The sequence below is a fragment of the Podarcis tiliguerta genome (genome assembly GCF_965153285.1).
Source record: "Podarcis tiliguerta genome assembly, chromosome: 16".
NCBI classification, from domain to species: domain Eukaryota; kingdom Metazoa; phylum Chordata; class Lepidosauria; order Squamata; family Lacertidae; genus Podarcis; species Podarcis tiliguerta.
In genome coordinates, this window is record NC_139549.1 from 25,883,816 (window position 1) to 26,015,239 (window position 131,424).

General features: G+C 47.6%; 7 protein-coding genes across 16 annotated transcripts in view; 4 read left to right on the forward strand and 3 right to left on the reverse strand.

Moving 5' to 3' along the window:
- Positions 1–2,125, forward strand: part of DGCR6 (DiGeorge syndrome critical region gene 6) — a 4,890-nt gene extending 2,765 nt beyond the window's left edge. The window contains exons 2-5 of the mRNA XM_083417962.1: positions 254–414; positions 809–909; positions 1,207–1,347; positions 1,697–2,125. Coding sequence (XP_083274088.1) covers positions 254–414; positions 809–909; positions 1,207–1,347; positions 1,697–1,780 — 487 coding nt within the window. The 3' untranslated portion in view covers positions 1,781–2,125. The remainder of the gene's footprint in view (positions 1–253; positions 415–808; positions 910–1,206; positions 1,348–1,696) is intronic.
- A 2,066-nt stretch (positions 2,126–4,191) lies between these two features.
- SLC7A4 (solute carrier family 7 member 4) lies at positions 4,192–18,261 on the forward strand (the record flags this gene model as incomplete). 3 transcript variants are annotated; one of them, XM_083417703.1, is made up of 5 exons in its annotated part: positions 4,192–4,281; positions 9,658–10,711; positions 12,455–13,137; positions 14,258–14,366; positions 16,462–18,261. In XM_083417703.1, 4 exons carry the CDS (start codon positions 9,730–9,732, stop codon positions 16,656–16,658), a joined length of 1,971 nt encoding a protein of 656 aa, XP_083273829.1. In that variant the 3' UTR covers positions 16,659–18,261. The 3 variants fall into 3 exon arrangements, with proteins under 3 accessions (XP_083273829.1, XP_083273830.1, XP_083273828.1); XM_083417704.1 differs by lacking the exon at positions 4,192–4,281 and adding an exon at positions 4,542–4,618; XM_083417702.1 differs by lacking the exon at positions 4,192–4,281 and having other exon boundaries at positions 9,610–10,711.
- Positions 18,262–21,214: 2,953 nt separating this feature from the next.
- On the reverse strand, positions 21,215–33,220 carry LRRC74B (leucine rich repeat containing 74B). Its single transcript, XM_083417827.1, has 11 exons — positions 33,014–33,220; positions 30,631–30,784; positions 29,949–30,091; positions 29,548–29,680; positions 28,166–28,372; positions 25,211–25,320; positions 23,958–24,073; positions 23,758–23,836; positions 23,078–23,173; positions 22,476–22,592; positions 21,215–21,700 (listed from the first exon to the last, which is right to left on the reverse strand). The coding sequence occupies exons 1-11, from the start codon at positions 33,203–33,205 to the stop codon at positions 21,692–21,694; spliced, it is 1,356 nt and encodes a 451-aa protein (XP_083273953.1). The 5' UTR covers positions 33,206–33,220; the 3' UTR covers positions 21,215–21,691.
- Positions 33,221–35,380: 2,160 nt separating this feature from the next.
- On the forward strand, positions 35,381–57,506 carry P2RX6 (purinergic receptor P2X 6). 2 transcript variants are annotated; one of them, XM_083417834.1, is made up of 12 exons: positions 35,381–35,695; positions 37,634–37,784; positions 38,214–38,285; positions 40,800–40,875; positions 47,448–47,541; positions 48,405–48,485; positions 50,170–50,311; positions 51,884–51,993; positions 52,751–52,844; positions 53,959–54,024; positions 54,199–54,276; positions 56,634–57,506. In XM_083417834.1, exons 1-12 carry the CDS (start codon positions 35,418–35,420, stop codon positions 56,670–56,672), a joined length of 1,281 nt encoding a protein of 426 aa, XP_083273960.1. In that variant the 5' UTR covers positions 35,381–35,417; the 3' UTR covers positions 56,673–57,506. The 2 variants fall into 2 exon arrangements, with proteins under 2 accessions (XP_083273960.1, XP_083273961.1); XM_083417835.1 differs by lacking the exon at positions 48,405–48,485.
- Positions 57,507–58,944: 1,438 nt separating this feature from the next.
- Positions 58,945–66,642, reverse strand: LOC310666702 (transmembrane protein 17B-like). Its single transcript, XM_083417970.1, has 4 exons — positions 66,333–66,642; positions 62,947–63,050; positions 62,067–62,180; positions 58,945–59,766 (listed from the first exon to the last, which is right to left on the reverse strand). Exons 1-4 carry the CDS (start codon positions 66,448–66,450, stop codon positions 59,446–59,448), a joined length of 657 nt encoding a protein of 218 aa, XP_083274096.1. The 5' UTR covers positions 66,451–66,642; the 3' UTR covers positions 58,945–59,445.
- A 4,448-nt stretch (positions 66,643–71,090) lies between these two features.
- Positions 71,091–120,883, reverse strand: AIFM3 (AIF family member 3). Of its 6 annotated transcripts, none has more exons than XM_083417716.1 (22): positions 120,507–120,883; positions 111,302–111,526; positions 101,006–101,173; positions 95,742–95,955; positions 93,955–94,064; positions 93,330–93,439; positions 92,736–92,780; positions 91,711–91,807; positions 90,306–90,418; positions 88,643–88,729; positions 88,219–88,310; positions 86,440–86,570; positions 83,853–83,968; positions 82,312–82,383; positions 81,167–81,230; positions 80,037–80,113; positions 79,815–79,932; positions 78,233–78,331; positions 77,987–78,062; positions 75,891–75,995; positions 74,531–74,551; positions 71,091–73,484 (listed from the first exon to the last, which is right to left on the reverse strand). In XM_083417716.1, exons 2-22 carry the CDS (start codon positions 111,330–111,332, stop codon positions 73,445–73,447), a joined length of 1,986 nt encoding a protein of 661 aa, XP_083273842.1. In that variant the 5' UTR covers positions 111,333–111,526; positions 120,507–120,883; the 3' UTR covers positions 71,091–73,444. The 6 variants fall into 6 exon arrangements, with proteins under 6 accessions (XP_083273842.1, XP_083273843.1, XP_083273845.1 ...); XM_083417717.1 differs by having other exon boundaries at positions 101,024–101,173; positions 120,507–120,882; XM_083417719.1 differs by lacking the exon at positions 74,531–74,551 and having other exon boundaries at positions 101,024–101,173; positions 120,507–120,882.
- Positions 120,884–124,805: 3,922 nt separating this feature from the next.
- SIRT4 (sirtuin 4) overlaps positions 124,806–131,424 on the forward strand; it is a 14,767-nt gene continuing 8,148 nt past the window's right edge. Inside the window, exons 1-3 of one of the 2 annotated variants that reach the window (XM_083417925.1) lie at positions 124,806–125,007; positions 127,010–127,518; positions 129,823–130,117. In XM_083417925.1, the coding sequence (XP_083274051.1) occupies positions 127,010–127,518; positions 129,823–130,117 (804 nt within the window). In that variant the 5' untranslated portion in view covers positions 124,806–125,007. The remainder of the gene's footprint in view (positions 125,008–127,009; positions 127,519–129,822; positions 130,118–131,424) is intronic. The other variant, XM_083417924.1, reaches the window with a different exon arrangement.

Genomic DNA, 131,424 nt, shown 5'->3' on the forward strand with positions numbered 1-131,424 from the left:
GTTGACTCTGCCTTTCATTGGCTCTGGCGCCACCTACTGTTGGGCTCCCTGCTTTCGGACCTACCAGTCCCAGTGGACACAAGCCACCCTTATATTGAGGCATCTTTACTCCTAAACCAGAGTCAACAGACGTGATGGGAGTTAGAGCTCAGCAACCTCTGGAGGACCACAAATTTCCCATCGTGACACCAACTTCTGAGTGGCACAGGGGTGCGCGATGTTCCCTTGACTCTGTGCTGTGCTTTCTTGGCAGTTCTTCCCAGCAGAGGCTGTCATACACCATCCTCAATGACCTGGCCATGGCGCTTATTGATGGGACGGTCTTTGAGATCGTCCAGGGCCTGCTCGACATCCAGCACCTGATGGAAAGAAACCTCTACAACCAGCGGCTCAAGCTCCACAACGAGCACCGAGGTAAGACGGGCTCGATCCCTTGTAGGAATTGACCAGGCCTTCATCAAACAGCCTCTCTCAATCGCCAGTCAGGGGTGGTTAAAATACAGAAAGTGATTTTCTCCTCATCCTCTGAATGAGTGAGACAAGGGCTGCCTTCCAGCTGATGAGTACAGGATCAGGAAGTGGTTGGTGGCTGTTCCAAATTATTGCGCACGACCAGAGAGGCACATATGTGCTCCCACACGACACACTTTGCAGAAGAGAAAAATGGAGCAGTTGGGGATGTTGTTCATATTTGGCAGAGCTCCCGGGGCGGGGGGGAGCAGGCTGATCTTTAGGATCTTGGAGCAGAGCCTTTCTGCATCCCCCACAATACAAAAACATAATGTTTTGCTGCTTGTTCCTTCCGCAGTTCTCAAGCAGGAGATGCTGTATAAGCACAAAGAAGCCCAGCAAGGCTGCAAGCCTCACAACTTGCCTCTTCTCAAAGCAGCTCAGCAGAGGGAGCTGGAGGTAAGGCCTTCATGTTCTTGAGAGAGAGCAGTCTCCCTATTTGAAGGTTGCCTCTCGTGCTTGTGCAGTGATTAGCTAGTAGCCACTTTGGGGCATTTCCCTCCCTCTGTAGTACACAGCTTGGCTCGTTGGCAAGGGAAGCCCATGGTGACCACGATGGGGGGCAGTCCTTCACTGCGAGCTGTGTTGAACTGGCTGGTGTTTCCCCCTCTCATTTGATTCTGAGATTTGTCTTTTTCTCAGCCGGGATTTCTGTGCTTTATACCCCACCCCCATTTCCACCCACCTTTAACTCAGGCCCTGGAGCAGCGGATTCATGATGAGCAGCAGATGATGGATGAGAAGATTGTCCTGGAACTGGATCAGAAAGTTGTAGACCAGCAGAACACGCTGGAGAAAGCTGGCGTCTCTGGCTTTTATATCACGACAAACCCGCAGGTCTGTGTGTAGAACGGGGTGGGTTTTTCCACAGATGCTGCCCCATACCTGTGTAATCCAAGGATATAGCTGCCTTGCAAATAAATCCATGGCCTACGTGTTTATGTTAGTTATTTGAGCGCTCAAAGTAGGGGGTGGGACACCTTCCTGGTTGTCTAGAGATGATTCCACAAGCGACTAGCCAAGCAGCTAAGTAAGAGGCTGCATTAAGGCTTGGTGCATTTTGGCTGCTTCCCAACCCAACGGATAACTTCATATTGCACCCTAATATTGACCGTTTGGGGGTGGGTGGAAGAAAAGGACTCTTTGTGGTGTTAAAAAAAAACAACCAATCGCTTTCTGTTTACAGGAGCTGACTCTCCAGATGAATCTGCTGGAGCTGATCCGAAAACTGCAGCAAAAGGAATCGCAATCTAGAAAGCCTTTCTCCTGAGCACAGGACAGAAGGGCACAATAACTGCTTTCCCCCCCTCTCCCTCTTTTCTAGCCACGATCCTCTGTGGGAGTGGTGCTGAACGAGATTACTCAGTGTTTTTATATACGTAGATACATAAAGGCTGGCACAGCCAGTTCCCTTGCCAGACCTCAGAAGAAGACTCAGTGGGGTGGGGGAGGAGAGTTGCCCCCTTTTTTCAGTGTGGGGTGGAAGCAGGGTTGCTGCTGTCTTAACAGCCAAGGAAGCCCCAAAGTTCGGTTTGACTCTGTGTTCGTTTGTTTGTTTATTTATTATATATCTTGTTTTTTTAAAATATATATATATATGCACACACGACACACACATATAGCTGTTGTGGATTTTCCATTTATCTCAAGGTTGATGTTTTGCAGTGGTGACCAAGGAATTCTGAGCTCGAAAGAAGGCAGTAAACAGCATTAGTTTAGGGATTTGGGAGTGATGCCGGGGTGGGGATACTGATCCTGTGGTTCAGAGTGCTTACCAGGGGGTTAATAGTCTGGCTCTGGGAAGGCCGTCAAGTGTCCACTCCCTCAGCAAGGCTACCTCTCTTTATTGCAACAGTGGATTTTTATTTCTGAGATTCTTGAAGACAATGGGTTGGTGTGTCCACCCTGAAGGGGGCTGTCTATGCTGCCAATCAAGGTCAGCTTTGCAGGATAATTTCTCAATGTTTGATTGGGCACCGCTGGAGCAGGGTTTCTTTGACCATCTCGCCAGGGAAGACATTCTACAAATTGGGAACCACCACTGAGAAGGCCCTGTCAGTACCAGCCAGGAAGCACCAACAGCTGGGCCTCCCCTGCTGGTCATCAATTGGAGATGGCTGATATTGAGGAAAATGCTTTAATGTCTTTGACTGGAGGGGTGTTGTATCTTAAATGGAGAAATTAGCTCAGCCAAGTCGCTTCTGCTATTAGTTTGGGAGTTTTCAAGACCTCTATTGAGAATTACAGATATTATAAAGATTTCCATAGTAAACATTTTTTTAGCCAAAGCTCAGGATGGAAATAACAATAATAATAATAATTTATTTTTTATACCCTGCCCATCTGGCTGGGTTTCCCCAGCCACTCTGGGCGGCTCCCAACAGAATATTAAAAACACAGTGAAACATCAAACATTAGAAACTTCCCTAAACAGGGCTGCCTTCCGATGTCTTCTAAAAGTCAGATAGTTGTTTATTTCCTTGACATCTGATGGGAGGGCGTTCCACAGGGCGGGCGCCACCACCGAGAAGGCCCTCTGCCTGGTCTAGTGCCAGGGAATGTTTGGTGAATCTTAGTCGTGCTTTATCTACAGTTTTGGTTCTGTACCACTTAAGAGAATTATTTGGCTAAGCAAATTGATAAATAGAAGAATTGTTTCCTTTCTGCCAGAGTAGGTAACAGAACGTCTCATCCAGTTTTTTGGGTTCCTCTGGAGAGCTCAAAGGTGGGATGTGAAGAAGATCTCCCTGTTTGCAGCCTACATTGTGAGGTAGACTGCCTTTGAATGTGGGGGCACCATTTAACTGAAGACTAATATACATTGATAGATCCACTTCCATGAAATTGTCTAATTTGGGAGGGGGATTACACAGACAAAAGGAAAATATTCCCTAGCCAACAATCAATAGGCATATATAAATGATTTTAAAATAAACATCAAATTGTAGAGACCACACCAATGCAAAGTTTATTCAGCCACTCCTCATACTATCTCCAAATAGGTCTTAATCCAGTTTACAAATTCAAGTTGTACATTTGCTTCCAAACACTAAATTCACAACAGAGCAAACCACGTAGCACTGATCAGCTAAAAAGCATCAGTTTGCCAAGCATGTTCTGACCTTTGCCAGCCTGTTGCCCTCCAGACATTTTGGACTCCAACTCCCATGTGATGGCGGTGGCAGTCACCCAAATATCGAGGAGACCAGGTTGGTTGTCAAAGGCTACCCTAAAAGCTGCTTTAAAAGCCATCTTGCCACCTCAGGGAGAAAGGCAATCTACCATTCCATCTCCCAAACATTGGTGGGGATGACTTTAGGGAAAAGGAAGGCTGAGCCTCTGGGCTTACCTGAACACAGCAGGGCTTACTCTTGAGTAGCCATGCTGGAGTCAATTTGGCCAGGACATGTTTAAAGAAATCCATGCACCTCACACACTTCCCATAGGCAGTCTTAACCCTTGGTTACCGGATGTCCCTGGATTTACAAATCAGTCCCCATACAAAATCCATTGATGTTGAAAAGTGTCCCCGGAATTATTGATCTGGTAACCTTAATCATAGGTTAAGGCCTAGTGAATTCAATGGAGCTTACTCCCCAGGCAGTGAGCTCAGGATTATAACCAAGAAGGCTGTTTCAAAAGCACAGCGTCTGGCTTCCTCACCTCCTCCCGCGCCATTCCCCAGGGGAGCGGGCGAGAGAAAGCTGCACCGGTTGGATTTCTGCCACTTTCTCTGCAAACAGGAATCCCCGGGCAAAGTGGCAACCGCAGGTAGGGAGTTTGTCCTTGGTTTGGGGGCTGGAGTGGGATGGGCACCCTTTGCAGAGAGCCCCGCCCTGAAGGATCTCCGCCCCCCCCCCCCTTTTCAGAGCACCCCCCTTCCCAAATACCTGGGCTGCTTCAGAGCATCTCACCCACCCACCCACCTCCTTCCTTTTGAGTCCCATCCGGGCTCGCCTGGGCAGCTGGTGCCGGTGGCGGCGGGAGGGGGGGGCGGATTAAAAGCAACTCCCTCCCTCCTCTCCTGGAGAACAAATAAGGCCGTGACGCAGCGGCGCCGCTGCCGGCGAGCAGGAAAGGCCTTGGCCGGGTGCAGCGAGCGGAGCAGGTGAGCAGCAACCGGGGGGTGGACGACGACCCGGGACGGCTCTGCAGGGCGATCCCCATCGCGGAGGGTCCCACCTGCTGCCTGGCCGGCGCCAGGTGCGCCTGCATCCGCCCGCCTGGCAGGTAAGGAGGAGCAGAGGCAGCAGGAGGCCCGGGACTGGGCGGAGGCTCCCGTAGGGCAGCGCCATCGGCCCGCGTCCGCCTCCGGGAGCCTAACCTCCAGCACCTGCCTCGGGGTGTCTAACCGCGAGCAGCTGTCCCGGGTGCCTTTTTAGGGATCGGCTGAGCATCCGCCCAGGTGCTTCCACTAACCCAGGCGCTGCTCTGCCTTCGGGAGAGCGGGGAGCTGTCCAGGGTGGGGCAAGTGCTGAGCCGAGGCGGCCTCCTCCTCCTGTCTTTAATATTTGGGGGATTTTGTCCCAAGGGCAAAAAAATGGAAAGGGGGAATCTTGTGGTTCAAATTGGATTGGGGGGGGGTTGTCTTCAATGGGGAATATAACACTGGGCCAGAGCCCCAGATTTGCATGCAGATGGTTGCAGGTTCAATTCCCAGGTAAAGATGGGGGAGAATCTACCTGAAACTTTGGAGGGCTGCTGCCAACCAGTGTATGGAATACTGAACCAGATGCACTGATGGTCTGACTCTGTCTAAGGCTTCCTGTGTGACTTCACTTGTGTTTAATTTCAACATCAGTCTTCTTAGCCACTTGCTTTCCTTCCTCCTCACATACCCACAGTTGGTTACCCAAAACGCCCATCTCTGCCACTGACTTCTGAAAGGGCAGTTTCTGTCCACTGCCCTGAAATTGTGATCCAAAACAAGCCCCCGTTTTCTGGGAGGTGTGGCAAAAGCGGTGCATCTGAGCATGTGCAGAGTTCCGCTCCTGTCCTGTCAGCTTGAAGAGCTGACACCCCTTTGTGCACTGGGGTCAAAGTCAGGGGTTTCTGGGGAAGAAAGGCAAAAACCCGGGGCAGCTCTGAGCTCCAGCACCTCTCCCCGCCCCTGTTTAAAAAGGGAGCGCTGCTCACCAGTTCATTAAGGCAAAAGGGGGGCACTGACCCACAAAGCTCAGCCTGCCTTCTCACCTGCCTGCCTTCTCAGTGCCATCCAGTCCAAGGAGTGCCAGCACCTCCTGTCAGCTCCATAGTCTTTCTTGTTGCCTTTGTAGAACTCAACAGGCAGAAAGGGGGGGGGAGTGTGGAGGAAACTAGCCTGAGTTGGCTCTGTCTGTCACTGGCTCTGGTGCCCCCTACTGTTGGGCTCCCTGCCTTCCGCCCTACCAATCCCAGTGGTCACCAGTCGTCACCTGTCCAATTTGGGGCAAGGAGCGAGGAGGGTGAGAGGGGCCATTTTAGATCTAGGGTCAAACTAATGTGACATAGATTGTGCCCTGCATGTCAGAGGAGTCCCTTGGGGATATGTAAAACACACACACACACACACACACACACCTTTGACTCAGGGCTGGACTCTTTTGCCATCAAGGCCATGGACATATTTTCCCAGAGGGTTTTTGTTGTTGTTGTTTTGTTGTTGTTGTTTTTGTGAACATATGCCTAAGTGTGTGGATTTGAGGCAGGGGCCGACCTTTTCAGTGGGGAGGAGGGTTTGCAGAATACAAGAATATAGGGTGGGGGGAGATAGATTCAATATTCAGCTGTAAAAAGAGTCAATTTCAAGAGCATTTTAATGTGTATAAATATACACGTAGATACACAGAACTTATAATCCAAGAAATATGCTTGCTTCTCCTGAGAAATAAACACATGTAGTCTAATAGGTGGGCAGATGGCAACACTTAATCCATTGCAGGGGGTTGGACTAGATGACCATTGCGGGTCCCTTCCAACTCTATTTCTGTGATTCCCTAAATGACACCCCCCCAGCACATAATACCCACATGCCTGCTTTTAAAAAATATACATTTTATTCAGTTTCAACATTTTTAACATATGCAGTCAAAACACAATTTCATATTTTCTCTTTTTCTTGTCAGCTTCCCACCCCTTTTCCACGGAGTTGTTGTTATTCCCCTTCTGCTGCATCCGGTCTTCTTCATGCCTGTTTTGTTGACATCCCTGCAGCCCCACCCACCCAAGTTGCTATTATTGTTGAGATAGGAATAGATGCTAGGAGAGGATATATTTATTAGGTATTATCCTTCCTTCCTTCACATTTGCGATTTCAGCAGAGTGCCGCCCCTTTGTAGCTTGAACGGAAGCTTAGATAGTCTAGATTTAGCTTTTCAGTTTAAGTAATCCAGAGTGCTTTAAGGCAGAGTGGACTCTCCTGGTATTTCCCCCTCCCAGTGGCGTAGCGTGGGTTGTCAGCACCCGGGGCAAGGCAAGTAATTTGCGCCCCCTAACCCGTGGATTTGTGCCCCCTAACCGTGGATTTGCGCCCCCTAACCCTAACCCCCAGATGTTGCGCCCGGTGCGGCCGTCCCCCCCCTGCACCCCCCACGCTATGCCACTGCCCCCTCCCCACATCCCTCAAACAATAATCACACAGACAGTCTCGTAAAATGTAAAATATAACATTTACTCACTCAGAAGAGTAACAGATTCAGGAGGCTTAAAATGGTAAGTTGGTTACAAAGGCATACTTAAGTCGAGCTCAAAATGTGGTGCTCTCACATTGCTCTCACATTGCTGGCATGGTGGGAAAAGATGGAAAGAGATGGAAAGAAATGGAAAAGAGGACATACCCCGGCAGGTAAAGGTAAATGTACCCCTGACCATTTGGTCCAGTCGTGGACGACTCTGGGGTTGCGGCGCTCATCTCGCTCTATAGGCCAAGGGAGCCGGCGTTTGTCTGCAGACAGTTTCCGGGTCATGTGGCCAGCATGACTAAGCCACTTCTGGCAAAACCAGAGCAGCGCACGGAAATGCCGTTTACCTTCCCGCCGGAGTGGTACCTATTTATCTACTTGTACTTTGACATGCTTTCGAACTGCTAGGTTGGCAGGAGCTGGGACCGAGCAACAGGAGCTCACCCCATCGTGGGGATTCGAACCGCCAACCTTCTGATCAGCAAGCACTAGGCTCTGTGGTTTAGACCACAGCGCCACCCACATCGAATATATAGAAATGCCCACCCCCTGTCAGGGCACTGTGGAAGTGTCTCTCGCAGAGTTCTTTCCAGCAAACTTACAGAAAAGCACTGTCAGCTTCAGCTCCTATCATGTGCCTATCTAGCAAAACATGAATGGTTGGTTTGACTTCATTTTAAACATCACACAATAATTGCTGAGGATTCTTCCCTTGGGAAAGAGTTTTCTTTCTTCAGGCAAACTGGTCCCCAGTTACCAAGGGGCAGTCTCCAATCTTCTGGCCCCAATCCCAGGTCAACAGCTTTCTTTGGATGACGACCTTGCCTTTTGTGTCAGTCTTTCTAAAAAAAAAAAAAGCAAAACAGTGTTAAGTGTGTACGGTTGTGTCCGTGCTATTCTGCAAGCTTCACAGGAATATAGGAAGCAGTCTTCTACTGAGTCAGAACCGTGGACCCACCTAGCTTGGCAATGCCTGCACGGACTGACAGCAGCTTTAGGGAAGTTTCTCTCCCAGCCCTACCCGGAGATGCCATGGGTGACTGAACTTGCATGCAGAGCAGATGCATTATATTCATTATAGCCTTTTAAATACATTTGCTGCCCCTCATCTATGAATGGAGAATTCTTCCATTTTGGACCACAGTGCGTGGAGAGTTGTAACCTTCCTGTTTATGCTCAGATGCACAGAAGCGCAGGACAGAAATTCAATCCAATGCTGTTCCCTTGAAAGGAAGAAAAAAAATCCAGGAACAAAAATGGAGGCAGTAAAGGGTTAATATCCACCGCCCATGCACTTTCTGCAATTGACATTTGAAGAAGTACAAAAAATGAGTGTTCTTCATTGTTTGGAGAATTGCTCTGCTGTTTACACAGTGGCCTTGGCTTCTCATGTACTTGCTTATATTGCTATCCCTTTTTATTGGGTTCTGTCTGTGATCTGTCTTTTCGTTCTTTATGCTGAGTCAGGCCATTGGTCCATATAGCGCAGTGTTTCTTACTCTGACTGGCAGCTGCTCTCCGGGGTTTCAGTCAGGGAACGTTCCAAGCTTTACCTGCAGATGCTGCCATTAGGGATTGCTGCCACCTGGGGCCTTCTGCTTGCAAGACAGAGGTTCTGTCACCAAGCTATGGGCCTTCAACCTCGTCCTCTAGGATTTAAGTGTCTTGGAGGGTGTGTGTGAGAGACAGATGCATCCTCATATCAAAACACCAAGCCGTGAGTGGAAAGGCTTCCAAGGCTGTGTGCATTCCTAAAAACTGCTAATAGTTCCTTTAAAAAATAAAGTTGAACAGCCAGTGCAAGACAGGTTGTTACAGAGCAGGCAAAGAGAAAAGGGAAAAAAGGATTCCACAGTACAGTGGTACCTTGGGTTACATACGCTTCAGGTTACAGACTCCGCTAACCCAGAAATAGTACCTCGGGTTAAGAACTTTGCTTGAGGATGAGAACAGAAATCGTGCTCTGGCGGCATGGCAGCAGCAGGAGGCCCCATTAGCTAAAGTGGTGCTTCAGGTTAAGAACAGTTTCAGGTTAAGAACGGACCTCCGGAACGAATTAAGTACTTAACCCGAGGCACTACTGTACAGAATATAGGGCAGTACACAAGAGTATCAGTGTGCAATGGCAGAGGGTCTATTGTGCTTTTGTTCCTGCACGCTGAAGGCAAGCTATGATAGTGAAAATGAGTTTCTACACTGAAGTCCTATGTGTGCTGGGCTCCCTCTCCAATCTCCCCCTTCCCCCAGGGCCTCGCACAACCAGCTTGGAAGGAAAACTTTCCGCACAGGAACACTCTAGCCCATCAAACAGGATATTTTAAAAAGCCAAACCAGTTCTGCAGGAACTTAGGCACAGTGCCCTTGGTTTGCTTCCATTCAACTTCCAACCTCCACCCCCAATCTCTGCCCCAGCTGGCTTCTACGGCTGGTCAAAGCCCTGATGAGCACCTCTGATTTCATGACCCTTTCCTTCCTCGCTTTTGCCCAGGAGTCGGAGGCGCTTCTGCCTTCCCCCCGAACCTTCAAGCGGAGGAAACGGCCCTCCGTCCTTCGTGGCAAGATGGTGACCCGCCTCCCTCGCTCGGCGGACCTGGCCCGCTTCTGCCAGAAGCTCAACCGGGTCAAGACGCTGGAGGACGACATGATGGAGACGTCCTTCAACCGCTGCCTCACCACCGTCGACTTGGCGCTCCTTGGCATTGGTGCCATGGTGGGCTCCGGCCTCTACGTCCTCACGGGCACAGTGGCCAAGGAGACGGCTGGGCCGGCCATCGTCGTGTCCTTCATCATCGCTGGCATTGCCTCGCTGCTGGCTGCCCTCTGCTACGCTGAGTTTGGCGCTCACGTGCCCAAGACAGGCTCGGCCTACATGTTCACCTATGTCTCCGTAGGCGAGATCTGGGCCTTCCTGATCGGGTGGAACGTCATTCTGGAGTACATGATAGGTGGAGCGGCCGTGGCCAGGGCCTGGAGTGGCTACCTGGATGCTATCTTTGACCACCGGATCAAGAACTTCACAGAGACTCATATAGGTAGCTGGCACATCCCCTTCTTGGCCCATTACCCAGACTTCTTGGCCTTTGGCATCCTCCTTGTGGCCACGGCCTTCATCTCCTTCGGCGCCCGCGTCTCCTCCTGGCTCAACCACGTCTTCTCTGCCATCAGCATGGGGGTCATCCTTTTCATCCTCATCATGGGCTTCGTCCTGGCCCGGCCTCAAAACTGGGGGGCCGCCGAAGGAGGGTTTGCCCCGTATGGCATCTCAGGGATCATGGCCGGCTCAGCCACCTGCTTTTACGCCTTCGTGGGCTTCGATGTCATCGCCACCTGCAGCGAGGAGGCCCGCAACCCGCAGAGGGCCATCCCAAGAGCCATTGCCATCTCGCTGAGCCTCGCCACGGGAGCCTACATCCTAGTTTCCATGGTGCTGACGCTCATGGTGCCCTGGCACTCTTTGAATCCCGACTCGGCGCTGGCCGACGCCTTCTACCAGAGGGGCTATTCCTGGGCTGGCTTCATCGTGGCTGCCGGGTCCATCTGCGGTGAGTCAGAGCTGCAGTTCCAGGATGTGGGCTCTTTCTAAACCAGGGATGAGGGAGCTTTCTTTCAGCCTGAGGGCGGCATTCCCTTGTGTGTGACTTTCTGGGGGCTGCACACCACCGGTGGGCAGGGCCGGAGGCAAAAGTGGGTGGAGGAATGGACAGAACTCTCCACGCTAGCAAGAAGGATTTGGTGCCGTTTTGGAAGACGTTCCAGCCAGATAAAAGCACTTAAGAAGTGCAGGGCTGGTGGGGGCTTTGGCCTGGGAGACGGCAGAATCATGCCACACTTACAGAATCATACCCCATTAAATGGACATGGCTTCCCCCCAAAGCATTCTGGGAGCTCTCATTTGTTAAGGGGGCTGAGAATTGTTAGGAGAACCCCTCTTCTTCTTTGGCGATCACTCGTAGCCGAGTAAGATTGTCTTCCATGAACACAGTCTTAGCAGTGAGTCCATAAGTGACTGTGGAGGCCAATCCTGGATCCACACTTCCTTCCACAGTGGGGATATAGATTTCCGGGCGGGAGTTGATCATGGTGAGGGTTTGCCAAGCGTGCCTTCCTCTTAGCACATTTCTCCCTTTGCTCCTGAGTTCAAGTGTCTTCAAACTCCAAGACACCTTTGGTAAAAGCTGTTCTCCAGTTGGAGCTCTCGCAGGCAAGTGTTTCCCAATTGTTGGTGTTTATACTACCTTTTTTAAGATTTGCCTTGAGAGAGTCTTTGAATCTATTTTGTTGACCACCAGCATTACGCTTTCCATTTTTTAAGTTCCATTTTTAACAGCCACACCCTCTTCCCACAACAACCGTGTGGGGTAAGTTAAGCTGTAAGAGGTCAAAACTAGTACTCTGAATTGGGCCCGGAAAGTAATTGGTAGCCAGTGTAGTCGGAGCAGAATAGGTGTAATATGTTCAAACCATCTTGCCCCAATGAGCAACCTGGCACTGAATTCTGCACCAGCTGAAGTTTCCGAACCGTCTTCAGAGGTAGCCCTACATATAACGCATGGCAGTAATCTAACCTTGAGGTTACCAGAGTATAGACAACAGTAGTTAGGCTATCCATGTCCAGATAGGGGTGTAGCTGGGCTACCAGCCAAAGCTGATGGAAGGCCACTGGGCCACTAAGGCCACCTGAGCCTCAAGCGACAGCAGATAATAATAGTAGTTGTTGTTGTCTTGGCTCACTGGGTGACCTAACATGATGGCTGCTGTGACCCATGGATGCCTTTTGCCTTTATGGGTCTAAGGTGCTAGCCGGCTACATTAGGAGATGGGGTGGGTCCTCTGTTTTGGCTTGCCTACTCCATCCCTCTAGGGCCAGGGCCTTGCAGAGCCAGGCAGCAGCCCGGGCCAGGTAGATAATGTGCCCCCCCCTTTTTACCGTGGGGATAACTGAAGTCTTATAAATAAGTATATAAATAATTTTCACAAAAGTTATGCTGACAAATAATTTTATTTCAAGGCTTGAACCCTATCTGCATATAAAGACAAAATGGAAAATATAGATATACAATAGTGCTTTTTAAAAATACATAGGGAAAAGGATTATTTTAAGTGAATATGCTGACCGAGGCCCCCTTTGGAATTGGAGGCCCGGGCCAAGTGCCCATATGCCCCCCCCCTCTGGGCCTGCCCAGGGCTGTCCTGCTTCTCCAGGAAGCTTTAACAGGGACTGCCTGCCTTGTGGGTGGCATCTCTCTGGCTCACCTGCCCTTTCCCTTTCTTCTCACTCTCTCCAGCCATGAACACCGTTCTCCTCAGCAACCTCTTCTCTCTCCCTCGCATCGTTTACGCCATGGCAGAGGACGGGCTCTTCTTCAAGGTCTTCTCGCGTGTCCACCCTCGGACGCAGGTCCCCGTGGTGGCCATTGTGGTCTTTGGCATCCTCATGTCTCTCCTGGCCCTCAGCCTGGACCTGGAGGCTTTGGTCCAGTTCCTGTCCATCGGCACCCTCTTGGCGTACACCTTTGTGGCTGCCAGCGTGATCATTCTGCGCTTCCAGCGGGTCAAGACGGAGGAAGCTTCCAGCGCATCCGCCAGGAGTGAGGCTTCTGCCCCGGCGTCCACCGAGAGCATCGGTGCCACGGAACCCAAGGAATACGAGTCTTTCTCAGATAAGCTCCACCTGGTGGGCAAGGATAAGTCGAAAAGCAGGCGAGAAGGGGGGCAGATGAAGGCCTTTTTTGAACCCTACCTAGGCTTCCTGGCTGACTTTGACCCCGGCGAAGTGGTCACAGTGGCCGTGATCGTCCTCATGGTGTCAGCAATCTGCTTATCCTCCATCCTGGTGTTTGGGCTGAACCAGCTCCACCTCCCCACTTGGAGCTTCGCCTTGCTGGTCCTCCTCTTCAGCCTGGCCTTCGTGTTCAGTGTGGTCCTCATCAGCGTTCATCAGCAGCAGCAAAGCACCCAGACATTCCAGGTAGAGATGGGGGAGAGATTTGACACCGTTTGCATTTATTATTATTATTATTATTAATTGTATACCGCCCTATACCCGTAGATCTCAGGGTGGTTCATAACACAAAGTTGCAATATGCGGAGCACAAAATACATAATAATCAAAATGATTAACAATGCTAATGTATACACACTAATAAACAATACCTTCCCCAACAAAAGCCCCTAGACAATACTCCAGCCCACATGTACAAAAATCTAAATTAACATGTAACATTCAGCAATGATTTAAAACAACCCCACTCTCCAAATAAAACAGTATTGTCCATATTCCCAGAGCCGGCACACCAAGCGGGCCTTGCCAAGCGAGCAAAGCAGAGAACTTAAAAACTCTTGGGATGCCAGTATCTCCAAGCGGGTATGGTGCAAAAAAAGAGCTTTTAAACTGCTTGCCTTGCTTAGGTTTAACTTGCTTCGTCTTAATTAGCCGGCCTCCAGCTGCAAACAGTTGAAATCACACAAGTTAGATGCACGGGAGACGCAATCATATTGTACACCAACCGAAACACAGCTTGCTGTCAAAATTCACACATCTTTGAATTTTGCAATGCTAGTTTTCCAGACAGGAATTATTATTATTGTTATTATTATTATTGATAACTACAATAATTAAATCTATACCCTGTCCTTTCTCTGAAAGGAGCCCCAGGGAAGTGATCAGTTACACAGATTAAAAACAAGAACAAAGAATAAAAACTCTAAAACAGTTAAAATGTTCTAAAAAGAAGGGCAATTTAAAACATCTAATAGTAGTTAAAAACATTCTTCCCTTCCAAAAATCTTAGGATTGCCAGGAACAGTATTCTTTAGCCCCCAGCAGCTGAATAAACAGGGATGTTTTCAAATTCCTTTTCACCCTACCTTGGGCACCAGCAAACCATGCTATATCACTGGCCCCTGGTTATCAATGGACATTCAGAGAACAAGGGGTGCAAAGAGTCTTAAAAGAAGGTTAACCCACCCATGTGAGGGATGGCATTTGTCCCACCCTGTGTTTTTTCAATCAGCCCTGCTGGAAAAGACCGCTAAGTGCATCCTCCTGTTTTCCTACTCTCAGTTCCCTGGGTCTTCTTTTTCTTCAGCTCCCTCTGGTGCCACTGACTCCAGCGCTGAGCATTTTCATCAATGTCTACCTCATGCTGAAACTCAACTACATGACCTGGATCCGGTTCTCTGTGTGGCTGATCGCAGGTGAGTTTGGGGATCGGGTGCACACAGATGCACCCAAGAGCGAGGAGAGAAATCGGGAGAAGTAATGTGGAAGGAAAGTGCATATATTGTGGTGAAACGTGCCTTAAAAATGAATATAATTACTGTAATCAGGGGTGCCAACTGTTGGGATACTGCCGGGAAGATGGGGGCATCAGGCAGGCCCCCAGCTGGCTCCAGCCACCGGCCGGCAGCCGGACAATCACCAGTCTCCCTTGGAATGGCATCAATCAGTGACACGAGTCTCAGAGACGTTTAGAGACCCGTACACGCTCTATCAGCAGAGTGTGTAAATCTTCTCACACCAGAAGAGGTGGACAGAGCCATGTGTAAGCAGTATATTATAGCATTTTATTCAGCACCAGGAACAAAGGAAAAAACATGTCTGCTTCCCTTCGTCTGCGGCAAAACAGCAGCAATACAAACCGGAGTTCCCAGCAAGCGCTGGAAGTAAACAGGCATGTGACACACAACAGTCATACCTGTACCCTTTTAAGGTGGAATGGAACTATATCCTAACACCAACTTGAATAAAATATTGGGGGGCAGGTAAGCCCTACACCACATAATTGATCACATGACGTGGTGCACACACACCATTTAAATGGCAATTTCATTGGAAATTTGTGGGGCTGCCCCCCTCTACTTGACACCCCTGTAATTAAAGAGGTTAGCAGACAAAAATCCATTCCATTGGGGGAAATGGCTTTGAGAACATTTGTGCATAAGAAGAAATTCACACCAAAATGCTGATGAATGTTCACGAGGACTTAAAAAATAAATAAATTGCAGACCGCTATGGGAAGGTGGGGAACTACTGAACTTAAGGCTGGGAAAAGGAGAAACTGGATTTGACAAATATGCCCATCCCTAATGTCTAAAGCATTCTTTCCCAACCTGGGGCCCTCCAGACGGTTTGGACTGCAATTCTTCTCACCCTCAGTCAGCAGTTGAATCATGCTTAGGGCTAATGGGAGTTTAAAGGTAAAGGTAAAGGTAAAGGGACCCCTGACCACTAGGCCCAGCCATGGCCGACTCTGGGGTTCTCGCTTTATTGGCCGAGGGAGCCGGTGTGGCCAGCATGACTAAGCTGCTTCTGGCGAACCAGAGCAGCACACGGAAACGCTGTTTACCTTCCCGCCGGAGTGGTACCTATTTATCTACTTGCACCTTGACATGCTTTCAAACTGCTAGGTTGGCAGGAGCAACGGGAGCTCACCCCGTTGCAGGGATTCGAACCGCCAACCTTCTGATCGGCAAGTCCTAGGCTCTGTGGTTTAACCCACAATTAACAAAAACAATAATCCACACACACACAGTTTAAATAGCCATAGATTGTTTAATTAGCCAAAGGCCTGGGAGAAGAGGAATGTTTTTGCCTGGCACCTAAAAATATGTAATGAAGGCGCCAGATGAGCCTCCCTGGGGAGAACATTCCACAAATGGGGAGCCACCACAGAAAAGGCCTGTTCTCGTGTTGCAACCCTCCGGACCTCTCGCAGAAGGAGCACATGAAGAAGGGCCTCAGATGATGATCACAGGGTCCGGGTTGGTTCATCTGGAGATAGGCAGTCCTTGACATATGTATAATGGCAGGTGGAGCTGGATCTAAGCATTGCAACTGGGGGTTAGCCAAAGCGGTGCGCTTCAGATGTTATCTGAATTAGCATTTATTAAATTTGTTAGACTCCTTTCTCCCTACAGAAATACAAAGTGCAAAAAGTCAAAAACGAAACAGCAGAATAACAATTTCTCTGTATTGAAAATCACACAACCCCACAAGGAAATCAACATCAGCAAGATAATCAATAACTTAGAACAAATCGGAAATTATATTTCACCAAAAGCCTGCAAGTAGAAAAAGCAGAGTCTGCCCTTTTCCCATCTGCCAGGAAACAAGAGGGGGCCTTTGAGTGTACCAGCTGGCTGGGGCTGATGGGGAGTTGTAATTCAAACCAATTGGGGAGGGCACCAGGTTGGGGAAGGTTGGTCTTAGATGCATGCCACCATTCTGGGCTCTGGTGCTGGGTTTGGAGGTTGAGGCTGCTGATCTGTCTCTTTGTGCGTTCGTTTCCAGGTTTGCTGGTTTATTTTGGTTACGGCATCTGGCACAGCAAAGAGAACCTACGGGAGCCCACGGCACACTCGGTCTGTGCCCGCTACGTGGTTTTCCCAAGCGGCAGCCTGGAAGAGACAGTCCAGGCTGTGCAGCCCAGCACTCAGCCCTCTCAGGGATTGGAGGAAATGGCAGGCGATGAAGAAGCCAAGAGGTGATGCGGAGAGGCCTAACTTGGAGGAGACCCTTCCCTTTGACCACCACCCCCAGCCCACCCACCACTCTCCAGTGTTTTGGCAGAAAGAAGAGGAGCCCTCGTCTGATTCAGCCAGGAAGACTCTGGGAGTGCTATTGAGCAGAGACTCACTGCTTCTGCTTTCCTGCTTGGTCTGTGTTTCTGCTCTGGAAAGCTGGACCCATCTTGCTGTTGAAAACTGCCCAGTCTATCCTGCCCTCCAGCTTGGAACTGAGAGCTGATCTGCAGACAGCCCATCTCAACCCGCAGCGGACGGGGGGCGGGCTGTCTTTGTACTTTTCCATTATCTACGTGTTCCCCCCTTTTCTTTCCTCCAGGCTGCTGCCCTGGCTGCCTGCAACCTTCATTCCAGGTGTCCCGTTTAGATTATTTTGGGGTGGCTCCTGTTTGATGGGTTTGTACAAAAGGGCAAGATGGGAGGGGCACCTCTGTGCCAGCTTCAGGGCTCGGTTCTCATTCCCAGACCGCTAGGCGAGACTGTGTTGGCTCTGCTTTGACGGAAGTCTGTCTCTTGCCTGCCGCAAAATACACTAGAGTAAATGGCATCTCTGCGTGGAACGAGGCAGTAGGCATTTTTGCACTGTGAGTGCGTCTGTCTCTCAATGATGCCTGGTGGATTGTGTATGCCAGAAAGCATGGACCACAACTGCCATCATCCCCAGCCGGCACAGCCTGATGGTGATGATGATTGATTGACAACCTGCCCTTCACCCTAAGGTCCCAGGGTGGTTCACAGCATTAAAACACAACATTAAAAGCAATTTCAAATAACTTGCAACCATAACTATAAGTTGGATCCTAAAAATATACACCTCATGTCAAAAGCCAGAGTAAAGAGATGCACCTTCAGGATCCTCTAAAAGCTGCACAATGAAGGTGCCAGATGCACTTCTGCGGGGAGGGACTTCTCCAGTTTAGGGGCCACCACAGAGAAGGCCCTCTCCCAGACCGCCCCCACCCCAAGCCCCTGAGGGCAGAGGAACTACCAAGAGGGACTGCCCTGCTGATCTCAGAACCCGATGGTCTCTAGGGAACACTGTGGTCTGTCAGTATTTGAGGCCTGAGTCATTTCGGGCTTTAAACACCAACATCAGCACCTTGAATTGGGCCCAGAAGCGAGCTGTCAACCAGTGCAGCTGTTTTAAAATGCGGGAGATCTAAATGGATTACCCCAGCCAGTAATCTGACTGCTGTGTTTTAGACTAAGTGAAGTTTCCAAATCGTCTTCAAGGGTAGCCCCACGTAGACTGCATTGCAGTAATCCAGTCTGGAAGTTAACAGAGCTTGGGGATAGGTGTTAAAGTCCAGGTTGGTGAAGAAAAGAAGGGATTTATCACCTTCTCCACCAAATCAACTTACCATTTCTCAGCCCCTTCTGCCTTTTAGTGTTCGATAACCAACTCCCCCCTCTCAGCAGCTCAAAGATGGCATGGATTGAACAGGTGCCAGCCAGGCAAACGATACCTTAATTGGTGACAGCTCAGGTATGCCCCACAATACTTGTAGCTCCCAGAACTGAACTTGGACATGCACTTTTAAAAAAAATTTCACACTAGAAAAGTTAAGTGTGTGGCTATTCCTCATTCTGGAAATATTCCAGTGGAAAGGGGCTATGTACAAAAAGGTGAAATCATAGAATGGTAGCATTGGAAGGGACCCTGAGGGTAATCAAATCCAACCCCGTGCAAAGCAGGAATCTCAACTAATGATACATGACCAATGGTCATCCAACTTCTGCTTAAAAACCTCCAAGGAAGGAGAATCCACCACCGTTAAACAGCTCTTACTGTCAGAAAGTTCTTCTTCAAGTTTAGTTGAAATCTCCTTTCTTGTGACTTAAATCCACTGGTTCATAAAGTAGATACCTGTCCTTGGGAGACCGTCTGCCCTGTTTCCATGTCAGAGACTCTTCTGGGGCATGTTTCTGCAGCAGCAGTGGCTAAACCATCTGATTGTACCTATTTTAGAGAACCCCACCTGCTAATGGTGAGGCTCATGGCAAGGCCACAGCCAGGGACTCGTGCACAATTCCAGCAGGGAGCCTCCTCTATGGCCACTTACGGGTTTGTCTTTAATTCATTCCATAGCACAGAACTTAGGGGTTGCTGCAGACAACTTGCAGCAGATAACTGGAAGAACGTTTCACTGAACTCTGAGGGGTTTAGCTTTTGAGTAGACATGGAGGGGGGCTGCACTGCTTTCTGGAAAATGGCATTGTTTTGTTCAATTTTGAGTGAGGAAAACACTTGCTCAACCCCCCAACATGGTGCCTTCCAGCTTGGTTTGGGCGACCACCGCCATCGCCGCCAGACAACACAGCCATGCTGGTTGGGGCATACCTAGGGATTGGCCAGGTTGGCCCCTGCCAACCGCACAGGCACAGAGGGCACAAAAATGGCATCTCTCTCAGCGCCTTGGCAGAGGAATCTGGACGCCGTCACAGCAGCCCTGCAGAGCCTCCTTCCTGGCAGCGCTGGTGGTTAGTTTGTGCAGTGGGGCTCCCCGTGACAACATCCCTGCCTGGTCCTCTGTCCTCTCTACACTATGCCCCACCCTCCACTCCCACTGCGTGCCCCCAGAAGGGGCTTTCAGCTGATGTGGTGGCTAAGAAATGTCAGGCAAGGCTCTTTATTTAGCACAGCCGAGTTGCTTTCCCCTGGTTTCTTTCCCGCCTTGACCAATTTCTGGGGCATGTGACGCTGTGGGTTTAACCCAGAAAGCAAGGACCGTTGACTTAATGTCAAAGAACCAGCCAGCTGTAAATTGCACCGGCAAAGTTGGAGTTAACTTGTTACTAGCCAAAGCACAATTTTCACAGTCGGCCAAGTGTCGGGTCTAATAAGCATAGCAGCTCATTCCCAGTAGGCCTGGCCCCATGAATCAGCTGCAGAGATTGAAAGTCCCCGCCTCCCTACAGCTGTCTAAGTCCCCTCCACTCCACGGCTTTTTCCAAGCAACCAGAGACTATGCCTGGGTGCAGCCTGCCACTGTTCTGCCCATTTCAGCTCTCTTCTGGTTCTGGGAGAGAAAGTGGGGAGGAACTTATCACAGCAGGAGGAGGAAACACCCGTGACTCTTCACCAGCCTTACTCATCTCTGCCTCTTGGTCTCCCTTCTCTCCATAACCCATTTCAGCTTCTGCCTCCGATTCTGGGCTTCTCTCTGCCACCAACTCTTCCTCTCACCAAGCCCTGTTGCCTCTTCCCAGTCTTCTCCCTTTGACCATTCATTGTTGTCCCATCACCATTCCCCAGGACACGAGCCTTTTTCCTTTGGGGGTTCCCCAGCTGATGCCTCTCAGCGGTCCAGGACACTTCAACAGGGCTTGTTTCCGAGTAACGTGTGCACTGGGAATGCAACCTCCGAGTTACTGCCTTTCTGCTGGCACCTTGCCAGAAGTAACAGGAAGGCAAGCAAAGTATTGTCCAAAGTTCCTGCCTCTGACTTGCCAGATTTAGGCTGCAGTCCTGTGTACCCACTTTCCTGGGAGTAATCTCCATTGAACTTGGTGGGATTTAACTTTTGAGTAGACATTTATAGGATCGTGCTGTTAAAACACCTGGTTTAAGAGTCATTTGTGATTACTGAATTATGTCATGTATTTATTTTCAGAGAGGAGTGGGGACACCAATTGCCAAGGGTGCAAGGAAGCCCACGTATGCCTCTGCATGTTGGCAAAGGCTGATGGGAGTTATAGTCCATAATGGGTATGGAGGTTGGAGCTGATGGGAATTATAGTCCCAAACATCTGGAGGGCACCAGACTGGCAAAGTTTCCACAGCCTTTTTAAAAGGACCGTTTATACTGCCACCCACCGGGTCACACACTAACTCAGGGCCAAACCTCCTGCCACAGCACAGGCCGCAGGCTGCTTAGGAATCTCAAAATGGCCTCCCTGCTCTCGTGAAGCTGCCCTCCTTCTCCAAAGAACCAGCCGAGTATTTGCTCAACTGCTTAGCATGAATCTGAGCACGATAACTGCCCTTCACCACCCCCTGCCAGCCCCACTTTGTCAGGCTGTGTTCTCCTGTGTGCATTTGGCTTTCCCAGAAGCAGATCCCAAGGGCCAATCTTTCTTGTATAGTTTGCCTGGGGACCTCCGCTGCCGCTGTGCCTGACACGCCATCAGGGGTGGCATCACTTACATGTTGCTCACACTGACTCTTGGATTCTGTTGTCTCAGAGGCTAGTGCAAAAACACTGAGAGGCCAAGAGAGGTCCCGAGAAGGAAGGCAGGCTTTTCTTCTTGCAGATTGCTGGCAATGGAAGCCCAGAGAGCAAAGTTCTCTCCTTGCTCTCACCCACAGATGGAGGGAGGTTGTGCAGCTGCTTATGAGACGCTGGAAGCTGGGTTTTGTCACACATGTCTCACCGGTGAATCCCAGACAGGCAGCGCGCCTGCTGTTTTGCTCTGTGCTCTGACCTTTGCTTGCTTGCTCCCATCACTAGATTCGCCTGTCATGCTGTGACTCTGCTCTGTGTGACAGCTTGTGGCAAAGAAGCCAATTAATATAAAGATTTTTTTTCCTGTTCCTTGGCTGTGAGTTTATTTTTATGCATAAAATGTATACGCCTCTTGATTCTAAAAAAACAAGAACCCCAAAACCCTCAAAGCGATTTACAAAGAGGATAAAATGTTATGAATAAGGAATATTAACAGCAATGATTTACAACTTTCAAAAAGTTCAAATAGCAATAGACCAAAAGCAGATTAAAACTCGTATTGACCTTCTAAACACCTGGGTAGGCATGTCTAAACGAAAGTGCTTTTAACAGATGCTAAAAGACGGGGAGAAACAGCACAGCCTCCCTCTCTCTCTCTCTCTCACACACACACGCATGCACACACACACACACACACACGCACACACCATTATTTGTCAGCAAATGGAAGAGCAGAGGGTCCCCTAATGGGCTCCTTCTTCACTTTGCAGGTAGCCAAGGAAGGAAAGATGAGCAATCCCTCCCAGTGCTGTCCATAGCTGGGGTGTCTTCTCAGAAAACCTACAAAAAAGAAGGATCCCATAAGTCAGTGGCAAACCTTTCTGGCATCGCTCTTGTTCCCACGATTTTTCCCAGCCAAGAAGTTGCAAAGCACCAGATTTGGCTTAATGGCCCTTGGAGAGAAATCCCTTGGATAGGTATCTAAGGCAGGCTCTAGCCAGAGAAGCTGAAAGCCCTGGCTTAATATCCACCAATGTGCCGTGTGAGAGTCCTGGGGCCAGCTGTAGAAACCCAGTGCAAACAAGTTGGAGTACATGACCAGCATTGCAAGGGGTTAGATGACCCCTATGTCTCTGTACTAAAGAACTGGGAGACATGCCCCAGGAATCAATGGGGGTGGAGAAAGTTAGGCTAACCATATGGGGTCCTTGAGAGCGACCACTGCTTCAAATGCCACTTCCAGCATCTATGACACTACCATATGTTTTCCAGTTAGCGGAGGGAGGGAGGGTCTGGAGAACAAATGAAATGCTTTTGGGGGGAAAGTGTTGCATTATTCCCCCCGCCCCGGGATTTTGCTCAATGGCTGGAACAGAGACTGAGGATAGTTGGGTTCTGCCCCCCGCCCCCCGAGAGCTGAAGGTGTGCTAGGAGCATCGTTGTTCTTGAGACACCCTTTCCCCCCATCTCCTGCGGTTCGGGAAGTTCTGTATTTTGCTTTTTTTTAATACTAGAAAAACCCGTTTGATCAGAGGCGGCAGCGGGATGATGAGAACCCACCGGGAGCCATCAAAAAAGACCCTGCAGCCCAGCAGAGGGATTGGGCTTTCTGTACCTTTAACGGGTCTGTTTTGAGCGAGCGGCTGCTCCAGTTGTGCTTGATCTGAAGGCTCGGGAAAATTACCTGGATGCCATCGCAAAGCCCTGCAAAGTCCTGCTTGACGACAATCTCCTGAAAGGGACAGAAAAGATACTCTCTCCATTCCCACATCAAGAACATGGTGGAGACGGTTCTCAAAGAGGTGTGTGGCAGGGGGTCTTATCCCCCATTCCATTTGGGTGGGAGTCCATCACCTTCTAGCCAATCCAGGTTGTGCAGTTATAGCCTAGGTTTCCATGAAATGTGAACCTCTATTCTCTATGCTGTCCTCAGTTAGGGCACACCAGTCCCTGCATGGAATTGTTGGAGCAGATTCACTGAATACATAAATATTTATACAATCCCACATTGCCTACTATGGCCTTTGCCAAGATGGTGCCTGCACCAGATGGCTTGGACTACAACTCCCAGCGGCCTCAGTGTGGTTGTGTGACCATGGAGCTGCTGAAAGCTCTAGTAAAAACAAAACAAAACTGGAGAGCACCAGGCTGGTGAAGACTGGGCCACTACATCACAAGCACACCACACCACTCTTCCAACCACTGACTGATACCTACTGAAAAATCCAGGACTTCCAAGGCAGCATTAGGATTTGCTTGGAGGGCTTTGAGGATCCCAATGCAGCCTTCGCTCTGAATGGGGTTCCTGGCCACCTGCAGGTCACAGAACAGAAACGTGCCGGGTTTGTTTAGGGCAAAGCACTAAGAACAGGGCTGGGCAACTGGACTCCCAACTGCCATTGGCAATGCTGCCTGCTGGGGCTGATGGGAGATGGAGTCCAATGACACCTGGTGAGGGTTGCAGACTTTCCACCCGGATTGCAGAAGAAGCAATCTCTCTTCTCTCTAGAGGTATTCCTCCATCTTTTGGATGTTGTATGGTACCTTTACCTTTACCTTATGGAACGCTACTTCTTAGATCAGATAACATGTGGATCTCCAAAAGCTGCTGGACTCTAATTTCCATCCCTGACATTGCCTGCTGGGGCCGATGGGAGTTGGAATTTAACCACACCTGGAGGCCCACAGCAGAGGCAGATTTAGGGGAGGGTGATCAGTTCAGTTGCACTGGGCACAGAGCCTCAGGGGCACCACAACTATTATTTAGAATGGATCGCAAGAAGCGGGGATCACAGAATTTGGGCGTCGCTGAAATTTGAGACCCCAAGGTCTGCCACTGCCCAGAGTTTCCCCATTACTGCACTAGAGGATCAGACACTCTCTGAAAAGCCACTTACGCTGAAGATCTTCAGGGTTTTGTTTTCTTTCAGGCCCAAAGCTAGGCAGAGGGCTCCTTCCAGAGAAATGCGATTGTTCCTGAGGAGAAGAAGAAGAAGAGGAAACCATCTCAACCGTCGCATTTCCCTTTCCCTTCTCTTATCTCTCTCTGTGATCTACCCAGGATGCCGAGAAGAACCTGGGTGCTGAGCACGCTTACCCAACGTTCAGCTCTTCCAGAACGTTGTTGACTTTCAGGGCCTCACCCAGGGCAGTCGCTCCGCTATTGCCAAAGCCGTTGTACGAAAGGTCCAGCACCCGAAGGAAGATGTTGGCCTGAGGAGGGAAGGAGCGACGCAGCCTTAGCAAAGCTCTGGGTGGGGAAACCCTCTGGGGCTCTGGGTTCAACATTTTTGAGGGTTTCCCACAGGTAGCTGGGTGGTCACTGTGAGAACAGGACTGGATGGGCTAGTTCAGTAGGCTTCTTCTGATGTCCTACCTGCTCAGACACCCTAGGATTAAACAGATCTGAAATATCAAAAAGACCACCTTCTTCCTTCCAGACCCTATTGTGTACTAAGCTTGGCAGCCCAGGAGAGGGCATGCTCCTATGCGGTGGAATTCCCTCCCCACGGAAGTGCATCTGGCATTTTCACTGTACAGCTTTTATCATATGACATCTGAGATGCACGTTTTTTGGGCCCACTCTGCTTGACTGCAAATTGTTTAAACTTGTGCTTTTGTATTGATGTAACCCATCCTAAGACCTTAAGGTGAAGGGTGGGTAAGAAATACGGCAAATAAAATAAAAATTATTACATTGGCGGGAGGTGGGTCTCAGGGCATCCTGCAACTCGCTGAGCAAGTTGCCACCCCTGACCACTCAGATCGGTCTATTTTGATCCAGAAAGGAAGAATAGTTTTGTTTAAGTCTCCTCCTCCTCCGCCTCCTCCGACCTTTTTGAAACAGAATGTGGCAATGTGCTAAGGCCCTCCCCACTCCTGATTTCTTTATGCCAGGGGCCGGTTGGGGTTGCCTTGCTGTGTTCACAACAGAGACGCATAAGCAGACTTTCCTAAGCTTTTAATAAGGAAATAGGAATGCTGTAATCTGGAAGGATTAGCAACAGTGAGAACCAAAGCATCCCTTTGAACATGACACAAGGTGTTTTCATGCACTGGTGAGAATATATTTTCAGTGGCAAGTAGCATGGAAAGCTGACCTGTACTGAATCAGGCTCAGTATTGTCAACACTGACTGACAGCAGCTCTCCAAGGTTTCAGGCAGGAGGAAACTTCTGCAAGCAAAGCAGGGGCTAGGTCAGTATTGTCCACAGCTCTCAAAGATTTCAGGAAGTAGCCTTCTTGCCTGGAGATGCTGGGGATTTAACCTGAGACCTTCTAAATGCAGAACAGATGCTTAAGATATGACATTACAACTGTAGCTGAACTGTAATTAGGCAAGTCTCCTACCCCTAAGCCTTTGGCAATAGCAACTGCTCCTTTGCCCCGGAAGTGGTTCCAGCTGAGATCAAGCTCCTTCAGGCCGACGTTTTCTGCAATTGCTGGTCCAAGAACCCCGCCTGGTTAAATGCAGAACACAAGAAATGGGCCAAGAAGCACAAGCCTTAGATAAGAGCAACTGCAACATCCAGAAGTCCCGTCCAGCATTTGCCAACGTGCCCCCTGACTTAGGGAGCTGGAAATCTCACAATCGGAGATCAGCATGACCCAATACCCCCCACGCTACTGATCTCTCTCCCCATGGAGCAGAAAAAGGGGAGGGATGAGACGAGCAGAAACCACAAGCAAAGAGAAAGCATTCTGCAGGAAGCAGGTATGTATGAAGCAAAAAAAAACCTCAGGGGAGTTCAAAGAATCGTAGAATTGCAGAGTTGGAAGGAACCCAAAGGGATATCTAGTCCAACCCCCTACAATGCAGGAATTCATGGACTTCAGATTTCTGCACCTTGGGGAAAAGAAAACAGCTTACGTGACTCTCCAACCAGAAGGAACACCAACAAGAGATTGGATGGCCATCTGTCAAGGATGCTTTAGCTGTGATTCCTGCATTCCATGGGATTGGACTAGAGAACCCTTGGGGTCCCTTCCAACTCTACAATTCTATTATTCTATGTTTTAAAAGCTGTAGCTGGGAAGATCTCCTGCAGTAGCCCTGCTGAAATGAGCTGGTGCTCCACCAAAAGAAAAAAAAAACCCGAACCCCCCCCCCCCAAGGCTTGCAGATGAGACTTTCCTGGTGGATTGGTGTCTGTGTTATTTTGGATGGGGTAGGTAGGACTGCTCTTCCACCCTGGCTCTTCCAGCCGCAGTCAGGTGGCAGGGGGTGCTCTCATTCTCCACTCAGATGGATGGAAACTACTGTTTGGGGATTCTGCTGCGAAGTTAAAACATACCAATTTTCTTGGGCCTTTGGAGGTATTTGGAGGAAATTGGTGCAAGCTCAAGGCTCTCAAAGTTTTTATGTTATCTATATAATTTTTATTAAATTTCCTGTTTTACAATTTAAAATAAACATTTTGCATACTTAAAATATCAACAACTTCTTCTCTTTCCATGGTTCATTTTGTGTATCTTATATCTCTGCATATTTTACAAAAACTATACCAATCGGTTTTCCATTATTACATCCATCAAATAATATTTACACTGTTGAATTTATCTTAATGCTGCCAACGTTTTCAGCTGTACACAGCTATTTTCCATATACTCAATAAACTCGAGGCCCTAAAAGTTTTTAATACTGCATTGATGTTGTTTGTACCGTTCATGGATGAAAATCATTTTTATTATTGTCTGTATGTTTTCCTTTTTCCCTTATGTGTTGCGTGTGGTTTTTTAAATTGCAAGCCTGTGGGTAGGTGTCTTATCCGGGAAGTCTTTTTGGCTGTGGAGTGGGGGTACAAATGCTCTAAATAAATAAACAATATTAATAATACATAAAATTTAAAACCTCTTTTGAGTCCTACCTTTCTTCCTTTTTCTCTCTGTCTCTCTCTCTCTCTCCACTCAGCCTAGGCTGTTGCTATTTCCTGTGCTCTCTCTCTCAATCTCTCTCTCTGTCCCCTCCTGTTTTCCATCAACTCCCTGTGACCTCATCAAAAGGTAAATGGGAAGGGAGAAAGACCTGATCAGCCACAGAAGGAGGTTTTCTTCAGTTAGGGAGGCGAAGGAGAGAATGCCAAATACCAGCTGGGAAGGAGCCAAGGACAAGGGAAAGGCAGCTGTAAGAATAGCAAAAGGGGACTGAGAAGTAGGAGGCAGCTATAGTACAAGAAATCCAGAACGGTGCAGAAATTTAAATAGCAGAAGAGGAGCTGGTACAGAGGATGAGGGAGAGGAGGGAACAATCATGGCTGTTGCACCCTGGCAAATAATATTGACAGTTGTTAGCACACATTTGCAAATAACTAAAAAAAACTAGATCAAGCGATATTTCCTTCTGGAAATCCCTTTGCTAGCAAAAATATGCAGGTGAGTTCTCAGATGTAAATAGAGCACAGCTCCTTGATCAAATATTAATTTTCCCTGAAGCAGACTTTGCCAGTCTGGCGCCCTCAAAATGCTTTGGACTACAACTCCCATCAGCCGCAGCATCCTATGGCTGTACTGACTGGGCCTGACAGGAGGTTTTTTTGGAGGGGGTACAAAGCAGGAGGAGGATGCCAGGTTGGTAGGAAATCTCCTATTCCCCTCCCAGATCTGCAAATCCCAGAGTGGTTTAACTGTCAATCCCTCTTCCCAGGGAACTCTGGGGATTGTAGCTCTGGAAAAGAAATAGAGGTTTCCTGCCCAGAGATGGGAGCTTCATCTACCAGAGATGAATGGCAGATGAAGTTGATGGACTCTTTTTTTCACCTGTCCTGAATCTTCCACTGTTCAGCTTCATTGGATGGGTCCTGTATGGTTCTGGCATTATAAGAGAGGAAGGAAAACTCTCTTTGGAGAGTTTGGATCATCATAAAAGATGCAGGAGGAAATGATCAATAACAGGACCCACAAAGGGGAAGATGGAAGTCCAGGAAATTCCTTGGAATCTTGTTGTTATGATTTATGTTTGGTATATGATTGTAAAATTTTAATCTGAAAAACCAAATCAATATTTATTTCTTTAAAAAGGAATAGAGGTTTCCTAACTGCTCTCAGTTATGGGGATGCGGGTTTTTCTCCTCTAAAAACTATGTGCGTGTTATGGTTGGGGGCGTGTTATAGAGCAAAAAATACGGTAAGTTTTCATCAACCTCGTGTCCTCCAGCTCTTTTGAGAGACTAGGACTTCCACCAGCCTCAACAGGCAGAGCCATTACTGTTGGCAGGGGCTGATGGGTGTTGTAGTCCAAAACATCTGGAGAGCACAAAGTTGGCAAAGGCCATTCTCTGCCTTTCTTTGCAAGGGAAGCTGCTTTACCTGCCAGCTCTTCAAGCATGTTATGACTCAGATCAAGGGACTCCAGTTTGTTGTTGATCACAAAAGCGTCTGCTAGGTATTTGGCCGCACGCTCATCCAATTCATTTCCAGAGAGCTTCAGGGTTACTAGTGTCCTATTCTCCCCAAGCATGGAGGACAAAGCCTTCGCTCCTTTCACTCCAATCCTGTTCTCTGACAAATCAACATCTGAGAGGGAAGAACAAGACAGACTTTTAGCCCCGACTCCCACAAAATAAAACCCGTCTCTCATTTCAGACCCATTTCCCTTCCACCTTTCCAGGGCCTTCAGTTGGCCCCTTGAACAATCTCAGATCGGAGGAGGTCAAGCAGTGGTCACCTCTGAAAAACTGAACATGTTGACAGATCCTCAAAGGAGAAAATCACCTCCCCTAATCTCACTTTGCCATAAAAATATCAATTATATTATCTCATGGACTCTGGAAAACAAAAAAAAAAAAGGAATAACCACACTCAGGATACAGAACATAAACCCTGAGAGGATGGGTTTCTTAGGGCTGTTCCACTGCATTATTAGGTCTCACTGAGGGCTAGGCACTTGTATTTGTATTTATTTGTTACATTTATTTCCTGCCTCGTCTCCAAGCAGCTCATGAGGGTGAGTTTGGTTTTATCTTCAAAACAACCCTGCGAGGTACGGAAGACTGAGAGACAGAGACTGGCTCAGGGAGGCCTACAGAGCTTTGACTAACGGGGGATTCGAATCCTAGATTCCCAGGTCCTAGTCTTGACATTATAACCGCTCTTCCCAGTCTTCACCAATTTGTGCCCTCCAAATGTTTGGGACCGCAAATCCCATCCAACCTAGCCAACATGCCTATATGATGGGTGTGTGGCTGTGCTGGCTGGGGCTAATGGAAATTGTAGTCAAAAACATCTGAGGGACGCTAGGTCAGCAAACACCGTGCTATACAGTGGTACCTCGGGTTACATACGCTTCAGGTTACAGACTCCACTAACTCAGAAATAGTACCTCAGATTAAGAACTTTGCTTCAGGATGAGAAGAGAAATTGCGCAGTGGCGGCATGGCGTTAAGTACTCGCGTGGTACCTCGCGTTAAGTACTTAATTCGTTCTGGAGGTCTGTTCTTAACCTGAAACTGTTCTTAACCTGAATCACCACTTTAGCTCATGGGGCCTCCCGCTGCTGCCATGCCGCCACTGCGCAATTTCTGTTCTCCTCCTGAAGCAAAGTTCTTAATCCGAGGTACTATTTCTGGGTTAGCGGAGTCTGTAACCTGAAGCGTCTGTAACCTGAAGCGTATGTAACCCAAGGTACCACTGTATTTTGCCACGTCCTTGCTACAAAGACCTTCTCGAAACCTCAAAATTAAGGGACACACCTGAAACGTAACAATTTTCTTTCAACATCTCGGCCACGGCTGCTGCTCCCTCTCCGTCCAGCCAGTTGTCACTCAGGTTTAACTTCACAATGGATGTGTTGTTCGCCAAGGAAGGAGCTAGAGCTTTGGCTCCCTGAGATACAGAAGAGCAAAGTGAAGAAATATGTGGATTGTCTATGCTGGATCAGGGCAAAGTCCCATTGGGTCCAACGCTCTTACACGTGGCTGTAGTCATAAGAACATAGGCGGAGCCAATGGCCCATCTAGTCCAGCTTTCTGTCCTCACAGTTGCCACCCACGACCTGACCACAAGAGCACTCTCCCCTCCTGTGGTATTCAAAAGCATTACTGCCTTTGACAATCAAGGCTGGGCTGATGGGACTTGTAGTCCAAAACGGTACCTTGGATCCAAGGCCGTAGTGCTTCAGGGTCAGTTCAGAATCTTTCATGTGGCGTAAAAAATACGAGATGGGAACGACGCCGTGCATTCGGCAGGTGTTGAGATATTTGGCTTTTCCTGTTGGATCATGGGATGTCTTAGAATCTAATGTCGGGAGGGAGAAAAAAGAGTCAACATAGGAAGGGATAAGAAAGCAAGAAAGCTATTTAGAAGGAAGGCAAGCCATTAAAACATCTGCAATTAATGGACAGCCCACCCAAGGGCATTGTGACCTTCAGAATCACAAAAGGTGTACAGTGGTACCTCGGGTTACATACGCTTCAGGTTACATACGCTTCAGGTTACAGACTCCGCTAACCCAGAAATAGTACCTCGGGTTAAGAACTTTGCTTCAGGATGAGAACAGAAATCGTGCAGCAGCAGGGCAGCGGGAGGCCCGATTGGCTAAAGTGGTGCTTCAGGTTAAGAACAGTTTCAAGTTAAGAACAGACCTCCAGAACGAATTAAGTTCTCAATCCGAGGTACCACTATACTGCATGTCACAAGGCGATAAATAGTTGTTTCTCCCTCGCTCATAATTCTAGAAATAGTGAGTACCCAATGAAGCCCAGCCAAAGGCAGCTGCAGTCCAAGCACATCTGGAAGGCCGCAGATCAGCCATCACCCCCTCCTCTAAGTCATACCTTCTATTTCAAGGTCTGTGTCCCAGTCTTCATCCCTTTCCTCCTCCTCCTCCTCCTCCATCTCCTCTTCAGAATCGTTCCCAGCATTCTCTGGGTAACAGGGACCACTTTCCTCATGTACAGTCTGGGGCTCGTCAGCGGGCCTCAAAAAACTCTGAGGAAAGACATACGCATAGGATTTTACTCCAAGCAAGTAGTCATGTCAAAATTCATCTACTCAAACCCTGGGAACTAAGGAGAAAGTCGATTTGAAAACAATGATAGCAAACAGCCAGAGTGCTGAATGATGAACTGGAACAATCACAGGAGGACATTGTTTCTGTTCAGACGTACTGAGGATGTGTTTTGGACTACAATTCCCATCAGCCCCAACATCATATGGCCATGTTGGCCCAAAACATCTGGATGGTTGCCAGACCCTCCAAGTGTTGCTATTTTCAGGGACATCCCTGATTTAGAGAAGCCATCCCGGTTTCTGATTTGAACGTGGAATGTCCCACTTTTTCTTAGGATGTCCCTATTTTCATTGGAGAATTGTTGGAGGGTATGGAGTTATCGGACCCCTGAGTCATCTAAATGCAATCCTGTACACTGAAGTTTTAAAAAAATGTTTGTTTTTTTAAAAAAATAATTTTTATTAGTTTTACATATAATAACAATATGTAACATTGTATCCTCTTATTAAATCTATTGGCTGAACTGTTTAGTTGTTTAGCCAAAAATGTTTAATGTTTATTCTGTTTTTATATATGTTGGAGGGGACACGGGTGGCGCTGTGGGTTAAGCCACAGAGCCTAGGACTTGCTGATCAGAAGGTCAGCGGTTCGAATCCCCACGATGGGGTGAGCTCCCGTTGCTCGGTCCCTGCTGCTGCCAACCTAGCAGTTTGAAAGCACGTCAAAGTGCAAGTAGATAAATAGGTACCGCTCCGGCGGGAAGGTAAACGGCGTTTCCGTGCACTGCTCTGGTTCGCCAGAAGCGGCTTAGTCATGCTGGCCACATGACCCGGAAGCTGTACGCCGGCTCCCTCGGCCAATAAAGCAAGATGAGTGCAGCAACCCCAGAGTCGGCCACGACTGGACCTAATGGTCAGGGGTCCCTTTACTTTTATATATGTTGGAAGCTACCCAGAGTTGCTGGGGCAACCCAGTAAGATGTGTGGAGTACAGTGGTGCCTCGCAAGACGAAATTAACCCGTTCTGCAAGTCTCTTCGTCTAGCGGTTTTTTCGTCTTGCGAAGCAACCCTAGCGGATTAGCTGCTAAAAGGCTATTAGCAGCTTAGCGCCTTAGAAAAAGGGGGTGGGGAGCTGGAAAAAAACTCAAGAATCGCAAGACATTTTCGTCTTGCGAAGCAAGCCCATAGAGAAATTCGTCCTGCGAAGCACCTCTGAAAATGGAAAACCCTTTCGTCTAGCGGGTTTTCCGTCTTGCGAGGCATTCGTCTTGCGGGGCACCACTGTATAAAAAGTAAAATTATCATTATGGAATTGGGATGTCCCCTTTTTCATCGGAGAAACATTGGAGAGTATGAGTTGCATCAGGTAGGGGAAGAGTCCTCCAAAGCAAGATTGGGGGAACCTCTTGCCTTCTAGATGCTGCTGGACTTCAACTCCTATCAGCCCCAGCCAGCACGGCCAATGGCCAGGGATGATGGGAGTTGTAGTGCAGCAACATCCAAAAAGGCGCCTGCTTTGCTAACCAGATGTTGCTGGATTTATTGATTGAATCTTTTAAAATCTCACATAGTCCAACACTCTAACCACGGCATTCATAGCCCACCTTTTTCTCCAAAGAGCTCAATTAATCTTCACAACAACCCTGTGAGGTAGGCTAAACTGGCAGTGAGTGACTGGCCCAAGGTCACCCAGTGAGCTTCACTGTGGGGGTATGGGCCTTGGCCTTCTGGGTCCTAGTCAAACACTCTAACCCAGGCACCGGCCCTCCAGCAATTTTGGGACTACAATTCCCATCAACCCTGACCACTGGTCCTGTTAGCTAGGGATGATGGGAGTTGTAGTCCCCAAAACAGCTGGAGGGCCGAGTTAGGGGAGGCCTGCTCTAACCACTATACCGCACTGCCTCATCCTTGATCGTTGCCCATGCTGCAGCTGTGCATGATGGGAATTGTGGTCCAATCGCATCTACACGAATACTACAAGTGGTTTATTTCGCCTGCGGGTTTTTCCTAGCTGCTTCTTTTAGCGGCCGCATTGAGAGAAAGGCGCTGCATGAGCTTCCCAGACCCCAGCCTTTCCCTCTAGAACTACAATTCCCAGAAACCCCCACGGTCCACGTCACACTCTAGTCCCCCGCCCACCAGCCCGCAGGCCTCCCCCTCCTCTTTAAGACCGCGGCCTTCTTCCTCTGTTCTTTTTTCCTCACCGCTGAGCCGCCGGAGCCCAGACGAGCCGGGGCAGGAGTACCGCGACTGGGAAGGCGATCCCCGACGTCGGTCTCCTGCTCGGGCACCGGCGACAGCGGCAGCTTCGGCATCGGCGCGGCTCGGGCCTGGTCTACCCGCCTGTTGCCATGGCAACGGCGTCGCGCCAGGGAGGGGCGGGCGCAGCACGGCATTGCGGAAGCCGATTGGACGGGGGAGGTGACTAGGCGAACCTATCAAGTATTTCTGGGCGACGAAGAATCGCTTCCGAGCTTCGCCCTGTCAAGCGGGCTTGGAAACTTTGTCCTGAGCTGCTCCGGGGGTCCTGAGTTCGAAACCCCGAAGCTTATTTTGAATTAAAATTGTAATCTGTTCGGAAGCGGGGTTCGGGGTTGGTTTGCGGGGTTACAAAGCATTTTTATTTTATTACTATTTTAATTTATTATTAATTTTATTTATTGAATTTATATACCGCCCTATACCCCAGGGGTCTCAGGGCGGGTCACAGAATAAAATCAAGATATAAAACCACAAAATGCCTAATAAAAATAAAAACAATAGCGCCCCCCCCCAAGTATAATATTACTGTGAATATGTTTTCAATAAAGGGAAATAAATGTTACCATTACGTTTCATATGCCAGGATGCCCCTACCCCCAGAAATCCAAAACACCAGGAAAAGTGCGGTCATTTTAATTTGTGATGATATTTCCTATTCTATTTTGCAATTATTATTATTATCATTATTATTATTATTATTTATTTATTTATTTATTACCCCCCCCCCCCCAGTCTGGCTGGGTTTCCCCAGCCACTCTGGGCGGCTTCCAACAGAATATTAAAATACAATAGTCTATTAAACATTAAAAACTTCCCTTAACAGGGCTGCCTTCAGATATCTTCTAAAAGTCTGGTATTTATTTTTCTCTTTGACATCTGGTGGGATGGTCTTTAAAATGAAATTTAAAAACATGCACCCACTGAGAAATCCAGGGGTATCTTGGAAGTCTGTTCCAAGCAGAGAGAACAAACCCAAACAGTCTTTGGCTGATAATCAGATTGGGTATTTTGTAGAAAAGTAGCCTTTGAGAGGTAAAGCACCGCGGTACCAATGACTGCAAGTTACAAGAAAGGAGATTCCGACTGAAATTAAGGAAGAACTTTCTGATGGTAAGATCTGTTTGACAGTGGGACGGACTCAGTGCCGGATTTACGTATAAGCTAAACAAGCTATAGCTTAGGGCCCCAATCTCTTGGGGGCCCCAAAAAAATTAAAGGGGGGAAAACTGGATGTACATTTCCAAAATATAAGATAAAAAATATAAGATAAAAAACAAATAAAATAAAACCTACATACAGCAACAGTGTTTTGTGTTGTGTAGGCTCTTATGATGTAAGGAATGGCTGCCTCGCTTCTAGCCTGCTCCCTAATATATCACTGTTTTTGCACATTTCTATATATATAGGGTGCCTACATTCCGCATGGACTGGTTGCATGCCAACATGTGCAAACTTTAGCTAATGGGGCCTCCCGCAAGAACACAATTTCTATACTCATCCTGAAGCAAAGTTCTTAACCTGAAGCACTATTTCTGGGTTAGCGGAGTCTGTAACCTGAAGCGTATGTAACCTGAAGCGTATGTAACCCGAGGTACCACTGTACTGGGCTGAGGCCATTTAGGGCTTTAAAGGTCAGCACCAACACTTTGAATTGTGCTCGGAAACGTACTGGGAGCCAGTGTAGGTCTTTCAAGACCGGTGTTATATGGTCTCGGCAGCCGCTCCCAGTCACCAGTCTAGCTGCCACATTCTGGAGTAGTTGTAGTTTCCAGGTCACCTTCAAAGGTAGCCCCACATAGAGCGCATTGCAGTAGTCCAAGCGAGAGATAACCAGAGCATGTACCACTCTGGCGAGACAGTCTGCAGGCAGGTGGGGTCTCAGCCTGCGTACCAGGAGACAACAGCCACGTCCTTGTTGACCCTCCTTTCCAATTTTAGCTGCCCATTAGCAGGCCACAGTGGCGTAGCGTGGGGGGTGCAGGGGGGCTGGCCGCACCGGGCGCAACATCTGGGGGGGGGCGCGCTCGCACTCGCAGCTCTCTGCCCCTACCTGGCTCACTCACTCTCTCTCACTGCAGTGCTGGCTGTGCGAATCCGATCCGAGCCGCCGGGTCGCCGCCCACTGTGGAGGGGGGGGGGGTGCCAGGCGTGCGGTGCGGTGCGGAGCGGAGAGAGAGCGAGGGACTACCTGGGGGAGGGACAGTGCAGCGGGGGGGGCGCAAATTACTTGCTTTGCCCCGGGTTAGGGGGCGCAAATTACTTGCCTTGCCCCGGGTGCTGACAACCCACGCTACGCCACTGGTAGGCCAGCTTTATTTTACCCTCCCCTCCTTGCTGCTTTGGAAGATGCTGACACAGATCCTCACATCTTCGGCGTTTTCTGAAAAGTTGCCTCTTTGCCTGCTCTTCTCCACCTGGGCAGCAGGCCAGGAGGATGTGGCGTCCTCCGTCAGCTTCTGCTGCCGGGATTTCACAGCCAGCCGGCCGGCCATGGGGGATACCTGGAGCCATTCCTGCTTCGGCTTTCTGGATTATAAAACAGAGAAGTTTGCGCTCACCAGGAATAGGAAGGTTGGAGTCTTGCACCGCCTGATCCAGCTCGGGATCGTGGGCTACATCCTCGGGTAAGAGCTGTGGAAGCAGCGAGACGGGTGTTGAGATGCCTTCGAAATCGCAAGTCACTGATATTTCTGTTGCTGGTGAGATGGTGAATTGCTGCATTGGGAGGATTTACGGTCCTCAAGCCTGACTTCTGGCTCTCTTTTTTAAGTGACCTAGAAGCAGCCTCTTTTGCAGTCATGCAGGGATCCAGCTTCCTCACACATCCCACCTATGCCTGGGGTTGCCACATTCCTCCAGCTAGCCCTGCTCCTCTGCCTTTTATTGCTGACATCAGAGTTTTTGCCCAAATGAATCACGGTGGTGAAAGCAGCTAGATTGCTCGCAGTCCCCAATTCGCTGAATGGGAAGCAAAACACAGTCTTCTCCACCCTGGAACTGTGGAACTCCCTGCCTATTGACATGAGGCAGGTAGCTTCTCTGTACTGTATTCTTTTCAATGTCTGCTATATATAAAAAAATTCCTGTTTAGACAAGCTGACGCAGGCGCTTAGAAAGCTGGTGCAAGTTTAAACTTCCTTTTAGTCTTTTGTTATTTTAACTTTTTGGAAATCTTATTGTTCTTAGTGATAATTTTATTGTTTTATCTTTTTTTTTGGTAAACCTCTTTGAGGGGGTTTTTTACAATCAAGCAGTGTATAAATGTTATGAAATGAGTAAATAGTTTTATTTATTTATTTCATAACATTCATATACCCTGGACTCAAAACAAAACCTCAAAGCAGTTTTTGGATTCAGGCTGTGTACACACCATACATTTAAAGCCTCCCTCTCTCTCCTCCAGCATATTGGAAACTGCAGTTTACCCATCCCAGCGCTACAATTCCCAACACTCTCAACAAACTACAGTTCCCGGCATCTTTTAGGGTTGGGCTTTAAGTGCATGGCGTGGGTGTGTGGTGCCTGCAGCTCCCATGAGCCTCTGCCAGCACAGCCAGCGCTGAGTGAAGATGGGAACTCCAGTCCAAAACAACTGTGAGGCACCGGGTTCAAGAAAGGCTGCAAAGGGAAATAGTTCAGGGCTTAATACTAATAATTTTATTATTTATACCCCGCCCATCCGGCTGATATGAGTTATTGCAATCGTGCATGCTGAGGCTCAGGAATGGGGAAACTCTTCCAGACTGAGGGCCACATGAAAGTGGTGGGTGGGGGCAGAGGCGAAAGTGGGTGGAGCAACGAATGCAAATTTCCCCTTTTACAAGTAGGCTAGTTTCAACACACACTTGTGCAGCTCTCGCGACCTTCCTCCCAAACAAGGGGCGTGATCAGAGTTCAAAACAGGCAAACCACACTCAAGGGCTGGATCTACGCACAGCGGGGAAAGGCTATAAAGAAATCAGAAATTAAATTGTTATAACAAAAGGGAAAAAACCGCTATAGAAAATTGCATAGAATTCTTTTTGCTCTCTGGCACCATCTGGTGTTGCATGTTCATAATGCATTCAAGATGCTGTTTTCTGACTAACGTAGCTGAGTTCAAGCAGTGCGTGAATCAGAGCTGGGGGGAGAGATGTGGCTGTGGATTTCCGAGGGCCAGATAGAGAGGAATGGAGGGCCGCATTCATTCTTGGGGTTCCCTGCTGCAGAGGACCTTAATGAACAAACAGGCTCAAATCCATGCTTATTTATGGTATTGCAAAGTTGGAAAAGGCCTTCAAAAGGGCAGACTTCTTTGTACACATAGTCGAACACTAAATAACAGTCTAATCTCTGAAGGGATGAAAATGAGTAAGGTTGAGGAGCTTCTTGGTCAGGGTGTTCCACCGCAGGGGTGCCACCACAGAAAAAGGCCCCGCTCCTTGAAGCCATCTGGAAATGCTGAGGCAATTGTAGCGGATGATCTCCAAGGGTGGGGAAAGGTATCTGGAGCATGGAAGGAGGGTTCTTTTAAGTGTGCATGTTAAGCATCTTGGACCCCTGTTTTTTCTGCTGCTTCGCAGGTGGGTGTTTCTAGCCAAAAAGGGCTACCAGGAGAAAGATACTGACCCTCACAACTCAGTCATCACCAAACTGAAAGGGGTTTCGGTCACACGCGTCCGAGAGCTTGGGGACCGAATCTGGGATGTGGCAGATTACGTGAAACCCCCTCAGGTATCCTTTTTTTGGCCTTGTGGCCGCAAAAAAATTACCCATCTGGATCAGGCCATATGAAAAATTGAGACGGAGAAGTTTGTGGTAGTAATACTAGTAGTAATACTACTATTAGGAGTAATTACTACTAGTAGTAATACTACCACTAGGAGTAATTACTACTAGTAGTAATACTACCACTAGGAGTAAAGTTACAAACAGTAGTAAAGTAGTGGTAAAGTTACTAATACTAATATGGTAAAGTTGTGTTGTTTATTTATTTTAAAGTCTTTATACACCACTTTGTTTCTTAAAAATTCAGCAGTGTACCATATAAGAACAAACAATAGCATTAAACCAAAAATAAAACCAATAAGATGCATATCAAAACAAATAAAATGGGGCATTTAAAAAAACAACTGAATGTACGTGTTTTGAAACATTTCATAGGGGGAAAACGTGTTCTTTGTGGTGACCAATTTCATTGCCACTCCGAAGCAAGTGCAAGGATCATGTCCAGAGGTACGTCGCTGGAGGGAGGGAGGAACCTTCTGGAGCCAGATACGACTGGTGGGCGGGGCCAGAAGCAAAAGTGGGTGGAGCAACAAATGTAAATTTTACTGTTGTACAACAAATTGGTTCCAGTGCAGAGATCACATCTGATGCTGTTCTGTATCCAGGCAAGTAGGGGTTCAAGGACACACCCCAGCCCCTGAAAAAGATATGGGAACTAGATTAATACACAAATAGAAAAATTATTAGAATTGGCACACAAATTCTTCCCAAGGATTGGACTAGAATTTGGGAATCACAACCCTTAAAATCTGTTAAGTTGTGGGTGAACATATCAGACGACACAGCGATTCTTCAAGCAGCTCTTGTTTATTCACAGGCCAGAACAGAACTGAACTGAAGGGTTCAGCCAGCCTGCTTATATAGAGCTCCAGTACAACGTAACTGTAACAACTTTCTGAAACTATCCAATCACTGAACGTCACTTTCAATCCCTTATTTGCATATGTGGACCTGAGTGAAAACTATCTACAGTATCCCCCTGCTGGTGAGGGTGAGAACTTCAGTACATAACAAAACTGCTTTCAGTTTTCTTGCAGAAAACTCATTGAAACTCATTGAAATTACTACACAGGTAGTATTGCACTCCTTTGCAAATGTCAAAAATATCATTTAATTGTTGGAGGGGTTGCAGTAGTTGGAAGGGACCCAAGGGTCATCTAGCCCAAGTTTGTTGACCACAAACTTGACATGAGCCAACAGTGTGATGCGGCAGCTAAAAAAGCCAATGCAATTCTGGGCTGCATCAATAGGAGTATAGCATCTAGATCAAGGGAAGTAATAGTGCCACTGTATTCTGCTCTGGTCAGACCTCACCTGGAGTACTGTGTCCAGTTCTGGGCACCACAGTTCAAGAAGGACACTGACAAACTGGAACGTGTCCAGAGGAGGGCAACCAAAATTGTCAAAGGCCTGGAAACGATGCCCTATGAGGAACGGCTAAGGGAGCTGGGCATGTTTAGCCTGGAGAAGAGGAGGTTAAGGGGTGATATGATAGCCATGTTCAAATATATAAAAGAATGTCACATAGAGGAGGGAGAAAGGTTGTTTTCTGCTGCTCCAGAGAAGCGGACACGGAGCAATGGATCCAAACTACAAGAAAGAAGATTCCACCTAAACATTAGGAAGAACTTTCTGACAGTAAGAGCTGTTTGACAGTGGAATTTGCTGTCAAGGAGTGTGGTGGAGTCTCCTTCTTTGGAGGTCTTTAAGCAGAGGCTTGACAACCATATGTCAGGAGTGCTCTGATGGTGTCCTGCTTGGCAGGGGGTTGGACTCGATGGCCCTTGTGGTCTCTTCCAACTCTATGATTCTATGATTCTAGTCCAACCTCAGGCAATTCAGGAATCTCAGCTAGATCATACATGATTTTGGACTTTGTTATTTTAACCCATGTGCAACCGTACACATTCTGTGTCCCTACTTTACAGTTTTGTTTTTCATCTTTTGATCGCCATCAGTTATTATAATTGTCTTCTCTGCTTTATATACAGTTTTAAATGAAATGAAAACAAACCTTTATTGTTTTTAAAAAGGACATGTCCCAGCTAGACTAAAACTCTTGAGGAGAGTGCAAGGCAGGGCCTAGGAGAGACATGGCCTGGAAGGGGTTGCGTGGCTTCGGGAGGGCCAGATAGAGAGTTCTGGGGGCCACATTCAGTCTGCAGCTCCCCCACCCCTGCTGTGCAGTTTGACCTCTCTGCCCGAGCCCCGGAGAAGCACCTCTCAACCATTCACCTGCTCTCAGCCCAAATCATAGACCAGATTGCATCATTGTAGGCATCACAGAGCCTAGGGCTTGCCAATCAGAAGGTCGGCGGTTCGAATCCCCACAACAGGGTGAGCTCCCGTTGCTCTGTCCCAGCTTCTGCCAACCCAGCAGTTCGAAAGCACGTCAAAGTGCAAGTAGATAAATAGGTACCACTCTGGCGGGAAGCTAAACGGCATTTCTGTGTGCTGCTGTGGTTCACCAGAAGCGGCTTAGTCATGCTGGCCACATGACCCGGAAGCTGTACGCCGGCTCCCTCGGTCAATAAAGCGAGATGAGCGCCACAACCTCAGAGTCGGTCACGACTGGACCTAACGGTCAGGGGTCCCTTTACCTTTGCCTTTAGGCATCACAGCAGCTTATTCTGTGTTGTTTCAAATAATCCAACATCAGGCACCCCCAAACTCAGCCCTCCAGCTGTTTTGGGACTACAATTCCCACCATCCCTGACCACTGGTCCTGTTAGCTAGGGATGATGGAAGTTGTAGTCCCAAAACAGCTGGAGGGCTGAGTTTGGGGGTGCCTGTCCAACATCATTGCATCAGCAAGGGGCCGGCCAAGTTGCCCTAAGACCCTGTGTCAGGTCTGTGGGTGCCCCTTCCCACTAGAACTTTATAAAGGCATTGCCAGGCGGAGCCTCTCACAGGGGTCCCCTGCGGATGCTTTACCTTCTCAACAATTGTCTTCTCCTCCAGCATCCTTCCATCCCTGATGGGAATTGCAGGAGAGATGAGGACTGTTCGCCAGGACAGCCGGTGGTCCACGGAAACGGTAAGGGGGTCTGTTTCAGTCCTGGTCCCTACCCGCTGCTCTCCGCATCACCCATATCTGAACGCCGAATTTAGCACCAGTTTCTCAGCGGTTACAGCTTGCAAGGTTCTCTCTTGCAGCAGCAGGGGGAGCCATTTTCCATTTCGCCTCAGGTGTCAAAATGTACTGGGCTGGCCTTCCGATGGAAGTTGCAATCCAAGACTATCCGGGTTGGGGAAAGCTTCCCTCTTGTTTTTACATTTCTCCTCTGCATCCTTCCCTCCTGTTATGTACTGAGTTGAATAGGATCCAAACTGCAGCAGTCTGATTGGTCCTAGAACAATAGGATTCAGAATGCAGCAGTCTGATTGGTCCTAGAACAATGCAGCAGTATGATTGGTTGGCAGGAACCACCCAATCATGCTCCAGATAGAAGTGAATCCACAACCTGATTGGCTTACGGTAGAATTCCGGAATTAGCCAATCATGTGCAGCCTATTGTGTAAATAATGTATGTAAAGCAGATACTTTGAGGGGACCTTCATTCATTCCTCCTCACCACTATGAGATGAATAAAGAGCATGAAATCACTTTGCGACTCGGAGTATATTTCACCTCCATTCCCCAAAAGCAGCCAGCCGTGCCACAAGTTACAAAAACCGCTTGATTTCTTACTAGCAGCCTTGTTAGCTGTTGTTGCTGAAGGATTCCAAACTATTGGTGCCAATTGGAAATCAGTGCAGTTTATGTTGGGGATAATTCAGGCAGAAATTCCCAGGTGTCAAAAAAGGTTATTTATGTATGCCACTACTGCAGCCCGTGTTTTGTTAGCCCAGAAATGGAAAACGAACGAAGTCCCGACTAAAGAAGAATAGCAACTTAACTTGATGGAATATGCACAGCTTGTGGACCTAACATATAGAACAGGAGAACAAAAAGAACATAACATTTAAAGGAGATTGGAAAATGTTTATTGATTATATGGGGGGGGGGATTATGTACACTTGAAAACATTGGCAAGGATCGAGATAAATTCAACAGTGTAAATAAGTTTTGATGGATGTCATAATGGAATATTGAATGGTTTAGTTTATGTAAACTATGCAGGGATTTATGTTATGCAAAATGAACTGTTGTGACGTGGGGTTTGTGATTTCAGCTCTCTTGACATAATCTGCTGGAGACAGTTCTCTAGTAACACTTCTTTATTACAGCAAACAAGACTGAAGACTGAGGAGGGGAAAGCTACATTTATAGGGACAGGGGACTAGCTAGAAAGGATACATTTTGGAGGGAACAATATCAGGCAATCACAGTCCTGCCTTTTGGAGGAAACCAATAAGACAGAGGATCCAAATACAGCAGTTTAAATGAACCAATAGTAGCTGTACCCCCTGAAACCAAAAGGCAGTTACTTTACCCTAATGCAAATATAGACAATAATAATACAGATATAAAATCCTTTGACTCAATACACAACACCCCTCCCCCCCTAGTGAGCACAGCAGACGTAATCTCTCAGGTACTGTGGGGTCCTACAACTTCTACTTGATCTCCTGACAACAGGCGTTGCCGGTTCTGGATTGGGTGTTACCTGTGGTAGAGGGGCTGCTATAGGGGTTTCCTCAGGAACAGATGGAGTCCCAGACATCTCAGGGTTCCCTACCTGTACCTCGTCATCATGAGGACTAGCAGACCCTGGTTCATTTGCTGAAGCCCCTGGTGACTGCACCTCTGGGCCATTTTCACTCTGGTCTTGCAGCTCTGCGTCGTTAGCCAGGGATGAATTATCTGACTCCTCCCTGCTGAGCGCCCGGCGCCTCAGCTGATCTATATGTCTCTTCCAAACTTGCCCATTTTCCAAGGTTACATAATAGGACACAGGTCCACTAGCCCGGGTGACCACACCAGCCACCCACCGCGAACCTCGTGAATAGTTCCTCACCCAGACCAGATCTTCAGGGGCGAGATACCTTGTTGTGTCAGTCTCAGCCTGGGGGGTTGCTCTTGAATTATGGTTTGGCATTTTATCCGGGTGGACATAATCCAGCACCGTTACCAGTCTTCTACCCAAGAGCAGCTCAGCTGGCGACTTGCCCGTCGCAGTACACGGCGTCGCATGCTGCAAAAATAACATTCGCGCGATGCGAGCTGACCAGTTACCCTCCATTAAGCGCGCAATGGATTCTTTGGCTGTTCTTACCATGCGCTCAGCCTGCCCATTGGAGGATGGGTGAAAGGGCGCGGATGTGACCCCTCTTATGAAGTTATCAGCCAAGAATGCCCTGAATTCTTGGGATACAAAAGCTGCCCCATTATCTGATACAATGGTCTCAGGTAACCCGTGGGTTGCAAACAGCTGCCTCAACACCTTGATTACGGCAGCTGATGCCATGCTAGGGACCATCGCCACTTCTAACCATTTGGAATATGCATCGACGACAACCAAAAAGACCTTCCCCTGGAATGGCCCAGCAAAATCTAAGTGCAGCCGGCTCCAGGGAGATCTGGACTGCTCCCACCAGTGAACTGGTGCTCTGGCCACTTCTGGCCGCACCTCTTGGCATGCCTTACATGTTCGTACCCATTGTTCTATGTTCTGGTCCATTCCAGGCCACCACACATAACATCGGGCTAGCGACTTCATCCTGACCATTCCCGGGTGTCCCATGTGAAGCGTCTCAAGCACCCTGTTTCTCAGTGGTGCTGGGATGATCACCCTATCTCCCCACAGGAGACAACCCTTATGCATGGACAACTCGTGCTGCCTTGTCGCATAAGGCCTGAATTTGTCTTCATGCGGACCACCTGGCCACCCCCTCCCCACCCAAGTGAGCACACGGGAGAGAACAGCATCTTTCCTCGTTTTCTCAGCTATATCAGTAGCCGTTACAGGAGCCCCCGGAAGTGTTTCCAGCATCATTATGTGCTCCGCTGGAGCGGGATCCTCATTGCTCCCGCCAGGAAGGGGCAATCGACTCAGCGCATCAGCGTGGCACAACCGTTTCCCCGGCACATGGGTCAAGGTGTACTGGAACCCGTTCAGGAATATAGACCAACGCAACATTCTGGGGGAGAGAATTTGTGGCGTTTGTTTGTTCGGGTTGAACAACCCTAACAGTGGTTTGTGGTCCGTTTCAATGGAGAAATGGCGACCGTACACATAATCATGGAACTTTTTGATTCCTGCCACAATTGCAAGCGCCTCTTTGTCAATTTGAGCATAGTTGCGCTCCGTGGGCGACAACGTACGGGAATAGAAAGAGATGGGCTTTTCCGACCCATCCAGTTCCCTATGACTCAGCACCGCCCCCAGGCCGTATTGAGAGGCATCACATGCCAGGACCAGCGGCTTTGACTCATCATAATGAGCAAGGACGCTCCCGCTACTCAGCATTCTTCGCAAGGAGTCAAAAGCCTTCTGCTGCCCCTGCCCCCATCGCCACACATTCTTTTTCTGCAACAGTCTATGTAATGGTTCAGCTACCGAAGCTTTATGGGGTAAGAACGAATGATAAAAGTTAATAAGTCCCAGGAATGACTGCAACTCCGTCTTGTTCTGTGGTCGTGGTGCCTCGATGATGGCCTTAATCTTAGCATCTGTGGGGTGGATGCCTGATGCATCAATTTTAAACCCCAAGAAATCCACAGCTGGCACCCCAAAGCTGCATTTTTCCTTTTTCAGTTGCAACCCCACCTCCTTGAACTTGAGCAACACTGCACGGACACGCGCAACCAGTTCCTGTGGGTCTTTTCCAGCAATCAAAACGTCATCAAAAAATGGCAAGACCCCCGGCAGACCTCTTAACAGGCGTTCCATGAGCCCTTGAAAAATCCCTGGGGCCACACAAACTCCAAATTGTAATCTGTTAACTCTGAACGCCCCTTTATGTGTGACAATAGTCTGTGCTTCCGCTGATTGTGGGGTTACTGGCAGCTGTTGGTAGGCTTGTGCCAGGTCAATTTTGGCAAACACCTTGCCCCCAGCCAGTTTAGCCAACAGATGTGATACGACTGGAATGGGGTATGAGTTTCCCCTGAGTGCCTTATTGATAGTACATTTGTAATCTGCACAGATCCTGACTTCCCCATTTGCTTTAAGGGGCGTGACGATTGGAGTCTCCCACTTAGCAGAGTCCACGGGTGAGAGAACTCCCTGCTTGACCAATTTATCCAGCTCTGCTTCGATCTTGGGTTGCAGTGCAAATGGCACTCGCCTTGGTTTGAGTCGGATTGGGGCCACCCCAGGGTCCAACTCGAAGTCAACTGGGGGCCCTTTATAACAACCCAGTTTTCCATTAAAGAGACCAGCAAACTCTTTGCATAATGCCTCGCTCATCTCAGGGCAGGTTTGGATTGAATTAAGCCCTGATATACTCAGTCCCAGGGCGGGGAACCAGTCAGTGCCCAGGAGACTGGGGCGACTGCCCTTCGCAATCACCAGTTTGAGTACAGCCTGTTTGTCCCGGAACTGAACTCTCACGGCACACATTCCCATAACATGGATGCGGCCCGCTGAGTATGACTGCAAGGTTGCCGGGAAGGGCTCCAGAGGGGGCAACTTACCCCTGGGGAAGAATGTCCTCGCGGTCTGGTCCGACACGATAGTGAATCCAGATCCGGAGTCCACCTCCATGTCGCACTGCTGACCCTCAATCTTCACCTTGACGTGTGCCTTGCCTTGCGCTGGGAACTGCACGACCCTCCCGTTGATCTCCGTTACATAGTGGCAGTCCTTTAGAAAATGGGTTGCTGTGGGCGGTCTGCGATGCTCCAGTCTAGGTGTTCCTGTCGCTCCCAACGCCGCCGATCTACAGACCCTGGCGATGTGACCTGTCTTCCCGCACGTCCGGCACATAGCATCCCGGAAACGACAACTCTTCCGCTCATGGTTTCCGCCACAACCTGGACACCTGCCTCGGTGATCTTTGTGCACTGTGCAGGCCTGACGCACTGACTCGACCCCACGGACTGGGCTCTGGCTCGGAGTAGCCTCTAGCTCGTCCATGGCATGCGCAACTTCTATCTGTGGCTTAGGGGCCTTGCGACTGGCATCAAGCTCCTCTCTTTCATAATTCTCCGTGGCGGTGGCCTCCTTCAAGGCTGAAGCAAGGGTAACCTCTTCTTTAGCCACGATGCGTCTTCTGGCTTTCTTGCTGCTCAGACCACCGATAAACCGATCCAGGAGAGTCTCTTCCAGATTTTGGAAGTCGCAGTGCTGAGCGAGCTTCCGCAGTTCAGCTAGAAATGCAGATACAGACTCCCCAGCACGCTGCTGCCTCTCATGAAACTCCATCCGCCGGGCCATCTTGGTCTCAGTAGGCGCCAAATGGCTTGTTAGGCAGGCAAGAATATCTTTGAGAGATGTCTCACTTAGCTTCGCTGGAGCAAGCAATGCCTTGGCCAGCTTGAAGGTCTCAGGCCCACAGTAGCTCAGGAATGTGGCCCTTCTTTTGCTGGCATCGGTGATCCCTTGAGCCACTGCGAAGAACTCGAAGCGTTCGACGTAGTCTTCCCACGTGTGGGGCTCTGATGGCTGGAAGGGCTCCAATACCCTTGGACTCTCCATTGTCCTGTGGCAGGGTCGTCTTCTCAGCTGGCCAGTGAGTCTTGTTCTTAGCTGCAATCCGGACTCTGAGGCAGGGCTGCGTTTAACCGCTCCTCAGCATTCCGGATCCCATCCTCGTCGCCAGTTGTTGTGACGTGGGGTTTGTGATTTCAGCTCTCTTGACATAATCTGCTGGAGACAGTTCTCTAGTAACACTTCTTTATTACAGCAAACAAGACTGAAGACTGAGGAGGGGAAAGCTACATTTATAGGGACAGGGGACTAGCTAGAAAGGATACATTTTGGAGGGAACAATATCAGGCAATCACAGTCCTGCCTTTTGGAGGAAACCAATAAGACAGAGGATCCAAATACAGCAGTTTAAATGAACCAATAGTAGCTGTACCCCCTGAAACCAAAAGGCAGTTACTTTACCCTAATGCAAATATAGACAATAATAATACAGATATAAAATCCTTTGACTCAATACACAACATGAACCATGGAAAGAGAAGTCATTGATATTTTAAGGTTGTTTAAATGAATATTCTAAAATGTAAAACAGAAAATTTAATACAGTTATAGGGGGGAAAGGAAATCAGTGAAGTTTGGAAAAGTTCAGTCAGCCACCTTGATTTAAACAGCACCCAGTTGTATCTCAGGAACCAGCAGGCAAAATTTGGCCACATTATTCCAAGAGGTGTCGAAATGCATAGCAAATATTTTCTAAAATATATAGTAGATGAAGCCACCTCATACTGAATTAAACCATTTGCCCATCTAGCTCAGGATTATCTGAGCTTTTTGGGGGCTAATGGGCAAATACTTCAATCTCCGTATCTCTCAGCTTCTGCTTTTCCCAATTTCATTTATTTAACAGCATGCACATACAGCTTGAGTGTCAGAAAACCTCTAAGTGGTTTCCAAAAATATAGGCTAAAGCAATACTTTACATGGGGGAGTTGGGCTGCAATGCACCTTGGAAGGAATAAAGGGCTTCAGTAAAAAGAAGACATAACTGAGATGTGGTTCGGTTCTCTTGCAGGAGTAAAAACAGGGAAGTGTGTCCCGTTTGATGCATCCCATAATACCTGCGAGATCTATGGGTGGTGTCCGGTGGAAAACAAGACCTTGTCCAGGTATGCAAGTTGTCCTCTCTGATCCTGTTTCAACGGCTACCTGTATCTCTGTCCCCCAAACCCACCCCAAGCCAGCCAGACATCTTCAGCTGGGGAACAGGCCGTAGCTGCTAACCAAAGAAGACATTTGGTTGGGAGAGGTGGCCCCTCCCACAAGGTGTATTGCTGGTCAAATAGGCTTTGCAGGGTTTTTTCCAGATGATACCAAAAGCCTTGAGAACCTGTTTAGCCAGAGGGAAAAGTAAGACAACTATATCGCACTTGGTACCAACTCCTCTTTCAAACCACCTTCAAGGGCGGGAGGAATTAACACTATTTTTGGTCTCCAAGAGGGAACTTTGCCCAAATTATTTTTTAAAATGAAAACAAATTAAATACTTGTTTAGCTGTTGTTGTTGTTTGGTTGTTTAGTCATGTCCGACTCTTCGTGACCCCATGGACCAGAGCATGCCAGGCACATCTGTCTTCCACTGCCTCCCGCAGTTTGGTCAAAACTTGTTTAGCTAAGCCTAACAAATATGTAGGCGGCTGCCACTGTTTTTAAGCTAATCTTTGATTTTAATTACATTTTGAATGTTTTAGATAGCTGCTTTTAACTGTTTTATTGATTCGTTCTTTTATAAACTGCTTTGAGGGGTTTTTTCTACTTCTTACAACCAAGCAACATATAAATGTCATGCTGTATGTATAAGTAAATAAAGAATCTGCCACCACGTATTATCAGACATGCACCAGAAACTTCAATTTCTCATGGAAAGGTAGCTTAACTTATTCCCCAAGAGCCTGCAGGTTGTAAAAACCAAATGCTTGCATTCCTTTCACGAATGCGTTCATAAGGCCCACCTATTCTGTTTTCTACCTAGGAAACCACTCTTGGCTGAAGCGGAGAATTTCACTCTCTTTATTAAAAACACTGTCAACTTTACCAGGTTTAACTTCTCCAGGTAAGGGCTGAGATCTTTAAAGCAGGGTGGGGGCGGTTGGGTTTGGGATACTGTTTGCAAACAGGACTGTCAGTCATGGCACCAACACCCAACGCACTGTTGACACAGGTTAGATAGGTTGTGCAGGTTTCTGTATGGTCTAGGAACTCTGCAAAGTTTGTAACAGTGCCACAAAATATCTCTTCGGGTTCTTGCTTTTTGGGGATGTTATTGTTTTATATTGTATTGCAGGTGGTTTTTTAAAAAGTTTTTATTTATACTTTTCAGATTTATACATTTCAATTTCACAATCATTTTAACATATCCTTCCCCCTCCTTCTGCGGTGCCTTAAATTTATTTTTTAAATATCTTCTGCATATCCAAATTCATTTAATTTGCTCATTTAATTATCTGCTTTAAATATATACTCTTTGGAAACTGCAGGTTATTACAATAATCCTGCCAATGTTTGTATCTGTTTGTAACTTATCTGTAAATATTCAACAAACCATTTCCGTTCTTTTATAGATATAAAAAAAGCTTATCTTGATTTCTTATTTTTTCGGTAAGTTTCACCATTTCTGCATTTTCCATATGTTTTTGTATTCATTCTTCCTTTGCTGGGACTTCTGCTTCTTTCCGTTTTGGGGCGAGTAGCATTCTTGCTGCTGTAGTAGCATACATAAATAAATTTCTATACAGTTTAAGTAGTTCTGTTGCTATAATTCCCAGTTTTCTGCACTATATGATATGGCAGCATTTCAGCTTCATGGGGGGTGTCTCCGTGCGCACGGTATTTGCTGTTTTTGTCGTCTGTTTGGTGACTATTTTAATATTAGGTAAAGGTAAAGGAACCCCTGACCATTAGGTCCAGTCGTGACTGACTCTGGAGTTGCGGCGCTCATTGGCTGAGGGAGCCGGTGTACAGCTTCCGGGTCATGTGGTCAGCATGACTAAGCCGCTTCTGGCAAACCAGAGCAGCGCACGGAAACGCCGTTTACCTTCCCGCCGGAGCTGTACCTATTTATCTACTTGCACTTTGACGTGCTTTCGAACTGCTAGGTTGGCAGGAGCAGGGACCAAGCAACGGGAGCTCACCCCGTTGCAGGGATTCGAACCGCCAACCTTCTGATCGGCAAGTCCTAGGCTCTGTGGTTTAACCAACAGCGCCACCTGCGTCCCTATTTTAGTATTAAGTGGCATATAAATAAAGGAAGGGACGCGGGTGGCGCTGTGGGTAAAACCTCAGTGCCTAGGACTTGCCAATCGTATGGTCGGCAGTTCGAATCCCAGTGTCGGAGTGAGCTCCCGTCGTTCGGTCCCTGCTCCTGCCCACCTAGCAGTTCGAAAGCGCCCCTAAAGTGCAAGTAGATAAATAGGTACCGCTTTATAGCAGGAAGGTAAACGGCGTTTCTGTGCGCTGCGCTGGTGTCGGCTCACCAGAGCAGCTTCGTCACGCTGGCCACGTGACCCGGAAGTGTCTTCGGACAGCGCTGGCTCCTGGCCTCTTAAGTGAGATGAGCACGCAACCCCAGAGTCGGACACGACTGGCCCGTATGGGCAGGGGTACCTTTACCTTTACCTTTACCTTTAAATAAAGGAAACAATTCAATTGCAAATAAAGGTGCCACAAGGCTCTTTCTCCCAAGCTGCTATTACAACAGATTTCCCAAAGACTTTAATTTTTCTCATGCTTTCGTTCAGGACAAACACGCTGAAGACGACGGATGGCTCTTACTTCAAGGGGTGTCGATATGATGCCGTGGATGACCCTTATTGCCCCGTTTTTCGCATTCGTGACATGGTCGAGGCAGCTGGGGAGAGCTTTGAGGAGCTGGCTCACCTGGTAGGTCTCCTCTTTTGCTTCAGCAACCCATCCCACAAATGCAAGCGCGGAGGGCCCAGGGCTCTTTGGGAACTGCTTCCCTCCCAGGAAAAGTCCATTAACTCCAGGTCACATTAACCTTAGAAAGGGAGTGAGGTGGCTTATGGGAAATGGATGAAGTCCCATCCAGCAGTGTTTCTGCCACTGCCGTAGCAGAGCAATTCAGCATCTGCTTTGCATACAGAACATCCCATGCCCAGCCCCGGGCAGCATCTCCAGGTAGGAATGCCTCCTGCCTAAAACTCCGGAGAGCTGCTGCCAGTCAGTGTAGACAATACTGAGCTAGATGGACCAACAGTCTGATGCAGCATATGGCAGCAAAAAAAGCTAACGCCATTCTAGGTTGTGTCAACAGAAGTATAGTGTCCAGGTCAAGGAAAGTCTTACTCTTAGCATACGGTTACCAGATTTTTTTCAATGAATCTGGGGACATATTTTTTTTTGGAAGCTGAGAAGCAACAGGGAGTCAGTAGTGGGGATGGTGAGGCAAAAGACCCTGGGCCCAAGCACACATGCATATTGTATAAAGGTGCAAAGCCCTTCTTTCGCACCCTGTGAAACAAATGCACAGACTGTAAGGATATCAGGGGGTTACTCGAGAGCAATCAGGCAAATGCCTCCCTGGTTGGCTGTAAAGCCTCGTTATTGGTGCCAAAAACCCTTCACCATGCAGAGCACCACTACTCCCGTGGCTCGCTCATTCACTGGCAGAATCTGTGAGTGGGCAGTCCTTAAACCTTCCCCAGCAGAGTAGTTTCTTGACGCCCAATCTGCGCCTCCCATCTGGGCGCCGAAGCCTACTGCGCAGGGAGGGTGTGGGCAACGGAGGACCTCTCTCCTCCCCGCTTTGCCCAGGCAAGGTGTCCTGGCACCGCCTCGCCTCCTCCGGGCCCTGAAGCTCCTCTCCACTGGAGGCGTGGCTACTCTCCTCCGCTGAGGAGGTGCTGCTTCCCACAATCTTTGGGGGCTCTCTGTAATCCATCTGGCTTTTCCCCTCTCCCCCCTGAGCCGATGGCAGTTCCCTGACACAGACTTTTTAAAAAATTGGGCAACGGCCGCCCGCCCGCAACTCCAAAATCTCTCCCGATCAGTCAAAACAAAGGGGGAAAGGGGCAGGAGATCTGTACCCCCGGACGCCCCCGGTTCCCCTTTTGCAGTGGCGGCGGCAGCGGCAGTCAGCAGCCCAGAGAACAAGACACATCATATGGGGACTTCCAGCAAGGAAAAATGGCGGGTGCCACAGCAGCGAGCAGCTCCTGAAGCCAGCCAGAGCCAACTGTGCTACCAGACTTTTCCCCCTATTATGTTTTTACTGTGATTTTATTGGTGTTAGCCGCCCTGAGCCCAGCTCTGGCCAGGAAGGGCGGGGTCTAAATTATTATTATTATTATTATTATTATTATTATCATTATTATTATCATTATTATTATCATTATTATTATCATTATTATCTCAATACTAATAGATCCCAGTGCCCTCTGTTCTTCTGCCCCATTAATATTAATCTTATGGCATTTGGTGGATCCCACACAGGGGGGCGCTATTGGCCTGCGGATCGACTGGGATTGTGACTTGGATCAGCCTCCTTCGAGATGCAGACCCTGCTATTCCTTCACTCTGCTGGAAAAGAAATTTAACTTCAGGTGGGCACAGCAGCAGGCGGGAGGGTTTGAAGCAAGCAGCGTGCAAGCCAGCCGTTCTGTCTTAAGTAGGAATGGGGGCGGGGAGGATTCAATTCTGCTTGCATTTAAAGGCGAACATGCCCAATTCACGTTTATTGAAACAGTACGTGAAACGAAACACAGCAACCTTTCGGAATCTACATTTCTCTGAATTTTGCAATGCCGAGAAATGTGCAGAAAAATGTATATGTTGGGGAGGGGGAAACATACACAAATGCACCAGGGGAAACTACTTCCCAATAGTTTGTATATCGGGGGAAACTGCATATGTATTGGGAAAGAGCTGCGCTAAAAAACTGAGGCTCAGTGGTTGAGACCACAGCGCCACCCACGCTCCTATACCTTCCTATTCGCACAAGCCTTTGGAATCTGAAGCGCAGGTGATGCTGTCAGGGCAAACAGTGTTTTAATAGCTGGTTCCGCATGTGTTCTGATGTATTTTGATGGTTGTTTTAGCTGGTTCATTGATATCACTTTGCATTTCGTTATGTTGCTTTTAAGCCAATTTGCACCCCAACTTGGCAGAAAGGAGGGATATGAATATATTCAAAAACTAAATAAATAATATGAGAGGTCAGGCACTCCTCGCAGTATCTTGAACCCAAGTTGTCAAGGGCCTTCCAGTCGATACAAGAACCTCAAACGTGGTCCAGTAGCATGTGGACCAAGCCACAGCTTCTGCAAGTACGCTGTTCATCTGCCTGCTTTCTTTCTTCAGAACCGCCTCCTATTATCGGGACCCCCTGAACCAGCAGTCTCGGAGCCTGTTGAAACTCTATGGTATCCGCTTTGATATTTCGGTCCACGGCCAGGTAAGGACCTCTGAGGCCCCATGTGCAGCGGATCCCTAGGGGAGGAGTTGCTCTGCAAGGATCCCATTCATTGCCCCCCAAGTGTTAGAAACTAAGATATGAAAGCTAGGAGCTAAAGGGCACCTTAAACTGAGGTTATGGGCGCAACAACGGAATGTCTAGGCACGCTTTTTTAATAGCAAGAATACATAGCTGAAAATGAGTGAACTGCAGCTAAAATATTATGTTCATTTTTCACACGGTCTAGTCCTTCCCCTGCCCACCCCCCTAATATTCTGTTGCGCCACAGGCAGAAAGGGGGGGGGAGCTTATATTCCCAGTTATTTGTGTCTTTTATTTACCACAGAAGCTCAGTGCACCAGTGGCCTGACTTAGTAGGTGTAATGGTTCTAGGGGTTGCTCGTGCGTAAGCCGGTGCTTATCTCCCCGGCTGGGTGCAAACCCCTGGCTGGGTTGCCTAAGTGAACCTTTTCTGTCCGGACAGCCACTAACCCGTGGCTGACTCAATCGCTGGCAGAATCCGTCAGTGGGCATTTCTTAAACTTCTTCCAGCAAAGAAGCTCTTTGACGCCTAGTCTTCTCCTACTCTCTCTGCGCAAAAGCCTTCTGCGCAAGGAGGGTGTGGGCAGCGGAGGACCCCTACTCTCCCCGCTGGTCCCAGGCAAGGAGCCATGGGACCGCCTCGCCGCTTCCCCCATCTGCCCCCCTTCTCCACTGGTGCTACGCTGATTCTCTTCCCCAGAAGATGGGCTGCTTCTCCCAATCCCTGGACGCTCTCTGGAATCCCTCTGGCTTTTGCTCTCTCCCTCCGGCACTGATGGCAGTTCCCTGACAGTAGGTGACAGCTTTCTATATAATGCAGGGGAAATCCCTAACTCACCAAGTATTTGAGATCTGTCGGCTACCCTTACCTGGTTTAGCCAGCCAGTCGAAGCCGTTCCCAGGGTGTGGTTTCTGTCACGTGCTGACAGCTTCTAAGAGCCACAGATGAGAGCTGAGTGCAGGGAGGGGACGAAAGACAGACAAAAAACCCCAGAAGGAGTGCAGCATGTGTCCACCCCCCCCCCGAGTTACTACCCCTCCCCTAATACCTTACACTCTTTTTATTACTCAGGCTGGGAAGTTCAGCATCATTCCCACCGCTGTCAACTTAGGAACAGGAGCTGCCTTCCTTGGAGCTGTAAGTATGACCAGTAGAATAAAAAAAGGCCCTTTTGGACTACAACTCCCATCAGCCCCTGGCCTTGTCCCTGGGGCTGATGGGAGTTGTAGATCCAAACAAACAGAGAGCACCGTGTTGGCCAAGGCTGGTCTGGATGCTGAATGATGTCGTACTTGACTCTTGCCATCCTAGGCTGCCGTGGTTTGTGACCTCGTCCTGCTGTACCTTGATACGAAAGCCGAATTTTATCGGAGCGAGAAATACGAGGAGGTAACAGCGATCGGATGTGGGCTGATCTGGCCTCTTGCTTTGTTTATGTGGATGCGGCTGGCTTTGAAGTCCCTCTCTCTCCACCATGCCCTTTGCTGTAAACATCCCTTTGCTGCTGCCTTGCCTGCATGCTCCGGTTCCGTCCCATTTAGCACTCGCTGTCACGCCCCATCGTCCCGCTGTGGGGAATTGCAACCTCAGCAGCCCCTCGTGCTCCGTGGGGACTGGCAGCGACTGGTCAGGGATCTTGAGAGGGATTGTGTGTCTGAAGGTGTCTGGCTCCCCAAGTCTTTACTTAATTTTTTTTTTGGGGGGGGGTCGCTTCTAAAAGCAGAGGGACATGGGTGGTGCTGTGGTCTAAACCACTGAGCCTCTTGGGCATGTTGATTGGAAGGTCGGAGGTACGAATCCCCATGACAGAGTGAGCTCCTGTTGTTCTGTCCCAGGACCTGCCAACCTAGCAGTTCGAAAGCACACCAGTGCAAGTAGATAAATAGGTACTGCTGCGGTGGGAAGGTAAATGGTGTTTCGGTGCGCTTTGGTTTCCGTCACGGTGTTCCGTTGCGCCAGAAGTGGTTTAGTCCTGCTGGCCACATGACCTGGAAAGCTGTCTGTGGACAAACGCCAGCTCCCTTGGCCTGAAAGCGAGATGCGTGCCGCAACCCCATAGTCACCTTTGACTGGACTTAACCATCCAGGGGTCCTTTACCTTTACCTTTTACCTGGTAAAAGCAGGCTTTTCTGCATGCAATAATAATAATAATAATTTATTTGTACCCCACCCATCTGGCTGGGTTTCCCCAGCCACTCTGGGCGGCTTCCAACAGAATATTAAAATGCAATAATCCATTAAACATGAAAAGCTTCCCTAAACAAGGCTGCCTTCAGATGTCTTCTAAAAGTCTGGTAGTTGTTTTCCTCTTTGATATCTGGTGGGAGGGCGTTCCACAGGGCGGGTGCCACTACCAAGAAGGCCCTCTGCCTGGTTCCCTGTAACACAGCCCTCAGATCGTGAGGGCATATTAAAAGTAAAAGAACACAAGGAGAGCCTGCTGAATCAGGCCAATGGCCCCTTTAGTCCAGCATTCTGTTCTCACAGTGGCCAACCAGACGCCTCCATGGGAAATCCACAAGCAGGATTTGAGCAGAAGAGCCCTCTCTCCCCTGCTGTTTCCAGCACCTGGAATTCAGAAGCATTGCTGCCTCCAGCCACACAGTGCCTCCACTGAGCCATTGATAGCCTGATCTCCCATGCATTTGTGTAATCATGCTTAAAAGCCATCCAAGTTGGAGGTCCTTACGGGAGACAGTTCCACAGTTTAACCTGTTCTGTGTGGTGTAGTGGTTAAGAGCGGTGGACTCGTAATCTGGTGAACCGGGTTCGTGTCTCCGCTCCTCCACGTGCAGCTGCTGGGTGACCTTGGGCCAGTCACACTTCTCTGAAGTCTCTCAGCCCCACTCACCTCACAGAGTGTTTGTTGTGGGGGAGGAAGGGAAAGGAGATTGTGAGCCACTTTGAGACTCCTTAAGGCAGTGGTGTCCAAACTTTTTTCAAAGAGGGCCAGATTTGACGAAGTGAAGGGCCGTGGGGGCTGACCAAAGGGCCAACCAAAGTTGTTGAGCTTCTTTTAGGATTGACGTTGTTGAGGTTTGGGGGGGATTTTACCCCAGGAAATAAACTGCCACAGAGGCCGGATTAAACCGACCAGAGGGCTGGATTAGGCCCCCGAAATGGACTATGGACATGCCTGCCTTAAGGAGAGTGAAAGGCGGGATATCAAGTACAAACTCTTCTTCTTTTTCACAATAATATTTATTATTTTCCATACATAAACATAACAGAAGAGAAAGTTAACAATAATAAAGGAAAAAGAATGAAACAGAAAAAAGAAAAAGAAAAAAGAATATAAAACATAAAATACAACAAATCACCACATAAACTAAAACTTAATTAATGAATTTAAATCCATCTTCATAAACATATTATTTGACTTCCTCAAATCTCTTCCATCTGAGTTTCTCAGTAATTATATATAGCAGTTTCCAATATCATTATTTCATAAAATCATATCACAGGCCAAACTCTTCTTCTTCCTCTCTGTCCTAAATCGTCCAAAATTCACCTTCATTGGCACTCCATGAGTTCTGGTGTTCTGAGAGAGGGAGAAGAACTTTTCTCTATCTGCTGTCTCCCTGCCACGCCTGCTTTGGTCCCCTGCTATCATGTCTCGTGTGCCTTTTCTCTAAACTAAAAAGTCCCAAACACTGCAACCCTTCTTCATTTTGCTTGCCCTTTTCTGAACCTTTTGCAATGCCCACAGTATCTTTCTAATATGTTCCCTGTTCTGCTTTTGCAGGCAAAGCCACCGAAAACCAAAGTTGACGCAGCCACCTAGCCCTACAGACCACGGGCAAGAAATCTCAGGAGAGACCTAATGTGGGATAGACGCTCAAGCAGACGGACAAGATCTCTCCTCCCTGCTTTGGATGCGTTTGGTGTCCAACTGGGGTATCGCTTGAAAACAGACTCCTCCAACCAGGTGTTTTGGACTACAACTCCCATCAGCCCCAGGGCTGGGCTGTCTGGGGTTGATGGGAGTTGTAGTCCAAAACCTTCAGAGGGTAGCAACAGCACAGAGGTAGATATAGATGCCTTGCAGAGGTTTGGGACTACAATTCCCAACAACCCTGGGAGTTGTAGTTTGGGGAGGGCTGGTATAAAGGGTCTCAGATACCAGGGTGGGGAGAGCCCATCAAACCCACCCCTCTCTCTTCCTCTCTTCCTCTCTCAGATATAGAGATTCCATTGGAATAATTCTCAGCCACACTTCTGTCGCGGGAATCAAAACCTCCCCACATTAGTTTATCTTCCTGCTTCTGCCTAAAGATCACTTTTAGATGAAACCTGCTTTTTTCACCCTTTGCTATGGGACTTGCAGGTTTTCTTTACTTACGTGGGGAACTGGTGCATTTTCCTGGCGTTTATTTACATTCATAGACCACCATGCCTCCCCGAAAAGGTGCTCAGCATATACGACGGGAAGGTCCCTGCATTGCAGGGGGTTGGACTAGATGACCCTCAGCGCCCTTTCCTATTCTATGATTCTGCAAGGGTCTCTCTCTCTCTTTCTCTGACTGTAAACTGTGTATTGGGGCATGTGGCGACAGGTGCTCCATCAAGTACTCAGGTCCCAGGTCAATTAATAAAATTAATATATTATTATTATTATTACCACCATCAGTTTATTAATCACCTTCTACACAATCCTCTCAAGGCGATATACAATAATAATAATAAAAACAGTTTAAAACACACACACACACATATATTCCCATAGTGGTTTAGCAATCAATCCCTCTTCCTAGGGAACTCTGGGAATTGCAGCTCTGGGAGGGGGAAAGGGGGCTCGCCGCATAACTCTCAGCACCCTTAGCAAGCAAACACGTCCCAGGATACTTTGGTGGAAGCATGAAACAGCTTCAAATGTAGCCGTGCTGTGCAAAGGCCGGGATAAAGAGGAGCATCTTTGATATACGATGAACCATGTACAATGTACTTCCCTAGATCAAGGGAAGTAATAGTGCCACTGTATTCTGCTCTGGTCAGACCTCACCTGGAGTACTGTGTCCAGTTCTGGGCACCACAGTTCAAGAAGGACACTGACAAACTGGAACGTGTCCAGAGGAGGGCAACCAAAATGGTCAAAGGCCTGGAAACGATGCCTTATGAGGAACGGCTAAGGGAGCTGGGCATGTTTAGCCTGGAGAAGAGGAGGTGAAGGGGTGATATGATAGCCATGTTCAAATATATAAAAGGATGTCACATAGAGGAGGGACAAAGGTTGTTTTCTGCTGCTCCAGAGAAGCGGACACGGAGCAATGGATCCAAACTACAAGAAAGAAGATTCCACCTAAACATTAGGAAGAACTTCCTGACAGTAAGAGCTGTTCGACAGTGGAATTTGCTGCCAAGGAGTGTGGTGGAGTCTCCTTCTTTGGAGGTCTTTAAGCAGAGGCTTGACAACCATATGTCAGGAGTGCTCTGATGGTGTTTCCTGCTTGGCAGGGGGTTGGACTCGATGGCCCTTGTGGTCTCTTCCAACTCTATGATTCTATGATTCAATGATGATGCCTGACGCAGCTCTGTAAGGAGGGAGTTCCACATCTTTAGGGTTTGCCTGCATATTTATTTCTTATTTAATTTGAAACATACTCGGAGTCGAGTGTGGATTTCATGCTCTTTATTCAGCTCATAGTAGTGAGGAATGCCAGTTCCCCCAAAATGTCTGCTTGATATACATTACAGTGGTGCCCCGCAAGATGAATGCCTCGCAAGACAGAAAACCCGCTAGACGAAAGGGTTTTCCGTTTTGGAGGTGCTTCGCAGGACGAATTTCTCTATGGGCTTGCTTTGCAAGACGAAAATGTCTTGCAATTCCTGGGGGTTTTTTTCCGCTCCCCACCCCCTTTTTCTAAGGCACTAAGCTGCTAATAGCCTTTTAGCAGCTTATCCGCTAATCCCTTAAGCCTTTAATAGCCGCTAATAGCCGCTAAACCGCTAATAGCGCTAAACCGCTAATGGGCTTGCTTCGGAAGACGAAAAAACCACTAGACGAAGAGACTCACGGAACAGATTCTTTTTGTCTTGCGAGGCACCACTGTATTTACACAATGGGCCCCATGTGATTGGCTAATTCTGGGATTCTCCTGTAGGCCAATCAGGTTGCAGATTCACTTCCACCTGGAGCTGGATTGGGTGGCTCCTGCGGACCAATCAGACTGCTGCATTCTGGATCCTATTGTTCTAGGACCAATCAGGCTGCTGCATTCTGAATCCTATTGTTCTAGGACCAATCAGGCTGCTGCATTTTGGATCCTATTCAACTCAGTACATAACATAATTATTCCATTTATATCTCACCTTTTCCTCCAAGGAGCTCCAGGCAGCATACACAGCCCTCCCCCTTCTCAGTTCAGTCCCTACAACAACCCTGTGAGGCTCTCAGCTTGGCCTGAGAGATAGTGCCTCGCCCGGGGTCTCCCAGTGAGTTTCGTATGGCCGAGTGAGGATTTGAACTCTGGTCTCTCAGATATTACTCGACAACAGCACACTGGCCCTCAGTGAGGACCACCGCCTCAAAGGGAAGACACCCCCCGCCCATTGCTCATTTAGCGCCCCTGTGCAGAAAGCAGGGCGGAGTCAGGGCTGACGGACAGCCGAGCCCCCTGCTGGCTGCCCCTCGCACCCGGGCCCAGCCCGCCGGGCCCCTCCTCGAATTGCTTCAGGTAGAACTGCCTGGCTAGCTGCCTGGTCATCCCATTGAGAGCAAAGACAGCCGCCGTGATCTCGGAGGCAAGGAAGAAGAGGAGGACCAGGTGGACGGCCGTCTCCAGCGGCAGGCGGATGATGTGTTCATCGGTCAGGATGAACAGCAGGACGGGCGTCTCAATCAGGAAGGAGAGAAGGACAAAGCCGGCCAGTTCCGGGACCTGCGGGAGCAAAGGAACAGAATAAGCTGCCTTTTACCCATCCATCCAGCTCAGTATTGGCTACACCAGACTTCCTCAACCTCAGCCCTCCAGATGTCTCAATTCTTACCGTATTTTTCGCACCATAGGGCACACCGGACCATAGGGCGCACCTAGTTTTTAGGGGGGGGAAATCAAGAAGAAAATCTTATTTCCCCCCCAGCCCCAAAGAGCAGCGTACAGGCTGCGTGCAACCTCTCCCTGCCGGAGGGGTTGCGCGCGGCTATGGAACAAGCCAAGGCAGCCAGCGGGATGGATCCCGCTGGCTGTTTTGGCTTCCTCTTTAGCCCCACGCAACCTCTCCCTGCCAGGAGAGGCTGCGGGAGGCTAAATGGGTCGGCATTTAGCACCGATGCCTCTCGCTCTCCAGGCTTCAGTGAAAGCAACGCAAAGCCTTTGGAGCACAGAGGGAGTGCTCCCTTTGACCTTCGGAGGCTTAGCATTGCTATCGCTGAAGCCAAGGAGCCTGCATTCGCTCCATACAACGCACACACATTTCCTCTCAATTTTTGGAGGGGAAAAACTGTGTCCTATAGAGCGAAAAATACGGTATATTGACTTCAGTTCCTTCTTATAATTTCTTACAACTCTATTTAATATTATTCTTGTTATTCTTTGCAAACTTTATCAAACCCGCCCTTTGTTTGAACTAGATGTTCTGTCCCTTTAAAAATTCCTTCACCTTACAGTACAGTGGAACCTCAGGTTACATACGCTTCAGGTTAGAGACTCCGCTAACCCAGAAATAGTGCTTCAGGTTAAGAACTTTGCTTCAGGATAAGAACAGAAATCGTGCTCCGGCGGTGCGGCAGCAGCAGGAGGCCCCATTAGCTAAAGTGGTGCTTCAGGTTAAGAACAGTTTCAGGTTAAGTACGGACCTCCGGAACAAATTAAGTACTTAACCTGAGGTACCACTGTATAAAAACCTGTGATTGGAAACACTTTGTATCAGTCTTTAACATCAGCAGTCAGGAGCGCTTACAGCCCTGTTTTTGAGTTTGTTTGAAACTTAAACAGCTTATCTCATATTCCTTTGTAAGTTTTTCTTAAAACCTTTTTTGTAAACTCAGGGATGCGTTTCAGCCCTGCTCTTGAGTTTGCTGGAAATCACTGAAAACCATTTAAGGTTTATAATGTTCTCTTAAATAGGGCTATGTTTAAAACTTGTCATTGAGGTTTTTATACCTTTTTTGTAAACTCAAGGACGCATCTCAGCCCGGCCCTTGAGTTTGATATCGCTTAAAATCATTTAAGGTTTAAAATTCTTTATTTCCTTCTGAGGAAAACTGATTAGTTCAGTGAAAAGAGTTTTGTAGCCGGCATCTCGTTAAGTCTTGGTTTAATTCTAGGTTAATTTTTCCTTAAATTTTTTGATTTTTGTTATTCAATTCTATAGTCGATTACCTCTCGTTTCGGGGATTTTCACGGCATTTCTTTTGTTTTGTGTAATGGTCTACACTGACTGGCAGCGCAAAACACATTGAAGGAGGGTGCGAAGAAAGGAACAGGGACAAGAGTGATGAACTATGCAGAGCTGGCTAAACTAACATATAAACTGTGAGATAAGGACAATTGTGACTTCAAAGAAGAATGGGAACTTTTTACAAATCACTTAAAAAGACAACAAAATGAATTGGACTCCTTGGCAGGTTTTGAACAAACATACACACATTTATTGATTGCTAACATAGCAGATAGATAATATAAGATTTCTACAATTTCACAGTATGCAGAGAATAATATGTGTTGGAAAATCAGAGAGAGGAGGTGAGGGAAGTCTGGGGGGGAGGCGGGGGGGCTTGATGGAGAGGTGGGGGCAGAAAGGGGGGAAATAATGAATATGATATGTTTTGATCTTTTGATATGTTGAAATTATTAATAAAAAAACCTTTTTTAAAAAAAGAAGAAGGAGGGTGCGAAGAAGAGAGGGGAGTGGCCTGGAGAAAATCCTGGGGGCCAGGCAAAGAGGTATGAAGAAGAAGAAGAGTTTGGATTTGATATCCTGCCTTTCACTCCCTTTAAGGAGTCTCAAAGCGGCTAACATTCTCCTTTCCCTTCCTCCCCCACAACAAACACTCTGTGAGGTGAGTGGGGCTGAGAGACTTCAAACAAGTGTGACTGGCCCAAGGTCACCCAGCAGCTGCATGTGGAGGAGCGGAGACGCGAACCCGGTTCCCCAGATTACGAGACTACTGCTCTTAACCACTACACCACACTGGCTCTCAGCCCTAAGGTTCGTCCTCCCTGCCTTGAGGCCCTACCTTCTCCTGCAGATTTCCGATAAACCCCAGGTAGAGCCGCAGGCCTTCGGCTGAGATGATCATCAGGTATGCACTGACCAGCAGGAACTGATAGTAAGCGGGCAGTAGGCTATACTGGAAGGAGGGTAGAAAGAGAGAGAACTAGAAAAGGACTATCGTGCTTCCTCTAACTTAGAAAAATGGGATTGTAGCGTAGGAAGGGGACCCTAGGGTCATCTAGCCCAACCCCCTGCAATGCAGGGAATCACAGCTAAAGAATCTTCAGCAGATGACCCCCCCCCCAAAAAAAAAAAGACTTTATCGCAACAGCTTTGGGGTTTCAGGCTGGTCTGTCCCTCCCCACCTGGAGATGCCAGGAATTGAATCTGGGGTCTCCTCCTTCCACATGTAGGGCAGATGTTTTTCCACTGAACTACAGCTCCGGTTTACAACAACAACAACAACAATAATAATAATAATTTATTTATACCCCGCCCATCTGGCTGGGTTTCCCCAGCCACTATGGGCGCCTTCCAACACAATATTAAAACACAGTAATGCATCAAACATCAAAAGCTTCCCTAAACAGGGCTGCCTTCAAATGTCATCTAAAAGTCTGGTAGTTGTTGTTCTCTTTGACATCTGGTAGGAGGGCATTCCACAGGGCGGGTGCCACCACCGAGAAGGCCCTCTGCCTGGTTCCCTGTAACTTGGCTTCTCACAGTGAGGGGACCGCCAGAAGGCCCTCGGCGCTGGTCCTCAGTGTCCGGGCAGAATGATGGGGGTGGAGACGCTCCTTCAGATATACTGGACCGAGGCCGTTTAGGGCTTTAAAGCTCAGCACCAGCACTTTGAATTTTGCTCGGAAACGTACAAAGAAAGGGGGGGGGACCCTGATTACCTTCAGTTCCAGCATGACCCCCTCCGACAGGCACCAGAACGGGGAGAAGAAGGCATTGAAGTACAGCATCATCTGTAACGGCAGACTGGAAAGCACCGTGTGGTCTGGAAAAGACGCCAAAAGTTTGCAGCAGCAGCATCTCAGGGAGAAAACAGCCTCCTCTGGACCCGTTTGCCAATGGCGTTGTGTTTTTCGTCATTAGAGCTTTGGATAAGGCAGCTTGCCAAGGGATTGCCCAAAGGTTGAATACAAGGTCGGCAGTTAATACAATTCAAAATGGCTGTGAAACAAACAGGGGGTCTTGCACAGCTTTTAACTTGTTGAATTTATATCCCACCCTTATAAACGTCAACTTGGTTTGGATTACAGCTTCCCTACAAGACCATCTTGCCCCCTGCATTCCCCCTCAACTGCTCTGATCTGCAGAACTAGCACTTTTACAGGTTTTTAAGTGATAACCCTGCCGACTGACATCAAGAAGGCATCTTCCCAGTAGAGTGGTACCTCGGGTTAAGTACTTAATTTGTTCCAGAGGTCCGTACTTAACCTGAAACTCATTTTCACTATCATAGCTTGCCTTCAGCATGCAAGAACAAAAGCACAACAGACCCTCTGCCATTGCACACTGATACTCTTGTGTGCTGCCCTATATTCTGTACAGTGGTGCCTCGGGTTAAGTACTTAATTCGTTCCGGAGGTCCGTTCTTAACCTGAAACTGTTCTTAACCTGAAGCACCACTTTAGCTAATGGGGCCTCCTGCTGCTGCCGCGCCAGGATATAGAACATTAAGAAAAGTGAAGAAATTTGATTATAACTGGAATATTATGTTTTAATAATGATATTGGAAAACTGTTACATTCATATACAAGGGAATTCAGAAGGGAGGGACTATAGGAAGTCAAGTAACGTGTTTATAAGGTTGGATTTTTAAATAACTAAGTGTGTTTGTGTTGTTTAGCTGTTTGTTGTTGTTTTTCAGATGTGGCTTTTTTCTCTTTTCTTTTTCCTTTGTTAGTTTTTGTTTTGTTTTGGGGCTGTTTTTTTGTTGTGCAACATTTGTTGCAGTATGTGTTATAATTGTATAATTGTTTAAAACTTAATAAAAATTATTGGGGGGGGGGGAGGGAAAGCACTTTGGTTTAGGCAAGCCTACCCAGAAATGTAGAATGCTGACCTCTGTTTTACTCTGGGTTGTCACTTATTGTTGACTTATTATTGTTATTTTTGAATGTTTTAAGCAGCTGCTTCTAACCGGTAATTTCATTCTTTTCGGAAACCGCTTTGAAGTGTTGTATATCAAGCGGTATATAGGAATTTTATTCAAATGAACTGAATCACGACCACTTTATTAAATCATATTAATTGTTTTGATGAATTTGCTTTTGCTCTTTGCTTTCTTTTCTTCTTTTTTTCTTAAAATCATTTTTATTTGATTTTACAAATATAAAATTATAATACAACCATACACATACACATTTAAAGATTCCTCCAAATCTCTGAACTTCCCACCTTCCCTTCAGTGGGTCCTATTTTTAAACCTTTTCTACTGCATCTTTTTCAATAGTCCATACTTTATATAACTCCATTTTCTCCCTAGTACTTGCTACCTTACAAGTGTTATTGCAATCCTGCTAATGTTTTCATCTGCTAACAGTAGTCTCCAAGAAAAATTATAAAAATTTCCCCGATTCTTTGTTAAAGTTTTGGTCTTCTTGGTTCCTGAGCTTTCCGGTCAGTTTTTGCCATTTTGGCATAGTCCCAACAGTTTAATTTGCTTCTGCTCTTTGCTTTCGTAATATGCTGCCTCGTTTTGCTGTTATAGCAATTGCAGTCTTTGTTGTTCTCAGTGCTGTTGTGAGCTGCTTTGAGCTCAACATTTGTTGCTGGAAATCTCATTCCTGAGATAGCTCAGCCGGTAGAGCATGAGATGCTTAATCTCAGGCCCGTGGGTTCAAGCCCCATGTTGGGCAAAAGATTCCTGAATTGTAGGGGGGGGGTGGAATTAGATGGCCCTTGTGGTCCCATCCAACTCTTATGATTTGATTATTCCAAATATTAAATCAGATCAAATAAACTATAGAACCACAGAATGGTAGAATCATTGGTAGAATGGTAGAATGGGCTGCATCAATAGGAGTATAGCATCTAGATCAAGGGAAGTTATAGTGCCACTGTATTCTGCTCTGGTCAGACCTCACCTGGAGTACTGTGTCCAGTTCTGGGCACCACAGTTCAAGAAAGACACTGACAAACTGGAACGTGTCCAGAGGAGGACAACCAAAATGGTCAAAGGCCTGGAAACGATGCCTTATGAGGAACAGCTAAGGGAGCTGGGCATGTTTAGCCTGGAGAAGAGGAGGTTAAGGGGTGATATGATAGCCATGTTCAAATATATAAAAGGATGTCACATAGAGGAGGGAGAAAGGTTGTTTTCTCCTGCTCCAGAGAAGCGGACACGGAGCAATGGATCCAAACTACAAGAAAGAAGATTCCACCTAAACATTAGGAAGAACTTCCTGACAGTAAGAGCTGTTCGACAGAGGAATTTGCTGCCAAGGAGTGTGGTGGAGTCTCCTTCTTTGGAGGTCTTTAAGCAGAGGCTTGACAACCATATGTCAGGAGTGCTCTGATGGTGTTTCCTGCTTGGCAGGGGGTTGGACTCGATGGCCCTTGTGGTCTCTTCCAACTCTATGATTCTATGATTCTATAAAATTGTAAATAGATGCTCTACCACTGATTTACAGCCATGGAGACCACCCCCTTGGGAAGGGCTGGCGTCGGAATCCTTGTTTGCCCCAGTTGAATGTTAAGCAGGGGCCAGCAAACTTTTTCAGCAGGGGGCGAGTCCACTGTCCCTCCGACCTTGTGGGGGGCCGGACCATAGCTGTCAACCTTCCCTTTTTTTTGCGGGAAATTCCCTTATTCCAGCGCCATTTCCCGCTGCTTCCCACTGCTATCCCGGATTGTTAGATAGCCCTTGGACTTTTCCCGGGACAGGTGAGGCTGCTGATCCCTTATTTTCGAGGCTGCTGGTCCCTTATTTTCAAATCTGAAAGTTGACTGCTATGGGCCGGACTATATTTTGAAGAAGAAGAAAAAAATGTATGAATTCCTATGCCCCACAAATAACCCAGAAATGCATTTTAAATAAAAGCATACATTCTACTCATGTGAAAACACCAGGCAGGCCCCACAAATAACCCAGAGATGCATTTTAAATAAAAGGACACATTCTACTCATGTAAAAACACGCTGATTCCCGGACCATCTGCGGGCCAGATTGAGGCGATTGGGCCGCATCCGGCCCCCGGGCCTTAGTTTGCCTACCCATGGTTAAAAGCTTCCCCAGATCTTACTAAAGCCCACTCCTCAAATCTCATCATACCTGGGTGGTAGCTCTGTGCCAGGCCGCAGTCACCAGTCTTGTTGTTGATGAAGAGGGACCCACTGAAAGTTGTCAGCCCCCTCCGCAGGTTGGGAGGCAGCGGAGTCTGCAGGGCCATCGCCCCCAATGTGTGTGTGGGGGGTCGCCCTCTGTTCCCCCACCCACCCTGCTGCTCTTGACCTGAATCAGGCAGCGCTGGGAAAGAAGATCTGCTAATTGCATTAAGAGACCGGGCAGCACAGCTGTCACTCAGACATATGGCTGGAGGAGGTTAATCCGGCTGTGCTGTGAGGGGGAAAAACCCAAAAGTTTCCTGGGTAAGGTTATCACATCTTTCTTTGCCCCTTTTCTAGTGCATTTTGGAGAGATGTTGCCAACTTTTCGCTGCTCCTATGCCTTTATGAGCACTTTCTGCCTATGGGTCTTAGCAAGGGATGCAAAAGTCTCCCGGGCTGTTATTTATTTAATAATAACAATAACAGTAACAACAACAATTTATTACTTATACCCCGCCCACCAGGCTGGGCTTCCAACAAAACTTTAAAAATACATTAAAACATCAGTCATTAAAAACTTCCCTGAACAGGGCTGCCTTCAGGTGTCTTCTAAAAGTCAGATACAGTGGTACCTCGGGTTAAGAACTTAATTCGTTCTGGAGGTCCATTCTTAACCTGAAACTGTTCTTAACCTGAGGTACCACTTTAGCTAATGGGGCCTCCCACTGCCGCTGCGCCGGGGTTGTGCAATTTCTGTTCTCATCCTGAAGCAAAGTTCTTAACCCGAGGTACTATTTCAGGGTTTGAGGAGTCTGTAACCTGAAGTGTCTGTAACCTGAAGCATCTGTAACCTGAGGTATGACTGTAGTTGTTTATTTCCTCGACCTTCCTCCCAAAGGAGCCCAGGTTTAAGCACACAAAGTAATTAAAACATCTAAAAACTCCACCACAGATGCTAACAGGGGAGAGATCTCGACTGAAAAGCCTTGTTGGAAGAGGAATGCTTTCAAGCTGGCACTGAGAAGACAAAGGAGGCCTAATATTTATTGGAAGGGAATTTCAAAGGGTTGGTGCCACCACACTAAAAGCCCTGTTTCAATGAGGAGAAAACCTCCTGATAAGATGTTGTCAGCAGGAGCCCCTCACCCGCAGAGCAGCGATCAGCTGGGTATATAAGGGCTGAGGTGATATTTCAGGTATCTTGGCCCTGAGCTGTGTTGTTGTTGTTTAGTCGTTCAGTCGTGTCCGACTCTTCGTGACCCCATGGACCAGAACACACCAGGCACTCCTGTCTTCCACTGCCACCCGCAGTTTGGTCAGACTCATGTTTGTAGCTTCGAGAACACTGTCTAACCATCTCGTCCTCTGCCGTCCCCTTCTCCTTGTGCCCTCCATCTTTCCCAGCATCAGGGTCTTTTCCAGGGAGTCTTCTCTTCTCATGAGGTGGCCAAAGTATTGGAGCCTCAGCTTCAGGATCTGTCCTTCCAGTGAGCACTCAGGGCTGATTTCCTTAAGAATGGATGCGTTTGATCTTCTTGCAGTCCATGGGACTCTCAAGAGTCTCCTCCAGCACCATAATTCAAAAGCGTCAATTCTTTGGCGATCAGCCTTCTTTATGGTCCAGCTCTCACTTCCATACATCACTACTGGGAAAACCATAGCTTTTACTATACGGACCTTTGTTGGCAAGGTGATGTCTCTACTTTTTAAAATGCTGTCTAGGTTTGTCATTGCTTTCCTCCCAAGCAGCAGGCGTCTCTTAATTTCATGGCTGCTGTCACCATCGCCCTGAGCTGTACAGGCCTTTATAAACCAGAATACAACACCTTAGCCTGGCAGGTAATTGGTACCTAGTGCAGTTCTTTCCTGGGTAGGGCTGGCTGGGGTTGTTGGTAATTGTAGTTTAAGGTGATCTTCTGCTTTAAATTTTAGTGTGCCAGCGCCTCAGAGCAGGGACCTTCTGCAATGTGTAAAACAAGGCCATGACAGAAGTAGATTGGGATCTACTGACCTACTGGTCTATCTTGGGTGGATGTGCAATAATAACTTTTCAACAATAAACTTGACCCTCCCAAAAAGACTTTTTTCTTCTCCTAAATCAGGCTGCTGAGATGAAGAATGCTTGAAACCAGGAATGTCTTTTTGAGTGATAGGACTCTGAACCCAGTTTTGGAACTGACAACAAATTCCTGTGCTCAGTGCATGCTCAGAGGCACCCCATTCCTCCGTTCTGCCAGTATGCTGACATCCTCCCTCCAAACTGCTTGCCTTGAATATGACTCCAGTTGATAGATTCCAGGATGCTAGCATAACCAAAAACAAGTGGATTCTGGGACCCAGAAGTCTGCCCAGCCCAGCTGTAAACCTCTTGTGATGAAATTGTGGATCTCAACACCCAGAAAGCCTGCTCTGCTCTTAAGTCTTTAAGAACAGCTAGATCTGCAGCGATGAGCCCACGAAGATTTTCACAGCGCAGAGATAAACACAGCCAATCTGCTCACATCAGCATGTTCCAGCTGCTGGTAAAGGGCAGATCCCAGATTTTAACAAGGATCCAGAAGGAAAGGCATATGCTCTGGTTATCTCCCATTGGGACTACACCAATGTGCCATATATGGGGCTAACTTTGAAGATGACTCAGAAACTACACCTAATCCAGAATGCAGGCGCCAGACTGGTGACTGGGAGTGGCCACCGAGACCACATAACACCGGTCCTGAAAGATCTACATTGGGTCCCAGTATGTTTCTGAGCACAATTCAAAGTGTTGGTGCTGACCTATAAAGCCCTAAATCAGCGGGTTCTCAACCTGTGGGTGCCCAGATGTTGTTGGACTACAACTCCCATCATCCCTGAGCTCTGTCCTTGCTAGCTAGGGGTGATGGGAGTTGTAGTTCAACAACATCTGGGGACCCACAGGTTGAGAAAGGCTGCCCTAAATGGCTTCAGTCCCGTAAACCTGAAGGAGTCTCCATCTCCACCATTCAGCCCAAACACTGGGGTCCAGCTCCGAGGGCCTTCTGGCGGTTCCCTCTGCAAGTTGTGAAGTTACAGGAACCAGGCAGAGGGCCTTCTCGGTAGTGGCACCCACCTTGTGGAATCCCTTCCCAGCAGATAACCAATTTGCATGACTTTCCGAAAACATCTGAAGGTGGCTGTGTATAATATACCCTGCCCATATGGCTGGCTTCCAACAGAATACTAAAAACACAATAAAACTTCAAAGGCTAAAAAATTCCCTAAACAGGGCTGCCTTCAGGTGTCTTCTAAAAGTCAGATAGCTGTTTATCTGAAAGGAAGAAAGTCCTACATGTGGGACAGAGTTAAACTGAGGAACTCGCTTCCCACAGTAGACAGCGACAGCCACCCGCTTGGGTGACTTTAAAAGAGGATGAGACAAATTCTTTCAAGTATAAGGCTATCAGTGGTTACTAAACATGATGGCTTTGCTCTGCCTCCACAGTTGGGGCAGCAATGCTTCTGACTTCCAGCTGCTGGAAACCACAGGAGGACTCAAATTTTGCTTGCCAGTTTTTCACAGATATCAGACTGGCCAAAGTGAGAACGGAATGCTGGACCAGATAGGCCATGGACCTGATCCAGCAGGGCTCTTCTTACTTTCTTAATTGTACTGGATCAACCCAGTAGGGATAGGCGATTCTCTCCGTTTCAGATTTTTCTCAGTTTCCCAGTCTTGCATTCAGTTCACCACATTTCTGCATTCGGTTTCAACTTTTTTGCTAAAGGGAAAAATAAAGTTCTCAAGAAAATTCATCAGCACGTTACTGCACATTTTCTTCTAATAAATACTTCTTTGCAAGCTTTTTTCTCTGATATAATGCATTTTTGTATTGTTGGTTTCACTGACGTATGCAACTTGTGGCATGCTTCCCCCTAGTACATGCATATTTGTGAACATTTATGGGTTATCATCACCATCACCATTATTATTTTTATTTATACCCAGCCTTTTTCCCAGCTGAGGACTCCAGGCAGCTTACACAAATTAAAAGAACACAGATAAAATACAAAATGCTAAAAACATATCAAAGATGATCATTAAAAATGGAAATAAACTCTAATAGAATTAAAGCAATATTTTAAAATACTGGTAATAAAAACAGCACAGCCATTTCCTTTAAAAAAAACCAAAAGGCATTTCCCCACAGAGAACTGCATTGCAAAAAATTCAGAGAGGTGCAACGTTGGAAGAAGATCTGTGTGTCATTTCATAAAGTGTTTTGGGATGTGAGATATATGTTCACATCAAAAAGCAAACTGAAGGGGGGGGACCCACACTCTCCCTATAGGAAATAATTCAGAAAGCTTTTCCCTGCCCCCCCAGCATTAAATAACAGGGAAAGACATTTGCCCTGGTTAAATCAGGCAGAATTTAAAGGCAGAAGAACAGGACAAGTAAAAAGAAAGGTACCGTATTTTTTGCTCTATAAGAGTCACTTTTCCCTCCTAAAAAGTAAGGGGAAATGTGTGTGCGTCTTATGGAGCGGATGCAGGCTGCGCGGCTGTCCCAGAAGCTAGAACAGCAAGAGGGATTGCTGCTTTCACTGCGCAGCAATCCCTCTTGCTGTTCTGGCTTCTGAGATTCAAAATATTTTTTTTCTTGTTTTCCTCCTCCAAAAACTAGGTGCGTCTTGTGGTCTGGTGCGTCTTATAGAGCAAAAAAATACATTAGCAACCCTAGGAGGGGGCTATTTTTGGCCGAAGCATCCACACACAATCCAGAGCAGTTATCACACAAGCCTTGTGGTTTAACACATGAGTTTATTAATAACCTAGGAGGGTGGGGGAAGAGGGCAAAACATGAGATGGCTAATTTATTTTGCATGACATCCTGTGGCAAAGCGAATGAAACGCAAGCAAATGTGGGCAGTTGAAACACAGGGCGGGCAAAATCCAGTCAGCATTTCTTTTCACCCTTCAGAAAACACCCGCATGAACTCAACAGGTGCTTCCTGTTCCTCCAGCCCCACAGCGCCAAAAACAAAACAAAAAAAACCCCATCACAATGGCAGAATTTCTGCCTGCAAGCATTTCTAAAGCACCCCCAGGCCTCTGTCAGGAAGGTGGAAGATGGCAGGCCTATGATTGGCAACCCTGTTAGTGGCGAGGAACATCAAAGTCTGGCAAGGGGCTAGTCCTGTTAGAGGAGGAGCTTCGGCTGCAACTACACCAGGGGACTGGTGCTTGGGGAGAGAAATTTAGCATGTTCCAGCCACACGAAGAGAAGCTGGAGTTTCAGGTTTCAAAGTGTTTCCACTTTAGTGTTGACACCCATGACGGCCCTCTCATTTCTGTTGTGACGTTCTCCTCCACCGCCCCTGAGTTGCCAGGAAATGGTGGCTGCTGGTTCCTAGAAAATACAGCTGATTGCCCTGAATTAGGAAATTCCAGGGAGCTGGGCTAAGTTCTCTTCCAGCTCTACAATTCTAGGGTTTGATGGGCTGGATTATTAGGAGAGGTGGAGCCTGCCTCCATCACCCTCAGGTCCCCTTGTCCCTTGATGAGCAAGGTGATAACTCAGGGGTTTGTTTTGCCCGTTGCAAAAAAGAAAATCGACACCCCGTGCCGAGGAGAAGAGACAGTTCTGCAGTCTGAATAAACCATGCCAGAGGAGCACGTGGATTAGTGCATTGCAGAATTTATTCTGGCGTACTAATTTGGAGGGTGACCAAGGCTGCTGACCCTTCCCCTCACTTGCTCCTCCAACCTCTCTGACTTCTGGCACTCTTTCAAGCACATCTTGGCAATCCTTAGGGGCTAGAAACCTGGTTAAGGCAAAACAAAAGGAAAGAAAAAGTTGCAGCGATCTGGAAGCTGGTTCCTGTGCCTCTTCTGCATTCCAGAAGAAAGGCAGAGAGCGGGCACAGCTAGGCTTGGCAAGAGAGGGCTTGCTGCAGGGGAAGGAAATGTGGGGGGAAACATGGATCCCACTAAGGACAGGTGAATCCATTTCAGTTCCTCATTTTCCAGTCTTGAGTGGAGTTCACCATATCTCCACACCACAAGTGGTTGTGTTGCTGTTCCTTAAGTCCTTGTGAAAAATTGCCAGCATTTCCACGCAACATTCTATTCTGCAATTTTGCTTCATGCGTCCGGTTTTTGCAAAGATTCGTGTGTTTGGTTTTTGCAACACAGTGCATTCTTGTGTGTTATTTCCTCTAATATATATGTATGTTTATGCACAGTTATGGATTTCCGTGCTTGACCAGAGAACTGCATTGCAAAATTCAGAGATGGGCAAATTTTGAAAGATGGCTGTGGTTCGGTTCACCTGCCGTTTTCAGAATGTGCCAATTGGGTATGTTCGCCTTGAAACATGAACTGAATCAGACACACACACCCCCGATCCCTATGCAAAAGACGAACAGATCTTTGGCACAGCAGGCTTGGGCAAAGCTGTTCCAAAGGGAACATAGAAAGGTGAGCCAATCCTCCATATTAGTTTCCCTTTGATCACTGCTCTCTCTCTCTCTCTCTCTCTCTCTCTCTCTCTCACACACACACACACACACACACACACACACAGAGGTTTGTGGCTTGGATAAAGGAAGACGGCTTAACGGGCCTGCAGGAAGCGCCTCAAGGACGTGGTTCAAAAGAACCGCAGCAGCAATGGAGTAGACTGGAAGGGCGGTTGGAATGTGGACGGCGAGCAGCGCAGCCAGCCACTGTGGGATGCGGCCAACACCAATCCGTGGAGATTTCTCCCTGTAGAAAGGGAAGTCTTTGAGGTCCACCAGCTCTCCACTCTGCTCCCAAGCAAGCGTGCAGGTGTGACCCACATTTTCCTCTCCCCCACCCCACGGCTCCGCTGACTTCACGGCACTTATCTGACTTGGCCCTAGATAGCCGTGGCAACTCAATGAACCCCTAAGTGGCCCCTTTTCCTTCCGGTTGCTCCAGGGAGAGGGTGTGTTTACGCCACTCTGAGGCTACAGAAGTTGATCTCAGCATGAATGGGGCCCTTGGAAGGCGTAGGAAGAGAATGGTTATGGAAACAGTGCCAGGTTTGTCAAAGTCACTGGAGAAAGGTGTGTGGCATCTTTCCCTTGGTGACAGCAGGGTCTGTAGGAAGCCAAGTGATTTCTGGGGATGTTAGGAGCCCTTTCCGGTTAGCCAGGACATGTCTCCAGTTCTACAGGAAAGACAAAACCAACAAACAAAGCAGGATTATTGTAGGAATACTTCCTCAACTCCCAAACCAGCTGCACAAACCCTGGAGTGGAGGAAGGCAATGTTTTTGAAGCTGACTGAAAGCACAAAGAGCAAAGAATCATAGAAATAGAACTGTCGAGTTGGAAGGTGTGGGAAATTGCAGTCAAACATAACTACACACGAGCGCTAGTTAGTGCATGAAGGGGTTAAGATCACAGAGTTCTGTTCCTAGACTCAGCTAGGTCATGACCCCTCTCCTCCATGAGGGAGGAAGTAAAGCTGTTTTCTCTTCCTTTCTCTCACTTCTCTTCCAGCCATGGACCAGGGCGGACATGTCTGAACTTGATCCAAATTCAGACAGCATATCTGAAACTATATTGTGTATTTTGTGCCCAAGAGTAACTTGGGTGCTGCATGGAACAATGCATGAATCAGACCTTTGGATTTAGTAAGTAAAGCTTTTAAACTTACTTAAGAGTGTGTGGTCTGTTCATTGCTAGAGAGGTAGAGAGAGGGGCAAGAGTTTTAAGGCAGATGAATCAGGATAAGCAGAAGGGTTTAACAACCTATAATCCACACTCTGTTGCTGCAGAGTGTTTTTAAACTTCCTCTCCAGTGAAAGAGAGCCCACCACCTTCTGATGTCATCCGTTTCATTGTCCAACAGCTCTTAGTGCCAGAAAGTTCCTACTAATATATCATTGGATCAAATTCATCTATTTTATGAATTAAACCAAATAGTTTTAATTGAATCTTGAATGAACATGCACTTAATCCTTACCATTTTGAATTTTATTCTGTCATTATTTTCCTCAGTGGGTCATCCAAACTGCTGTTGTGAATAATTCTTTTTATAGGGCATGGTAGGGGGCACTGGGGGTGAGCTTGTGGAAGCAAGGGAGCAGCGACCCCCAAAAGTTTGAAAACCACTGATTTAAACAGATTAAAAAGCGAAAGTTGGGTTGGGGGAAGAGAACAACTCCCCCAAACTAGCAAGCTGAAGAGACACTGACTAAAATATACCTACTTGCCATAGCGGATGAAGAGCCTTAAATTGCAGCAGTGAAGAAAGAGAAAGAAAAAGAAAGTAAGAAAGGAGAGAAGAAGAGACTCAATATTTGCTACCAATGGGACTGACAGGCTTCACAGCTCACACTCAGGACTACATATTCTTCCTCAGTTCCAAAAAATTTAAAGCCCTGCACAGAGCTAGTCCACTTCTCTGGCTTCCCTCTACAACCGTAATGGCTAGAAACTTGGCTTTGTTTTTCAAATGGAAATTATCAACATTATAGGCCAAATTCTGAGCTTATAATATTGATAATCTCTGCTTCCACTTTAAAAGTTTTGCAGGATACATATTGGTGGGGGGTGTTTCCCCAAAGTTTATTCAATAACCGTTGCTCACAGGAAGCATAGCTGTCAAGCGTCCCTTATTTGGTGGGAAAGTCCCTTATCCCAGCGCTGTGTCCCGCTGCTGTCCCTTATTGATGATGTCCCTTAAATTTCCCGGGTTTCAAAGGACGCAACTCCTCTCCCTCCCTCCCTGCCGGCCAGGGAGGAGGGAGGCTCCAACTGTGCTGCTTGGCTGTGTTGCTCACCCAATAAGGAGTCTAAGAACGACTGGGGGGTGGAGCTTGCATGCCTTGTGCCAATCAAATCGGCTGCGTTGCTGGGGACTCGCCTTTGCTCAGCGCTTCCCAGCGGAGAGGTGACGTGGTTTTCCTTGCTGCATCCCCTTTACTGGGTTGCTGAGCTATGGGAACCACCACTTGAGGCTTCGTTTGGCTGCTGGTTGACTAAAATCCCTTATTTTGGCTGCTGATCCCTTATTTTCGAGGCTGCTGGTCCCTTATTTTCAAATCTGTAAGTTGACAGCTATGACAGGAAGATGCTCACACCTCTTCCTACTGGAAAATCAGCCAACCTAGCTCCTGATTTTTCACTCAGTGCTGGCCCAATGCTGATCAAGGAAGTGAGCTCCCCCTACCCAATATCACTACATCCATTTCCTTGGGGGGGGAGGGATTCACCTGCCTCACAAGTGGGAAATGGACGAGAGCTCTGCCAGAAAAGAAAAACAAAGAAGCGGCAGGTAAACTTTTCGTCTGATACTCACAAGCTTGAGGACTAGAACCTTGCGTTTAAAATGAATGACAAGATCCACCAGATCTGTACCCCACATTATGCTCTGTTTGTGGAGCAGTTGTGGGACACAGACAGCCCAGACCAGATTGATGCCCTTTAAAACTTGGGGGTGGATCAGCAGTTGAAACCCCCTTTTACTTTTTGGGCTGTCAATCAACTTTGCAATGAGGAAAGAAAGGAAACCAACCAGTGGGTGCTTTGAGGGAAAGGTCGGTCTCAAACCGGCAGTTGCAACTTACTCCACATCTCTTTTCCGGATGGCCCTGCCGGCTCCCATGACATCTGCAACCTTGGAGACCAGAGGGTCATAGTTCATGCTTGCCACGGCAAGCACCTCTTCATTCCTGCAACGAAAGATCCGAGGATTTGAAGGCTGGCGGAGGAGAGGTTGAGATCATAGAATCCCTGACAGATGGCCACCCAGACTCTCCTTAAAATCTCCAATGAAGGGGGACAAACAGAAGAAGACGCCTTCACCCCGGTATGGCTCCCCTTTATCACATACACAGCCCGACAAGACAATGACAACAATCCACCAACAGCATACAAATCAATATGGCTAACCTGATCCAAAACATCCACCCACCCCACTCACACATGAAAACACAGCCAGCCACAAATGAACAACCACACCCTAGGCCAACCCCAACCTCTCTCACCACCAAAGGAATACAAGTGAATAGCACAGAACCTGCACAAGCAACGCTGACACCAAACCCTGCATACATCTTAATGTATAGAAACATTGCCACCCGACCCCACCCCCACCCATCTTCCACCCCTCTCCCCCTTTTCTTCCTAATGTCTCAACAAATGAAACTGATTTGTAAAAATGTTACATGGAAAAAATACAAGAGAGAGACATTACACGTACTTCTGTAAATCAAGAAAATCTTTAATAAAAATACAAAAAAAATCTCCAATGAAGGAGAGCCTTCTGAGGGAGTCCATTCCACTGCTGAACAGTTCTTACCATCAGAAAGGTTTTCCTGATTGCCAGTGTGAGGTATAGGGGGCGCTAGGGGCTCTAGCCCCCTCAATATTTTGAATCAGGGAACCCAGCCCCCCCAATACTGAGGGGGCTGACATCCTCTGTCACCGTTTGGTGCCCTCTGTGCACCCCAGCCTCCACCTGGGAGCCAGGAGGGGGCTGGGATGAGCGAGGGTGAAGATTGCCCTCCGTATGTCCCACCCCCCGTGATGCCACCCCCCATATGCCATGGGGAGAAGGAGGCCCAGCGGCAAAGCTAAGCTCTGAGCTCCGCCCCCTTCTCCTCACATGACATTAGGCGGGGAGGTGGAGCATGCGATGGTTCCGCCTCCATCTCCCCGCCACACGACCCACTAGGGTGGATGTGTCACGTGACATCACATGACGTGTCATGTGATCCACCCCCCCCCCCCCCATGTGGGAGGCAAGCTGCCACCTTTGTTCCTAATGTTCAGTTCAGGGGTAGGCAAACTAAGGCCCAATCGCCTTCTCAATTTGGCCGACGGACGGTCTGGGAATCAGCGTGTTTTTACATGAGTAGAATGTGTCCTTTTATTTAAAACGCATCTCTGGGTTATTTGTGGGGCATAGGAATTTGCTCATATTTTTTTCCAAAATATAGTCCGGCCCACCACATGGTCTGAGGGATGGTGGACAGGCCCACAGCTGAAAAAGGTTGCTGACCCCTGTTGGAGTCTCCTTTCTTGTCATTTGAATCCATTGGTCCTACTCCCTGGAAAAGCAAAAAACAAGCTTTCTCCATATGACAGCCCTTCAGATATTTGAAGATAGCTCTCAGTCTTCTCTTTTCCAGGCTAAACCTACCCAACTCCCTCAGCCGTTCCTCATAAGGCTTGGTTTCCAAACCCTTTGATCATCTTGGTCACTCTTATCAAGACACACTCCAATTTGTCAATATTTTTCTGAAACGGGGGTTCCCAGAACTGGACACAAGACTCCAGCTAGGGTCTCACCTGGGCAGAACAGAACAGTACTATTGCTTCCCTTGATCTGGACGTTAGATTTGGGAATCATAGAAGGAATCATAGAAGTGTAGAGTTGGAAGGGGCCACAAGGGCCATCTAGTCCAACTCCCTGCAACGCAGGAATCTTTTACCCAACATGGGGCTCGAACTCACAACCCTGAGACCAACAGTCTCATGCTCTACCAACTGAGCAACCCAGAACTGCATTAGCTTTTCCCCCCGCTGCATCACACTGCTGACTCGTGTTGCAGATGCACAGAATGCCATTAAGTGGAGCACAGCCAGCACCTTTTGCAAATGGCCATCCTCACTTAACGTGGGTGCAGTTGCATCTTTGGAAAGACAAAGCAGCACTTACTTGGTGTAAAACGCCACAAACTTCAGTTCATCCAAGTCCCCCTGAATGATGACATCATCAAACCCCTCTCCATGGCCTGGGAAATGAAAAGAGAAATAACACTGATTTATTGCAAGGGTGAGGAACTTGTACAACCGCCCTAGCAATGACCGCCAATGGCCAGGGGTAGATCTTCCTCCAAAGTCTTGCAGAGAAGAAGACTTGGCCTCACTCTTACCGTCAGAACTGGGTGGGCCATTCACTCACCTGCATAGCGGATGCTCTTGCCAAACATGGCTGTCCACAGATAAGGGACTGTGCTGATTTCGGTCCCATGTGCCAACATGTTCAGCGCGGCAATGCGTCCTGGAATGTGGAGGAAGAGCACATTGCCCAATGCTCCATGCAGTTGATATCTACAGCACCAGCCACCCAGCAATCCAGCTCTCCCTGATTCCCCTAACCAGCTGTGTAGACCCTCCTGGAATCTGAAATCGCCCTCTCTTTTAGGGGTGGTTTAGGCCAGCTGTTAGTCTTGGACTTTGCTATTTTAACCCATGTGTAACTTGTCATTTTGCATTTCTTAGTACAGAAAGTATTGATCTGATGTGCGCCCTCCGACAGGCTGCAATGCACTGCGAGTTCCGAGACTTAGACGATGCCCTGAGGGATCGAATCGTCTGCGGGGTCCGGGACATCCGTCTGCAACGGTGTCTCCTCATCAAGCCAGACCTCACACTGCAGAAAGCCACTGAGGAGGCCGTGGCCTCAGAAGCTGCTGAACTCTCCGCCCAGGAAATCCGCAAGGCCAGTAGCCCGTATTTAAAAGACTATGTTCACTGGACAAACTGCACATGTAAAGCTGTTTCGTGAATAGGGTCAATTAATATGCTTATGTGCTTTACTGAAACCAATATTGCCGTATGTAATGGAACCACTATGATTGTAACTAATGCCTTATCTCGGTGGGGAGGGGTGTTATGTATTGAAGTTCTCACCCTGGCCACCAGGAGTATCATGTATATAGTTTTCACTCAGGTCCACGTCAGTTACTTTAGGCGGGGAAACCCTGGGTTGTTTTTGCTACAATGTTGACAGCCTATAAAAGCAGGCCGGCTGAGCTGTTTGCTGTTCAGTTCTGTTCCAGCATACAAATAAAGAGCTGCTTTGGAGAAATCGCTGCGTCGTCTGCTATGTCCACCCACTATCTAACATTTCCTATTCTAATTAATTAAAGAGGGTTCTGGAAGCTTCTCTGTGTGAAAGAAACAAGCAGAAGGTTCGTGATGTCTGGGTTATCCCTTCAGAGAAGCTGAGTACAGCTGGTTTAAATTGGTTCTCTTATCTCTTTCTGTCAAGGTTATGATGACTATAAAAATAAGGATAGAAGGAGCCTGGGTTTCACTTTCTCTTTCTATCTCTCTTCCTTCTGGTGTGGTGTTCTGTACATAGTATGCTTAGTGTTAAGGTTTAGACTTATTATAAGTTATTGTAAGTTTAAGTTAAGTCTGCTGCAACTGGATTTCTTATGGACAGTGCCAATCCTGAATGTATTGGATTTGCGACCATTATGCTCATTTGCCTTCAGTAGCAATAAAGCTCTGCTGGATGAAATACAATTGCCTCTGGTCTATTTTTTGGGAATCTTGCAACATGTTTAAGTTTTTACTCTGCTAACTATATGTTGGAATCTGCTCTGAATCAATACTGAGTAGAATTGAATGACACAACTATGTATTTCTCATCTTTTAATTTCCACCGGAAATTAACGTTCTCTCTGCTTTGTATACGTTATAAAATGAAAAATTTAAATGACAAAAGAAGAAACAAGAAACTGAGCATCACCCACCGTGCATGTGAGCCATCTGCCAATGAGGGATGTTGACCTTCTTGTTGTTCCTCAGCACCAGTGGAAAGGCAACAGCGTCACCGGCTGCAAAAACTCCTGGGATGTTGGTCTGCATCATCTGGAAGGGAGGAGGAAAGAACCTCGTGGGTTGACGGCACATCTGTTGCGTATACCAGAGCACTCCCACTGGGCTCCAGCCTGCCTTCCGTGCCCCGGTTTTACCTTGTTCACCACGATGAAACCTTTGGAGTCCACATTAATGCCACTCTGCTTCAAGAAGCCCGTCGCTGGGGTTGCACCTGCCCAGAAAGGGAGACAGGGATGTTGTCAGTGGGAGGGCTGTGCCTAAGCAACTTCTCCATAGAATCACAGAATTCTAGAGTCGGTAGGGACTTTCTGAATCACCTAGTCCAGGGGTCAGCAAACTTTTTCAGCAGGGGGCCGGTCCACTGTCCCTCAGACCTTGTGGGGGGTCAGACTATATTTTTTTTGGGGTGGGAATGAACAAATTCCTATGCCCCACAAATAACCCAGAGATGCATTTTAAATAAAAGCACACATTCTACTCATGTAAAAACAAGCTGATTCCCAGACCATCCGTGGGCCAGATTTAGAAGGGGATTGGGCCGGATCTGGCCCCCCAGGCCTTAGTTTGCCTACCCATGACCTAGTCCAACCCACGGGAATATGCAGCTGTCCCAAACGGGAATCGAACTTGCAGCATTGGCAAGATCAGCACCATGCTCTAATTAACTGAGCTATCCAGGCTGACATGAGCACCACCGGCCTGGCCCTAAGTCCCAGAGTCTGACCGCCCCCTGTCTCCAACATCAGTTCTTGGCTTCTTGGCCAAAAGCAGGCATCTTGACTGTACTCTTTTCAGCACCTGCTTAAAAAACAAACAAACATCTAGGCAAACCTACCCAGACATGTAGAATATTGCTGTATATTTTCATCTGCTTTTAGTTTATTGCTGATTTTATTTTTTTGAATGTTTTTACTGATCATTTTGTCGTTTTCTTCCTTTTGCAAACCGCTTTGAGACGTTGTCGTCGCCATTTTACAATCCGGCGGAATATGAATTTTACGAAATAGATAAGCAACCTAGTTGATTAGGAATTTACAGCAGGTGCGCCAAAATTTCCCGCTGTGTTCCCCGCTCCGACCATTCTCCACCAATGAATGAGAAAGGGAAATGCAAAAGTGTTTTGTTGCAAAAGATATCATTGCAATGGATGGTCCACAGGTAGGGTGCATAGCAGCCCATGACGCGCACACACACACACACACACACACACACATACCCCGATATGAAAGATTCCAGAGAAGTAAAGTTTTGCATGGCCACCTACCTATGCCTATGACGCAGACATCGGCTCGTAGGACTTTGCCACTTTTCAATACAACCTCCTTTAGCTTCAAGGGAGAGAGAGAAAAGTAGGAAATGGTAGTAATTGGAAAGATGAGCCGCAGCCCATTTTGCCCAGATCTTACACCCTTTTATTTCATTCACAGGGTAGTCCACCCCACACTGCGAAACCAGGAAATAAAGAATGGAAAAAGGGGGTGGGGAGCGAAAAAAAATCGCAGGAACTCGCAAGACATTTTCGTCTTGCGAAGCAAACCCATAGCAAATTCGTTTTGCGAAGCACCTCCAAAATGGAAAACCCTTTCGTCTAGCGGGTTTTCGTCTTGCGAGGCATTCGTCTTGCGGGGCACCACTGTATATAGGTAAATAATACTTAAATAATAGTCATATGGTAAATATATATATATATGCACGAATAGTTAATATGTATTATGTAAAATATATAGGAGATAGTATATATAGGATATTCATGGGGTAAATATATTAATGCATAATTATACATATACGTATAATGTCTTATTTAAAAGATAATGTATATGTAATTTTTTCATGGGGTAAATAGGTTAATGCACTATATACATGATAGTAAATAGATCATCGGACATGTTGTATGGGTGGCTGGGGGTGGAGGCAAAAAAGCCGCTCTGGAAGCGGCTGGGGGTGGAGGCAAAAAAGCCGCTCTGGAAGCGGCTGGGGGTGGAGGCAAAAAAGCCGCTCTGAAAGGTGGCTCAACCAATGTGTGAGAAGCCCCCCTCCCCAATCTCTGCAGCTAACCCTTGCTGCAGTTGGATTGGCTGCCCACCGGCCGCTCTGCAAAATGCTGAGCGTGACAACACCATTACGTTTCTATGTATATAGGAAGAAGAAAGAAGACCTCCACAAGCAAACTTAGACAGCAGTGCCTACACAATCTCTCCCCCCCCCATCCCAGTCACAGACTCTCAAGGAGTGTCGTATACTACACCTCTCAGCCCCGGTGCTGCATGGGACTAGATTCTTTCTAGATCAATGCAAGGCATAGAATCGCCTTCCCATCAACCCCAGCAGGCCAAGAAGCACAGAATGACAAAGGCAAAGACCTTGGAAATCCAACAGATGGTGCTCAAAGGTCATTGCACACAAACCTACCTTGCCCTCCTGTTCCCGCAGTTCCGAGACTTCTGTCTGCATGTAGAATTTCACCCGATTGTTTTCAAACATCTGTCCAAGAGAAAGGAAGCAAGACAGACAGACAGACAGACAGAGAAGGAGAGGGAGGGGGAAGATTATACATTAGCTCTGTACTGGTGCTCTTAAGCATAGGATTTTCTTTTTAAAGATAAATGGCCAGCAGTTGGGGCCCCAATCCAGATCAGAACCCTAGCATGGCAGGTGGAGGGATTTTAACCATTCACACAACTATGGGCGCATAGCGGCAGCAAATCACACAGTTACATAAAATTGCTGCCCCCCCAACAGATCAGGACTACAGTGGGAAACAAAGGGTTAAAGCCCTCTTCCCTGCATATTTTAATTATGGGCTCTCCTTCCTTGGAGGTTTTTAAACAGATGTGGGGGGGGGCATCTGTCAGAGATTATCTAACTGTGATTTCTGCATTGCATGGAGTTGGATTAATGACCTTGAGGGTTCCTTCCAACTCCACAAATACGCGATTCTATATTTGAATAATTTGTGTAGCTAACTGGTTTTATGCCTTATTAATATATTTATTGCTTCTATACTTTGTATACCACTTCGAAGTCTATTTTGGGGCATTAAGAAGTATACAAAATAATAAATAGTTGCTTTTCACTGTATTTACTGATTACGTTATTGTTTTATTCTCTATGTCAACCACACAGATGTTGTTTTTTACAATCAAGTTGTGTGGATGTGAGCTCAGTCTGTAAAGTAGAAGATTTTCCACGTCTGTTTTGATGTTTATATTCATGACTGCATACAAGACTTAACACCTGTACATGAATTTGTTCTGGAATACAACACTTTATGCTTAGTAATTGGTTTTTTTAAAAAAATCAGAAGTTTGTAATAAATAAAAAGTAGCATATAAATATTACAGAATAAAATTAAATAAAGATAATAAAATAATCATAGATTCCCCCTATACTAGATTCGATAATGGATCCTCGAATTATCAAACAGTTGGTCAAAACTTCCCTTCCTCACAGACATTCTTCAAAAAGAGAGCCACAGTCAGCCTGAATAGCTCAGTTGGCCAAAGAATAGTTCTGATAATGCCGGTTTGATCCCTGCATGGGACAGCTACATATTCCTGCCTTGAAGGTGGTTGGACATTATTATTATTATTATTATTATTATTACTATTATACCCTGCCCATCTGACTGAGTTTCCCCAGCCACACTGGGTGACTTACAGCATATCTAAAAATATAATAAAAACATCAAGCAAGCCTTAAAAAAGTTCCCTAAATAGGGCTGCCTTCAGATGTCTTCTAAAAGTCAGATAGTTGCTTATTTCCTTGACATATGAATGGAATCTCCAAGAATGGAAGATTTGAGATTGGGAGATAGTTGGCCGTATCGGCCGGGTCCAAAGATGTATTATTTTTTTTAAGAAGTGGTTTAATAACCACTCAGGGTTATTCCACCTTTACAATTCTATGATTCTAGGAGCTCTCACAGGTTAACTTTCCGTATCTGTTGCTACCTTCATGATGGCTCGGCCAACCTTCTCCCCAAAGAACTTCTTGAAGGGAACTTCCTCCAGCTCCACCACAGAGACGGAATGCGCCTTCTCCGTGAGGTAAGCAGCAACTTCCATGCCTGGGAAACAGAAACGAGAAAAAGTAAAACTTTCCATGGAGGAAACCATGTCAAGGAATGCACTTCCCGAAACAATGAAGTGAAGTGCAACTATCCATTGAAAATTCTCACTTCCCTGAATTTTACGATGCAGTTCTTCAACTATGCATACGCAAAGCATATACAGTGGTACCTCGGGTTAAGTACCGTATTTTTTGCTCTATAAGACGCACCAGATCACAAGATGCACCTAGTTTTTGGAGGAGGAAAACAAGGAAAAAAAAATATTCTGAATCTCAGAAGCCAGAACAGCAAGAGGAATCACTGCGCAGTGAAAGCAGCAATCCCTCTTGCTGTTCTGGCTTCTGGGATAGCTGCGCAGCCTGCATTCGTTCCATAAGACGCACACACATTTCCTCTTACTTTTTAGGACGGAAAAAGTGAGTCTTATAGAGCAAAAAATACGGTACTTAATTCGTTCTGGAGGTCCGTTCTTAACCTGAAACTGTTCTTAACCTGAAGCAGCTCCTGCTGCAGCCGCACCGCCGGAGCACAATTTCTGTTCTCATCCTGAAGCAAAGTTCTTAACCTGAAGCACTATTTCTGGGTTAGCAGATTCTGTAACCTGAAGCATATGTAACCTGAAGCGTATGTAACCCAAGGTACCACTGTATTAGGGGAAAGCATGAAAGAAATGCATATATTTGTGAAAATATAATACTAACATGCTTTACATAAGGAGATATTGTTTCGCAAAACAACAAAAAACACCCATATATATTACACCAAATTGTGTAGGAGAATAAGCAGGAGAAAGTGCAATAAAAATGCCAATGAATTTTCACGAGGACTTGAAATAATAATGGTAATAATCCACAGTCAGGTCTATAAATGTATTAAACTGGATTTAAGAACCAGTACAATTAGTGGTTCGATTCCCACCTCACCCCGCCACAGTTTAAAACACCTAAAAGCAGCACATTTTATGCTATAGGGACCAACAGGTTATGTTCCAACAGCTACAAGAAATATGAAAAGCCCTAGTCAAAAATGTAGTAGAAAAAAGACAGTCATGGAACCGAGAAATTGTGCAAAACAAATGAAATACCGAGAAAATCCCTGAAACGAGAAGTAATCGACTAGAAATATTATCTTATGGAAATAAACTAAATAATAAAAATCAAAAAGTTTAAGGGAAAAATTAGAAAAACCTAAAACTGAACGAAGCCTTACCCTGTTTCACTGAACTATTCAGTTTCCTCAGAAGGCAACAGAAAAATCATAAACCTTAAATGACCAAAATTCAAAAAAGGGGGTAAGTAAGGGTAAAGGTACCCCTGCCCGTACGGGCCAGTCTTGACAGACTCTAGGGTTGTGCGCCCATCTCACTCAAAGAGGCCGAGGGCCAGTGCTGTCCGAAGACACTTCCGGGTCACGTGGCCAGCGTGACATCGCTGCTCTGGCGAGCCAGAGCCGCACACGGAAATGCCGTTTACCTTCCCGCTAGTAAGCGGTCCCTATTTATCTACTTGCACCCAAGAGTGCTTTCGAACTGCTAGGTTGGCAGGCGCTGGGACCGAGCAGCGGGAGCGCACCCCGCCGCGGGGATTCGAACCGCCGACCTTTCGATCGGCAAGCCCTAGGCACTGAGGCTTTAGCCCACAGCGCCACCCGCGTCCCTAAAAAAGGGGGTAGAACTCCCAAAAATTCTGAAGTATTATAATTCTAGCTCGACCTAGCTGAAGCAAAGCACAGTAATAAAGGATTGAGGACTCAAAGGTACAGTTTCTAATGCTGAATTTACAAAAAAAGGGGTAAAGACTGATCTTTAACATCAGCAGTAACATCTAGACCATGGGAGCATTTCTAAAACTTGTCTAAAACTTGCCATTTAGGTTTTCAAACCCTTTTTTGTAAATTCGGTTTGTAGCCGGCATCCCATTAAGGCTTTGTTCAATTTTGTTGTTGTTTAGTCGTTCAGTCGTGTCCGACTCTTCGTGACCCCATGGACCAGAGCACGCCAGGCACTCCTGTCTTCCACTGCCTCCCGCAGTTTGGTCAAACTCATGCTGGTAGCTTCGAGAACACTGTCCAACCATCTCGTCCTCTGTCGTCCCCTTCTCCTTGTGCTCTCCATCTTTCCCAGCATCAGGGTCTTTTCCAGGGAGTCTTCTCTTCTCATGAGGGGGCCAAAGTATTGGAGCCTCAGCTTCAGGATCTGTCCTTCCAGTGAGCACTCAGGGCTGATTTCCTTAAGAATGGATGCATGTTCAATTTTAGGTTTTTCTAATTTTTTCCTTAAACTTTTTGATTTTTATTATTTCGTTTATTTCCATAAGATAAAATTTCTAGTCGATTACTTCTCGTTTCAGGGATTTTCACGGCATTTCATTTGTTTTGTGCAACTAGTCAAAAATGTAGGCAGGCCAAGCCTTATCCCGGGTACGTAAATTCTTTGATCTGACCGTCCTTCCTTGCAGAGAGAGCCTCACCCAGGAAAGAGGCTCCGACAACCACGGCGTTCTTGCTGGTGGCCAGCTTCACCACTCGGTTGGCGTCCTCCACCGTCCGGATGTTAAAAACGTTCTCCACTTCCTTGCCTTTACAGCTAAGGGTTTTGGGCCTGGAAAGATGGAACGGCAAAGCAAGACTGTAGCCAAAACAGAACTCTACAAGATCAAAGTCTGGCAGACGTCCAGATTTTATAATGTGGATACAGAAAAAACGTCCTCAAAATACACAGCCACTCCAAGGTGGCCCCAAAGTACTGGTCGTTCCACATAGGTAGAGCACTTGCTTGGAATGCAGAAGGTCCAGTTCCGACCCCTAATGGCATCTCCAGGTAGGGCTGGGAAAGACTCCAAGCCTGAAACGCTTGACGGCTGCTGCTGCCAGTCAGTGTGGACAATACTGAGCTACATGGGCCAATGATCTAAGTACTGTATTTTTCTTTTTCTTTTTTAAATATTTTTTATTAAGTTTTTACACACAATATAAAACAAACCAAGACTAACACAAAAGAAAATACACAATACAAAACTAAGTACTGTATTTTTCGCTCTATAAGACACACCAGACCACAAGACGCACCTAGTTTTTGGAGGAGGAAAACAAGAAAAAAAATATTCTGAATCTCAGAAGCCAGAACAACAAGAGGGATCGCTGCGCAGTGGAAGCAGCAATCCCTCTTGCTGTTCTGGCTTCAGGGATAGCTGCGCAGCCTGCATTCGCTCCATAAGAAGCACACACATTTCCCCTTACTTTTTAGGAGGGAAAAAGTGAGTCTTATAGAGCAAAAAATATGGTATATGGCAGTCTCATACTTTCTTGTGCTGCATTCAATGCATCTCGGAAAGAGAGCTCACAACCAATGTGCTGTTAATGGTTAGAGCGCTGGACTGGGAGAGCAGGGTTCGAATTCCCTCTCAAGTCACGAAGCTCACTGGGTGACCTTGGGCCAGTCACCATCTCTTAGCCTAACCTACTTGAAGGAGCGTCTCCACCCCCATCGTTCAGCCCCAGACACTGAGGTCCTCCTCTGAGGGTCTTCTGGCGGATCCCTCACAACAAGAAGTGAGGTTACAGGGAACCAGGCCTTCTTGGTAGTGGCACCCACCCTGTGGAACGCCCTCCCATCAGATGTCAAGGAAATAAACAACTATCTGACCTTTAGAAGACATATGAAGGCAGTCCTGTATTGGGAAGTTTTTAATGTTTGATGTTTTATTGTGTTTTAATATTTTGTTTGTAGCCACCCAGAGTGGCTGGGGAAACCCAGCCAGATGGGTGGGGTATAAATAATAAATTATTATTATGATTATTATTACCTCACAGGGTTGTTGTGAGGATGGAATGCGGGGAGGAGAACTATATACACCAGCTTGAGGCCTTGGGAGATAAAGGTGGTATATAAATGAAGTAAATAATACATAATAAATTACCGTATTTTTCGCTCTATAAGACGCACCAGACCACAAGACGCACCTAGTTTTTGGAGGAGGAAAACAAGAAAAAAAATATTCTGAATCTCAGAAGCCAGAACAGCAAGAGGGATCGCTACGCAGTGAAAGCAGCAATCCCTCTTGCTGTTCTGGCTTCTGGGATAGCTGCGCAGCCTGCATTCGCTCCATAAGATGCACACACATTTCCCCTTACTTTTTAGGAGGGAAAAAGTGAGTCTTATAGAGCAAAAAATACGGTAATAACCACCCATGACCTTTCTCTTAAGGTCAAAACTTTGGGTGCCCAAAAACTTCCTGTTCGTCACTTACGTGCTCCCAGTGGCCAGTAGCAGTTTGTTATACTCCATTTTAAACCCGTCCTTGAATACGGCTGTCTTGTTCTTGACGTCCACAGCCACCACCTGAAACAATTTCCAAAGGCTCATTCAACGGAACATCTTAAGGAACATCCAAATGCGTAATAAGCTAAGGACCAAACTTTTGCAGAAGGTCCTGGGTTCAATTCCCACCAGCATCTCTAGGGTTAGGGTTGGGAGAGTCCTCCACCTGAAAAAACCCTGGAAGGGTTGCTGCCGGCCAGTGTAAACAACACTGAGCTAGATGGAAGCAATGGTTTTACACAGTATGAGGCAGCTACCAAGGAAAGCTGAGAATTCAAACTGGGAGTATAGAATATCACTGATGCAAAATTTCCACCCCTTGTACACACACACACACACACACACACACACACCTGCATTTCTGTCAGGACCTCGATGTCATACGTACGAAAGAATTCCTTCGGCCGCAAGGCAATCTGATCGGGGTGAGAATCCATCGACTGAAAAGAAAACCCATTTTTGTCCTTAGCAAAAGCAGGGGTTGCTGGTTATTATTTTTTGACCCAGAGGGCACTTTGGGATATTTGAATGACTGCCCACCCCCTCTGATCACTTCTCTCCCTCCCCCCACCCCCACCCCCCGCACCAGATCAGCCCCCCCCCATAGCCCACCCCTCAAGAGACTGAAAGAAAGAACATGTGAACATACAAACTTCAACAGTCAGATCCAATGGTATTCATCTCAGCCTCAAAAAGAACTGAGAGCAGATAGATGCAACTAGTTTGGCTGAACTGGGCCCCACAACAATGCTGTGAGACAGTGGCGTAGCGTGGGTTGTCAGCACCCGGGGCAAGGCAAGTAATTTGCGCCCCCTAACCCGTGGATTTGCGCCCCCTAACCCATGGATTTGCGCCCCCTAACCCTAACCCCCAGATGTTGCGCCCGGTGTGGCCGGCCCCCCCTGCACTGCCCACGCTACGCCACTGCTGCGAGATGGAGCGCAAGAGGTGGGGGCACCAAATTTTAGCACCGCACAGGGCATCGCTGCAATCTGAGAGCCCAGATTCCACCACTGAGAGCATCCTTGCTCCAACTACCTCCTTACCAGAGCTGAGGGAGGAAGTTGGAAGAGTGCCTGATTTCAAGACACGGGTTTTTATTTTGTCTCACTGCTTTCCCCAGGAAACCTGGGTGGAATCTAGACATATATATATATATACTCTCTGTGAAAATGCTTTTTTTTGTGTGTGTCTTGGGGGAAAAAATTAATTTGCCATAAGCTCACCAGCGCCATCTAGTGCCCCATTTGTATAATGTGCAGTGGTAGCTCGGGTTACGGACACTTCAGGTTACAGACGCTTCAGGTTACAGACTCCGCTAACCCAGAAATAGTACCTTGGGTTAAGAACTTTGCTTCAGGATGAGAACAGAAATCGCGCGGCGGCAGCGCAGCGGCAGCAGTAGGCCCCATTAGCTAAAGTGGTACCTCAGGTTAAGAACAGTTTCAGATTAAGAACGGACCTCCAGAACGAATTAAGTTCTTAACCCGAGGTACCACTGTACTTAAAACCCACTTAAAATGTTATATTTGCAACTGCATAGCTGAGTCTCTGCTGTTTAGTGCTGAATTAGAACAAACGTCCATCTGCAGAAAACCCGGTTCATGTTTGTTCCGATTCAGCAGTAAAGAAGAGAGTTTTCCCAGGAAAAACGGCAGGACAAAAGAAGAAGCTCTCAGACCCGTGCCTGCAAATCGCAGGGCAAATGTCCCACTTCTTCCTTCACCTCTTTATAATTCGATATCATCTTATTATAGTCCGGTAATTCGAGATAACACTTTGTGCATCTGCTGGAGAGGACTGTAGTCTACAAGAGCTTATGCCAGTGGTAGCCGATGTGGGGATTTCCAGATATTGCTGGACTACAACTCCCATCATCCCTGACCATCGGCCATGCTGGCTGATGGGATTTGTAGTCCGACAATTTCTAGATGGCACCAAGTTAGCTCTCCCTCGATTATGACTTGCCCTCCACCAAGTTTAGGATACAAGGAGAACGAACTGGAGAATACCAACCTTACTTAGTTTGGGTCTGTCATAGGGCAAGTTCCTGTCCATTGTGCACATCACAATCCTATCCGAGAAGCCTTCTTGCCGTAACGTCTCTGCACACACCAGTCCTGCGGGGCCTGTGAAAGAAGTATATTTGTTCGTGTATTATTATTATTATTATTATTATTATTATTATTATTATTATTATTACCACCTTTTTCCTCCAAAGAGAGCAAGCTGTTGTATGTCGTTCTCTCCTCCTCATTTTTATTCCTCACAACAACCCTGTGAGGTTGATTAGGCAGTGACTGCTCCCTGGTCACACCCAGTGAGTTTCATTAGTTGAGTGGCGGCATGCAAACCCTGGTCTCCCAGGTCCAAGCCTGACACTCTAACCACAACATAAAATAATAAATTGTACACAGTAGTGCCCCGCAAGACGAATGCCTCGCAAGACGGAAAACCCGCTAGACGAAAGGGTTTTCCGTTTTGGAGGTGCTTCGCAAAACGAATTTGCTATGGGCTTGCTTCGCAAGACGAAAATGTCTTGCGAGTTCTGCGGGGGTTTTTTCCCTCCCCCCCTTTTCCCCCAGCCCCTAAGCCGCTTAACAGCTGTTCTCTAAGCCGCTTAACAGCTGATACTAAGCCGCTTAACAGCTGATCTAAGCCGCTTATCAGCTGATCCACTAAGACGCTGATAGCCTTTTAGCAGCTAATCCTCTAATCCCTTAATAGCCGCTAATCCCTTAATAGCCGCTAATCCCTTAATAGCCGCTAATAGCCGCTAAACCGCTAATAGCGCTAATAGCGCTAATAGCGCTAATCCGCTAATGGGCTTGCTTCGCAAGACGAAAAAAACCGCAAGACGAAGAGACTCGCGGAACGGATTCTTTTCATCTTGCAAGGCACCACTGTATTTTGATTTAGAATGCCTTGATAATATTGTGTACAGGCAACGGCAAATTGATGCACGTCCAACTGATGAGCGATCACACATGGCTAAATGCCAGAATGGGGGGTGGAGTGGGGTAATATGCAGGCCCCATTGACATGTGTGGGGGTCCAGAACGTTCCCACCGGTACAGAACGAGGATCGCCTGGTGTTTTAATTATGGATTAAATGTGTAGTTGCAAACCATTTTGCAACGTGAGCGGTATATAAGATAAAATAATGGTAACAACAGCAGCAACAATAATGGCAAAATTCACATCTAATGCTCCGCCCATTTTTGCCTCTGGCCCCGCCCACCACTGACTTCTGGCCCTCGGAATGTTTCCCAGTAGCCAATGTGGCCCTCGAGCTGGAAAAGCTCCAACCTCCCTGCAGTACAACAACTGACCTGAAGGGGGTGCCGTCTCTTCAGTGAAGCCACCCCTCACCCAACAGCTGCCCCAGGCTGCTTTTGGAGCCCACTCTGGCTCACGGTACCTGCCCCGATGATGAGTACATTTGTGCTGCTGATGTTGTAGTTGCTGAGGGAGATGCATTTGGCCATCACCTTGGTCCTCCTCTGTGTCTGAAGAGCCTGAAGGGGGCCATCAAGAAGACGGTGTCAGTGAAAACCTTTCACACTTCTGCAATTCTCCCCATTGCAGGGGGTTGGACTAGATGACCCACGGGGTCCCTTCCAAATCTACAGTTCTGAGACTCCTCTGCCAACTCACACACACATTGTTTTTGGTCAGGAAAAGCAAACCTGAGAAAGTTTTGGCTTTGGGCAGCGCTCTGTACTGGCACAACCCATTTGTTCTTACTTAGCAGCAAGTTCCATTGGACTCAGTGGGATTTACTTCTGAGTAAAGAGGCTTTACTTGGTCCACCATGATCACTGCAGACGGTGAGAGCAGCCACGAAATTAAAAGGCGCCTGCTTCTTGGGAGAAAAGCAATGACAAACCTAGACAGCATCTTAAAAAGCAGACACATCACCTTGCCAACAAAGGTCCGTATAGTTAAAGCTATGGTTTTCCCAGTAGTGTTGTATGGAAGTGAGAGCTGGACCATCAAGAAGGCTGATTGCCGAAGAATTGATGCTTTTGAATTATGGTGCTGGAGGAGACTCTTGAGAGTCCCATGGACTGCAAGAAGATCAACCCTATCCATTCTGAAGGAAATCAGCCCTGAGTGCTCACTGGAAGGACAGATCGTGAAGCTGAGGCTCCAATATTTTGGCCACCTCATGAGAAGAGAAGACTCCCTGGAAGAGACCCTGATGTTGGGAAAGATGGAGGGCACAAGGAGAAGGGGACGACAGAGGACGAGATGGTTGGACAGTGTTCTCGAAGCTAACAGCATGAGTTTGACCAAACTGCGGGAGGCAGTGGAAGACAGGAGTGCCTGGCGTGCTCTGGTCCAGGGGGTCACGAAGAGTCGGACGCGACTAAACAACAACAAAAGAGGCTTAGGCACATGCTGTAAGGTTTCACCTTACAGGGATCTCAAAGGTCATCTCACCTGTTTGCTTGCTCTGATGTACACTTTCTCCTTCTCGATTTTCACCTAGGAATATAAATTTATATCTCTTTTTAAAAATGGTTTTATAATCAAAGTTTTTCATATTTGTTTTTATTATTTATTGGTTTTTATCCTGTATTTTTTCCTGTGAACCACCCTGAGATCTTATGATGAAGGGCGGTATAATAATAATAATAATAATAATAATAATAATAATAATAATGTCAAGTGAGATTCAGACAGACTGGCAAAATACCTCACACACATTCCCCCACCAAAAGCAATTCACACCTGCAAACTGTCATATAAAAGCGCCCCAAAGAACGTGAACAAAATGGTGTATACATTGAAGAGAAATGAAAAGAGTGGTTTTTATCTTTCTTACTTCAGGTCTTCTACGGAGCAGAGAGACATTCAACCTAACATACAGAGGAGAAACTCCCTCAGTACCATATAGCCAATCAGAGTGTTATCTCAGGGAACATCATGCCACTCTGCCTGGTTGCTAAGCCAAATAACATCTCCATCCCTCTCTCCCTCTTGGCTAACTGACTTCAATGCTAACAGAGTTAACCCTTGAGTTGGAGGTCCTACCTGAAATTTCGGCAAGCTGTCCAAGCCTGGATAGTCTTCAATGTCCCCTGTGCCAATGTTAAAGCAAGCCCCGTGCCAGGGACAGCGTATGCGTCCTTTAGACAAAACCCCTGCAGGAAGAAGGTGAGGAACACAAGTCGAAATGAGTCTACATGGGAACATAGGAAGCTGTCATTGGTCCATTTTCTTCAGTGTTGTCTACACTGACTGGCAGCAGCTCTCCGGGGTTTCAGGCAGGGGACATTCCCAGCCCTATGGAACCGGAACTGCTGGAGGTGCCAAAGAACACCCACATTTGTAAGAACCCAATATTTTAGTGTGGCAGCTTCTCCCTGCTTACTGATATCAAGCCTTCACAATACTCTTTTCAGCCGCCCATTCAAGCCTTCAACAGCTGTTGCCCAAACACTTTCAAGCACATCTTGAGGGCTAGAAACTTGCATGTTTATTTTTAAAAACGAAAGCCAAGATTCTGCATTCCGCAACCAAGTCACATTCCGACCTTTCCCAGCACTGCCGTGACAGAATCGCAGAAAGCACAAGGACTCCCCAAGCCTGCAGTTTTAGGAAAAGGTTTTGGTTTTTTTAATGAGCACGTGTCATTTTCATAATAGGGCAAACTGACCTTTCACCAACGGAGCACCATAGTGAGGACATTTGTGGCCCATGGCATAGAACTCCCCATTTTCTTTGACCAGAAGTGCTTTCCCACAGCCCAGATCCACCTCTCGCATCCTAGATAGGCAGAATTAAAACAGCGTCAATATTTTCTCAACGGAAACCTGAGTTTTACATGTGCACGATTAACAGGGAGCCTAGCAAAGTCAAGGACGTTCTGCTGAGAATGAGAGTCACATGGAGCCCTTCTGTGGCTAAGGGCTCCATGGAGCTCCATGGGCTCCATGGAGCTCCATGGGCTCCATGGAGCTCCATGGGCTAAGCAATGGAGCAGGAACCAGGAAGGCCCACAGTTCAAATCTCGCCTCAAATCTTGTGAGATGGCTTCTCTTTTTCAGTCTCGGAGCTTATCCACATTTTCCTTTTGCCCTACACTTTCTAGGCACAAGTCTTCATTTTCCTGGTCTGTATCCAAGGACTTTTTTCTTTTCTTTTGGCCTGCCACTTTCCGCAGGAAAACTCAGTCTTTACTGCTGAATCAGAGCAAATGACAATTTAGGTTTCCCAGGGACTGCTGTTTGTTCCGATTTAGCAGTAAAGAGCAGGTTTTTGCGGGGGCAAAAAAAGAAAGTGCTTGGACACAGATCTGGAAAGCCCAGACCTGTGCCTAGAAATGTGAAGACAGGATGATCCCTCAGTCTCCTGATCTGCAAAATGGGACTATAAATACTGGTGTATCTTCAAGTGAGAAACTGCATGTAAACCACCTAAGCTGGAGATATCACCAAAAGAAAGAGAAGGAAAAAGAAAAGAAAGAAAAGAAAAGAAAAAGAAGGCGCTGATTTAAATGAAAATCTCATGTGCTAACTTGCAAATAAGGAGGGACAGGTGGTCTGTAACATGGACCCTCCAAGTGTTTACAGATTTACAAAAGCCGTCCCAGTTTCTGAATTGCTCCCGAAATGCCCTACTTTTCCTTAGGATGTCCCTAAGGACATCAAAGAAATGCTGGAGGGTATGGAGTTACACGACCCCCAAGCCAAGGAAATAAGTAACTATACAATCGTTAGATGGTGTCTGAAGGCAGCCCTGTATAGGGAGGTTTTTTTAATGTTTAATATTTTATATATATATATATATCACACAAAGACACACACACACGAAAATAAATGCACCTTGTAGAAATAGTGTTAAGAATTATACAAAGAACCCGCACCAGGAAAGGGGGGCATACAGGAAACCCTGCTACAATTCAAGACAAAAAACCACAAAGTGTTTGACGACACAGACAAATGGTAAACAAAAAACCAACAAAAAACTGACCACTGATATTTGAAGGAAGTCTGGAACAAAAACCCACACAGGTAGCTCTGAATACCCAGGGAAGCATTGGGTTTGGGCTTATCAAACACCAGACCTCACATCAGATAGAAACCCAGTTTTGAAGATTAGAGGACTTTCAAAATGCAGGTTGTGGCATGGGACAGGAATCTGTTGGCTAAGTTTACACACCCACACACACACACACACACACACCACTGGACTTTTAGGTCCAAATTTAAGCAAACAACAACTGGATTGAAGGATTTTGCAAAGATAAAAATATTGGAAGTGTCCTGATTTAATAATCATAATCATAAATTTATCATTTATACCCCACACATCTTGGCTGGGTTGCAATTTAGAATATTGTTGCTGTTGTTGAATAGGACTTCCCTATTTCCATCAGTGAAATCTCGGGGGGTATGGTAACAGTTGCAATGTGCCTAAGATACGTTGTTGCTCTACACTCACTGTCCATTGTCGAGGTCCTTCACATAACAAACAGATGCTTCAACCACGTCCTTCAGGTTCCGGTAGGGGTTGATGGCGACCGGGTATTCCTCGAGCTGGAAATGGCGAGAAGTGCCATTGGCTTTGTAGATGATGGGGCTGGCTTTCCCGTTGGGCGACATCTCCTCCTTGGCTCTCTCCTTCTCTGGCAGCACCACTTCGATTTTCACTTCAACTGCAGAAGCAAAGAGAAACCCTCTCCGTTATATTTCATGGTCCAATGTCCCTCCCGGCACTGGGCTCTGCCCATCGGTAGGTCATCTCAGTGGTAGAGCAACTGCTTTGCATGCAGAAAGCCCCAGGTACACATTCCCTGGCGTCTTTGGGAAAAGACCCCCTGCCTGAAACCCTGGAAAGTTGCTGCTACTCCGCGTAGGCAATATGGAGCTGGGTGGACCAAGTATACTGTATTTTTTGCTCTATAAGATGCACCAGACCGTAAGACGCACCTAGTTTTTGGAGGAGGAAAACAAGAAAAAAAAATATTCTGAATCCCAGAAGCCAGAACAGCAAGAGGGATCTGGCTTCTAGGATAGCCTCTTACTGTCTTGGTTTATGGGATAGCCGTGCACAGCCTCTCCCGGGCAGGGGGATGAAGGCTCCCCCAAGAGTTGAGCTCCCTTTAAATAGCTTGCGGAGCGTGTGTGCGGCTCTCGGGGAAAAGCCCCCCAAGAGTCGCACACATGCTCCATGCGGCTCTTTAAAGGGAGCGCTGAGCAGAGCCTCCCGCCTGCATTCGCTCCATAAGACGCACACACATTTCCCCTTACTTCTTAGGAGGGGAAAAGTGTGTCTTATAGAGCGAAAAATACGGTTTTTATATATATATATATATATATATATGCAGGTTTTGGTGTCCTCGGGTGTCTTCCCGTGTAAAAGTTGGGGTGTCTAGGCGACGTTTCGACGAGGTCTCACTCGTCATCTTCAGGCTGGTGCTTTCGGCTTCTTGTTACTGGAACAGAGCAGGATCTCAGTGTTTGAGTTCCTATAAATACTGTTGAGGAGGTGTGGTGTATAGCCTCCAATGTTCTGGGCAGAGAGGAGGTTCCCAGGCTAGTGTGCCTTTTCTTCTTTTGTTCCTTAATTACTTGAGGGATATCTTGGGTGATTTCTTGAGTGATTTCCTGAATCCCACTTAGGTGGGTCATTAGGTGTGGATTAGTTGCTAAAGCCTTCGTGTCTTGAACTCTTGAACTTTGTGAAGAGTTTTTCTGAGAAGATGGCTGTACTGCACTTGGTTGTGCTCTGGCTTGGCTTCGTGTATAGGGGCGAGCTGTGGTTTTGTGGCCTGTGCCAGCCAGATCTGTGTAGGGATTGCAGGGGGGTGCAGCATCCGGAGGTGCCACCCTGGTTTGGCTACTGGATGGTGTCTGTAATTTATCTGTGGAGAGGGTCTGGGTTTGGGTCTGGTGTGGTTGATTGGTGATGGCGTTCTGTGTGCCTCTGGATCTGGTGTCAGATTTTGTGGGGAGGGCTAATTTCCAGATGTCTGGCAAGAAAACAATGGCATAGCCCTCCTTCCTTATATCAAGGGCACTACAGATAAAATTAGCAAAATCCTCCATAAACACAATATCAAAACAGCCTTTTGCACCAACCAAAAAATAGCCAATATCCTCAGAAACCCCAAGGATAAAATTCAGTTGGAAAACCAAGGGGTCTATGAAATACCCTGCAAAGTCTGCCCAGCCACGTACATTGGACAAACAAACAGACGAATAAATGCACGGATCGCAGAACACAAGAATGCCGTCAAAAAAGAAGAAAAAACTTCCTCCCTTTTCCAACACATGAAAGAAACAGGACACGAAATTAATTTTGCAGATTCCAAATTGCTCTTTAACATGGAACATCACCACAAGAGAATAATCATGGAAGCCATCGAGATAGAGAAACACCCTCACAACATGAACAAGCGTGACGACACATCCCGCTTGCCAGACATCTGGAAATTAGCCCTCCCCACAAAATCTGACACCAGATCCAGAGGCACACAGAACGCCATCACCAATCAACCACACCAGACCCAAACCCAGACCCTCTCCACAGATAAATTACAGACACCATCCAGTAGCCAAACCAGGGTGGCACCTCCGGATGCTGCACCCCCCTGCAATCCCTACACAGATCTGGCTGGCACAGGCCACAAAACCACAGCTCGCCCCTATACACGAAGCCAAGCCAGAGCACAACCAAGTGCAGTACAGCCATCTTCTCAGAAAAACTCTTCACAAAGTTCAAGAGTTCAAGACACGAAGGCTTTAGCAACTAATCCACACCTAATGACCCACCTAAGTGGGATTCAGGAAATCACTCAAGAAATCACCCAAGATATCCCTCAAGTAATTAAGGAACAAAAGAAGAAAAGGCACACTAGCCTGGGAACCTCCTCTCTGCCCAGAACATTGGAGGCTATACACCACACCTCCTCAACAGTATTTATAGGAACTCAAACACTGAGATCCTGCTCTGTTCCAGTAACAAGAAGCCGAAAGCACCAGCCTGAAGATGACGAGTGAGACCTCGTCGAAACGTCGCCTAGACACCCCATCTTTTACACGGGAAGACACCCGAGGACACCAAAACCTGCATTCCTGTACCCGTGAAAATCTACGAAAGCATATATATATATATATATATATATATATATATATAGATGGTGATCTTATTGAATGTTTGCCTTTTTTGTCATTTAATGCTCACATAAGCTTTATACCAAATTACTACAGCTAAATAAGTTTAACTGCCTGTGCAAATGGGGTTACAATATCTTTTTTTTAATCGTTTTTATTTGATTTTCCAAATATAAATTTATAACAAAACCAAACATACATTTCCATATAAAGAGCTTTCTCTGAATCTCGAGACCTCCTGCCATCCCCTCCATGGGTCCTAATGTCAATGTTTCCAACTGCACATTATATCATGGTCTATATTTTATATCTATCCATATCAATATCAATTAGCGCCAATGAATTGGAGAAAATTATCCCCCAGAATTAGCCTGGGCACAAAAGCTTTTCAACTCAGAACAGTGCAGTAATTCTTTTTGAAAGAGATTAGCAGCTCAAAATATTAAGTGAAATCGTTGCTGTTTTAATTGTTATTATTGTTGCTTGTTTGTTTTTCCTGTAAAACAAGGAGATTTTTTTAATGATATTAAGCAGTATTGGGTTTGTTTGGTTTTTTTAAAAAATAAACAATAAAATTACCATTTCAACTGATAATTTGCAAAGTGTCTTAGCATTCACCAGTTTCAGGCCTGCTGGATCAGACACACAGCCCGTCCAGTCTAGCCTCCTGTTTTCACACTGGCCAAACAAAAATCCTGCAAGCAGGATCTGAACACAACAGCACTCTTTCCTCTTGAGGTTTCCAGCAACCAACCAATTAATACATGTATCAATGGGAAATGTGCATTAAAAATGAGTGAAAATTAACATACAAAATATGCACCATATTACTAAGGGAAATAGCTTGCAAAAATGTGCGTATTTTCAGCCAAGGCTGCATACAAAAATGTGTTTATCAGGAGAAGTTTGCACTGAAATGCTGTCAAGTTTGGGAGTTGTGGTGGGAAATAAATCACAGATTGCTGGATAAATGCCAGTAATTATGACTGGGAAAGGGAGAAATGCGGTGGAGGGGGGGTGACACCCCGAGCAGGAAATTAAACTAAACCAGAGCCTGACATCACGGTCTTATAAACAAACGGGCTTCTTGAAGAGGTAGGGAGGAGGGAGAGGAAAAGAGACAGAAGGGGGGACTGATTTCAAATATTGGCTCCATCTCAGAAATAACCCTTGCACAGTTTTCTGACATGAATTTGTGTGTGAGGGCAGAGAGAGAGAGAGAGAGAGAGAGAGAGAGAGAGAGAGAGAGAGAGAGAGAGAGAGAGAGAGATTCGGCTGTAAGACAAAAAATGCTTAGGGAGATCCTCTGCAATTTAAGCTCTTTTGAGGATGTTTGATGTTTTGCTCCAAGGGACAAGCAGAAACACACACACATAACTGGTGAGAGGACACACACACACAAAACTGAAAGGAGAAAGCCTTTTCTTATTCAGACACAACAGGTGAAATGATTCACTGCCACGGCTAGGTGCTTTTGCATAAGAACTTAAGAAGAGTTCTCATAGTGACCAACCAGATGCCTGTTTGAACCTGCAAGCAGGATTCCAACACAGGAGCACTCTTCCCTCCCGTGATTTCCAGCAAGTGGGAAATGAATAGGAGTCTCCTAGCAACTCTCAGTCCATCCATGCTTTAAATGGCTCCCATGGATGCTATAAAAAAAGTGGCAACCTTGACATTTATAGTTGGGATAGCTCAGTCGGTAGAGCATGAGACTCTTAATCTCAGGGTTGTGGGTTTGAGCCCCACGTTGGGCAAAAGATTCCTGCATTGCAGGGGGTTGGACTAGATGACCCACAGGGCATAGCTGTCAACGTTTTCCTTTTTTTAAGGGAAATTCCCTTATTCCGAATAGGATTCCTCGCAAGAAAAGGGAAAAGGTGACAGCTATGCCACAGGGTCCCTTCCAACTCCACAATTCTATGAATCCAGAATTATAAAGCACTGAATTATATTATCCCTTAGATGGACTTCCCCACCTTGTCAATTCACCAAACTGAATGGGATGCTGAGTTGTTTCAGACCCTTTACAGAGGTGTATAATGTTAAAGCAGCAACTTCCATCAATCACGTTTGTACTCCAATTTCAAAGTGTGTATCAAATTTGCTTGGGAGGGGCAAAGCACCCCACTAAAACCTTATTGATTTGCATGATCATCAGTGATGGAGATATTAATCAGTGGCTGATCAGTCCACTGGGTTGATTCAACGATGGTGCCAATTTTAATGAGCAATTTCGATTAAAAACAAACCTTTTCCAAAGCTTTTTTGGTCCCGAGGTACTGGATGATAAAAAGCCATATCAATTCTAGATATTCCTTTGAACTATGAGTTGTTAAACTAAATTCTCCAGGAACTCAAACGGGCACTTCTGCTGAGGTTTTGCTGATATGCAAAAATCTAGATTTAATCAAATAATTAATTGGATGAAACGCAAATTATTAATCAATGGGAGAGGGCTTTAATCACTTGCCAGCCCTAATTATTCATATTAAGACCCTGTAATTATTTGATTAAGTGGATCCTCATTTTAATGCATTAATTATTTCCACCCAGGATTGATGTTAACAGTGCCTGACTTATAGTTACCGAGTTCATTTCGTTTACTTTTTTTAAACACTGGAACACTGACATCAGCCTTTTTCCAGTCCTCTGAAATATCCTCAGTATTCCATGATTTACTTAAAATCAGCCTCAGCGGTTCAGAGAGCTCCTCAGCCAATTCTTTTAAAACATTTGGGCGCGAGTTATCCGGTCCTGCGGATTTAAAAATGGTCAGCTTTAGTAGATTGCGGTTTCATATCCTTTGGGGAAGGAATGTTACGGAGGCGCTGCTGAAATGAGAATGCTGTTACAAAAGTCGGGTGCCTGCCCCTCAGGATCTGTGTTCCCTTGGAGAATTGAGACACGGTGGAGACTGTCGCAGCTTCAGAGAGTTTATTCACCTATTTACACCTGCAATCTGCATGGAGGGAGTCCAGATCTTACAGCATGGTCCTTTCAAGAGGGGTTTGTCCCCTATAGCAGTGCAGCCAGGAGTCAGCCTTCAGCCAGCCTGCCCAAGATGGATCCCAGTCTATCTTCTTCCTTCTTCTTCCCAGCACACCCTGCTAAGGAACTCTCCAAGGCATCTTTCCCAGTCAGCTCTGCAGCCAGCCTGCCCAAAAGATGGATCCCAGCCTCTCTCTCTGGTTCTTCTTCCCAGAACCCCTTCTACCAGACTCCCTTTTCATCACCTTAAACACCCCCATCACCTGGCAACATCTGTCTCTCCAGGCCAAAGCATAGCTGTCAACTTACAGATTTGAAAATAAGGGGCCAGCAGCCTCAAAAATAAGGGATCAGCAGCCAAAATAAGGGATTTTGGCTTAGCTTATACAGAAATCCGGCACTGATGGAGCCAGGCTGCTTTGGCTGCGACTGACTGTGTTTTGCAGGGGGTTGGACTAGATGATCCTAAGGGTCTACAACTCCAACCAAAGAAGACTGGCAGACAAAACTGATGAACGACGTCCAGATGGCAAAGCTTACAGGCAGAATTAGAAACCAGGAAGGGGACCTCTTTCATCAAGAAGGGGGAAAGTTTATAATTTATTTGAAAAGCTATTGTCAAACGTTACACACATTGGTAGAAAACTTGTAGTAAAAATTTGAACTATGGATGGACAAAGGATTTATAAAAATAGAGTTATGAAAGGGATGCAGAGGTGGAAATCACTACATTAAGATGCTGCACTGGTTGGAGGGGATGCTAAGCAGCACGTCGGGGCTGCTGTCGTCCTGGCGCGAGGAGTTCCATCGGCCCTTCCCCGCCCGAGAGAGAGGGAGGAAGGGAGACTGTCGCCCACGCCGCCCGCGAGCCCGGCATGAGGCGGTTGCGGTGCTGCGGTGGCCCTGAAGTGCCGCCCTTCTGCATCCCTCCCTATCTCCTCCTCTTCCTCCTCCCTCAGGCCGCCTCCTCAGCTGCCACCGCCGCTGCCGCCTTCGGCTTCCCCTGGCAATGCGGCGGAAGTCTCACAAGAGAGGGGCTGCCCGTCCGCCCGCCCACCGCCACCCAGAGGGGGAAAATGGAGACGGGGAAGCTCGTGACGGCGCATGCTCTCTCGCGGCAGAGGACCCCGAGCCGCTGCTTCCCTCCCGAGCCGGGCGAGCATGAAACCCGGGAAATTTAAGGGACATCATCAATAAGGGACAGCAGTGAGACATGGCGTTGGGATAATGGAGTTTCCCGCCAAATAAGGGACGGTTGACAGCTAAGGGCCAAAGGAGTGTCAGTTTGGGCTCCTGGCTGTAGATACCCAGGGCCATGGGTGCCATGCAGCATGCATGGCCCTGGCACCAAAATTTGTGGGTGCCCGGCCCCTTCATGGGGAATTTTGTGGGTGCTACCACACCCAGGCCCCCAGAAGGTTAGCACCTATGTCCTTTCAGATGGCCCATCAACACCTTTTGTTGGGTTAACAGAATTACACACCACTTCATGGTAAAGGGGGGCTATTGGGTTGTTGTTTTTATTTTTATTATGTATTTTGTGGTTTTATATCTTGATTTTATTATGTGAACCGCCCTGAGACCTCTGGGTATAGGGCAGTAATAATTAATAATAATAATAATAATCCTCAAGTGATTTTTGAAAAACAGTAACATTATCACTAAGAAAAATTAACAACATTAATTTAAAACTTTCATAAAGTAAGTAATAAAATATTTTAGGTAATGATATAACAAGGATAGGAAATGGAGCGAAATGTAAAGATGCAAATTTAAATTTTGTAAACCATCAGACGGGAGGGAGGGAAGCCGTTAGGCTCAGTTGAGCCAAAGAGATAAAATAAGAGGATATGATGTTACGTAATGTGATTATATGTAAAACCAATAAAAAATTATTTTAAAAATAAAATAAAACTTTCATAAAGTTTTTAAAAAGCAGTAGACTCAAAGCAGATTAAGACTCGCATCAACTTTCTAAACATGTAGGTAGACTTGTCTAAGTGAAATTGCTTTTAGCAGGCACCAAAAACACCTGCCTGATATCAATAAGCAGAGAGTTCCAAAGTTCAACACTAAAAGATCGAGTTCTTACAAATGCGGAACAAGTATAATTCCAAAGGCCCTGATTTCTCTAAGGAAAGGTAAAGGGACCCCTGACCATTAGGTCCAGTCGTGACCGACTCTGGAGTTGCGGTGCTCATCTTGCTTTATTGGCCGAGGGAGCCGGCGTACAGCTTCCGGGTCATGTGGCCAGCATGACTAAGCCGCTTCCGGCGAACCAGAGCAGTGCACGGAAACGCCGTTTACCTTCCCGCCAGAGCGGTACCTATTTATCTACTTGCACTTTGACGTGCTTTCGATTTGCTAGGTTAGCAGGAGCAGGGACCAAGCAATGGGAGTTCACCCCGTTGTGGGGATTTGAACCGCCAACCTTATGATTGGCAAGCCCTAGGCTCTGTGGTTTAACCCACAGCGCCACCCACGTCTCTACAAGGAAGCAAATGAATCATACGGTGATGGAACAAAAGAACTCTGCTGGATCAGACTCTGTACCCTTGAATCCAAATTTCCCCACCCCGGGCTGTAAAGTTCTGGTGTTCCCCCTTCTAAACAAACAAATAAATCACTGCCTTGACTTTCCACCTTGCATTTCTATTTCTCCATTTCAGATGTAACCAGGTTGGCAGACAGATAAAACATTAACAGCTAAGAATACAAGAGGTGTGAAAGGGTGCTGCACTTAAGTCTAAAGTAAACTTTAGACACCGTGGAGATCTGGGTGAGTGTCTTGACTTCAATCTTTGTTTTTCCGATTACCAGGTAAGTAAAGTACACGCTGACCCAGGTTCCCCCCTGAAGATTATCTGAGGACAATCCATAAGCAAAGGTCTGCAGTTCTCAGTTGCCCAGCTGTGTAAAGGTAAAGGTAAAGGGACCCCTAACTATTAGGTCTAGTCATGGCCGACTCTGGGGTTGCGGCGCTCATCTCGCTTTATTGGCCGAGGGAGCCGGCGTACAGCTTCCAGGTCATGTGGCCAGCATGACTAAGCCGCTTCTGGCGAACCAGAGCAGCGCATGGAAATGCCGTTTACCTTCCCGCCGGAGTGGTACTTATTTATCTACTTGCACTTTGACATGCTTTCGAACTGCAAGGTTGGCAGGAGCAGGGACCGAGCAACGGGAGCTCACCCCGTCATGGGGATTCGAACTGCCAACCTTTTGATCAGCAAGTCCTAGGCTCTGTGGTTTAACCCACAGCGCCACCCGTGTCCCCGTGCCACCCGTGTGAGTAGAGTACTTCAGTGCTTATCTCTTTCGCTAGCAATGTGAACTGGTGATTCAGCACACCTTCTCTTGGAAAGGGGCTTTGTGTATATATTGTGATGCACCCCTCCTTTGAATAAGCCTTTTAAAAAAAGAAAAAGCAGGAATATTTCACACCATTTGCTAAGACACACATTCGAGTTGCAGGTACAAGTTCCCACAATCCTCCTCACCAGCCCCAACGTGTGTCCCATTGAATGTGTGAAGAGGTGTCCTGTATCCCTGCACCTCAAATTGCTCCACTCCAAATTGGGTGGAGCAATTTGAGGTGCAGGAATACAGGACACCTCTTTTGTAATAATAACCATAATAATAATTAATTATCTATGCCCCGCCCATCTGGCTGGGTTTCCCCAGCCACTCTGGGTGGGTCCCAACAGAATATTAAGAACACGATAAAACATCAAACATTAAAAACTTCCCTATACAGGGCTGCCTGCAGATGTCTTCTAAAAATCAGATAGTTGTTTATTTCCTTGACATCTGATGGGAGGGCGTTCCACAGGGCAGGCGCCACCACCAAGAAGGCCCTCTGCCTGGTTCCCTGTAACCTCACTTCTCGCAGGGAGGGAACTGCCAGAAGGCCCTCAGAACTGGACCTCAGTGTCCGGGAACAATGATGGGAATGGAGACGCTCCTTTAGGTATGCTGGGCCAAGGCCTTAGGACTGGGAGCAGAGAGGCCACATTGCTCTCAGTAGGGTAGCCATTTATGCATCCCCACCCCTTTAAAAAGAGGCTGGAAGAGGACACCAATTTGTACAAAATCTGCATGTATGGGTAAGATGGGAATCATAGAATTGGAGAGTTGGAAGGGACCCGCAAAGGTAATATCCAGTCCAATCCCCTGCAATGCTGGTTTATGCATTGCAGGGCTGAGTGAGCCCTGGCTCCAGTTAAATCCCGTGAGGCCTCAAAGAAGCCAGCCAATGGGCCAATAAGCAAAAAAAAGAAACACAGTCACATGCCATGGATTAAACACTTGCCAACTGTGTTCCCATAGCCAACGTTTTCCCCTAGTAACTCCAAAGAGGGCTTAACCTCTCAGAACAGAGTCCAAGGACAACTCTGCCCTGCCAATCGGATTGAAGAAAAAGTTAAAGAACGTGGTTTTGGTAAACCTCTTACTTCTTAGAAATTTATTCTCCGGCGTCAAGAGCAGGATTGTAGCAGCACCTGATGGGAGAACCTCCCCACACACAGGCTTAAGTGCCGTAATGCTCTTACCCCACCTTAAGGAAAGTGATCTAAAATGGAAGTATAAATACGAGTTTTTTTAAAAAAATAAATAAATGTCTAAGCAATTCAAGGGAAAGTTAAAGGCAGTGATTCTTTAGAATGGGCCTCATCAGAACTTTATAGGTGGGAATTTGGATTCATGAGCACAGAGTCCAAGTCAGCTGTAATCTCTTGACGTTAAAGTTGTGATGCAAGCGTTTTTTATTACCCTCAAAGCAGGCCCGACTGCAAAACAACAGATGAAGCAAAGCAAAAGGCCGCAGAGAATTGTAGAATTGGAAGGGACACTAAGGATCATCTAGTCCAACCCCCCTGCAAGGCAGGAAGCACGGCCGAAGAATCCCTGAGCGTAGCTGTCAACCTTCCCTTTTTTTGCGGGAAATTCCCTTATTCCAGCGCCGTTTCCCGCTGCTTCCCGCTGCTATCCCGGATTGTTAGATATCCCGTAGACTGTCCCCGGGACAGGTGAGGCTGCTGATCCCTTATTTTTGAGGCTGCTGATCCCTTATTTTCAAATCTGAAAGTTGACAGCTATGTCCCTGAGAAAGGCCCATCCAACGTCTGCTGCACTGTCAAATAGCTCTTACCGTCAGACAGTTCTTCCTAATGTTTAGTTGGAATCTCCGAATCCGTTGGTTTGGGTCTGCCTCTCCGGAGCAGCAGAAAACAAGCTTTCCCTATCTTCCATAAGAGAGCCATTTAGATATCTGAAGATAGCTCTCATATCATCTCTCAGTCTTCTCTTCTCCAGGCTAAACAGACCCAACTCCCTCAACTGTTTGGTTTGGTTTCCAGACCCTTGATCATCTTGGTTGCCCTCCTCTGCACACATCCCTACTTGTCAAGATCCTTCTTAAATTGTGGCAGACTCCAGCTGGGAGAAGAGAGCAGGACTATTGTTATGTACTGAAGTTTTCACCCTGGGCCAGCAGGGGGATACTGTAGATAGTTATGCAAATAAGGGATCGAAAGTGACGTTCAGTGATTGGATAGTTTTAGAAAATTGTTACAGTTATGTTGTACTGGAGCTCTATATAAGCAGGCTGGCTGAACCCTTCAGTTCAGTTCTGTTCTGGCCTGTGAATAAACAAGAGCTGTTTGAAGAATCGCTGTGTCGTCTGATATGTTCACCCACAACTTAACAGGCTTCATCCAACGTTTCTGAAATCTGGCTGATATCACCCCTCCACTAACCTTTACGAGGTGGTCTCTGTCTGTCTGTCTCATAAGAAGAGCTTGCTGGGTCAGAATAATGACCCACCTAATCCAGCATCCTGTCCTCCCAGTTGCCACTCATATGCCACAAGCAGGCCCTGAACACTTTCCCCTCCTGTAGTTTCCAGCAACCGGATTACTGAAAGCCATCATGGCCTGTAGCTATCAAAAGCCCTCTCCTCCATGAACTTGCCTAGTCCTCTTTTAAAGTTAAGTTGCCTTGATGTGATGAGGAATGGCACGTTCAGAATGCATTAAGGACAGGAACGCCCAAAACGCAAGGCAACCTCGATGCTGGAGTCACACCTGCGACGTCCGGTGGCCTTTGCATTTCTGCAGAGCGCCACTGGAGCTAAGAAAATATGGAGATAAATAAGTAACGACGGCCAAGATGAATAAGTAACGGCACCGGCCTTGCCAACTCGATTCCAGGCAGCTAAGGCTGCAACCTTACACGCAAGGCTCGTTTACCAAGAGCTCTCCCTGCAGCACACAATTCCTTCCCACGCAAGGCCACGTCTCCTAGGCGTTTGGGGGAAATGCAGCAACCTTAAGACGGGGGGGGGGGGGACACAGCACAGGCAGCGTGGTGCAGTGGCAGTGGTTAGAGGTTTGGGCTAGGACTCAGCCATGTGAAGAATTGCAGAGTTGGAAGGGACCCTCAAAGGTCATCAATTCCAACCCAGGAATCACGGCTGAAGAATCCCTCACAGAAGGCTGTCCAAACCCTGTTTTAAAACCTCCAGAGAGTTCCCCACCTTCTGAGGGAGTCCATTCCACTGTTGGATGGTTGGGGGCAGCTGCCATCTCTCAACCCAGCCTACCTCGCAGGGTTGTTGGGGAGATAAAATGGAGGAGGTGGACAACCTTGGATACCGCTTTGAGTTCCTTGGAGGAATGGCAGGATGAAAATATAATAAAATATAATTTTACATATGTGTGTGTGTGTGTGTGTATGGACCCCTGACAGTTAAGTCCAGTCGTGGATGACTCTGAGGTTGCGGCGCTCATCTCGCTTTACTAGCCGAGGGAGCTGGCATTTGTCCACAGACAGCTTCTGGGTCATGTGGCTAGCATGACTAAGCCGCTTCTGGCGAACCAGAGCAGCGCACGGAAACGCCGTTTACATTCCTGCCAGAGCAGTACCTATTTATCTACTTGCACTTTGATGTGATTTCGAACTGCTAGGTTGGCAGGAGCAAGGACCGAGCAACAGGAGCTCACCCCGCCACAGGGATTCGAAACGCCGACCTTCTGATCGACCTTCTGATCGGCAAGCCCTAGGCTCAGTGGTTTAGACCACAGCGCCACCCGCGTTCCATATATATATATGAATGAAAGGGACACATCATTCCTTCTAACAGGAAACTCCAGTGGCGGTGTGACACTCATTTAAGTGACAAAAGGGGGCCACTTTGAAGAAGGGAGTAGTTTCTACATACTCGGGGGAAGCCTGCAAATTAAAAAAGATCTTTATTTTTTAAAAAAGGTAAAAGCCAAAAATGGTCCAACCAGCACCTTTCAAGTCAAAGGACTTAGAGTGTTGATGTTTCTTGAGCAGGGCAGTTTTAATCCCAGCCTTACCCACCTTGCAGGGTTGTGGTGAGGATCCAATGGGAAGGCAGAGAACCTGTGGTTCCTGCATGAAAGGGGGTTGGACTAGATGACCCTCACAGGTCCCTTCCATCTCTACAACCCTGCGATTCTATGCCTGTGATAAGGCCACTTCCTTGTCTGGATGGAGATTTGCGTGTGCCTGTGTACAGAAATCCCTGCCTTTTGCAGAGCTGTAGCCTACAATTGCACTAAGACAGGATCCTGCCCTCTGCCCCGCCAGTTTTCACCCGTGCCCAAAACCATCTGTGTATCTCTTCCCAGCTACCGGCACCATGCCACCGCTGGGAAGTTTCCCATTAGGAAATGCAGCCCACCCCCAAACTGTGGATATTTGTAACGAAAATCCTTTTCCGGTCTGGCATGCCAGTGAGAGACTACATGAGGGCATGGGCTGGCTGACTCCATAGGGGGCATATAATTGCTGCGGGCCATGCGGGGCTAAATTAAGGAAGCTTAATTTGACGGAATCCAGAGTCAAAGCCAGCTGGGTGTTTGTTCTTGGCCGTTAACAAGCGACATAAATGATTGTGGACATGCCCCTTACCGCTTGAGGAATTTCAGGTCTTTGTTGTTTTTTGGCACAGCTAAGGTTACTAGAGATCACAGAACTGTAGAGTCGGAAGGGATCCTGAGGGTCATCTAGTCCAACCCGCTCAAATCTCCAAACTTCTGGTTAACAGCCAGCCATTGTGATGGAGAATGTGTGTTTTAAAAAAGTTTTGTAGTGATCGGTTGACCACAGTTGGTTTTCCTCCAAGGAGCTCATGGGAGCATAAACAGTTCTCCCCCTCCTCATTTAATCCCCACAACAACCCTCCAGGTAGGTCAGAGAGGCAGTGACTGGCCCTCAAAACCACCCAGTGAGTTTCATGGTTGAATGGGGATTTGAACCCTGGTCTCTCGGGTCCTAGCCTGGCACTCTAACCATTGCACCGCCACTGGTGTGATAGGAATTTTGAGGTCTTAAAGGTAAAGGTAAAGGTACCCCTGCCTGTACGGGCCAGTCTTGCCAGACTCTAGGGTTGTGCGCTCATCTCACTCTATAGGCCGCGAGCCAGCACTGTCTGGAGACACTTCCGGGTCACGTGGCCAGCGTGACATCGCTGCTCTGGCGAGCCAGAGCCGCACACGGAAACGCTGTTTACCTTCCCGCTGATAAGCGGTCCCTATTTATCTACTTGCACCCGGAGGTGCTTTCGAACTGCTAGGTTGGCAGGCGCTGGGACCGAACGACGGGAGCGCACCCTGCCACGGGGATTCGAACCGCCGACCATGCGATCGGCAAGTTCTAGGCGCTGAGGTTTTACCCACAGCGCCACCCGCGTCCCTTTGAGGTCTTAGATATATGTTAAATGTTCTTAAGTGTACCAACCAAGCACATACATAGATCAGCACAGGAAGACCGAGCTGGAACCATTTTGATTCCCAAACTGTCCCAAACTGACCCAATGTTTTCTCTGCAAGGTCAAAAGAAAATGGAAAAGCTTCCCCATTGTCTTTTCCTTCACAAATCCTGTCTTCAGGGTATGTCTGTGTTTGAATAGGGTGTGAGCCTGTGACATGGCCCAGGAACTAAGTATTTATCGTTACAAAAGACTGGCCAGGCTACCCAGGCAATCCAATCAAGTAACCTACTAGACAGGAGATAAACAATGACAGGAGAAAAACAACATTCAAATTTCTGTTTAAACCGCCTTTTTTGTGATGTAGGTATGATGTATCTGAGGGGTGGTCTTAGGTTACACCTCTTCTGTGATGTATGTATGATGTTTCTGGGGGTGGTCTTGATCTACAGGGTGGCAATTTTAAAAGTCTTTATAAGGCCTTATGCGCCATTGTTCCTCCTCCTCTCCTGCGGGTGAGGGGAGCACCCTGTTGCAGCAGTTCAATAAAGATCAAGCTTACTAGCTGCTTTGCTTCTCGATATTCTCTAGTTGGCCTCTGTTATTCTCTCCTACCAATAGGGAACCTATGTAAGGACTCTATATGGGCTCTTGGATACCCCATAAGGGAAAAGGGCAATTTTTGTTTACAGCACTGGCTCTTGTTTTTGCTGAGACCTCCCAACCGACTATAATTGCGCAACCTGAATTTTCTGGGATGCGATTGGATCCCACCTGGGAACAGAAAGAGCCTGGAGGAACCCCAGATCCCATATTTTGCCCTTGACTATGGCAACTTCTTGGCAAAAGATTCCTTCCCTGCTGCCCAACCCCATAGTCGAGGTCCCAGTTCTTTGTTTAGCAATGCCTCCTGCTGCTTTTCCAAGCCCCAAATGTTTCATTAAAGTCACCGCTGTGCATTGTGCTCGGTTTTTTTGGAGGATTAGCCAATCGCTTTAATAATCCCTCCGCGTAGAAGCCCAGAGAATTAACATTCTCCGCAGAGTTCTCTCCGCGGAGCGGCCCTGCTGCGTGCATGACCTAGTTTAATTCCCAGTTCCGCACAGAGAAGGAAAGGTGGAAGGGCTTGAGCAGAGGGACGATTCAGGAGAGTTCACCTGGTTTGGGTTTGGAGAAGCATCCTCCCATCGTGAGCCACGCAGAGAGAGATCCCAGAAGAAGCAGCGGGTCAGAAAGCGGTGTCTTTGGCAGACATGGGTGCCCGAGCCAGCAAGGGAGAGATCAAGAGCCACAATTCATCCCCACCATGGTACAGGAACCCTCCTCCAGCTGGTCCCTTCGGTCTACGCCGGTCATCGCCAGGCTCGGCCTTCCCTCATGACCTGAATCAAACAAAAAGTTCTATTTAGCGAGCGGTAAAACTAACAAGCGCACTTCTCAAAAGTTCACCTCCGTATCCCAGGTGCAGCCTGAGCAATCGTCAAACGAAGCACACACTTTTTATACCCTTGCCCTTTGCAGAGAACAAACAGAAGGGGCAATTAAAAATAAAGAAAAATCTCAGCAGAAAAGTTAAACGTTCTTCAGGATTCCTGGGAACGTTAACTCCACCTGGGGGAAACTGCAGGTCCCACGATTCCTTGGGGGAAGTCGTGTGATTTAAAGGTGTGTTTTGGTGTGTGGTGTGTGGGTCTGCCTGCCCTCCAGTATGTGGCTAAAAGGTAAAGGAGTAAAGGGACCCCTGACCATTAGCGCTCATCTCGCTTTACTGGCCGAGGGAGCCGGCGTACAGCTTCCGGGTCATGTGGCCAGCAGGACTAAGCAGCTTCTGGCGAAGCAGAGCAGCACACGGAAACGCCATTTACCTTCCCGCCGGAGATACCTATTTATCTACTTGCACATTGATGTGCTTTTGAACTGCTAGGTTGGCAGGAGCAGGGACCGAGCAATGGGAGCTCACCCCGTTGCGGGGATTCGAACCGCCGACCTTCTGATCAGCAAGTCCTAGGCTCTGTGGTTCAACCCACAGTGCCACCCACGTCCCTTAGTGTGTGGCTAGCCTTCCCCAAAATCTGGCACCTTTCAGATGTTTTGGACTCCTAATTCCCTCTGGCCCCAGCCAGTGCAGCCATATCACGCTGGGGCAGATGTGCACACAACCATGCTGATGGGCGATGCAGTTGAAAACATCTGGAGGGCACCAGGTTGAGGAAGACTGGTCCAGTGACTTTCAAACCATCCTAATGAAGGAACCTTGTGGTCCCTTGGAAGTTCATCAGGAGTTCCTGGATAGGAAGAGGACGAAGGCTGGGCAGACTCCCCCAAAACACAGCTTTCCCTTTTAACCCTTAGAGCCCGGTGGTCCTGTTCCTCTTCTTCTTCCTCACCTGCCCACTCCAAGTGTGTGAGCAGTCAGAGGCGCAAGGAGAAGGACCTTCTGTCTTCACTCCCTCTGGGAGGTGGTACCACCTAAGCCCATAGGCAGCAGTGAGCAAAAAGCTGCAGCAAGGAGATGACCTCATTGAGGGAGGGGAGCCATTGAGCCCACTGGCCTCCCAAACCAGGAATTGTACCAGTAAATGGAACCCCATGTTCAGAAGCAGATGCCTCTGTATAGATTGGTGATGGATGAGTAGAAAGACAGCGAAATGGTTTGTGTTTGTTGATTCAGAATTTCTAGCTAGTCCTGATCATGTATGAGCATCACTCACAGCTGATTCAGACAGAATCACTCCTCAATTGATGTTAACTGCATGGTACCTTGGATCTCAAACGCCTTGGATCCCAAACAAATCAGCTCCCGAACGATCGAAACCCGGAAGTGAGTGTTCCAGTTTTCAAACGATTTTCGGAAGCACAGCTTCCTGCAGCCAATCAGAAGCCGTGCTTCGGTTTCCGAACATTTTGGAAGTCAGACAGACTTCCAGAATGGATTCTGTTCGACTTCCAAGGTACGACTGCATTAGAGATGTTGGAGAGCCATCTGTCAAAATTTGCCCTTCTCCGGATTTTGCAAGAAAGACGCATCAATTTGTGAAAAGTTCTTGCAAAAATGTGTATGTTAGACCAATTTCCATATAAAAATGCATATTACTAGGAGAAACCTGCCGGTGAATTTTTATGTGGCACTTTAGATGGGCAAAATAAGAGATGGAGATAAAGTGGAATTGACAGATTCCCCTCTTCTTCATCCCTAATTGCATCTCAAGCGGTTGGGATGTCTGCCTTGCAGGCTCCAGAGTGCCATGGGACAGCTGGCAGAGGAGGCAAGGAGGCCGCTGGAGGACAGATATCGCCTGCACACTCAGCTCCTCCTGGCCTGCTGTTTCAGCAAATTGCAGCCTCCAGATTAGATCTGGTCAGCACAGCAGCAAGTGCTGTCAGGATAACTCTTTATCTCCTTTCCCAAGTTAGAAACAATCTCCCCGAATTAAACATTAAACAAGAGATGCAATTGAGATGTCCAAGGTGCATCAATAAAATGCACTTCTCCGGTACTCTGAACGGAAACAGGTGAGCCAAGAGAAATGCAGGTGACATGGAGAAGAAAGCAAGAAGACTTGATAAGGGGACACACACACACACACACACAGTGTGAGGCAGCCTTCCCCAGCCAGGTCCCTGCCAACCCCTCCAAATGTTTTTGACTACAACTCCCATCAGGCAGCAGGGATGGGTGATGCCGAGGCTGATGGGAGTTGTAGTCCACAACATCTGAACAGATTTGCAAAGGCTGGTTTGGAGATAACTTTATCCTGAAGGAGCGTCTCCACCCCCATCGTTCTGCCCGGACACTGAGGTCCAGCGCCAAGGGCCTTCTGGCAGTTCCCTCACTGCGAGAAGTGAGGTTACAGGGAACCAGACAGAGGGCCTTCTCGGTAGTGGCGCCCGCCCTGTGAAACACCCTCCCACCAGATGTCAAGGAGAAAAACAACTACCAGACTTTTAGAAGACATCTGAAGGCAGCCCTGTTTAGGGAAGCTTTTAATGTTTAATAGGTCCTTGTCTCGAAGTCTTTCTGTTAGTTTTGCCATTTCAGCGCATTCCATCAATTTTCCTTGCCATTCTTCTTTGGTTGGTATTTCAACACTTTCCCATCTTTGTGCTAGCAATATTCTAGCCGCAGTTGTAGCGTAAATGAAAAGCATTTTCTCCTCTTTTGGTAAATCTTGACCTGGGAACCATTCATGTTATTTTTACAGAATCGGTGTAAAGAAATGGACTCACTTGCAGGGTTTGATTAAAGACTTGCAATTAATAAAATAAATGTAGGAAATAGAATGAGGATGTTAAAATGATAAGAGAAGAATAATAATTATGTTGAAAGTTCAAGAATAAGAAATAACCAATAAGCAGGGAAAGATAATATGCCAAAAAATCAGAAGAGGTAGCTAAGGGAAGTCGTGGAGGGGGAAATTGGGGAATGATATTTTTGTTATATGTTGTGATATTTTGATGTTCAAAAAATTGTAAAATCTCAATAAAAATTATTACAAAAAAGAGAGCCAGGAAACAACCTCTCCAGACAACGGAATGACTCTTTTTTTCTTATCTCTGTGGCTACGATCTTCTGGGTGACATGGAAGCTGTTAGGCGGCGGGTTACACATGCATATTCCATTCGTTTCCTCCCTCTCACGCTCCCCACCCCCCTCCATGAAGCCCTGGGCACTGGCAACCCACGCTATGCCACTGGTTGAAGTCACCCATTGCTATAACACCTCCTTCTCTTTTGGGTGTTTCCTTAGTTTCCGTCTTCGTCTCAAGATCTCCCTGAGTGTTTTGATCGGGGGGGGGGGGGGAGTCAACGATAGCACATCCTCAGCACTAAATAACTACTGGGGCCTAGTATCACCACCACGACGATCCTTTGTAGGGGTACACCCCTTTGGGGATTTCAAACTTGATGGACTCAGTGTTGTCTTTGATGTACAGAGAGACACCACCTCCAGGACAGCCTTCTCTGTCCTTCTGATAGAGTTTATCTCCAGAGATAACTGGGTACTTTCTGTCCCACCAGTTTTCTGTTACTGTCAGGGAACTGCCATCGGAGCTGGAGGCGGAGAGAAGGCTCCAGAGGGATGCCGGAGAGGATCCCAGTAGGGAGAGAGGCAGCCCATCCGCTGGGGAAGGAAATCAGCGTAACACCAGTGGAGAAGGGGGCAGATGGGGGAATCGGAGAGGTGGCTCCAGGACTCCTCGCCGGAGAACAGCGGAGAGAGTACGGGTACTCCACTGCCCACACCCTCCCTGCGCAGAAGACTTCCGCGCAGGGAGAGTAGGAGAAGACTGGGCATCAAACAGCTTTTATGCTGGAAAAGGTTCAAGAAACGCCCACTGACAGATTCTGCCAGCGACTGAGACAGCCACAAAACTTGAGGCTGTCCAGACAGAAAGGATTCAACCAGGTAACCTAGCCAGGAGTGGCGGCAACTTACGCACGAGCAACCCCTAGAACCATTACAGTTACCTATCAATGCCATCTGCTAAGACCAAGCGCTCCAGTTCAGCCATCTTTCCTCAGAGGCTCTTAGCATTGATGCATAAACACTTGTATACAGTCTCTCAGTGCCTTTGGCCTTGTGGGACTATGACCTCTCTTACACTGTCCTGAGGCAGCCCCACCAGGAAGAAAAGAAGCTGCCTCATTCTCTTCCATTCCCTTGGACTGTTGAATGCTGCGAGCAACAATGGCTGTGCTCTGCCCGCACAGCTGGTGGCAGCAACGATTCTGAATACCGATTGCAACCACAGGAGCAGAGAATTCTCTTATCCTTGGGTCTTGCTTGCAGGTTTCCTTCTGGGGCATCTGGGCAGCCACTGTGAGAAGAGGACACGTTCTTGGACAGTCCAATGGCCGGATCGAGCAGGCTCTTTCTGTCTTCTTAGGTTCTGTTTACCAGCTGCTGCTGCTGCCTCACTCTCCATTTCCATTCAGGAAACAAAAGCCCATCATTAAAGAAGCACATGCTGCCTTGGTCAGACCACACCTGGAATACTGTGTCCAATTCTGGGCACCACAATTTAGGAAGGATGTTGACAAGCTGGAACAAGTGCAGAGGAGGGCAGCCAAGTTGATCAAGGGTCTGGAAGCCAAGCCTTATGAGGAACAGTGGAGCCTGGTAAAGAGGAGACTGAGATATCTCAAGGGCTGTCATGTGGAACAGGGACCAACTATAGGAGGCCCTAGCGGCCCAAGCACCCACAAAAATTTTGTTGCGGGTGCTCAGCACCCACACTGCAGGGCCCCTCATCTTGCTGGAAGTCACATCCAAGGCCTCGTGAGACCTCAGAGATGCTGCCTGAGGCCTTGCGAAAACCTCATAACCTGACTTCCGGTGGCACCAGAAGTCAGGTTCTGAGGCTGTGGGGTGTATGATGTCTTGACCCATTCCCTGGGGCCCACATCAGCACCCCTGACATGGAAGACAGAACAAGCTTGTTTTCTCCTGCTCTGGAGGGTAGGACTCGGACCAATGGCTTCAGGTTCCAAGAAAGGAGAATCTGACTAAACATCAGGAAAAACTTTCTGACAGAGCTGTTCGACAGTGGAACGGTCTCCCTTGGGGGTTTGTCCAGGCATAGGCAAACTCCAGCCCTCCAGATGTTTGGGACTACAATTCCCATCATCCCTGGCCACTGGTCCTGTTAGCTAGGGATGATGGGAATTGTATGTTGTGTGCCTGTTGTAGACTTTCCTTCATTGGAGGTTTTCAAGCAGAGGTTGGATGGCCATCTGTCATGGATGCTTTAGCTGAGATTCCTGCATTGCAATGGGGTTGGACTAGATGACCCCTAGGGGTCCCTGCCAACTCTACAATTCTATGCTTCTACATCAGGTGCCCATTTCACATGGAGCATCCTTTCCCAAACATTGGATTTCTGTCAGAGAGGTTTTGAATTTATTTATTTTTCTTAACCTGAGGTACCACTTTAGCTAATGGGGCCTCCTGCCACTGCTGCACGATTTCTGTTCTCATCCTGAAGCAAAGTTCTTAACCTGAGGTACTATTTCTGGGTTAGCGGAGTCTGTAACCTGAAGCGTCTGTAACCCAAGGTACCACTGTATTTTTAAAAACATTTTTGTAGCCTTATTAGATCCCTCATCCCTCTTACCTTGACTTTGGCTTTACATGTTGTCATTTTAACTCTACTTTTCTCAATTAAGAGAAAATAAATCCTGCTTTCCTTTGTGATACCCTAACGGTGCACCTGGAGAGAATATGTCGTGTGCTGAACGAAGCTGAATAATTAAAGGCTCCTCCTGTGAGCTCCAAAGCATTTGCAGACCCCAGAGGTTGTGACTGGCAAGGAGGAGTCCTCCTGCATGAGTCACTGGCCTGCGGAGACCACCTCCTTTCCGCTGGGATCCTCCAGAGGTGGGCAGTCCTCCAGGGCCTCTAAGCCATCTCTTTCCACACAGGGACTCAGAAGCATTCGCTGCCCTCAGGGAGGCTGCCTGATGCAGCTCAGCACGAGTTGCTGCTATTTTGAGTGGCAGCAGAGGCAATGTGGGCGCTTTGAAGTCTTGCATGGGACTGACCACGACAATTATAGCACTTGATTATTATTTACATTCCCTTTTTTTGGTGTGTGTGTGTGTGTGTGTCTCAAATCCTTTATTATTTTATTTACATAATATACATTTTTTACAGCAGACAACTCCAAAATAAAATCATATGTAACAAAACCATAAGTCTCATGTTTTCATTTACACAGATCTCCTCTCCGATACTTTTACAGTAGTACCTCGGATACTTCGTTCCGGAGGTCCGTTCTTAACCTGAAACTGTTCTTAACCTGAAGCACCACTTTAGCTAATGGGGCCTCCTGCTGCTGCCGTGCTGCCGGAGCACGATTTCTGTTCTCATCCTGAAGCAAAGTTCTTAACCCGAGGTAATATTTCTGGGTAGCGGAGTCTGTAACCTGAAGCGTATGTAACCCGAGGTACCACTGTACTTAATATTTACTTGATATTACTTGATCAAGTATCAAAGTATCAAATATCAAATATCAAGAAATATCAAGATTATTATTTAAATTCCTATAGCACCCTTCATCCAACGATCACAGGACAGTTTACAATATAAAAACACAAACGTACACATAGGAGCCTTTGCCCCCTTCCCAATAAAATATTTTAGGGGGCTGGGCAGTCCCCCAAAGTTGATGGGCATTGCCATTTAAATGGGGGGGGGTGCACTACATCATGTGATCAATTATGTGAGGCAGGGCTTACCTGCCCACCAAATATTTGATTCAAGTTGGCACCCGTGCGCATGCATAATAAACAAAAACAATAATCTACACACACAGTTTAAAAGGTCATAGATTGTTTAATTAGCCTGTTTCAGAAAGTGTGACTTAGGAAAGCTCATATTTCAGTGCAAATTAAACTTTCTCTCAGTTTTATATATGTTGCAAAATGGAATAATAATTAAAAACTTTACCTCCAAAAAGCAAACTAAATGTAGTTTCACCCCCCATCACTAGCCAGAATACCATTTGCACATTAAAGCATCAGGCTTATCCTCTGGTAATGGAAGCATATTTGAGGTTGAAGCAAGCAAAGGGGAGTTATTTGTGGAGTGGTGGGATCCCCAGCAAACAAATCCATGAGTCCTTTCAATACTCAGCCAGAATCTACACACACACACACTGCCCTCCTTAAAGTCTGGCACACCCAGAGGCATCATTGAGTCAAGGAAAGATGCAGAAGAATGCTCAGCATCTTTCTGAAATCAGGTCATGTATTTTGGGCTGATGCATAGATGTTTAAGAATACAAGACTTTGCAATTCCGTGGGGTGGACTGTTAAATTACTGTATTATTAATTATTATTATTATTATTATTAACAGTAATAAGAATACAGTGGTACCTCAGGTTACATACGCTTCAGGTTACAGACTCCGCTAACCCAGAAATAGTGTTTCAGGTTAAGAACTTTGCTTCAGGTTGAGAACAGAAATCGTGCTCCGGCAGCGCGGCAGCGGCAGGAGGCTCCATTAGCTAAAGTGGTGCTTCAGGTTAAGAACAGTTTCAGGTTAAGTACGGACCTCTGGAACGAATTAAGTACTTAACCCGAGGTACCACTGTAATAATTTATGGTGATGGAGGCGGGCAGGAGAAAAAGAAGACTTTTTAATTCACTTTTCCCTTCCTGACCTTTTTTTCTGGGGAAAGGCGTTACAGAGCACCTGCTTGGCATGCAGAAGGTCCCAGGTCCCATCCCCAATGGCACCTCTGGGACAGGGTTCCTTGCCTGAAACCCTAGAGAGCCACTGCCAGACAGAGTAAACAGTACTGAACTAGATGGACCAATGGTCTGCCACTGTATAAGGCAGCTCCCTATTTAATTCAGCTCTTTTAAAAAAAACAAAAACATAAGGACTAGAATCTTGATTTGTTTTTAAGGAAAGGGCTGTAGCTCCTTGGTAGAGCATCTGCCTTGCGAGCAGAAGGAACCAGGTTCTATCCCTAGTAGCATCCCCAGGTAGTGATGCCTGAAACCCTGGAGAGCTGCTGCCAGTTAGTGCAGACAACACTGAGCTGAAAGCATCACTGCTCTGACTCAGTACAAAGCAGGTTCCTATGCATCTGTGCATTAGGGGAAGGGCTATAGCTCAACGGAAGCGTATCTGCTTTGCATGCAAAATGTCTCTGGTTCAACCCCCGGCAGCATCTCCAGGTAATGACACACACCCCCCCCGAAACCCTGGAGAGCTGCTGCCAGTCAGTGTAGACAATACTGAGCTAGATAGACCAGCGCTCTGACTCCGTTCAAGGCAGCTTTCCTGTGCTCCTACTTCGTGACACGCACCAAGGATGATTTACGCAGGAGCGGTGTCCATCATGAACCGCAGGCGAGAGATCCTTTCAACGGATCCTGTTTATTACCCAGCTGGAAGCGGACGGGTCAGAGTCCCTGCCAGTCCGTCACAGGGAAAGCAGAGAGCGAGAGGAGTGAAAGAAAAAGGGGAAAGTGGCGGGGGGTGGGAGAAGCAATTAAAATGTTGTCCTTGTTGCAGCGCAGCTGTTTGCAGCACAGGGGAGGTTTTGAGCCCAAACAACGGGAGGGGGGACCACTGCAGCTTTTTGGGAGCGCACACAGAGAGAGGCTGGATTATTCCTCCCAACCAGCAGCTGAAGATTTCAATCAAGGCGTCTCTCATCATATGCACCACAGAAGCTATGTTTTAGCTGAGATTTCCAAAAAGAAATGAATCATTTTCTTAGATTCCACCCCCCGCTCCCCATAAACACACCAAGAATCCGGGGTGCAAAGGAAAAGCCTCTGCGTTGCATCCTTCCCACCTACCCGCTTAATTCCTGCTTCCTCCAGCTGGGAGGGTTTCGCCTTACCTGGGCAGGGAGTGCAGTGAGGCGCGCAAGGAACTGGGCATCAGCCTTGGCATCAGCTGCCGGGTGGAGGCAGAGGCTGTGGAAGAGGCTGCTTTCGTTCCTGCCTGGACTTCTGGGTCTTTGCAGAGAGGGAGGCCGGGTTTCCTCTCCCCCCCCCCCCCGCCCCAGCCCTGCAGTATTGATCCAAATGGGCCAAGGAGGTGCCAACTTGGCCGGAGTCCCGCAAGGCTTCCTTCCGGCGCCAGCAGCTGCTGCTCATCTGCAGCCCCCGAAAACTTTAGGCTGGGGAAAGACGGAGGGAGACTCCGGATCCTGCATGAAACTTCCAAGGCACCTGCAGGCAGGGAGAGAAAGGGAGAGGGAGAGGCTGTTGACAGCTCAGAGCCCCCCTGGCGGTGGCTGAGAAGACAGCCCTAGGCTCCAGGGTCAGAAGCGGACCCAGGAGTGCTCTCTGTGACTTAACCGCTTCACCGCTGCAGCGGGACAGTCAGGGAGCGAGGGAGCATCCCTGGTGCTTGGCAAGGAAGACTCAGCTAATAGCCCTGCTCCTAAGAGGAACACAGAACGGAGAGAGAGAGAGAGGTTACATAAGGCCACAGGAAGCTGCCTGAGTCACAACACTGGTCCATTGGGCTCAAAATAGTCTGCGCTGCCTGGTCCGGTGATTTCGGGAGTCTCCTGGAGACAGGGGCAATTTTACTAGGAAACTAATGAATCTAATGAATGCCAATCAGAAGGTCGGCGGTTCGAATTCCCGTGTCGGAGTGAGTTCCCGTTGCTCGGTCCCTGCTCCTGCCAACCTAGCAGTTCGAAAGCACGTCAAAGTGCAAATAGATAAATAGGTACCGCTCCAGTGGGAAGGTAAACGGCGTTTCCGTGTGCTGCTCTGGTTCGCCAGAAGGGGCTTAGTCATGCTGGCCACATGATCCGGAAGCTGTATGGCAGCTCCCTCAGCCAATAAAGCGAGATGAGCGCCGCAACCCCAGAGTCGGTCACGACTGGACCTAATGGTCAAGAGTCCCTTTACCTTTACCTTTAATGAATCTTAAGCTTCAGGGCCCCGATCCCAGAGGACCTCCAGATGCAACTTGAGTCCACATGGCTTAAAATTTTTGGGTCTAGTCAGTGCTTTTTTCGGGGGAGGGTGGGACGCAGTGGGGTGCATACCCCTAAATATTTTGTGAATCTAAGTTGGGCCTCATCCAGGGGCATTATTTCAATTTGAGTAGAAAAATGAGAGTACACCTAAACATTTTCTTTTTTACAGTATATAGAAAAAAAGCACTGGGTCTGATAGGAGTGCTCTGCTGGTGTTTCCTGCTTGGCAGGGGGTTGGACTCGATGGCCCTTGTGGTCTATTCCAACTCTATGATTCTATGATTCTATTCTATGATAGACTCAACTGGAGTCGCACAACTCACATTGATTAATTTTTTTGTTGTATATATTTCAGCAATCCCAAAGTCTGCGAGTCAGTAGCACACAAGGGTGCCAACTTGAATAAAACATTGCGGGGGGCAGGCCTCAGGTAAGCTCCACCCCACATAATCACAAGACACAGCACACCATTTGACAGCAATGCCCATCAAATTGGGGGGCCCTGGGGCCCTCAAATATTTTATGGGGGGAGGAAGGGACCTTGGACCCTAGTTGTTTCTTATGCTGGCACAGATGTTGCAAAGGTGAGTTGATCTGTCATGGAAGAACCCCATTGAAGAAGATAACAGCAGCTACCCAGACATTGTTGTTGGTTGCTAAGGGGGCCCCCATGACAGTTTAAGCTTCAGGGGCCCTCAAAATGTAGGTCCACCACAGCCTGGAAATTGCAGGGATCGAACCTGAGACCTTCTCTGTGCAGAGCAGGCAGTCTGCTATAGAACAGTTGTCCTTTTCTTAAAGATAAACCAAGACTCCAGTCCTCATGGTTCTGAACTTCGGAACTCTCTTCCACAGGAGGCAGTGATGGCCACCAATCTAGATAGCCTTTAAAGAGGATTGGAGAAATTCATTGAGAAGAAGTCTATTAATCCCTACTAGCTAAGATGGCCAGGCTCTGCCTCCACTGTCAGAGGCAGCAATGCTTCTGAATACCAGTTGCTGGGAACTGCAGGAGAATAGAATAGAATAGAATAGAATAGAATAGAATAGAATAGAATAGAATTTATAATTTATACCCCGCCCATCTGGCTGGGTTTCCCCAGCCACTCTGGGCGGCTTCCAACAGAATATTAAAATACAGTGGTCTGTTAAACATTAAAAGCTTCCCGAAACAGGGCTGCCTTCAGATGCCTTCTAAAAGTCTGGTAGTTGTTCTTCTCTTTGACATCTGGTGGGAGGGTGTTCCACAGGGTGGGTGCCACTACCATGAAGGCCCTCTGCCTGGTTCCCTGTAACTTGGCTTCTCGCAGTGAGGGAACCGCCAGAAGGCCCTCAGAGCTGGACCTCAGTGTCTGGGCTGAATGATGGGGGTGGAGATGCTCCTTCAGGTTCACTGGACCGAGGCCATTTAGGGCTTTCAAGGTCAGCACCAACACTTTGAATTGTGCTCGGAAACACACTGGGAGCCAATGTAGGTCTTTCAAGACCAGTATTATGTGGTCTCGGAGGCCGCTCCCAGTCACCAGAGGGCAGAATGCTCTTGTGCTAGAATCCTGCTTGCCAGATTCCCACAAGCATGTGGTTGGCCACTGTGAGAACAGGATGCTGGACTAGTTGGGCTATTGGCCTGATCCAGCAGGCTCTTCCTATGTTCTTATAAAGTGCTGATTTAAATAGGAACCTATCCCAGGCTGAATCAGACCACTGATCTTTTGTGATGTCTGTGCTGCTACAGCCCTTCCCCTAAAATAAATTAAGATTCTAGTCCTTATGGTTATAACAAAAAACCCAGAGCTGAATTAAACAGGAAGCAGCCTTATACTGAGTCTGATCACTGGTCCATCTAGCTTAGCACTGTCTACACTGACTGACAGCAGCTCTCCAGGATTTTGGAGAGGGATCCTCCCTCTCCCATCCCTCCATGGAGATGCTGCTTGGGGTTGAATCTGAGACATTCTGCATGCAAAGCAGCTGTTCTGTCACTTAGCTACAGCTTCTTCCTCAGGCTTAGAGCACCCCTAAAATAGACAGAGCCAGTCCTTTAGCCCAAAAATGGAAAACGAGTGAGGTCCCAAAGAAGAATGGCAACTTAAGTTGACCGAACATGCACAACTTGCAGACATAACATATAGGAGAACAAGAACACACGTTTAAAGAAGATTGGAAAATGTTTATTGAATATGCAGAAAATAATTGTGTACAGCTGAAAACGCTGGCAGCATTAAGATAAATTCAACAGTGTAAATAAGTTTTGATGAATGAAATAATGGAATATTGATTGGTATAGTTTTTGTAGAATATGCAGGGATTTAAGATATGTAAAATGAACCATGGAGAGAGAAGAAGGGAAGCCATGGATATGTTAAGGATGTAAAATGAGTATTTGACATTGTAAAACAGAAAATTTGATATATATATATATATATATATTTGCTTTCGTAGATTTTCACGGGTACAGGAATGCAGGTTTTGGTGTCCTCGGGTGTCTTCCCGTGTAAAAGTTGGGGTGCCTCGTCGAAACGTCGCCTAGACACCCCAACTTTTACACGGGAAGACACCCGAGGACACCAAAACCTGCATATATATATATATATATATATATATATATGCAGTTTGACCAAACTGCAGGAGGCAGTGGAAGACAGGAGTGCCTGGCGTGCTCTGGTCCATGGGGCCACGAAGAGTCAGACACGACTAAACAACTAAACAACAACATACGTATATATAAAACAGAGCCAGTCCCCAAAGCTGCGCTCTGATCCCTTGCTGATTTGCCTTCGACGTACCCCAAAATGCCCTCTGGGTTGCCTCCAGTTAGTGCACCTGGGCTCCCCAAAGTGGGGAAGCTGTACGCCGGCTCCCTCGGCCAATAAAGCGAGATGAACGCCGCAACCCCAGAGTCATCCGCAACTGGACCTGATGGTCAGGGGTCCCTTTACCTTTACCTAGAACCATGCACGCCACCTCGACCTCCTCAGAGAGAAAAGGTGGGGGCTGCGAATGCATTAAATAAACAAATTTAAACTCCCCTCCAGATGTTGTCAACTGCAACTCCCACCACCCCCTCGCCATGCTGGCTGGAGGTGATGGCAGGTGAAGTCCGGAGGGCGCCAGGTCGGGGAAGGTCGTTCCAGAACCTCCCCAAGTTCCACAGAACCGGGCGGCTCCTCTGATCTCACAATGCAACCGGGCTTTGAAATGCGATCAAAAACCACACCCGGGCAAAGGCAGGTTCTCCCAGCCCGACCAGCCTGCAGCTGTTCACGCACCCGGTGCATTGTGGGAGTTGTAGTTCCCTCCCCCTGCCTCCTGCGGGAACTGCATCCCCCAGCAGGCTGTGCTTCCTCGGCCCTCCGCGTGGCTGCAATAGAGGTCAAGTGCACCCTCTGGGGTGCAGCGCGAGGTGAGGGTCGCGTGTCGCTTACCGCGGGGTGAAACCCATGACGCGCCTTTCGGAGGGAGGGAGAGAAATGGCCCAGGTCCCCTTTGCAGAGGATGCCCATTTCTCCCGCTTGCCCCTCCCCTGGCTGGTTACATGTATGGGGTCGAGAGTTACATAACGAGGCGGCGATCCTCTGCGCTCACAGAAAGCTGCTGCACCGACAAAAATAGATCCAAGTCCAAAATGCAGCTGGGGGGATAGAGAAGGGATATTCTGATGTTCCTCCCCCAAGCGCCCCAGAGGCAACATCAGATTTAATGGGGTCGCCGCCCTATAACCTTTGCGTAAGCTACCGAGAGGCATGTCTTTTAAAATCTTAAACCCTATTATAGTTCTCGTTGGTTGGATGAGCACTTTTAGGGATCTTTCATTTCATGCCCGCTCCCTCTTAAGTGTTTTTAATTGGTTATCAAGTGGGTTTCGGAGACCTTTCCTTGTGCAATGCAGTGAAGAAATGGAATAGGTAACATTATAATAAAAGAACTTTGAAACAGGGGTGTCTCTCTGTCCCCACAATTTAGCCCATCTATAGAAGGAGGGTGATGATGTAATAATAATAATAATTGTAAAGTTGAAAGGGACCCTGAGGATCATCTAGTCCAACCCCCAGCAAAGCAGGAATATAAAACTGTCCTATATGGGGATCAAACCTGGAACCTTGGCATTATCAGCAGCATGCTCTAACCCAGGGGTCTGCAACCCGCGGCTCCGGAGCCGCATGTGGCTCTTTTACACTTTTGCTGTGGCTCCGGGGCAGATACTAGCGAGGGGAGGAGGCGCATTGTGCGCCCCGACACTCCCCACTGTAGCGGGCGCTGTACTGGCTGTGACGTCGCATGGGGGTGGTGCGTGCGTTAGTCATGCACCGTCCCGACGTCACCTTCCCGCCCGCTGTCAGATCGGAGGGCAGCGGCGCGCATGCTTTAAATGTCACAATGGTTTTGCGGCTCCCAGGTTGTTTTTTTCTTCGGAAATGGGTCCAAGTGGCTCTTTTTGTCTTAAAGGTTGCAGACCCCTGCTCTAACCAACAGAGCTATGAATAATAATAATAGCCAATTTAAGCTGCAATCTGAGTAGGCATGAGAGAACAATTGTGGCTTAGTGGCTAAATCATCAGGTAAGGATCTGGGAGACCAGAGTTCAAATCCTCACTCAGCCATGATGCTCACTGGGTCACCTTGGGCCAGTCATTTGCTCTCAACCTGACCCACCATACAGAGCTGTTGTAAAGATAAAATGGGGAGAGGTATGCGTGCAACTTTGAGCTCCTTGGAGCAAAAGCTGGGAAATGAATTCAACAGAACAAACAAATGGCAGTCGCATGGGCTCAGCACCTCCCACTGAGAACGCAGTCCGATTTTGGAACTTAAAAACCGTTTTAAAGCTTTGAGCACCTTCCCCTAACCAGATGCCCTCCAGTGAGATGCCCATCCAGGCTAGGAGATCACAGTGGTCCTCTTGTGCCACACAGTTAAACAAGTGCTGTGTCGTGGTTCAGGGAAACCCAGGTCCAAGCCATAGATGTCAACGTTTCCCTTTTTTAAAGGGAAATTCCCTTATTCCGAATAGGATTCCTCGTAAGAAAATGTAAAAGTTGACAGCTATGGTCCAAGCCCACCCTCGGCCACTTAGTGAGCTTGGAGCTTGTCATTTTTTCAGCCTAATGCTGGGGTGAGGAATCTGTGGCCCTCCGGATAAGGCTCAACTCTCAGTGTGGCCAGTGCTTGGGGATGATAGCACTGGATGTTCCCCAACTCTGAATTTAAATTCTTGGGACCACCCCGAGCCTTTGAGGCAAAAAACAAGGCCAACCCAATGTGTTTTGTTGCATGAGACAAAGTTCGGGAGCCTCCACCGCAAGTATCCAGTCTGCCTAAAGGTCAGGCCGGCTCCGAACATAAAGCCATGTGAGCAGAGTTTGAAAAGAAGCAGTCCTCACCTGTCCTCTTCTGTCCTCACCTAGATGAGCGTTACCTCTCTCCTGAAGGTCTTGGAAGGATGGCCCATGCGTGGACTTCACTGCCGTGGCTCGCACTCCTCCGTGGCCAAGGCTGACCAGACCCTGGCCTTTGTTCCCGCCAGTCCTCCCCTGGACCCGGCGGAAGTCCAGAAGCTGCAAGAGTTTGTGAGCAGGGCCCGGAGGCTCTTTGTGTTGACCGGAGCAGGAATCTCCACCGAATCTGGAATCCCGGACTATCGCTCTGAAGGCGTGGGCCTCTACTCCCGGACGGATCGGCGTCCCGTCCAGCACGCTGAATTTCTGCGGAGTGCCCGGGCCCGCCAGAAGTACTGGGCCAGGAACTTTGTCGGCTGGCCCCAGTTTTCGGCCCACCAGCCCAACATCGCCCACTTGGCCCTGAGGAACTGGGAGGCACTGGGGAAACTGCACTGGCTGGTGACCCAGAACGTAGATGCCCTGCACGCCAAGGCCGGCAGCCAGCGTTTGACGGAGCTTCACGGCTGCATCCACAGGTTGGGGAGAGTGGAGATGGGGAGGCTGGCTGATGGGAAAAGGGGACTGCAAATTTGCAACTGGGATGAGCTGTTTCTGGAGATGTGAGCGGCAGTTGGGGGGGGAATGTTGGCCCCACAAATCCCCTTGCTGAAAAATAAAAGGGGTGAGTGATTGGTCTGCACAGCCGCAATCATAGGTAAGGTAAAGGGACCCCTGACCATTAGGTCCAGTCGTGGCCGACTCTGGGGTTGCGGCGTTCATCTCGCTTTATTGGCCGAGGGAGCCGGCGTGCAGCTTCCGGGTCATGTGGCCAGCATGACTAAGCCGCTTCTGGCGAACCAGAGCAGCACACGGAAACGCCGTTTACCTTCCCACCGGAGCAGTACCTATTTATCTACTTGCACTTTGACGTGCTTTCAAACTGCTAGGTTGGCAGGAGCAGGGACCGAACGATGGGAGCTCACCCCGTTGCGGGGATTTGAACCGCCGACCTTCTGATCGGCAAGTCCTAGGCTCTTTGGTTTAACCCACAGTGCCACCCGCCACCCTGCCATAACCATAGAGAGATATAAAAAGTAACCACTGCAAGTGCCTTTAAAATGCACACTGTTACCGGCCCAGAGAAGATAAAGTCCCTGCCAGAGAAGAATGGCAGATGAAGTTAAAGACCTTTGTAAACAGTTAAAATCGTTAGTAGGATTGGAATATCACTTGTAGTTTAATGGTGAATTCTGGACACAATGGAAGAGGTAAAGGGTTTGGATTATCATAAAAGATGCAGGAGGAAATGACTAATAATAGGACCCACAAAGGGGAGGATGGAAGTCCAGGAGATTCCTTGGAATCTTGTTTTTATGATTTATGTTTGCTATATCTCTATAAAATTTTAAGTTGAGGAACCAAATAAATAAATTTAAAAATAAAATAAAATGCACCCTGTGGTTGTTATTGTTGCTGTTTTACAATTTGATCTTGAATGAAAACAGCAACAACAACAATTTATATGCTGCCCATCTGACTGGCTGCTTGGAGTCGCAGGACTACAGTTGATTATTTTTTTGTTGCATATATTTCAACAATCCCAAAGTTTGAAAGGCATTAGCACAGACGTTGCAAAGGTGGGGTAATCTGTGGTGGAACAACCTCATTGAAGAAGAAAACAACGGTTACCCAGACCTCATTGCTGGTTCTGAAAGGGCCCCCATGACAGTTCGCACTTCGGGGCCCCCCAAAATGTAGGTCCGCCACAGCTTAGAGATGGCGGGGATCGAACCTGGGACCTTCTGCATGCAGAGTAGGCAGTGCTATGGAACAGTGGTCCTTTTCTTATAGATACAGCAATACTCTAGTCCTCATGGTTCTGAACTATGGAACTCTCTCCCACAGGAGGTCACCAACCTAGATGGCTTTAAAAGACAAATTCATTGGCTGTCGATTGCTACTAGCCATGAATGCTAGGCTCTGCCACACCAGTGAGAGGCAGTAACATTTCTGAATACTGCTTGCTGGAAGGAGAGAGGGCTCTTGTGCTCCAATCCTGCTTGCCAGTTTCCCATAGGCATGTGGTTGGCCACTGTGAGAACAGGGCGCTGGACTAGTTGGGCTATTGGCCTGATCCAGCAGGGCTGTTCTTACGTTCTTATAAATAAAGTGCAGATTTAAATAGGAACCTATCCCAGGCTGAATCAGACCACTGGTCCATTGAATGGAAGTGTTGTCTGTACTGCTACAGCCCTTCCCCTAAAATAAATTAATATTCCAGTCTATGGGTCGGCAAACTAAGGCCCATGGGCCCGATCAGGCCCAATTGCCTTCTGGATCCGGTCTGCAGATGGGCCAGGAATCGCCGTGTGAATCGCCAGCACACATGTTTTTCCCCTCTCCCTCACATGGCGGCGGTGGCGCCTTCTCCCTCCCTCCCTCCCTCCCTCCCTCCCGGCTTCTCCCCGCCCTGCCTAGAGGAGGAAGGGGCTGGGCTTTGTTGGTGCCAGCAGCAGCAGCAGCGCTTGAGCAGCCGCCATTTTAAGCAGCGCCTCTCTGGAGCTCTTTTGCGCTCCGCTCATCGCCCCCCTGCCGCTCACAAGACACAGGTAAGCAGCCACGGGGCTCATGGTGCTCTTGCATCAGTGGATACAGTGGTACCTCAGGTTAAGTATTTAATTCGTTCCAGAGGTCCGTATTTAACCTGAAAACGTTCTTAACCTGTATGTAATCTGAAGTGTATGTAACCCGAGGTACCACTGTAATAGGCTACTGTGAAAACAGGATGCTACATAGGCCCCATTTGGCTTGATCCAGCATGTTTTTATGTTGCCTCGCAGGGTCTTGTGCCTCAGTTGTGGAGACCGGACGCCCCGCACTGACCTCCAGGAGCGCTTTGAGGCCTTGAACCCCACCTGGAGAGCAGAGGTGCATGGGGTGGCCCCGGACGGCGACGTCTTCCTGTCCGAAGAAGAGGTGCGCACTTTCCTCGTCCCCCCGTGCAGCAAGTGCGGCGGGAACCTCAAACCAGACGTGACGTTCTTCGGGGACTCCGTGAGCAAGGAGAAAGTGGACTTTGTATACCAGCGCCTGGGCGAGGCCGACTCGGTCCTGGTGGCGGGGTCCTCTTTGCAGGTGGGTGCCCACAGCCAGTGAGGAGCTGGACCTGGGAGCAGAGGAGAGGCGGTCACTTTCTACCCCCAGTCCCAGCCCCACCCCGCAAAGGCAGGTTCAGATTTAGCTGCATTGAGCATACAGTTCTCTGAATTAGAACCGCAGTGTTTATATACCATGTTCCCAAAATTTGTCTCGGTTATCTGTACAAAATGGGACGTGGGTGGCGCTGTGGGTTAAACCACAGAGCCTAGGACTTGCTGATCAGAAGGTCAGCGGTTCGAATCCCTGTGACGGGGTGAGCTCCCGTTGCTCAGTCCCTGCTCCTGCCAACCTAGCAATTTGAAAGCACATCAAAGTGCAAGTAGATAAATAGGTACCGCACCGGCGGGAAGGTAAACAGTGTTTCCGTGTGCTGCTCTGGTTCGCCAGAAGCGGCTTAGTCATGCTGGCCACATGACCCGGAAGCTGTACGCCGGCTCCCTCGGCCAATAAAGCGAGATGAACGCTGCAACCTCAGAGTAGGCCACGACTGGACCTAATGGTCAGGGGTCCCTTTACCTTTACCTTATCTGTACAAAAACCTTGTGAGGTTTATTTTCTTATCACTTTCATATCCCGCCTTTTTTCTCCAAGGAGCACAAGGCGACGTTTTCGTCGTTCTCCCCCTCCTCTTTCCAGTCCCCACAACAACCCTGTGAGGTAGATTAGGCTGAGAGAGGCAAGGACTGGCTCAAGGTCATCCAGTCAGCTTTTTGGTGGGATGGGAAATTTGAACCCTGGTCTCCTAGTCCAACACTCTAACACCACACTGGCTCTCAGGCTGCAGAGTATTCTTATAGGCAAGTGAGATCTGCCGGGAAATCTTGCGGTGTTAACGTGCCAGCTCATTTTCAGGCTCAATTCAAGGTGCTCACATTAGTGTTTGAAGCCCTCAGGCCCCCAATATATGAAAGGCCACCTCCTTCCCCACAGAACTTGTCGGGTGCTGAGATGGGCAGAGGAGACCCTCTTGGTAGTTCCTCCACCTTCAGAGGCTCAGGATAGCAGCAGCCCAGGAGAGGGCCTTCTCTGTGGTGGCCCCTAAGCTGTGAAACACACACTTCTTCACCCTGTCGTTGGATATTTGAGTGTATATTTTTAGGACCCACCTTATTTCTGTCATTGTTTTAAACTGTTTTAAACAGTTCCGATTTGTTTGTTTGTTTAAACAACAACAACAGCCACAGCCACAGCCACACTCCCTATCTCACATTCAGGAGCTTTTGCCAGCCAGTTAAACAGCCCCTTCTGCTAAAGAGGACTGGGTAGGTAAATTCATTCTTTAA

What these genes read in the sequence shown, in the direction of transcription:
- LRRC74B (XM_083417827.1), bottom strand. Translation starts at nt 33,205, where the DNA reads ATGCCGTGCTGCGCCCGCCCCTCCCTGGCGCGACGCCGTTGCCATGGC. An exon ending in ACTACGGCCTTGGATCCAAG is followed by an intron (nt 29,681 to 29,948) that starts GTACCGTTTTGG and finishes TCTGTATCTCAG; the next exon opens with GGAGCCAAAGCTCTAGCTCC. An exon ending in CATGCTTGAAGAGCTGGCAG is followed by an intron (nt 25,321 to 28,165) that starts GTAAAGCAGCTT and finishes GCATTTAACCAG; the next exon opens with GCGGGGTTCTTGGACCAGCA.
- P2RX6 (XM_083417834.1), top strand. Translation starts at nt 35,418, where the DNA reads ATGCTGACACAGATCCTCACATCTTCGGCGTTTTCTGAAAAGTTGCCT. An exon ending in ATTACGTGAAACCCCCTCAG is followed by an intron (nt 37,785 to 38,213) that starts GTATCCTTTTTT and finishes AACATTTCATAG; the next exon opens with GGGGAAAACGTGTTCTTTGT. An exon ending in GAGCTGCCTTCCTTGGAGCT is followed by an intron (nt 54,025 to 54,198) that starts GTAAGTATGACC and finishes TTGCCATCCTAG; the next exon opens with GCTGCCGTGGTTTGTGACCT.
- LOC310666702 (XM_083417970.1), bottom strand. Translation starts at nt 66,450, where the DNA reads ATGGCCCTGCAGACTCCGCTGCCTCCCAACCTGCGGAGGGGGCTGACA. An exon ending in GGCACAGAGCTACCACCCAG is followed by an intron (nt 63,051 to 66,332) that starts GTATGATGAGAT and finishes CGTCTTTTCCAG; the next exon opens with ACCACACGGTGCTTTCCAGT. An exon ending in GGGTCATGCTGGAACTGAAG is followed by an intron (nt 62,181 to 62,946) that starts GTAATCAGGGTC and finishes CCCTCCTTCCAG; the next exon opens with TATAGCCTACTGCCCGCTTA.
- AIFM3 (XM_083417716.1), bottom strand. Translation starts at nt 111,332, where the DNA reads ATGGGAGGATGCTTCTCCAAACCCAAACCAG. An exon ending in AAGGACCTCGACAATGGACA is followed by an intron (nt 94,065 to 95,741) that starts GTGAGTGTAGAG and finishes CTGCCTATCTAG; the next exon opens with GATGCGAGAGGTGGATCTGG. An exon ending in TGCGGGAACAGGAGGGCAAG is followed by an intron (nt 81,231 to 82,311) that starts GTAGGTTTGTGT and finishes TCTCCCTTGAAG; the next exon opens with CTAAAGGAGGTTGTATTGAA.